This window comes from Lactuca virosa, chromosome 4 (assembly GCF_052849685.1).
Source record: "Lactuca virosa cultivar CGN04683 chromosome 4, Lactuca_virosa_CGN04683_v6, whole genome shotgun sequence".
NCBI classification, from domain to species: Eukaryota; Viridiplantae; Streptophyta; class Magnoliopsida; order Asterales; family Asteraceae; genus Lactuca; species Lactuca virosa.
Genome location: NC_136429.1, coordinates 172,200,329 through 172,344,507, shown reverse-complemented (window position 1 = coordinate 172,344,507; position 144,179 = coordinate 172,200,329).

The following is a 144,179-nucleotide window of genomic DNA, read 5'->3' as shown; positions in this document are numbered from 1 at the left end:
AGTCATCAAGGGTCCTAGCCTTGGTACCCTTCGAAGAGCTCTTCCTCTTCTTCCCTCTACCTTTCCCGATTGCCAAAACCGGGGCGGAGTTTGGAGTAGGAGTGTTAACAATCGACTTACCCTTAAGACCTGTTTCTGCGGTCTTGAGGAGTCCCTGAAGTTTGCTGAGTGTGACCTCTTCCTTATTCATGTGATATGTCATGCGGAATTGATCATATCACGATGGTAAGGAGTGCAAAATGATATCTATTGCAAGCTCCTCAGGGAAGTTCACATTAAGCTTCAGCAACCGATCCACATACCTTTGTATTTTCTGCATGTGGCTCGTGACGGATTCCCCGTCCTTCATCATGGTTGTTATGATAGAGCATATGATTTCATACCTCTCTTGTCCTGCACTTTGATGGTATCTTTCCATCAGATCTTGGTGCATTTCAAAAGGGTAGAAGTCCTCATAGGACTTTTGGAGTTCCGCTGTCATGGTGGCCAACATGATGCATGCCACTTTTGTAGCATCCCTTTCATATGCCCGGAAGTCAGCGATCTCCTGGGGAGTTGCAGTGGTCTCATCAATCTCCTTAAGCTCCTTGTCAATGACATATTCTTTGTCCTCGTGGCGGGTAATCATCCTGATGTTTCTGATCCATTCATTGAAGTTGGATCCATCAAAAGTGACTTTCCCACACAAGTTCATAAGGGTAAAGGAGCCATTAGGATTAGAGCCAGAAGCAGCATTGTTTGAAGACATCTGAAAGAAGAGAACAAGAATTAATTTAGAATTAAGAGAGTCCTTAATAAAACACCCAAATGTAATATTAAGGCTAGGATCCAATCACAATATATTATAACTTAGAAGAGGTATGCCGTAATCCAAGCTATAACATATTTGAAAGGTAGGTGAATGACGATTCACCAATTTCCACCATGAAAAACGAAATATAAATATTAGGTTTTTAATTGGTTCTTAGAAATTCCTAGATTCTTTTGAGATTCAATGAACTTTTCAAAGGCATGTTTCAATCTCGAGTGTGCCCTCCAAGTTTTGTGACTGGGATACCGAGGATCACAAAACGAGGTGTGAAGTAACCATGCAAATCACTTGGTACCCTCAAGGTTTATCACTCAATCGATGTGCCGGTAAACCACACACACTCCACCGATGCTATGGTAAACCTTAAGTCACCCTTTACCTACCTTGTTAAGTCCAAGTTAGTGTGACGGTTAACCACACACGCTCCACCAACGACTTAAACAAAGTGTAAAGTGTAATTTCATGGATTAGCACCTTATTCACATTTTCCTAAAGTAACTAAGATTGGGAATTTAATAAAAGCATTTAGTTACTTTATAATATTCATCATACTTTTAATGAGAATTTATAAGTACTTGTCTTACCCGTTCGGCTAACGACCCTCCAACGATCAAGGAAGCGGTGGGTAAGAGTGGACACCCATTAAGTTGCCATTTTATAGGCAACAACCTTATACCCCCCTTATAGACCGGCTTCGTGAATGAGGCCTACTAGCGGTAAGACGACTTGACGTTATACATATATATATTAGTAATTTATAATATTATAAAGTATAAGGGTTGAATTTTAACTTTTAAAATTCTAAGGGTTGGAACTAAAGTTTTAATCAAGACTTTACATGTTCCAAAACTTGAGGGCAAGTTTTGTAAACTTCCAAAACTTTTCATTTCTTATAACTTATGAATTAATTGAGTAATAAAAATGAAGACTCTTCATTTTTATAACTCTTGTGTTCTTTTAATGGCTCTAATAAAAGTGAGACTTTTGGTTTTCCATAACTTGAGGACAAGTTATGGACTACATTAAAACACATTATGATCATGAATTAAACTACCATGAAGGTTACAAACAATTCCTATGATCATCTAATCTTCATAAGTTCAAGAACATGAATATGAACACTTTCAAGAATCAAAAATTACACTTAAAAAAAACATGTAATTTTAATAATTGCCATTGTAAATGGATTAGCATAAACATTACACCATCTAAAACAAGCTTTAAAACATCAAAACAGTTTAGGGTAATGTTTCTAGTCCATTTCCAGCAACAAATGTGCAAACTTTCATACGAGCAGAAAACAGAAAAACGATTTTTTTTCAAGCTGTTTGCACACACAAAAAAAAAACAACAACAAACGAACCTGGCTCTGATACCACTGATGGGTTTTGAGCATTCTAACACTTCCTAAGTGTACATGCAACCCTAATAACCTTGGATCTATGTTTGTCTAATAATCATGCAAAGTTGAATTCCAAGGTTATATTCCTATCTAGCATACATGGGGAACATTTTTAACTTGAATGAAAGATGGAATAACTTACCTTGTTGTTGATTATGATCCTTGAAACCTTGTGAGCCTAGCACCCCAAGTGTGATGCCTCAAATGCTTCACACAACACCAAATGCAAAGGAGTAAACTTTGAGAGAATCTTACACTTGCAAAATCGGCTCTAGCCCTCTTGTTTCTTATGTGTAGACAATTTTGGTGGAGAATGGGTTTCTTATATAGTGTTGACACATCTAGGGTTACACCATGTAAACCCTAATGTGTCATGACTCTTCATTTCCATGACCCATGGGTTTGTAACTCCCATGGAGCATCCTATGGGTGGAACCCAACTTGATAATCCATGGAGCCTCTTAGCCCACTATATAAAATATGGAAGATTTACATAATCTACCCATATATTTAATTAGTTATCTTATGATCACTTAATTAATTCTAAATTAATTCTTGATCAAACTAATTAAATAATATTATTAATATATTAGAACTTATAATATATTAATAAACCATAAGTGTTATTTCTCTCATTTTAGTTTATCCAATTGCATGGTGTCATGCAACCCAAATGGACCATGCCGGGTCGGGTCAAGTACATACCAGAAATAGTTATGGACTTAGACACCTTATCCAACACTATGCTGACAAGAAAAGACAGCTGATAACATTCGAAGTTGGAGATTCAGTTTTACTTAAAGTCTCGCCGTGGAAGGGACTTATAAGATTTGGTAAAAGGGGAAAGTTGAGTCCAAGGTTTATTGAACCGTTTAAAGTTCTTCAGTGGATCGGGAATCAAGCTTACAAGCTAGAATTACCAGAAGAACTAGATGGTATTTATAACACTTTCCATGTGTGTTATTTGAGGAAGTTCACGGGAGATGTACCCGACATAATTCCAATTTATGAATTAAGGTTGGATGAAAACAAGAGGTTAATTGAAGAACCAGATGCAATCGTTGACCGTAAGACTAAGAAGTTGCGATGCAAGATGGTCGATTTAGTGCTTGTGCGTTGGAAACATACGAATGAGCCAAATCTCACCTGGGAAACGGAAGTGACATGATGAGTCGCTACCCGCATTTGTTTGCTGATGTGTGATTCTGGAGACGGAATCATCCTAAGGGGAGAGAATTGTAATGCCCGTGTTTCTAGGCTAGGCATTAATATTGACGTAATAGTCTAGGATAACCTTTGTAACTCCTTTTGAACAAATAAAGAGGAATTATCTGATAATTATGTGTTTTATGCTTAATTATTAGGATTTAAGTAATTAAGAATAAAAATAAGCGTCGAAAATAAATATTAGATAAAGCGATATCTATTAATAAAGTTGTAGTGGTCGTGACAAAGATTCCGGATATATAAAGAATACCGAAATCCGAGTTATAACGAAGAAGTTATGACCTGTCGAAGTTCCACGACAAAACCGGCACGACGCCGAATGACGTAAAAAGTGAGTTTTTGATAAACTACTTTTTATCCTTGGGGATCTAAATGAAAATCGTAGTGTTCGTTAAACCGAGAGTATGTATAAAAAGAACGCCCAAATCTGACTTCGTATGAGGAAGTTATGATTTTTCTAAGTTTCAGCATAGCAGTAGACAACTAAAAACTCGAATTTTAGATCGAGTGATTTTTAGCCGACACAACCTAAACGAGAATTGAAGGTCTTGTCAATAGTAGTACAACGGTAAAAAGACAGACGAAAACGGACGTCGGATGAAGAAGTCATGAATTTTTAACGGATTTTCTTGTCCCGGTCTGTTAAAAATAATAATATTAAAATTAAATTCAAAATTAGCCGACGAAGTCTAAACGAAAGTTGTAGATCATAATTTTACCTACGCGTTCATATAAAGAACGTCAAAAATGGAGCCCGTATGCCAAAGTTATGGATTTTAGAAGTTCGGGACACAAAAATCGAGAAAATCCCGAAATCCGAGAAATTTCGCATGGTCAGACTTCGGCCACGTCACCCGGATTCTCGCATGCGTGCCCCGTGTCGGATTGTGATACGACCGAAGGGAGGCCCAACCGAAGCATGCCGCGTGTCGCCTCGTGTCCGAAGCAGCTTAGTCACTGATGCGCTGTGCAGCAAAGACTCCGACGCGTGCCCGGTGACTCCTCGCATCCGAGGCGCTGGACCAGTCCGAAGTCGACGCGTGTTGCACCGGTGTCCGAACCTCGCACCCTCCACCTGGCCTTCGCTACTGCTGCCACCTGCCCTCCTACGGATCCGAGCTTCGCCTATAAAAGGGAGGTTGCGAGACCTCCCGGGTATATTTTGGAAAAGTGCCATATTTCACACCTAAACCCATATTTCTTCCATTCCAACTTCCCCCAAATCCCCGGTATTATACCAAACACCCGAAACACGTCCCGAAGAGCCTGAAGAGCCCGAGAAATTTATCTTTTCGGTTTTGAAGCCCAACCCTCGCAGAGCCCGCTTTCTCATTAAAACCCCCGGTTTTATCAGAAACGATTGTTTTAGGAAACGAAGTGCTACCCAATTATCGTTAAATCATGTGAGTGTATAGTCACTTTCATCTTACACATAGATATGAAGTATTTTCCATAAAATACGTGCTATGTGTAATTATATTACTTGTTCATTTGAGATGACTATTGAATAGATGTTTTATACAAGTTTTAAACTGTATATGTATTTTTATCTACAAATATGTTGGGTAAAACATGGGTAGACGAAGTAGTCGATGTGTGTTAAAATGATGAGAGGCCTCGATGTTGTTGTTTTTGTTGTTGTTGTAGTCGTCTAGCGGAGTATAGATGACGACCACGGACCTTTCTAGACAGTCCAATGGAACGCTAGCAGGTTCGCAACCTGTAGGTGTTGGTGAACTATATGTTCATTGGTGTACTCCATCCCCCTAATGGTTTCCTTAAGGACATGTATGGCTGAGGAGTCCCCTTAGCAGTAGTTTCCATCCCGATGATAATCCTTAGGCTAGGTCCCTTGTGATAGGTGTTTAGGGATGTAAAGTGAGGACAACAGGAATGGGTAATCAGGGTTATTGTTGGTTGATTAATTTAATAAGTTTATTAATATTTGTGGGTTGAAACCCCTATATGCTCACCAGGCTCCCAAGCCTGACCCACTCAGATTTTTGTATTACAGGTAGTGGACCCCGAGCATAGTCGGATGATGATGAGATATTTTTGGATTATAGGCCAGTAGTTGTAAATAACTGTTGTAAGGCTTATAATGTCTTGTTTATGCTTTTGAGCTGTATCGGAACATGACATCCCAAGGTTTTAATATAAAATGAAAATATATATTTCTTTAAGAAAGGTTTTGATAAAATTTTATCATGTTTTGTTTTGGGGACGAATTCTGCAACATCTTTTAAAAGATTACTCTGATTTTATTTTAAAAGCATAAATTAAATCGGTCTTTTCTGGCCGAGAAATTAGGGGATGTGACATACCGAATCGTCGTCAACAACATGACAGCTCATGGGATTGTCCGAACTCCACTAGAATACAATCTCAAGTTCATCAATAGTCTTGGTAAAGGATGGGGAAATTTCAAATCATGTCTTCAGAGCAATGGATCTATGAAGAAGTTGAAGCTTTACCAACAGTTTGATGAGCTCCAAGGTCATGAATCAAATGTTGCACAAACTTTGAGAGAACTCTCAGGAGGTCCTCTAGCTCTTGTTAGCTCTTTCGATCCACCTATATCGAACCCCTCTGTTTCGGACCCGTTCAAAGCTGTTATCCCATCTATCCCACCTGTTCCACCCTCTCTTACTAGTTGAAACTATCAGTTTGATGGAGACCTCGACTCTGAAGAAATGGACTCCGAACTTCGCTTTCAACAAGAGTTTGCTTTGCTTTCCATGAAATATAAGTGTCCTTTCAATACCACTCACAAACCATACCACACCCGTTTCCAAGCTCCTCATCAAAGTAATCCCCAACCATTTCGTAACCCTTCTGAGAATCCACATGCATACAAGCCAAACATTCCGATACAAAATCACTCCTTGGAATCCCATGAGATTCTGAAGTCAGACAAATCAAAGATCGTATGTCACAAGTGTGGTCATGCAAACCACTTTTCCAAAGACTGCTTGGCTGAAGCGCCACAAAAACCCAAGATCAAGGATTATGCATACTATGCACGTCAAGTTCAATAAATGGTTGCTAGTGAGAAAGAATTTGTTATCACTGTGTCGAGAGATGCAGAAGGATATTGGTGATCAGGAGATGAAGATGATGTGAGTACTGGTAGAAACATGTGTTTTATGGCAATACAAAGAATTGAATGTGATGATCATCTGGATCAGAGGAAGACTATGATGATGCTGAACCAAACTATTGCTACATGGCAACAAACGACCCACCCGACAGAAGCATCGTTCAACAGGTAAAATCTATGATTATTGATAAATTTTTTTATTTATCTCTTTGTGAACCATATCTAACCCAGATCCAATAAGATATGAACATCATTTATAAAGCCTATGATTTTGCCATAGAAGCCAGTGAAAAGATGGAAAGTGAATTAAGTCATCTTAGACTACGTTTTGAGGATAAGAAGCTTAAGATAGAGTCTTTAGAACATCAACTTGTAATGTCAAAAGATGAATGTATCATGCTTAAAGACAAATGTGAAATCACTTATTCGGAAAGAAATGTTTTAATTTCTGATAAAAAATGTCTGAATTCTAAAATTGATGCTTTACATCATTCCATAGATATTCTTGAAGCAAATGAAAGGATGACTCACAATTTTCGTCATCCTTGGTCCAAAGCACCTGGTCTCGGAAGCGATTTTCCAAAACCAATTGCTCGTCCCTTGAAGGAGTTACATAATCTAACTTTTATAGGAGATATTCCGAACCGCAAACATTCGGATACCCCTATCTCGCCATTGTCACCCCTTCCTGAGACTTCAGACCGATTCTCATCCCTGATTCCTAAGTTTCAACCAATAGTTGTCAAGTGTCCTGATTTCACGCCTCTTCCGCCTCTGATTCCCCTTGGACTTGAATCAGACCTCGGAATTTTCCCTTAGCATTCCCAACACTATAGTTCAAATTCCAAACCACAGTCCTCCTAACAATTATGTTGTTGAGGAAATTATTCCGGAGACGACTGGACCTGACTCGGATAAATCAGATTTTGTCTGCGCATCTTTTGATAGTAACGTTGAAGAAGAAATCATAGTAGAATATTCATTTGATTCTTGTGCTTCTGATTCTCAAGTGATTTCAAAAACCACCTTAGTGCCAATTAAACCCAAGTTTAACAACCCATCTGCTGGCCAAACTTCCAAGTCATCATCAAACTCCAGGAAGAAACCTTCATTAAATAGAAAAGATCTCGTTGATCCTAAGATAGAAGCCAATAATGCCCTCAAAAAGGAAATTAGGTCAAGACAAGACTCCAGGTTCATTGATGTGACAACTGGCAAACTTGGAGTCGACTCAAGTCAAAAGATGTATTATGTAAAAGTGAAAACTGCATTGTAACCTTGATACATTAAATCACCTTTAGCCATGAGGTCATGTTTATATAAATTATTATATACATATACCTTGAAAACCATGTTTATACAAGTTACATATATATATATATATATATATATATATATATATATATATATATATATATATATATATATATGTGTGTGTGTGTGTGTGTGTGTGTATGTTGAAAACCCATGTTGAAATAAGTTAATACAAGTCGAACACATGTCAAAATAACAAGTCTAAAAGCATGAAATTGTAAATTTCTTTAAGGATTTCGGTTTTGGAATCTTGGAACACTTTACGACCGAAATCAATTGCTTTTAGAATGCTAGAACTGAAATCTCTAAGCCTTGGACCACCATGACTGAAATCACCTTCATGGGAGTAGCCAAGACCGAAATCACATTGTCTAAGGCCCATTAAGGCCGAAAACTCCTTCTTGGAGCATGATAGGACCAAAAACCCTTTTGACCTTGGATTAGTTATTGCCGAAATCACCATTAAAGTAGGCAAGTGGTGCCACTTGATTGGATATTCACCTTCCCAATGTGATAATTGTGCATTTCAATGCAAACATCAACTCACCTTATCTCATTTTCTTCATATAGGCATTCTCAAACCCATTTCCAGTAAACGGATTCTTCACATTTGCTCTCAAGTTCCAAACCCTTTTCCTTTCAATACTCATATTCAAACACTTCTAAGAGGCTTTTATCTTCAAAGTGGTTAATAGAAATCAAGGATAGTTGTAAGTATTTCACATTTAATCTAGTGTTCTTCTAATACATTTCATTTCTAGTTTCATATGTTCACACATTAATATGTGTTTAAACAATTAGGATACGACTAACTTCCCGTGTTCTAGCTCGAAGTCACCGTGTTTATCTCGTTACCTAACCACAATCACGCTCGAGGTGAGTTCATACCCCTACATTTTTCAAGACTTTTTCTATGTTTTAGGGGGAGAATACAATTAACACACAATTATATTTTCGTTATAATGCAAACATTTTAAATACGTTACTTTACTATTTTTACGAAAACTGTTAAATACACGAAATGGTTTTACTACCAACCTATATATTTTTACGTACAACGTTTTGGATAAAAACATAAATATAGGAAAAACGATCAGAAAAATACATTTCATTATTCTTATGAATATATATATATATATATATATATATATATATATATATATATATATTGATTACGGAACATACATTTCATTAAAACTTTATAGATAAAGTTTACGAAACTTTACCCCTTTGTAACCCGTCGAGCAAAGGGTAAAATTATATAAAGTGCATATATAATTGTTTTACGACATTTTTGATATTATCCTGGAAATAGGGGATAACTTTATATACAAACATTTTCATTTCAAAAACATGTACACTCGTTGAATAAATTTGTGAGACATTGGCTTCATCATACCTAACTGAGGTATATAGAAAGTCCTGTATTTATAACCAAAATCTCTGATACGAGAGCGTGATACTTGTGTATAGATCTATACGGGACAGATGATCCCACACCCTGACTACTAGTTACAGTCAGACTGGCAGGTTATGGGTGACAAATGTCATAAATATCTCGGCGCCTGAAGAACGACGGGGTAGACACCATATCTTAAAAGCACGGTTATGAAAACTCACATGGGGAAACGACTATACATGCATTTTACATAAAAACACATTTCTTCAAACGATTTTATACATGAATAAAACCACATATTACTACTTTAAGTATGGAAAACACTGGTACATTTCGGTCTTGGACATTTAAGACTACATCTCATTTATCGGAAACTATCTAATTTTCTGGAATAAACAATATCATTTTACAAGTGAATGTCTTACATTTCATTTATTAGAAAATATCGGATTTTCTGGAAACAAACACGATATCTTTTCACGGAAAGGTTTTCAAATTTTCATATAAACTCTTATAAACTCACCAAAATAATTGTTGACACTTTTTCAAACCACTTGTATTCTCAGAGAATCAGTAAACAGGTAATCAACAGTTTTTGAGGATGGGACGCTAAGGCGTCAAACAAATCATTTTGACATCATATTGTGATTGACTTTTGAAACATGTAATACATACAATGATGTAACTTTTTCAATTATATATATGATGGTTGTGTTTGCTTTCTTTACTATTATTCAATTGTTATGATACAACACATGAAAGTCATCCATCCCTGGACGTTTCCGCCATCCTGGTTTGGGGGTGTGACAGATTGGTATCAGAGCATTGTTTATAGTGAACTAAGTATATCGAAACACATAAGATATACAAACTATAAATATAATGGGACAAAAACTCTCTGACGTAACATTTTCGTATAAGTATACTTTAAAATATTACGATATTTTTATAAAAGTATAAATACAAGCATACTTACTAGTTTGGTGTCATAAAAATAACAAAACAATAAGTATTAAGATAAGTTGAACACTACGACTAGGTCTCGGGGTATGTAATCAGATTTGGGATGAATATAGCATGATCAACTATATTTATCTAGGATGTGATTAATGTATGATGAAGGATGGTCATAGTGAACGACGAGTCTAAAGTTACCAACAAACCACACAAATAACCTCTAAAACTTAAAATACTATAGAAGTATTTTGTGATATGTTAAACCCACACACTTTAATTCTCTATGTACCTCTTACCCCTATTCTCGAATAGAATCTATGGCACGATTCCACTTACCTGGAGATCCCTACCCTCCTAACCAAGGAAACGAAGGTTGGATAGTGGAAGATCCAGAGGAGGATTCTGAAGAAATTTCAGAAGAAGAAGAAGAGGACGAAGAAGAAGTCGAGGAAGACACCGAGTCAGAACCCGAAGTATACAACCCACCACAAGTACTCCAAAACCCCAGACGGAACTTCCACGGCCCGACGCCTCGATGGGCAGTAGAATTGAAGAGATGGAGCCAAGAGCAGGGACAACGCCCACCCTATGGTATGGAACGAGGTTTCTACAACCTTAATCGAGGGGGTTCAGCAGACAGGGCTCTTCCTGTCATGGTTTGTCGCATCGCCCGTCATGGTGAGCAAGCAAGGGCATCCGCTAACCAAATCATGGAGGTTGGTGCTACTAACGAAGTTACTGTAGTTCGTCTTTGTCGTCTGGACGAAGATCACGATCGAACACGGGACCATACTAAGGCCCTTCAGAGGGAAGTTACCGCAACTCAGGCTGAGATGAGAGAATATCGGGAACGTCAGGCCAGGATGGCGAGACGTGTATTTGAGGGTGAGCACCGAGTGAAGGAAATGCAAGCCTTCATGACTTCATCTCATGGCTCGCAGAACATCAACTGCCACGAGTAGTTCCTATACTACTCATGTTTTATTATAGATTAAGTGCTTTTCTTTTATATGTAAGTACGACCCTACGAATAAGTGATTACACTATTTGTGGGAGTCGGTATGCTGTCAAAATTTCCCATTTCAGTCTAACCATTTTAGTCTCTGGAGTTGCTCAACTCTCAATAGAAGGTCCAAGAACCACAAAAGGGACAATATGGAAAACCCTAACTAGATCTAATGAATAAGATGAAAAGATCAAGACTTTATACCTCCAAAATCTCTTCAAGGTGAACTAGATGCAGATTCTTGAAGCCAAATGCCACTCCAAGCTTGCTTAGCAATTTCTTCGGCTTGAATAAGCTCCAAAATGGTCACAAATACACTCCTTAAGCTCCACAATAACACTCTCAAGGGTAAAATGAGCTAAAGGGATGAAATAAGGCTCTAGAGGCGGATTAGGGTTTAGTCCCAATGACTTAAGGATGCTTAAATAGGTGTCAAGTCCGAAAATTAGGGTTTGGTCCTTTGTCACGTACGCCCCGCGTACTTTGTCGCGTACGCCCCGCGTACGCGAAACTCCTTTAAGAATCCTTCCTCCATGGTACGCTAAGCGTACTCTTAGGTACGCCCAGCGTACTAAAAGGGACCATTTTTGCCAACTAAATCATTTTAAAGGGTTGGAATGTTACATTGCAGTGCATATTGATCTGGTCTAGGGGTGACAACTATCGACCCAACTTGTAACCCGACACTGACCCAACCCAAAAATAAATAGGTTTGGGCTGAGATTGTTGACCCGTGAACCCGCTAACCCGCCAAACCGCTTATTTCATGGGTCAGGTTGGGTTACATGTTTGGGTTCGTGGGTCAACCCGCCAACTCATATATATATATATATATATATATATATATATATATATATATATATATATATATATATATATATATATATATATATATATTAAATTATTAATTAAATCTGATTGCCTTCGTTCCGTATTCTTATAATCGTGTGGCTAGTTTTTTGTGGTACCCTAATCAAAAAAGAAAACACACATACAACATACTCACGAGTTAGTCACGAACGAAGAACGCAAGAATGCATGCTTCCGTATTTGTATAATCTTGAGTTTTTAGATGTATATATGTACATATTTTTATGTATTTTAAAAGTATAAAAATATGTTTTTACAAATTTATGTTTATTTTTAAATATTTCACAAATTTTTTTGTGTCTTAATTTTTATGTATAGGAACATAAAAATACATAATTAGGTAAAAAAACATAAATACGAAAAAATACATATAAATATGTAATACATAAAAAATAACACATAAAAATATGTAAAATACTACAAAAATACATATAAATATGTAAAAAAATATGTTTATGCACTTAAAATACATAAAAATAAGTAAACATATACATATAAAAACTTTAAGAAATACATAAATATGTAAAAGTAGATATAAATACATAAAAAAATATGTTTATACATTATATACAAATTTTCACGAAATTTGCAGAAAAGTCTTATTATTTTAGAAAAATTAACGGTTTGATATCATGACATGGTGAACAGGTTAAAAGGGACCAAGGTGAATAAATTAGCCGGTTTTTTATATTTTTCTAATCAAAAAGTTAAATAGTCGGGACTTTTCTATTAAAAAAAACAATTTATGACTTTATTATAAAATTTTCCAAAATATTGGGATTTTTTTTTGAGATTTCCCTAAATTAAATCGTAATTTAAAATGCAAACTTAAAGAAATTTAATAATTACAATAATTATAGAGATAAGGATATTAATTAATAAGTTGGATTTCCAAAAATGCCACTTTGAATATTTTTTTTAATGATTAATAAATGTCTTTTTGTTCTAAACTCTTTATAATGCAACTTAAAAGTCTCATTAACCCAAAATATAGCATCAACTTTTTTTTCATTTTTCTACAAAAAAAAGGTATTATTATGATGCATTATTTCTATTATTTTACCCAAAAGATACCGAGCATTAGTGCCACCAACATGACAATTAAGTTCACGAGCACAATTCTTGAAATCATTCAAATTTCTAGCATGGTAGATATATTCTCCATATAATGCAACAAATAGCCTATGAGCTATACTAGTACCAATATTCTCACTTAACATCTTAAATATGAAAACATTTTGTGTATAATGAGGTTTTTTTTTTCCGCATGAATGATGCATATTGTCCTTGGAATAAAGCTTATGGTTATGTCTCAAATTATGTTGTCCTATGTATAATTCAACACTTTCTACTAGCTTCACATCTAGAACGATGGATATCAACACCTTTCATAAACATACTGTTACAATCCAATGTATCAATATCATATGTCTAGGATTACCTTAATTATTACATACAAAGTATCTCAATGAAACATATCCCTTGATCTTCTACTAAATTGTTTTCGTAACATCAAAATCACATTTAACCATATAGTAGTAATACATAGCTTTGACATGATAATAAGATGGATATCTGGCCTACATTGTTGGTCTTTTTATAATTTTTAGATATAATCACACACTTCATTAAAAATTATCTTCTAATTTGAATAAAAACTGGACACTTACCTTTAGGAGTTTTAGAATTATTACTATCACTTATAACATCTTCCTTAACTGTATTTGATTGTGAATTTGAACAGCAACATTCACTTTCGTTCATGTTAAAACAAGAATCTATATTCACATATTTGAAAGAAATTTCATTCCCACCATTTACATTATGTTTAGTCTAATCATGAAAGCAATTACATACAATCTTCTAAGAACAAAATTCGAGGTTGAATCTAATTCAGACGTTTATGACTACCAACATATGGATGCAATTATGAAAATATTAATGTTAACGCTATATAAAACCACATTTAACATAATCAAAATAAACCAATATGATAAATTCTTAAGTATTCTAAATGTATGCATCAAATAATAAAATAAATAAAAAAGATGACCATAGTACACTTCGATGTTTGAAAAATATCATATTCTTTCTTGTTTTTCAAACACGAGAGTTCCATGAATAATGGTAACCAATTTCACCACAAACAGAACATTGCCTAGGAGGCATATAATTAACCATCTTTTAATCTTCTTTATTACTAATCACAACATGGTTTACTGATTTCACTATAATGTTCGATCAATGTTTATATATAGATATATAAACACATGGTAAGAAGGAAATTGTTGGTTGGAATGTAAGATGAATCAAAAGTAAGATAGAAAAAAATTCCCAAAATAACACCTTAATGATTCAATTTCAGGTAAATCAAGCAAAGTTTATTTTTATGACAATTTTAGTGAAAAATAACAAAATCATTGCAAAAATGAATCATCGATATGCTTTTTCGGGATTTTTTTGTTAATAATTTTAGTTTTCATTCATCTAATGATACTTTTTTTTCGTTCGACAAAAAAATATGTACAAAAAAAAAAGTTCTTACATTCCAACCAACAATTTCCTTCTTAATATATATATATATATATATATATATATATATATATATATATATATATATATATATATATATATATATATATATATGGTAAGAAGGAAATTGTTGGTTGAATATAAGAATTTTTTTTTGTACATATTTTTTTGACGAACCAAAAAAAAGTATCATTAGATGAATGAAAACCAAATTATTCACAAAAAAATTCTGAAAAAAAAATCTCGATGATTCAGTTTTGCAATGATTTTGTTATTATTCACTAAAATTGTCATAAAAATAAACTTTGCTTGATTTACCTAAAATTGAATCATTAAGGTGTTATTTTGGGAATTTTTTTCTTGTGAATCATCTTACTTTTGATTCATCTAATGATTCATTTTCTTGATTTGCTAAAAAACTATGCATATAAAAAATTTCATACCTGTTTACCAAAAATTTTCTTCTTATTTGATCCATTATATATATATATATATATATATATATATATATATATATATATATATATATATATTATATATATATATATATATATATATATATATATATATATATATATATATATATATATATATTCATATATTGATGTTATGTAGCTTCCTAGGCAGTTGTTGGTTGCTGATGATCTGCTCTAATAGGGCCAATGTTACCCTACAAAATAGATAGACACTAGGTCAAGAGGCACTATCGAGGAAGGAAACCCGATATTGCTCTCAGATGCCTAAGTTAGATATCAGACGTTAATGTTGCATAAATGTTGTTGTGTTTAGAGAGTGAGAAAAGTTTCCATTTTACCGATATGTATCTAGGTGTTTATATATGGATGAAGGACCTTGGGTTGTCATTATTACCATGGTGTTGATGTTGCCTTCAGATTATAAGGGTAGTACCATTTAATTAAGTAATTGTGCTTTATCTATATTTCCAAGGATTTCTCATGGGTACTTGATTGAGTATTTTAGTGTGACAACCGTCAATTTCCGGTCAAGTTAAAGTCAAATAAAGTCAACAAGTCAAACCGGTTAACTCAGTTAACATTTGTATATTAGGGTTTACATCGTACTTACTATTGTACAACACACCATCGTAATGCAAGTACCACTTTGAATCTTCTTGTTTTCAGAAAATCTAAACCCTAATCAAGGTAACTGATGGAACAACTCAATAAAACATTAATACATACCCTTCGGGGGCGTATGACGCTCATAACAAGGCAAAATGGGGTTTACAAACCTTGCATTTCGAAGCTAAACACTCGCAAAGATCACGAACAAAGTCTCTCTCAATCTCTCTCACTCTATCTAAATCTCTCCAATTGTATCTATCTCTCTCCCCAAATCTCTCCAAGTATGTGAAATCTCTCCCAAATCTCTCCAAGAATATGAAATCTCTCCCAAATCTCTCCAAGTATGTGAAATCTCTCCCAAATCTCTCCAAGTATGTGAAATCTCTCCCAAATCTCTCCAAGTATGTGAAATCTCTCCCAAATCTCTCCAAGTATGTGAAATCTCTCCAAACTCTCTCCAAGAATATGAAATCTCTCCCAAATCTCTCCAAGAATATGAAATCTCTCCCAAATTTCTCTCAACTTTTTATAATCACTCGGGGCATCCCGACCCTTAATTTAGTCAAAAACAACTCGAAACGGAAAGATAAACGGAAAAACAGCCCTAAATGACCGAAACCTCTTAGGAACCGAACCTCCCTTAAGGAACCGAACGTCTTAGAAGCGAAACCATAAGAGGCGAAACCTTAAGGAACCGAAGCCTCCTAGACCCGAAACCTCTTAGAACCGAACTCCTCTTATAGGACCGAACTCACCTTCGGTTCGGATCAAGTCACTTCGGACCGAAGCTCCGCCTGCTCTCGGTCAATTTCGTTTCCATCCTACCTTCGGTCCCTCTTCCGTGTTTGCCTGCGATGCTGCTCGGACCGAACCCTCCTCTCGGTTCTCATCAAACAACCGAACATCCCTTCGGTTCTAAGCACCCAAGGACCGAACCTTCGGCCCTGAACTCGGATTTTCGCAGACTTCGCCCCTATTTCCCGGTTTTCGACCCCGACTTCGTTTTAGGCTCGTTTTTCATGATTTTAACGCGGAATTTTCACCCAAACTCGTATTTTGGCATAAGAGACCCTATATATTCATAATTTAAACACATATTAGGGGAAATCTTTGTCTAAGAATAATATCTAGTGGGTTAGATTTTTGAGGTGGAGTGTTGACTTTGCCATAAAGTTATGACACAAGCTATCCTCCATACCCACTTTATGGCCACCCTCAGTCACTATTAATCCCTACCTAGTCAACTATTTGTCCTTTCACCCTCTTTCTCCAGCAAAGGATCTTGATCAAAGGCTGAAGATCTTCATCCCTCCTCCCACATTACTCACTCTTCCACCAAAAGACAAACCCATTTCTCTCTCTCACTTTTTCTCTCTAAACTCGAAATTGAAGGCTGTTCTTGAGCTTTCTCCTCAAATTTGGGTAAGTAACTTCATCCTACACTTGATTATCTTACATCTTTCCACTCAAATCATGGATTCCTTACACAAATATCATCATATTTGTTCATAGAATCTTCAAATCTTCAAGCATCTCCCAAGTGTTCTTGACTTGGAAACTCCTTTTCTTCATCATCCATCCTAAGAGCTCACTCAAGGTGAGTTCATACCCCCACATTTTCATATTTTCTTCAAGTTTTAGGTGGGGAATACAAGTTAAAACACCAAAAACTTAACTAAACGCAAACAACAGCTTTCATCAGAAAAGTTGAGTCCTATTCACGGACTGTTTTGACCATCTTAAACTTAATATCTTTCAAAACTGTTTAACATACAAATAGTTCATTTCATACCTTTAAAATGACTACTTGCACATCTCCATACGATTTATCTACAATTTATGGTGATTTTTACAAAATTGCCTATCATTTCATAAACGAATTCGGACTAGTCTGTGAATATGAACATTTTCACACACGTTAGAGACTTTTAAAAATCATAATAAAAATTATGAATAAACTAGATACATTTTCTAAACTCTCAGAGTTTACAGATTCAGTTTTCGACTTCGTATGATTTTTCTATAATTTTCATAAAACAGTGCAGAAAGGTTATAAACTAGTTACATAGCTTACAATATTAACAACACTTTGTAGTATGTTGAGCAAAGTGCATAACAATAAGTTTCTAGATTTTGGATGTATTTCTTGTTAGTTTACCATCATAAACAGAAATTAGTCATTCATGATAAGGTTTTTCATTCATTTCGAACACATATAATAAACTACAATAAGTATAGTTTATGGATTTTACAATAAAAGCATACTACATGAAAAAGGTTTTACTCTCAAATCAAACGGGTGTTTCATATACTACATGATAAACTATAATAGTAATAGTTTATGTATTTCATATCACGAATTTATTACATAAAAGGTGATTTCACTTCCACCACGGAAGAGGTTTTACATTCAAACTATATGTAAACTAGTTAACGTAAGTTGTGAGACAATTCTTCCATCGTACTCTTAGAGTACGGGTTCAAATTTCTATAAGTTATAACCAGAGTCTCTTGTAGGGAGAGCGTGATAATTGTGTATAGATCTATATTGGGATTGACACCCCACACCTCGCTGCTAGCTAGAGCAGGACCTGCAGGTCTACGGGTGACAAAAGTCATAGGATCTTGACGTCTGAAAAACGTTGTTGCAGGTTAATTGTCGTTATAGTATGGTTATAACGACTCACATAGGGAGTTAACAATTTTTCAAGTTTACGGGGAAAATTCTACTTTAAAAAGGGGTTTTATCTATTTAAAACTACAAACACGTTATAAGTACAAAACACACACATATTCTCGGTCTTGGGATTTAAGGCTACATAACTTTTTATAAGGAAAATATTGGATTTTCTTTGGAAACACATTACTATTATAAACATTATAAGTACAAAACACACACATATTCTCGGTCTTGGGATTTAAGGCTACATAACTTTTTATAAGGAAAATAAGGGATTTTTCTTGAAATATACATTATAAAGTACCAGGTTTTACACAAATTGGCTTTCATGATATTAAAACTGCGTTTCATCTAGAATTGTTAGACTTCAACTATAATTGCTAAGTGTACATGTTAGAGTTATATATGAATTTAGTCGCAATCGACTTAGAATTGGTGGGCCCGCCTTACTTCCTGTTCCTTGTTTGGTTGTGGACCTAGGGTAGACCCATTATATTCGACAGTTTATTTAACTTAAATTTTATATAACTTATATACATTGGGTGATCATATAATGAATCTACGGGTCTTTCTAGGGTACATTATTGCATAACAAAGGAGCGTTCATTTCACACTTAATAAAGAAAATATTGAATTTTCTGGAATCATACTCTATCGCTTTTACAAGGAAAACGGCTTCTTTCTCAAATAAAACTCTTATGAACTCACCAACTTAATTGTTGACACTTTTCAAAACTACTTGTATTCTCAGGAAACTAGTGAAATAGGAAATCAACAGCTTTTGAGGATGGGACGTTGAATCGTCAAACTCTTCATTTTTGTTATCATAGTGTAATTGATTTGAAACATGTAAACACATACTATGGTGTAACTTTTTCAATTATATTTATGATGGTTGTAGTTACTTTGAGCACTATTATACTCGTTGTTGTGATACTATACATGAAGTCATCCACCCCCGGACGTTTCCGCCATCCTTGGTTCGGGGTGTGACAGATTGGTATCAGAGCATTGTTTATAGTGAACTAAGTATATTGAACCACATAAGATATACAAACTATAAATTCATTGGGACTAAAGTCTCTGATTAAACATTTTCAAGTAACTATACTTTTAGAAATAAATAGTTTCTTGTTAAAAGTATGAGTACATGCATACATACTAATATAGGGTCATGTCTAGGACGATACAAAAGTTAAAAATAGAGGAGTTGTGCAATGTGAATATGCCCTGGGATATGCAATCAAGTCTGGGAGGAATATAGCATGATCAACTATATATGTGCCGGGGGATAGTCATAGTGGACAACAAGTCTATCAACTTACCAACACCCATACAAGAAAATCGTTAAGAACCAAACATAACATTTAAAATACTATAGGAGTATTTTGTGGTACTATAACTTATGTGAAAACTAAACAGATTCTTGCTAGTAGATCTACAATCACTAAGTGGATACGCTAAAGTTATATATAACTTAGATATCATAGACTTAGAATTTGTGATCATTGCTTTACTTCATGTTCCTTGTTTAGTTGTGGTTTTGGAGTATGCTCACTTATTCGAAGGTCTATCATATGTTTTGTTATATGTAACTGGTATGCACAATGTCATTATAGATGTAACTAAGGATGATCAAACCCCTATAAGTATTTCTAGGAATATGATTATTATATGCCTCTTACCTCACCCCTATTCTCGCACGGACATCATGGCAAGATTTTACTTACCAGGAGACCCCTACTTTCCGAACCCGGAGAGTTAGTGGGTGATTAGGAAAAGAGTCGGAGGTGGATCCAGAGGTCGACAACTCTCCTTACATAGCCAGGGCTCTCGCGAATCGTTTCGACTATATCGAACATGTGCCCCGTTGGGCAACATTGATCGGTGGTGTCGCCAGCAGCGACAACGATCGCCATTTGGAGACCAACGAGGTTGCAGTAACCTCAACCATCGGCGACCAAAACATGGAGAATGCGAATCGAGTTCGGGAACTGCGTGCTACTACAGACGCTACCATCTCACAAACTCGAGACTTGGAAAGAGACTACTATTTCAGTGACCAACTCATTAAGGACCTTGTCGCCACTCGGGCAAAGGCAAGAGAGCGCCAGGATAGACACTCGACACTCGAAGAGAGAGTGGTTGCAGCCAAGCATAGGTTGGCAGAACTACAGGACGCATCGACTTCGTTTCAAGCACCACTGGGGACGTATTGTCGTGAGCAGAGTTCATTTTACTCACAAGACCTTGTAGATTAGGTCTATGAGTATGTGTTGGTGCTACTCTGCTCCATGTGTAATCCCGACCCTGCGAGTTAGTGATTACACTAGTCGAGAGATTTATTTGCGGTCAAAACTTTTCCTTGCAATGATGTGGTGTAGACCTGCATCAGGCACAAAATTTTCTCTAAAACTAAATATACTAGAATCATACAAAATGAAATGGGCATGCGCATTATTTCATTGGGAGAAATACTACCAAAAATTTATAAGTTTATTATATATAGACTCTCATTATGAATTGTTCTCAGAACACCATAAAAATTGGAACACGATATACTCAGAACTAAGATAAACTTAGTTAGATAACTCACGACGTATAAATCCTTATTCAAGACTCATTATCATCTCACCTTTTTAAACCTCATGGTTGAAAGGTGCCTTTTCGTAGACCTATAGGGTGCGATCATACCAGCACTAATGCTCCGGATCCCATCAAAACTCCTCAGCTAAGTATGTTTGGACAAACATAATCCTAGGATGGGTAAAACTTAACGCCCGTACAAAACCTACTTCTGCCCACTACCATAACTCCATCTCAGGAACGTTAGCAGAAACATCGAGAATAGTTCAGTAAAGTGCGAAATTTATATATGTGTATATAAATGGTAAGGATATAACTAGAGATAATCATCCCTACTCACGGAATCGTTTCTCCCCATGGAACAGGGTTATGTCTTCACAAGGAGGTAACCAGCCAACAAGCAAGGCAGCAATCCTGCAGATAGACTCTGCTACTTTTCAAGCTGCGGTCTCGGCAGCCGTGACAGCCGTAATGGCGCAACTCAATGCTAACAACGCCAATGGAGACGAAGGCGGTGTTGGCAATGCTAACCGCAGTAACAGTCAAGAACACCAGCGGGTGTCCACCAACAAAGGTGCCTCAGGCCACAAACCTAAGAGCAAGAAACGAGAGTTTTGGGACAAAAAGAAGTGCAATCTATCTCAAAAACTCGCTAAAAGACAACAATCCGTGGCTGCCCCTGTAATTACAACAACAGTCATGACTCATGCCTCGACACTAGCCACAACGTCTGTCACTCAAACACTGGTCAGACAATATATGGGAACACTCCCAAAGTGTAACAAGTGTGGCTACCATCACAATGGGGTTTGCCGGGTCCCGCACTGTAAAAACCGCAAGAAGAGCGGACATACTTCCCGCTTCTGCAGGACCCAGACCCAGCGCATCGCTTCAATCACCAATATCAGTGTAAGTCCAGTATGCCACCTATGCGGTGAAATGGGACACTTCAAGAGAGACTGTCCAACTGAGAGGAATGATGGGGGAGCAGGAGGAGCGTGACAAACAAACCAGTAGGAGCAACAAGGAACCTTATTAGGACTTTTGTAATGTTTCCAACAATAAAAACATTTAAGTACCATATATTTGTAATGAATTTGGTATGTTTGCTAAAATTACCGTCTTTCAAAAAGTAGTTAAAATACTCTCTCGTTCAATCAAATCCAAGACACTTATAAATGACCTTAGGATCATTACCGGTGAGTTGTGATGACTTGGTGTATACATTAGGGTTAATTATAATCAAAATACTACAGACTTAAAGCGAATAATTCCGTCCTGACTCCTGTTCCATGTCTAGTAGTGGGATTAGGGTAGAGCCACTCACTCGACGGTTTCAGCAATACCAATTTACATACGACTTGCATATACCGATCGATCATAGAGTGATCGGTCGGGGATCATGATATAAAGTATCATTACTAGCTATCAGAACACACTTACGACCAGTACTAGCTGCTATGGTATGAATCATTTGTAGTAACAATAACATCGATCAAAACGGAACAAACTGAAAAGAAACACAGGATGCACTATCACTCTAACGAATATCTCTTACGAATACAACTTAACACATGTATTACTAAAAAGATTTGTTGTCGTCATTCGATTTCGATTGGTATAGTCCTCACCTTCCCGATTAAACGGCTACGTAAAGACCCTTCACCTAACCTACTGAATATCGAAACCCTCGCCTTTCATAAACACAAATCCGACACGGACCTCTAGGTCATCTCTCGCTGCGAAACCCCAAAACACTCACCAGAGGAGTATTACACCATCCGAAACCTTTCCACAAGTATTTCCAGAAGACCCTTCGGGAATGTCACGCATGCAGCAAATAAGGTTCAGGAACAGAAGCTTGGGACAAATACGGTTAGTCTATCACTACTAAGTGTATACGCGAGGACAATATATAATTAAGATTCTACGGACATTGGATGTATGTTTCCGCCCTATTTCCTGTTCCTTGTCTGGTTGTGGACTTGGAGCAGAGTCACCCATCCAACTATCTTACCAACCCTAATTACATACGACCTATATACGCAAGTTCATGATAGATGGACCAGGTACGAGTCCTACCATGAACTTCGGGACAAGACTACCCAGGAGTGCGAGTGAACGTTCTACCATCCGAATAAGTCTAGTCACGTAAACCGAACCCATATGCTCCCTACCGATCTAATCAAACGAGAAACACTAAAGCGGGCCCTATGCGGCACTCCGAGGAGAAGTTATTACTTATGACTTAGTACAAATTCGAGAAAGGCTGAAAGCACCTCGAAACCGAAAAAAGAGCTACATAGATAAGCGACGTAAACCCTCGGAATTGCGGGTTGGTGACCGAGTTCTGCTAAAGGCCTCACCGTTGAAAAGAATGATATGTTTCGGTAGACATGGGAAACTAAATCCAAGGTACAGCGGGCCATTCTAAATCCTTGCCAGGATTGGCCCAGTGGCATACAAGCTCCGACTGCCACAAGAACCTAATAATGTACATCCAACCATCCACACGTCAAATTTAAAGAAATGTATGTCTGACGAGACTCTTGTGATACCTCCCGATGAAATCAAAACCAACGAGAGTCTCCACTTCGTGAAAAACCCGATAGAAACCATGGATCGAAAGATCAAAAGAACGAAATCAAAGTCGCATCCCTGTTGTGAAGGTCCGTTGGAACGTAAAACGAGGACCCGAGTTCACCTGGGAACGCGAAGACCAAATGAAACAAAAATACCCGCATCTTTCCCCAACTCTCGAAGTCCCGGTCAATGTGCTAATTTCGGGACAAAATTCCTTCTAACGGGGGGATGATGTGACAACCGTTAATTTCCGGTCAAGGCAAAGTCAAATAAAGTCAACAAATCAAACCAGTCAACTCAATTAACCTTTGTATATTATGGTTTACATCATGCTTACTATTGTACAACACACCATCGTAATGCAAGTACCACTTTGAATCTTCCTGTGTTCAGAAAATCTAAACCCTAATCAGGGTAACTGATGGAACAACTCAATAAAACATTAATACATACCCTTTGGGGGCGTATGACGCTCATAACAAGGCAAAACGGGGTTTACAAACCTTGCATTTCGAAGCTAAACACTCGCAAAGATCACAAACAAAGTCTCTCTCACTATATCTAAATCTCTCCCATTGTATCTAACTCTCTCCCCAAATCTCTCCAAGTATGTGAAATCTCTCCCAAATCTCTCCAAGTATGTGAAATCTCTCCCAAATCTCTCCAAGTATGTGAAATCTCTCCTAAATCTCTCCAAGTATGTGAAATCTCTCCCAAATCTCTCCAAGTATGTGAAATCTCTCCCAAATCTCTCCAAGTATGTGAAATCTCTCCTAAATCTCTCCAAGAATATGAAATCTCTCCCAAATCTCTCCAAGAATATGAAATCTCTCCCAAATCTCTCTCAAAATCTCTCTCAACTTTTTATAATCACTCGGGGCATCCCGACCTTTAATTTAGTCAAAAATAACTTGAAACGGAAAGATAAACGGAAAAACAGCCGTAAAGGACCGAAACCTCTTAGGAACCGAACCTCCCTTAAGGAACCGAACCTCTTAGAAGCGAAACCCTAAGAATCGAAACCATAAGAGGCGAAACCTTAAGGAACCGAAGCCTCCTAGACCCGAAACCTCTTAGAACCGAACTCCTCTTATTGGACCGAACTCACCTTCGGTTCGGATCAAGTCCCTTCGGACCGAAGCTCCGCCTGCTCTCGGTTCATTTCGCTTCCATCCTACCTTCGGTCCCTCTTCCGTGTTCGCCTGCGATGCTGCTCGGACCGAACTCTCCTCTCGGTTCTCATCAAACAACTGAATATCCCTTCGGTTCTAAGCACCCAAGGACCGAACCTTCGGCCCTGAACTCGGATTTTCGCAAACTTCGCCCCTATTTCCTGGTTTTCGACCCCGACTTCGTTTTAGGCTCGTTTTTTGTGATTTTAACGCGAGATTTTCACCCAAACTCGTATTTTGGCATAATAGACCCTATATATTCATAATTTAAACACATATTAAGGGGAATCTTTGTCTAAGAATAATATCTAGTGGGTTAGATTTTTGAGGTGGATTGTTGACTTTGCCATAAAGTTATGACACAAGCTATCCTCCATACCCACTTTATGGCCACCCTCAGTCACTATTCATCCCTCCCTAGTCAACTATTTGTTCTTTCACCCTCTTTCTCCAGCAAATGATCTTGATCAAAGGCTGAAGATCTTCATCCCTCCTCCCACATTACTCACTCTTCCACCAAAAGACAAACCCATTTCTCTCTCTCTCTCTCTCTCACTTTTTCTCTCTAAACTCGAAATTGAAGGCTGTTCTTGAGCTTTCTCCTCCAATTTTGGTAAGTAACATCATCCTACACTTGAGTATCTTACATCTTTCCATTCAAATCATGGATTCCTTACACAAATATCATCATATTTGTTCATAGAATCTTCAAATCTTCAAGCATCTCCCAAGTGTTCTTGACTTGGAAACTCCTTTTCTCCATCATCCATCCTAATAGATCACTCAAGGTGAGTTCATACCCACACATTTTCATGTTTCTTCAAGTTTTAGGGGAGAAATACAAGTTAAAACACCAAAAACTTAACTAAACTCAAACAACAGCTTTCATCAGAAAAGTTGAGTACTATTTACGGACTGTTTTGACCATGTTAAACTTAATATCGTTCAAAACTGTTTAACATATAAATAGTACAGGTTCATACATTTAAAATGACTACTTCCACATCTCCATACGATTTGTCTACAATTTATGGTGATTTTTACAAAACTGCCTATCATTTCAGAAACGAATTCGGACCAGTCTGTGAATATGAACATTTTCACACAAGTTAGATACTTCTAAAAATCATAATCAAAATTTTGAATATACTAGACACATTTTCTAAACTCTCAGAGTTTACGGATTCAGTTTTCGACTTTGTATAATTTTTCTATGATTTTCGTAAAACAGTGCAGAAATGTTAAAAACTAGTTACATAGCTTAAAATATTAACAACACTGTGTAGTATGTTGAGCAAAGTGCATAACAATAAGTTTCTAAATGTTGGATGTATTTCTTGTTAGTTTACCATCATAAATAGAAATTAGTCATTCATGATAAGGTTTTTCATTCATTTCGAACACATATAATAAACTACAATAATTATAGTTTATGGATTTTACAATAAAAGCATACTACATGAAAAAGGTTTTACTCTCAAATCAAACGGGTGTTTCATATACTACATGATAAACTATAATAGTAATAGTTTATGTATTTCATATCACGAATTTATTACATAAAAGGTGATTTCACTTCCACCACGGAAGAGGTTTTACATTCAAACTATATGTAAACTAGTTAACGTAAGTTGTGAGACCTAATGATCAGAATTTTGGAAACTATACAAGGAAAACGGCTTCTTTCTCAAATAAAACTCTTATGAACTCACCAACTTAATTGTTGACACTTTTCAAAACTACTTGTATTCTCTGGAAACTAGTGAAACAGGAAATCAACAGCTTTTGAGGATGGGACGAATCGACAAACTTTTCATTTTTGTCATCATAGTGTAATTGATTTGAAACATGTAAACACATACTATGATGTAACTTTTTCAATTATATTTATGATGGTTGTATTTACTTTGAGCACTATTATACTCGCTCTTGTGATACTATACATGAAGTCCTCCACCCCCGGACGTTTCCGCCATCCTTGGTTTAGAGGGTTTCAGTCGCAATCCTCCTCAGAAAATCGGTTGGAAGTTCCTCCATTCGACCTAACGATCGGATATATATAGTTTCCAAAATTCTGATCACAACAGCGGGGTGAATAGGCACCATGTCGTGGTCTTCAATGATATCTCGTATTCTCCAAGTCATCATTAATGATCGCGAATCATCCATTCGCCACGTCGTGGTGGATGATCACCACGTCGTGGTCTTTTGTCTTCAAGCCTTCTTTGTCTTCTTTTTTACTTAGCCCGAATTTTCCTAATTTCAGCTCCTTGTTTGTTTCATTTTCATCTCGAGCATGTCTTTTCTACTACAAAACAAATTTCAACCATAATAAGTACCTTATGAACCAAAGTAAGCATAATAGTAGCTAAAAGTATTAGAAATATACACAAAATATATGACTAAATATGTCCATATCAATACCCGTCCCATTGGTTATTGCCTCTTTCATCCCCCATTTCTTCATTTTTCCATTGTTGTGTTCTTCTTACGAAGACAGGTGTCTTGATACTCTATTCTTGTTTTTTATTGGACTAATATTATAAAAGCCCTAATATATATATTTTTTTTACTATAGCCATAACTTTCTTGCAGAATTATCACTCTAGCCCACTTAACGAGTTTCATGGTTAACTTGGTTAATTTTTTTGCAAAATCAGTCCTAAAAAGTTCAAATTTGGTCCTTGACGTTTGCAAAAAATTACACCACATTGTTTTTTAATTTTATTTTTCGTTTTTTAATACTTTATTTATTTTCGGTTTTTTTATAAATATATATACATTTTTCTATGTTCTTTTTTATATATACTTTATTTATTTTCATTTTTTAACTTTATTTTTCAACAATTAGAAATTTTTTTTTTTTACCTTTTTACCTTTTGTTTTCTATTTTCTAATGTATATATAAAGTATAAAATATTTTGTTTTTGAGTTTTTTTCATATTTCGTTTCGTATTATATTTTAATTTTTTCATCTTTTTAACTTTTTATTTTTTTTCTTAATTCTTTTCCATTTATTTTTTTTTATTTTTTTTGTATTTTTAATTTTTTATTGAACTTTTAAAAAAAATGTTAAATGTATTAGTATATTAGAGTATATTACAATTTTGATAATTTATAGTTTTTGTAGTTTTTTTAATTTTATTCAAGTAAATAAAAATAGTTATGTTTATATTTGTAATTTCAGTCCAACTTATTTTTTTTTTGTTTTTTTAGTGTTATTATATTTATAATACGAAAAAATGAAAATTAAAAAAAAATAGCTTGTTTATTGAGAATTAGTGTTTCAGTGTGTTATATAACTTGCAAATTAAATCATATTTCTATATGTGATATCAATAGTTTAAATTCAAGATAACATTTTTTAATTTGATAATAGATTAAAAGAAAGAACAAAAGAAAATAATAGATGGTCTTATATTGAATTCAAGTTCGTTTGCTTAAATCAAATTAAATAAAAACATTAGAAAAACCACAAATAACTAAAATAGAAAAAAAAATAGAAAACAAAAGGTAAAAAGGTAAAAAAAAATCAAATTGTTTGAAAAATAAAGTTAAAAAATGAAAATAAATAAAGTATATAAAAAAAGAAAATAAAAAATGTATATATATTTATAAAAAAAAACCCGAAAATAAATAATGTTAAAAAGTCATGCAGTGTAATTTTTTGCAAACCTTAGGGACCAAATTTAAACTTTTTAGGACTGATTTTGCAAAAAAGTTAACCAAGTTAACCATAAACTCGTTAAGTGAGCTAGAATGATAATTCTGCGAGAAAGTTGTGGCCATAGCAATAATAAAAACAATATTAGAGCTTTTTCCAATTATGCGTTAAAAATTTAGGGCTTTTATAATATTATTCATTTTTTAATCTAGTGTTTCTGTTTCTGTTTTTGTTGACCGTTTGACGAAGGTCTCCCAGAAGTATTATCTTATTGGTAAGATAGGGTTCTATTATTATTTTGAAGTGGCTTTGAGGGTTCCCCTTTCGTCATTCGTTGGGCAGGTTATTGACGTCTGGAAGATCTATACGTGCCAATTGAACGAAATTCTGTCTCCAAACTAATATGCTTTAAGTTACTATGTCAAACCTCCTTTGTTGTGCCGACAGTAAATTTGTTTTGATATTTCTTCCATATTTGAAGTAGTAGTGTTTGGTTTTATTTTCTTTCCAAAGAGAAGAGTTTTATAGGTCTTCCAGAATCCATCAAAAGATGGAAAAATGAATTCATTTGGATTAACGCTTCATAGTTTTCTTTTCTTAATATCTTACACTCCCCCGATACCATTGAAAACCAAAAACCTAGGAGGACAACCGATCTTGGTCAGGATATTTCCAAAATTTCTATGTTAGGCGTGTCAATGAAGAAATTTGCCGAAGCGGTGTTAAGGCAAGTATGTATGAGTCCTCATTGGATTTGCATGGGAGCCGCTCTTGCTTTATTTGTTCGATAAAAAAGTTATTCTTGCACTTCTTCTTTAATTAGCAGTAGTATAGAAGTAAGTTATATTTGTCGTTAAAAAGAAGATACATACAGATATAGGTTAGCTCACGTGAGAGGATGTACATCTATAGATGTTGATTTAGTACATGTTGATTGATGTACAATTGAACAAAAAAAAAATGAAACAAAATTAGCAAAGTTATTGTATATGAGATAGTTTAGTTGCAACATTATAAACATATGTACATATCATTCTCACTTATAAGTTAGAGGAAACGTCTATGTCAAAACGAAACAAACAACAATAAATGGAAGCAAATATGGTTAAAGAAAACATTTCCCATAAAAAATGGGAAGTCATGTCTCAACCCCTCAACCTTCTTTTCACAATTGGTTCTAAACACAGAATCATGATCATGAGATTCTTTCTTGCTTGCTATCAGTTTTGTCGTTAGGTAAAATGGGTTAAATAGGGATTTAATTGCTATTGAGTACTGAAAGTGTTAAATAGTCTAATAACCTTTGTAGTTTCTGTATTTAAACTATTTTAAATATATCGATACATGAATCTGATAGTTTATATAAAAGACAAAACAGGAGCCATAACCTAATCAAGAACAAGGCGGCCTTGAGGAAGGAGGCTTGTCTGTAACAACAAAAGAAAAGGCCTTGGTCAGTTAAATGCGAGTAATTTTGAAGATCAAATTAACAAATGACCTGGAAAGGCTTTTAACCATTAATCAATGAAAGGAGGGGCCATTTTAGTAATTAACGGATAGTTTTACTAAATACCAACCACGACACCATCATCGAGTTACCGACCATCACTTTAGCATCAATAAATTCATAAAATAATGATTAAAGTTTTAACTTACCCACCAATTTTTTTGCGTTGTTGTAACTTTCTCATAAATCCCTTTTGCATTAAAGAAAGGTGAGTATTATATATTGCTACTATACCAAATCGACCAACACAATGATGCATGAATGATGTGCGAATGACCACACAATTGGTCTATATATTAAATATCCATAATGTTCGAGAAAGACATTACCGTTTGGATGTCATTATACGACTCGAACCACCAACTATTAACTTAACTCTGTTGTTTAAAAAAATATCCATAGTGATTGACGGTGAATGATTTATCAATTTTGATAGTGAGTTTTCTGTTAATTTCATTTGGAATTTTTTTATAAACTTTTTCTAATATCTAAATATTATTGGTACACATAAATTGTACAAATGGGATAGATAATCATGTATGCTAATATGCCCCGCAATTTGAACGGGAGGGTCACAAACGCACAAATGCTTAAACTGATGCAAAATTCAGAGAACATCGAACATGGCAGGCCTTTGGTGATGATGTAGTGAAGTGGTAGCTTGATAGAATATGTAGCACGCGAACCCAACCGATATCAACTTTGTCTTGGATAAAGTGGATGTCGAACTCTATACGCTTCCTACGTTGGTGCTTAACCGTATTTGGGATCATGTAAATGGCTTTGATGTTGTTATTTGGAGGACCATGATACACAAATATCGCCAAGACACGGTATCTAAAAGTCGATCTCCTAGTAGTCAGACATGCCCCAATCTGAATCGAAGTAGGAAGCTTCGAGAAGGTCAAAGCGAAGAGGTGAAGGTCATTGTAGATGGTACCGTGGATGTACAACACTATTTGTTTGAGAGTGTGGAGATGGAGCTCTTGTGGGTTGTGCATGAAGATGCACACCGGTTGGACTACAAAGGAAATATCGGGACGAGTGAATATTAAGTACTTAATGCTCACATAAGGTTGTGATGGGCTGAGCTACGAGTGGTCTAGTGGTGCCTAGCTTGTTATCAATTTCAAACGGTGTTTTAGTAGGGTTGAAATTTTTCCTACCTGCTCGCTGAAGAATATCAGTGGAATATTTGTTTGAGACAAGAAAATGTTTTTTTGTAGATCGGGTCACCAAGTTAAGAAGAAAATAGTTGAGATCTCCCAAGTTTGTCATGGAGAACCCGAAGAATAGATTGAGATGATGTTGTATGGATAATGTCATCCACATAGATGATTATTTATGCTACCTCATCTCCCTTTCAGAGGAAAAACATATACAATTTTGTTTTAGTAAGAGTAAAACCAAGAGATGTGATAAATGTGGCAAAACATCGAAACCACACCCAAGGTGCTTGATTAAGGTCGTAGAGAGTCTGTTTCAGATATCAAACTTGCAACGTACATGATGAAACTCAAAGGTTGGTGTATGTATATGTTTTCAGATAAATGACCATGTAAGAATATATTTTTAACTTCCAATTGATGTATATACCAATTTACAAAAACCGTTAGACTTAGGACCATTCCAAATTATATCAAAATTGACAATTACGTTGAAAGTTTCATTTCTATCGATCCATGATTGTTGGCTTTGACTATTTGCCACTAGAAAAGATTTGTTCATGTTAAGAGAATCATGTGTGAAGTGTTTCTGTTTGAATAACCACATGCACTTGATAATGTTAGCATCAACATGTCTACTAATAAGAACCCAAGTATTAATTTGATAAGTGTATTGTATTCGTCTATAGTTACATATAGCAATTTAGCACATGAAAAGCTTAAATATGAGAATTAGGAATGATGAGGCAGTTGTAGTGTGAAGACTAAGATTTTGTATAGCTTTGATAAAGCCAATATATGATGAGGTAGTATCTGGGTGGATGTGAGTACTTGAGTAAGTGAAAATCGAGTATTCAAAGTTGAGTTTGATGAAGTTGTTGGGTTTTCAAAAGGATAGGGGAGGCTATTGGGTGATTTTAGAGGTGGGCATGATTCAATAGTTCTGGTGGGGGAAGGATCGGCGATATTAGTGGTTAGGTTTTTCATGGATATGTAATTTACTCAACATTGGGTTTAGGAAAAGTAAGATGGTGGACTATCTGGTGTCATGGAGGTTGAATGGAACCCCAACTCATCAAATGTGACATAATGAGAAAAAATTATTTTCTTTGATGTTAGAATGAGATACTTATAACATAGAGAGTGGTATAGGTAACCTAGGAAGATACACATAGGTGGAATGGGTTTAAATTTTATGAGTGGTGTGAGCTGTGGATAGAAAAGGCACCCATATTATAGAATTTGGTGTAAGGTATTTCATTTTGTATAGATTTGGAAGATAAGAGATTAATCAGATAAGAGTGAAATGAAATACATATCACACGGATATGATTTGGACAAGGCATTATGAATTATACCATAGTCAAAAACAACAATGGAGGCTAATAACTTGTTCCGGTCAAGTCTAGACTAATATCTAGTCATGCCTTGAAGAATAACGACCAAAGTATTTAATGTAGTGATTTAACATTAAATAAAGTGAAGTAAATGCACAAAGAGAATGTTTCTGGAGAATGACAGATGTATTTCATGATCCGATAAAGGTTAAGCGTTATAATGGTTGACACTCCTGTTTATAGAAGATAGGATCACGTAATGACAAGGGGAACAAAAAGTACAAGGCGTGAACTACATATCAACAATGTTATATCTGACAAAAGATTATTATCGATCTTGTCCCCTATTCTAAAACAATCATAAGACAAAATACAAACACGTTCATTCTTACATAGACAGATACATTTCAAAAACACTTGGTAGGTCGGAAACATTTTCATCTTGGATGGTCTTCAACTCTGAATCTTCACTTAGTTCGGATACCATAAGGATCACTTTTCTTATACTATCAATCTTCGCTAAATGATCTTAGATATCCCTTCACCATCACTGTTCATCATCACATGCAAATAGTTATGCCTTTTGCAGCCAAGTCTTGACTTTAATCCACCAAACAATCTGATCAATAAATTGTCTCTTGGCTTGCTCGGATACAAGAGATTTGTCGTTCCTTTTCGCAAACTTTAGAAGCACATGGTGTGGACCAGATGCTTTTGCTTTCTCCTAAAAAACTTCTTCTGTATGGATTTCTTCATTGTCTACAATAATTCGATCTCCGATTTGTTAGTGAGACCAAGAGGCAGATCTTTAATGTTTTTAAAGGATTAGTTAATCAGAGGAGGATTTGGAGTTGACTTGAGCAAAGTGTAGAACTCAACATCAGTTCTTGCAAACTCTTTCACATAGTCCTTTAGGAAGTTTAAATTCGTTCTAAATGCACTTTTGGCAAGGTCTGTAGTTTCCTTCTGCTGGAAGTGGTATACTATGATGAGTATATCGTTTGAATTCATTGTTAAAAAATCAGCATACAAAATGGTTATTTGTATGAAATCGTTCCGAACGATATAGAAGAAGTGGAGGTGAAGCTTCAATCTGAACTTGTTCATAACCTTTTTGCTGCAACCTTTAATTGATGAAATCTTTTTGTGGACCAAGGTTGACTCATAGGTAAAGCCTGAAGAGCATAAAAACTTTCAAGTCTTTCCCTTTCAGTTCAAACTTGAGTTTCCATGGGTCCGTTGGATGAAGGCTCGAAAACTTTTGGTAGATCTTCACTGTGGAGAGATAGGAAGATGCAGTGCTCTGTTTCTGAAATAGGTAGATTATTAATCTCATGAGGGACATATTGTATAGCGTAGAGTCATCCTACTATAAATTATGGAGAAATCCATGGAAGAGGATTTTGATACTCCCTTTGATTTTGAGGGATTAAACTATCTTTGATTGATTTTACAATTTGTTCCTTTAAGAAGCCCTCAGACTAGACCAATGACTTCATCGAGCTAATTCTGTTTGTTTCCTTTCGTTTGCCATTATATTTAACATGATCTTTAGGAGCTGTGGTGTTTAGCATTTGATGAGCAACAGGAGCCATTGTTACTTCGAAAACTGGAATGATCAATTTCGGAGGAGGCAAACCATCATTAGTCTACATGGGGGCACCTTGATCAGTTGGAGTGAAGACTGGAGGAGGGATCAGAACCGACTTCAGTTAAGTGGATTGCAAGGCATCTATATTTAGTTGGTTCATGACCCTATCATCTTGGATGCTTCTATTTACCGAGGCATCATGTTTTGACGACCAAGTTGACCATTTTTCTTTTTCTTCTTCGGTTATGAGTTTTCCGAAGGAGGGCTTCTCTTATGTATTATCTTCTTGTATGCTATCATCTAATGATTCATCTCTGAGCTTGTAATATTGGTTCCATCTTCCATTGGTGTCTTCTCCCCCTCTTACATCATAAGGCCCCACCTTCGGTGCAAGTATCACTGGTTTCTTCAACTATCCAAATTTGTCAAATACTTTCTGAAAGATTACATTGATAATTTTGGTGAGATTTTCATAAGTGTCAGTAATGGGAGTTTGCTTTAGAAGAACATCAAAGGTTTATTCAAATAATTTCAACACTTCTTCGAACTTATGGCTTGGAATGTCGACAAAAATGTTTTGCATACTGGATAGTGCAAACTAGGAATTGTTAAAGCACTAAATTCATCCCAACCATGGCCTTGATCTCATTCTCCATCTATTGAATATGTTTCTCCTGACGAATACGAGTATGTTTGATTAATTAATTAGTAACAAGTATCAGGTCATTGTAGATTTTCAGCATGTGCTCCAGTGTGTAAATGTGGTGATGGAGGTTATCTTTGTACCCCAGTTCCAATTCCCCCATAGAGTGCTTCAATATTAGTGAGATTAGTTCATCCAATTTCTTTTCTCCATCTTCGATGGTAGGAGTAGAGGACTTGTTTACGGAATCTGCCTTGAGAACTGAGTCCATCTTAGAATCAAGTGAAACAACTTTAGACCTAACAGAGTCCACCTTCTCTCGCATCACAGTGAATTCGAATGGATCAAGCACGATATCATCCGAGGAGCCAGTATCAGAATTTTTCATGTCTTGACTGTCTTCGTTCATCTTCCCTTCTTCTTTATTATTCTCTTTTTCATCATCTTTGTCTTTTTCATGTCCATCTACTTCTACGGATGAGTTAAAGAAGTCGAAACCCATGGAGGGTTTAGAGGAAGAGGGGATAGAAAACTTGTCCTTTGAGGCATCGCCTTTAATTGTGGTAACCTTAGTGTCATTTTCCTTCAATACTAGAACTTCATTCGTGTTTTCTTTATCTCTGTCGGGTGTTGGATCATCTAAAACCTTAGTGGATTCAGGCACATCACTAGTTGTGTTGGCAGCATCAGTAGGTGGATCATCCAAAATTTGGGTGATTTCGGGAACATAACCTGTAGTGTCGTTCTTGAATTTCTTCTTTGATCCACTCGATGGATCATCCAAGAATTTGAGAATATCATCGTTGGTACGAACATGATTTGAGTCTCCGAAGAATGTAGTGGTTGCCAAGAATAGTTCTTCATCGGAAAGGGTGCTGATGATTGTTTCTCTAGGAAAGATCCCTTGTTAACGTTCTTCCTTTGTTTGGAGAAAGAAGAGAATGTCCTTTAAGTATCGATCATAATATTGGTTGTAGATCCTAAGAACAACGGGATCCAAGAAAGAGGTGTTAGTAGCATTCGAACGTTATTTACCCGTGGTGGGTATCAGTTCGGTTATGGCTTTCAAGAAAGGATGGAATGACCTTGCTCAGAAAGCTTAGGACGACCGAAAAGGGTCGGAACCCATTCTGGTGTGAAAGGGGCTCCAAGAGACATTGTTCAATACTGTCACCATCCTTTTGAGAGGATTTGGTTAGATCATGTGCATTCTCCCCGTGAGTGTGTGCTTGTGATTTTAAGACTCTGAAGGGTACATCAGAATAATGTATAGTTGGGGTTTTTTGTTACCTATAGTCAAGTCCTTTACCGATCAATGAATCCTATTGGGAGGATTCACCAGTTTTGGCCTTTTTTTGATTGGTTTGGAGGGTGAGTTAGCATATCTCTTTTTAGAGAATATCTTTATTTTTCACCAGAAATGGTTGGTCTCTCTCCTTCTAAATTAGGACCATTTGATGGGTAGTAAATAGTGGTTTAATAATTTCTGAAACACTCAAATGTTTGATTTTATAGGGACGCTCAAAAGGGAGAGCCGAGAGCATGCTCTCTGGTAGAGGTCGGATTGCTCCAAAATCGAGTTAACTTAGAAGTATATAATATTTAATTGTCTTAAAAGAGTAGTATACATCATTAAACGACGAGCTGTCGAAACGAAATCATCTTTTTCGAAGTAGAATTGTTGTAGATTCAGAGCCCATGATCTCAAACATGGGATCTCATTGATTTTCTTTAGTTGTGTGAATTTCCAAGAGTCATTGATTTTCTTTAGTTGTGTGAATTTCTTTTGGGGGTTTTTTAGTTTTAGGAGCCATGAAGACGATTTTGAAGATTTTGTGAGAGAGAATAGTACTACGAAATAGTTCTAGGGTTTGCATAGGAATATAGGAGAGTGTAAAGAGGGAACGATTAGATTTCAAAATAAATTTATAGGAGGGTTTGTTTCGGGACAGGTCGGTGAATCAATGATAACACCCGATTTGAAATGATTTTGCATTAAATGTTGGGTACTCCATTACGCTTCTAAAGGAAAGTTAACCCAAATTGATTTGACTGATGTTGCAGTTAAAAAGGTTGCTGACGGTAAGATAAAGTGAAAAACAGACTTTCATTTGTCTTGTTATCTGTGCCAAAACACATTATTTTATGAGGATTTTAAAATAAAATCATCAATTAACCATTTGAACTTAATTTTATGTTTAGAATTAATAAATAAGGTGAATAAATGAAAATAAAATCTTAAAATATTTTATTTTAAAAGGAACAAATTTGGTTTCTTGATTTCCAAAATGGATGGTAGGGACGATATAAGATACTCTAGTGAGATAAAACATCCTCAGATGCATAATAATGATTTGATAAACATGGAGTTTCTCAAATGGATACCAGACGTAAAAGTGAGGCATGAAGATCTCAGAGGTCAAAATTTTAAAATAGTGAGAAAATATGTTTTCCGAGTTTTGATGAGACAAAATATGGAATGAGTAGGAATCGAGAAAACATTAACATTTCATAGTTAAATTCCCAGATAGACTATAATAAGTATTTTGTTCGGAAATGTTGATCTGGGATTTTTTTAGCTTTGATCGTCATAAGCTCTTGACATCAACAAATTGCATGATTTTGGAAGGAGGTGGACTTGATTATGGAGCATCTGAAAGATACTTAAACTGAAATGAAAAGGTTAAATCTAAAAAGACATGAATTTGATCCCTTATTATCCAAGGTAGAAAATTTCTACAATGAGAAATGATCCAAGCTAGGAATTATTTTACTCTCGGATGTAAACGTCAGAGATTGCAAACTTCTTTGAAGAACTGGGGATCATGAATCCTCATTCGTATTTTGTTCAAGAAACCATTGAATTTAGTTTCGCCTAATTCCTTAGTAAAGACATCAGCGATTTCATCATCATATGAAACACAAATGAGTTCTATGTTCCCGTTCAAAACAAGGTCTTCAATGAAATGGTAACAAATATCTATGTGCTTAGTCATAGAGTGCTAGAACGGATTGTGAGAGATGGAGATCGCACTAGAAGATTCATAGTAGATAGGAATTTGCTTAATTTTGAATACATAATCTAACAACTGTTATTTCATCTAAAGAACTTGTGAAGTAGAACTTGCAGCAAAAATGTATTCTGCCTCTGCTGTTGAGAGAGCAATGTTATTCTATTTTTTGGATAATTGTTGAAATAATGCAACAAGGGACCATCTTCTTCAATAAAGAGCACCAAAATAACTCAAAATCAGCAAAAACCACCAAGATGAACTAGGGTTTGGGTTTATGATGTTTAAGGAAGATGGAGGTTGAGAAATGAACCCTAAATTCGAGTTTGGGGTGCTTAAATACAAAGCAAATGGAGGTTGGAATGTATTCTTCGACTGATTCGACAATGGCAGGAGATTTTGGAAAGTTGATGACTAGAAAGTTGCAAATGAGTATGAACTGATAATTAAGTTTCTTTCTTGGACTATAAGTAAAGAAAATGAATCAATACATATTTATCCATTAGGAGAATATGTTTCCAAACTTCTAAAGAAGTACTCTATGAATACATGTGCCTCCACCAAAGTTCCCATGGGATTCGGACACAAGAGCTTTTCCAACTCAATTGGTCAACCTCCATCTTCCTCGGCTGTCGAAGAATACATTCCATCTATCATTTGCTGACTTTTTATTTAAATTTTTAAGGTAGGAATTTAAATCGGTGGTGGTGGTCGGTTAGCGTTTTCATTATGAAATAGAATTTTCATTTTGGTTTACGGATTTCAAACAGTTTGTGGTAGGCCTGGCAATTGGATCGGGTTTGGGTTGGCCGGTCATGGGTTAAGAGGTCAGAATACATTGACACAACCCAACCCATATAATATATGGGTTGGCGGGTTGGTGGGTCACGGGTTAAAAACATCAACCCAACCCAACCCCACACAACTTGTTTAAGTATATGGCTTCATGGGTCAGTGGGCCAATTTTGGGTCAAATAGTCGACGAGTCATTTCCGGGTAACATTTTACATGTTAAATTTACATGAATTATACACCTTTCTAAATTAATTAAAATTAGCATTTTATATTGACTAGAATGAAATGAACAACCAAATACAAATCTATGTAACATCCCAAAAACCCAACCTAAAATTTTCATTCTTAAAATAATACAACACCTATTTTTAATAAAGTTACGTTCAAGATAAAGCATTTGTTCATAAACCATTATTCAGAAATCAGAGTTATAATGAACACAATGCGGAATATTTAATCCACAACTGTAAGCACAAACCTTAGTGACTCCCCCAAAATATCTCATACAACACACAGCATAATCAACTATGGCTTAACAACAACCCTAGGGGACTATCTACAGTCCCAGTGGGTTAACAACACGCCATGTGGATTAATAACACTCCTCATGGGTTATCAGCAACCCTGGGGACTATCCGCAGTCCCATGGACTCACAACAATCCAAGATTTATCAGCAAATCAGATCACATATAACAATAATCAACACATAAGACCCATCTGGTCAACATATACTACCACAAAGGCAAGTATAGTGAGAAGAGTCACCTCGCGAGTAGCAGCTAGCACACAACCGTTCACAAACCAGGTACACAGGTACAACGATACATCTAGCTACAAAAAGAAGTACCCTCTCAGTCTACACCCTAAATCCTTATTTTGACCAAAAGTCAACAATGGTCAAAAGTCAATGTTCAAAGTCAAAGTCAACAGCAAACAATACTAACAGTTGGAGCTCACATCGTGAGCAGCCCCTTGGTCACGTCATGAGAATACACTCAAGTGGATTCCAACTCAACCACGTTCCAACCCAGCTAACTCAGTCACGGACCACCCAACAGCTGACGTCACGACGTGAACCTCCCATGGTCACGTCGTGAACACATCCGTATAAAATATTTGAGGGACCTCCCATCGCCACGTCATGACATTCTCCTGGTCACGTCGTAATCGTTGTTTGAAGCAAGATTATATAGGTTTGAATCTTGAATCCTTTAATTATATAATTCCAACTTTTCCAAAAGATTTAGGGGACTCCAAAGGTCCATAAAAATGCCATCTTTATGGACATGCATGCTCCATGCATGTCCTCTACCCATTCTCGGTTAAAATAAGGAAAACGATGCTAAAACTCATGCTTGGAGTCCAAACCAACGTCAATCTTCAGATATGAGCCATATGCTAAATAAAAGTCCTTAATGATCCATAAGGTTGTTAACTTTATGGATCCTATGCATGCTACCAAATCCAAAAATGAAGAAAAGTGAATAAAACTTAGACCTAGCATGATTAAGTGAAAAAGGTAAGAGCTTTAAGACTTACCAAGGTCCGGAAACAATACAAGGTGGTGTAGAAAGGCTTGATTGTTGAAATAATGCAACAAGGGACCATCTTCTTCAATAAAGAGCACCAAAATAACTCAAAATCAGCAAAAACCACCAAGATGAACTAGGGTTTGGGTTTATGATGTTTAAGGAAGATGGAGGTTGAGAAATGAAGCCTAAATTCGAGTTTATGATGGTCAAGTTGGGCTTCACGTTCAGCAATGGTAGGTCCGGAAGTGGTGGTTGCGGACAAGGATTTCAGGATTGCATCCAGTTTGGAATCCAATCCGGAAACCTTGACGTCAAGTCTGGTGTTGAGTCCGGCCACTCAAGATTCTATTGCATTCACCTTCTTCATAGTATCAGAAACAGAGTCTCAGATTTCAAGGAGGGCAAACGGATCGACGTGTTTGCCTGCGGAAGATCCGGTGTCCGAAGTGGAATCCCTGGACTTGTTCTTGTCAGCTTCTTGATTAGGTTGCTGTTGAGGAGAGTCAGGAGGAGTGGGAACAATGCAGATGCTCTTGGGGGTGGACTCAGTTTCACCATCAAGAGTGGTTTGTACATGATCCTGCAGATTGGTGTGTTCATTAGCAGGTTCCGAAGAAGAGGAAGATAGTCTGAAATCCAAATCTGGCCTAGATGAGGAAAGCTTTGAAGGATATCGAAATGAGGAAAACATCTTGGGAGCAGGGATTGAGGCTCCTTCATCGTCAAAAATCACTTCATCAGATAGTTCTTCATTGGGATCGAAATGCATGTCATTATGTAGTGGATTTGTAGGAGTTTCTCCGGAAGAAAATTCCAAGTCGGTTACGTCATCAGTAGGGACAACGAAGGGCATGTTGCTTTGGATTTCCCTATTCCTCATGGAGATGAGGGTTTTTTCCACCTGGGATCTTGTGACTTCCGGATGTCGAGATTTGGCCGTGTCAACAAAGTCTTCCCATAGTGGGTCGTTAACGCCTGGTCGTCATGTACTCCTTTCGGGTATCTGAACAGTTGAGGCATCAGAAGCAGGAGGGACAGCTCCCGCTTCGGAATGCTTGGGGTCCGGAACAGGGGTTCCGGACCGTACGTGTGTGGAAGAAATTAGGATATCAAAAGAGACACGTGGGTTTGTTCCTGGGGGTGCAAGGAAAATTTTTCAACACCAACATCACCTTGTTGGGAAGGTGAGGCTGAATTATTAGGAGACTCCTCGTGAGTGTGTGCGGGTGATTTTGAAACTTCGAGTGGTACCTCGGAAGAGTAGGTAGGTGGGGTAGAAGGATGGCTAGAGTCAACCTGAATGTCCTTGACTCCTTCCTGTTCAGAGGAGGGGTCGACTTTGGATCTCTTTTTGGCTTTACGCTTTGAGGGAGAAGTCTTTCTTTTAGCAGACTTCTTTTACTTGCCTCCGGAAGGAACTTCTGTGCCCTCGTCTGTAATGGGCTCAACATAGACATGGGTAGACTGTGTAGGGCAATACACAATCGAAGTCTTTAAGTGTTGTTTCAAGTAAATGGATTCAGACGGAATAAGGGGCAACATGTGTTCCGGTAAACGTCTAACAGGTCCGAACGACCTTTGGTCCGGAAGGCGATAGGATTTGATAGTTTTAAATGAGAGAAATACCTATTCCGAAACAACGTTGACAGGAATGGGTTCTTGGCATTCCTTGTCGAGTTGTTGAATAGTAAGAGCCCAAAAGCGAGGGCTGGAGATATCGTGTGGCTTACGGTTGATGGAAAACTTCCGAAAGTCTTGCCATAGCACTTCGAAAAATCAACGACATTTCTTCTTCCGGAGTAGATGCTGTAGACCACGTACATCCAATCCTTACTCAGTGAGGCTGTACCGCCATGCTTGCCCGATAAACCTCAAACGATGAAGTGCATCAAGACTGTCCATAACCCTGATACAACCGATTTCTTGAAGTTTTTGGCTTTGTATTCTTCGCTATACCCAATATGATTCAGAAACGACTAAAACTCTTCAGCCGTGGGTTCTTGAACAGTGAAGTTTGGTGGGTTTTCAGCAACCCCAAATGCCTTCAAGAACTTTGATTTGTGAATGGGCACAATTCGATCTGCAGTAATGCGTGTTTCTAGAACTCCATTTTCAATCCTAATGCGATCGAAGGCTAAGTGTAGTAGAGAAAGAGGAAAGGGAGGGTCTGGAACCATTGAGAGGGGTACTACAATTGGATGATAAGCGACGAACTCGATCATCACTCGAATCGATTCATCGTAGTCATTGGGATCGAGAGAGAACAATTATGTCGTTTCCCTGAGAAACGGTTCTGTGGACATTGTTGATGATGAACCCATGAAAGACTTCTTCTTAGTGATGGATTTCGAGGTTTGGGGAGCAGTTTGGAATTTCTTGGTTGGAGAAGAAGATGCCATTGAAGAACAGGTTGAGTGCTTGAAGAACAATTTGAATGTATGAAGAAGATGAGTTGGGGGTTTTGTGAGTGTAAAAAGGTAATAGAGGGTTTAAGAAGGTTTATATAGGTGATGAAAATGGGTCGGGTTAAGAAAGGTAATGATGAAATCCGGAATTGGAAACGGGTCATATTTAATGTTTTGCCATTTTTAGGGTGAGTTGACCAGTGATGACGAAAGTACTTATTGGCTCAATGCAAAAATTAGGAACCGTCGTTTGAGTGATGGGATGTTTGCTTTTCGGAGACGTGCAATCGTGGAGCGGATTTCAAGGATACATGATAGGTATCGACAAAAGGAACCGTTGGAAAACGTTTCGCCTTATAAACCTTTGGACTTGACAAAGTTTGATTCCGGAGCAATGGTGTTTCAAAAGTTTTTAAAAAAATGGTTTGCATCAAATGAGAAGTCCGGGATGAGAGTATGTGATTTGTTCCGGAATGAAGCATAGGAGCTTAAAATGGTCCGGAGTTATTTTGAAAATTCCGGAGACAAAAATTCTGAGGTGATTCCAGAATAAGGTTTGAGAAATATGTCCGGAATGAAAATTTTGAAAAAGATTTCCGGAGCAAAGTTTTAGGATTTTCCGGAGCAAAAGACAGAAATTCAGGAGTAAGGTCTGAGATTCCAGAACAAAGTTTTGAAATTCAGGGATGATCATTGAGATGTTCCGGAGTGCATTTTGAAAGAATTTCCGGAGCATAATTTTTTAAAACTTCCAGAGTGAGATTTGAAGATTTTCTAGAAGTTTAGAATACAATACCATTCCGGATTTGAATTCCGGGATGACCTTATGAAGTAAGTTCCGAGGTGAAAAATGTACAAGAGTCTTTATGGATTATGGACTTTATATGATAAGATAAACTGTACAACTTAAAGCTCAAGTGGTGGTTAGAAAGAAAGACAAGTAAAATGATCCTATGTATTCCGAGACACAGTAGTTTCGAGATATAAAAATAATTTAGAATTTGGAACTAACTTTCTTTCTAATGTTTCCATCAGAGAGTGCAAGTTTCTTGAAAGAATTGAGGATCATGCATCAACATACTCATTTTTTTCAGAAGACCATTGAATTTGGTTTCGTCTAATGCCTTAGTAAAAACATTAGCAATTTCATCAGCAGATAGAACAAAAATGAGTTCAATGTTGCCATTTAAAACATGATCTTTTATGAAATAGTACCGTATGTCAATGTGCTTCGTCATTAAGTGTTGAATTGGATTGTGCGAGATCACAATGACACTTTGAGAATCACAATAGATCGGAATGCGTTGAAAGCGGTAACCATAATCCAAAAGTTGAGATTTCATCCAGAGAACTTGAGAGGTACAGCTGGCAGCAACAATGTATTCTGCTTCGGCTGTAGAAAGTGCAATGCAGTTCTGCTTCTTGGATGACCAACTAACCAATCGACCACCTAAAAATTGACAGCCACCAGATGTGCTTTTTCTGTCCAATTAAAGACCACCATAGTTTGAATCTGAATATGCTTGAACTAGGAAACTCTCATTTGCTGGGTATCAGATTCGGAGATTCTTTGTACCTTTGAAGTATCGGAATATTTGCTTAACAGCCAAAAGATGAGACATCTTTGGATTGACTTGAAATCTGGCACACAAACATGTTGAAAACATGATGCCCGGACGACTTGCTGTGAGATAGAGTAAGGATCCAATCATTCCTCTGTACTTCTTTTCATGAACTGCTACACCTGAAGGGTACGAAAAGATCTTATGTCCGAAACCCATTGGTACCTTGGCTGAGGCACATGTGTCCATTGAGTACTTCTTGAGGAGTTCCGAAATATACTTCTCTTGGTGAATGAAAATTCCTCTGTTAGTCTGTTTGACTTGGAGGCCAAGAAAGAAGCTTAATTCCCGATTCATACTCATTTGAAGTCTACTGACCATTAACTTATCAATGTCAGCAACCATTGAGGAATCGATGGATCCGAAAATAATGTCATCAACATAAATTTGGACTAGCATGAGATGTTTTCCATTTGACCTTCGGAACAGAGTGGGATCTAGAATTCCTCTTTGAAAGCCTGAACGCTTGAGAAAGTCAGTGAGGGTCTCGTACCATAAACAGCTTTCCGAAGTTTGTAGCAATAGTTCGGATATGATAGATTAACAAAACCGGGAGGCTATTGAAGATATAGTTCAGTATCAAGTTCACCATTTAGAAAAGCACTTTTGACATCTATCTGGAAAACCTTGAAGCCTTTATGAGCAACATAAGCAAGAAAGATATTGATAGCTTCAAGACGTGCAACAAGAGCAAAGGTCTCATCGTAGTCAAGCCCTTCAATCTGTGTAAATCCTTTAGCTACCAATCTTGCTATGTTTCCAATGATAACTCCTGCATCATCTAATTTATTCCAAAACACCCATCTAGTATCAACAATGGGATGATTCTGAGGGGGAGGGACGAGAGACCAAACTTCATTTCTGTCAAATTCCGCCAATTCTTCTTGCATGGATGTAATCCAACCGGCATGTTCAAGTGCTTATTTGATGGATTTGGGTTCAACCATTGAGATAAATGCCGAGAAGTGACATTCATTTGGAACACTTGTGGCAGATCGGGTTTGTACACCAGCGTTTGGGTTTCCAATAACTTGGTTGGGAGGATGATCCTTGGTCCAAACATGTAACCTTGGAAGTTCTTGTCCAGCAGATGATCCAATAGCAACAATGGGCTTGTGTTGCTCCTCCTGAATAGTTTGAACGTATGGGTGATGCTCCCCCTGAACTTTTGAACCGGATAGGTTGACGTCATCTTCTGGTGGGAATTCAAAGAAAATTGCATCATCATCGATATTGATAGGATTGGAATCGAATTCAGCAGTAGCATCTTGAAATACATTCACATTTGATTCGAGGGTAGAGTGGCCATTCTCCCCCTCAACCTGAGATGGTTGAAATGGTTTAGAATCAAATAGAGGAAGACTAAGAGTCGGACCGGATATGTTGTGGGAGACCGGAGCTTTGGATGTGGTTTGTCTTGATCGATATTCCGAATCAAGAGTCATTTCTGAGGGTCCAAATAAGGTCTCAAAGTCAACTTCAAAGATTGTTTGCTGGTTTGAACATCCTGGCGCTGGAGCATCGGACTCCATGATGTGTGTTGTAACGTGGATTGGGCCAGAATTCCGAACAAAATTGTCATCAAAGGTAACGTCAAAACTTTCTTCCAAAACATGAGTTCTCCGATTAAGAACTCGATAAGCCTTTGATTTAGCAGAGTATCCAAGGAAGATGGCTTCATCAGCTTTAGGTTGGAACTTGGTAAGCTGATCACGGTTGTTCTTGATAAAGCATCTGCATCCGAAAACATGAAGAAACGAGATAGATGGCTTCCGACCATTCATGGCTTCATACGGTGTTTTGTTGAGGCGTCGATTGATGATACTTCTGTTCTGAGTAAATCATGTTGTAGAAACAGCTTCAACCCAAAGATAGAGTGGAAGATTTCCAAAGTTGAGCATGGATCGAGCAGCTTCAACAAGTGTTCTGTTTCGTCATTCGACTACACCGTTTTGTTGAGGAGTTTATGGAGCAGAAAAATTATGGTCGATGCCCTTCTTCGTAAAGAAGTTTTCGATGGTGGAATTGGTGAATTCCGAACCATTGTCACTTTGGATTCTCCTTACAGGAAGTTTGATAAGAACTTCAATTCCTTTGATAAAGTTGATGAGCTCAGAGGCTGTTTTTGATTTGAGCCTTAGGAAGAAGACCCAAGTGAACCTAGTAAAGTCATCCACAATCACAAGAATGTATTTTTTGTGACGCAAACTCTCTACTGTTGATGGTCCAAACAGATCAATGTGAAGAAGTTCTATTGGTTCTGAGATTGATTTTTCAATGATGACGGCATGACCCTTCTTTGACTGCATTCCACACTCACATGCAGCACATAAATGATCATTTTAGAACTTGAGGAGTGGCAAACCTCTAACCATTTCACCCGAAACATGATCATTCATATATCTAAAGTTCAAGTGAGCAATCCTCCTATGCCAAAACCAACTGACGTCAGAAAAAACTTTTAGGAGTAAGAAGAGTTGGGGCTTGCCAATGATATTCGGACATGACTTTAGATATATGAATGACGTAGTTGTGTTTCTTGCAGAATTCAACTCGACGATTTGCATTAGTGAGTTGAGCCACACAATTGTGTTTTAAGTCAGCTACATATGCCACGTTCGAAATGAAGAAGTTGACATTTGTAAGGATGCCATAACCTCAGATCTGGGAATTGTAGTTGTTGCCACACGTCACATAGCCAGCATTTGGTGCAAGTTTGAGATCTCGCAGAAAGTCCTTCTGCCACGTCATGTGCATGGAGCAAGCACTATCAATATTGTTGGATTAGTGTCTAAGTCCATAACTATAATTGGTATATACTTGACCCGACCCGGCATGGTCCATTTGGGTTGCATGGCATCGGGACATTTGGGTAGACCTTTTGTGAGAAGAGGATATTTGTGACATAATTAATATATTATAAGTTCTAATATATTAATATGAAATCATATTATTTAATTAGTATTGATCAAGAATTAATTTGGAATTAATTTAGTGATCAAAAGAGATTAATTAAATATATGAGGATTGATTGTGTAAATCATTCATTCTTATATATGTGGGCTTATGATCCATGTTTCCTTATGTTGGGTTTAACCCATGTGCTGACCCATGGATACTCCATGGAGGTTAAAACCCATGGAGCATAAGGAATGGGTAAAGCCATGGGTTACATGGTGTAACCCTAATGTGCACACTATATAAAGAACCCATGAGCTCAAGAAATCGGCCCTAAGGATTCTATGTGAGGGCTAGCCGATTTTGAGCCTATGATATCTTCTTCTCATGGTTATTCCAAATTTTGATGGTGTTGTGTGAACCATTTGAGGTGTCACACGTGGGGCACTCGGCTCTTAAGCTCCATGGAATCAAGCTACGACAAAGAGGTATGTATTCTATCTAGTTTTGTTGTCCTAGTACATATGATTGTATGCTAGTTAGGATAATACCTTGGAATATTCATATTTGCATGTATAATAGAGAAAATATAGATCCAAGGTATTTAGGGTTGCATGTACACTTACGAGTGTTAGAATGCTCAAAACCCAACAGTGGTATCAGAGACTAGGCTTGTTTTCAATTATTCTTGATGCAAACTGCTGAAAAAAGCTGAAAAAATCGATTTTCTGGCTGTCTGGGCACTGGACTCGCCGAGTCCACTGATGAACTCGCCGAGTCCATGAGGAAATTCATCCTACTCATCGAGTAGGTTCATATACTCGACGATTAGAAGCCCCTGACAGCATATTTTCGACTTTTAAGGCTGGAATTGGACTAGGAACATTACCCTAAGCTGTTTTTGAACTTATAAACCTGTTTTTGATGTGGTAATGTTCATGCTAATCCAATTTCAAAGATAATTGTCATAATTTCAAAATTTGTGTTGGTTTTATGTTCATGCTAATTTCTTGAAGATTGATGATTTGAATTATCTTGTTCTTATGAGTTAGCTTAGATTAATAGAAAAATTATGAGATAATGTGTTTCCAATCCATATTGATCTAAAAGTTATTCATAAAATGTGTTTTTGTAACTTGTCCTCAAGTTATATGAAAAGTCACATTTATGTTTTTTAAACACTCATAAGATTTCCATAAGTTATGAAAGTGAAGAGTCTCATTTTTTAAATGCTTTAAAGTCTTCCATAACTTGTCCTCAAGTTATGGAACTTGAAAAGTTTTTCATTAAAAACTACTTTAAACACATAAGTTATGGAATTGAAAAGTTTTTGAATAGTTTTCAATACTTGCCCTCAAGTTTTGGAATTTGTAAAGTTTACCCCTTATGAATGCTTTAATTCCAAATCAAACCCTAGAATTTTAAAAGTTTAAAATTAAACCCTTATACTATTATTATAATTTTAATTATATAGATATGTATAAGATAAAGTCAATCTTACCATTAGTAGGCCTCATTCATGAAGCCGGTCTATAAGGGGGGTATAAGGTTATTGCCTATAAAATGGCAGTGTAATGGGTGTCCACTCTCACCCACCGCTTCCTTGACTGGTGGAGGTTCGTTAGCCGAACGGGTAGGATAAGGACTATAATTCTCCCTTCATTAAAAGTATAATGATAAATACTAAGTAACTAAACTCTTATAAATTCCCAATCTTAGTTACTTAGGAAAATGTGGTGCTAACCCATGAAATTACACTTTGCACCTTTGTTAAGTCGTTAGTGGAGCGTGTGTGGTTAACCGGCACACTAACATGGGACTGACAATGTGTGGCGAAGGGAAACTTAAGTTTATCATAGATTGGTGGAGCGTGTGTGGTGAACCGGCACATCAATTAGGTGATAAAGTTGAGGGTACCAAGTCAATTTGCATGGTTATTCACACCTTGTTTGTGATCCTCGGCATCCCAGTCACAAACTTGAGAGGGCACAATCGAGACTCAAACATGCCATTGAAAGTTCAATGTATCTCAAAAGATCTAGGAGTTTCAAATCTAATTAAAACTTAATTATATTCCATTTTCATGGTGGAAATTGGTAAATCGTCATTTACCTACCTTCAACTATTTTATAGCTTGAATTACGGCATCCCTCTTCCAGTTATAAGTAGGTTGCTGGGTCCTAGCCATAATATTTCATATTGGGTGTTATATTAAGGACTTTAAATAAACTAAACTTGAATTCCTCCCATTATAGATGTCTAGTTAAGACAACTATGGTCTTCCCAAATCTTCAGGAACAAGCTTTCCTATTGAAGATGATATCCCACATGGCAATCAATGTGAAAGATTAATCCCTTGTTGTGCATTAATGGGACTGGAAATCATGCTTCACTTCCTCCACCTTCTCCAATAATTCTCCCTATCCCACAAGTTTCAGGACTTGAAAAGTTCTAATTCACTCAATCCCTATTGGCAAGCAAAGACTATATGTGCTTACATCTTGGAGGTTAAGTCACATATTGGCAAGCCGGGAGAGTCGGGTGTCGAAGTCTCGAGGTAACTGGCTGTTGACTTGGTTCTTCAGTCACTCCCTGATGACAGGTCACGACATGACCCTTAGTGATCTTACCTGTTTGCTTGATGCTGCTAAATCAGCAATGATTTGGAGCATTGGTAAAGCAAATTAGATTGGAAGATCTACTTCGCAAACCTATTTGGACATTAACAATGGTGACATTGGAAGTCCACAAAAGCTTTCTCTTCCCAATAGAAAGGGATTGGCCATGGTCAAGTCATTTGACCAATGGTAAAGAGAAAGGCTAAGTCTGAGACAATCAAATGTACCATTTCCAAAGAGTCCATATGTTTCTTTTGCCAAAAGAAGGGGCATTGGTTGTGAAGCTGCCGAATTTACCTGAAAGTTCATAAGGATGGTAAAAGTAAAAAAGGTTTGACTTTGCTTCAGCTTAAAGTCCATTATCTAACTCTATGAAGTCTCTTTTGGAGATTCTTAATACATGATGTAATGTAATTACATTTTGATGTTTTGTAAGAATCAAAGGAAGCTTAAAGAAAGAGTGTGCTGATTCTGTTCGCGAAGTTGGATTCCTATCGCATGGTTCGATGATCAGAATTTTGAGCTGCTGCTTAAGAGTTATGATATGTTGCTTAGGAATAAATAACAACATGTTTTTCATATGTATTTGCATTGTAAGGATAAGTTTTTTCGCAAAGTTAAAAAATAAAAGGAAATTTTGATTTTATTTATTTTAAGTATCCTTACAATGACATTTATGGAAAAAATTGTTGTTTATATGTTTCCATTGATAATCAATATTGGAAAATGGATTTGATTCTTTCATTTGTGGTAGTGTCATAATTTACCAAATAAGGAAAGATTCTCATCACCCAAGTTTCAGTTGGATAGAAACTTGGAATCATGCAAGTTGTATTGTGTGATGAATGAGAATTTTCATTTTTGGGAAATTAAGACTAAGTCCTTGTTCACATGTAAGTGAGTCAAGAGAAGGACTAAAGGATCGGGTGCACTAGGCTGTGCGTTGATCAGGTTCACCACAAAGAATGATTAGATTATTCGTCATGATTTACTAAAGTTTAGTAAATATGGTTATGCTTAAAAGTTTAAGTGTAATTCTGAAACATTGGAAAAAGTTTCAATGTATGGCAGAACGGATGAGAAGAATCAAATAAGGCAGACAGATAAAAGTTTCTCCAATCTGAAGAGATGGGAGAGTACTTGAGTATCTTATTTTATGAATATCTTAGTGATCATGAAACCATATCACAATTGATCCTCTAAGGACACCTTAGTGCACTTGTTTGACTAAGGAGAGGAATCATGAATTGTTGAAATGGTTAAATCAAAAGATAAATCATACTTCGTTCCAAAATCAACTCTTAGGGTCATACTCCAAGATTGTAACTTGAGTGACATAATCTTTAGGAAGTTTATAACACTTGTCAAATGTAGAGAATTTTATATGTCAAGACGTCAGTGGGAGTCTTTTAAAAAATATTGAGATGGTTTCAAGAACTAATCAAGAGTATTGTTAATCACTAGCCCACGACTTGAGGTTTGTAACCCATTGTGTTAACATATTTTTGTTTCTGTGCCCATTCCAGTTTAAGTTGACTATGCTTGTGAGTTCTGTAAGTTCTCAATTGTTTGCATAACAACCTGGAAGCGATGGTAGGCCCTTGTGCTGCCGGGTGGCAAGAAAAATGAGATTGGGCATGTTCAGTCCATATGAGCTTGGATTTGTCACTAACCTTGTCTTGTGATTATGGCTATGCCAAATTCACATGAATAGGAACACATACACCATAAAAAATCTAAGTGTCATAACGTTTCTCTTCGATTCATGAAAATGATGGTAAGGAAACGCTTTCACTAAGTAGATTTCAAGTAGATAGAAATTATGATATTTTCATTCTCAAAGTCATTAGTGGAGCGCGTATGGTTAACCGGCACACTAACATGGACTTGTGAGAATGGAAAAAGGACTAAACATTATGATTATGACATCCCTCTTCATAATTGTTTAGACACACATGTGAGCTATCTAAGGAAGGGTGTATGATTTTGATAAATTCTTATCAAAGTAATCTTGTATCAGAAATCTGAACTTTGGCAAGAAAGTCAATAAATTATTGATTTCTAGAAGTCCAGTTGATTTCTGAGTACATGTCAAAGCTAGTGGGAGCATAAGTGTTGTGCTAGTAAGATAATAATCATTGTGCTAGTGGGAGCATGATTATTATAGTTAGTGTTGCAAGTTAGCAATGTTAATTATAGAAAACAAAAAGTTCATTTCGCTTTGAAAAATTGTTTTGCTATAATTAAGGGAGAGAATTTATACTTCATTCCAATTCTACAAGCTTAGATTGAGATTTTAATCAACTTTAGTCAAGGATATATATGAATGTTATGTTGGAATGGTTCAGCATAAGGAAATTCTATATATGTTGCATTCTCAAAATTCGATTATGATTACGACATCCCTCTTCATAGTTCGAATTGTGAGAACATGGCAAATAAAAAATTTATAGCATGAATCGTGTGCTTCGGGTAAAGGATCGATTGCATGTACTATAATATTTATCCTTTCTAAATTTTCCAAATGCCTAGGGCGTTAAGAGGGAAAAAGGAATAGAAGTGGATTTGACTAAAATGATTAAGCAATTGTCGAGGACAATCTGAGGTTTACCAAAGATTGGTAGCTCATGGACAGTTGGAAGTATAGAGATAGGACCATATTGACAGATTCTGAAAAGAGGCAACACTTGTTCAGAAGTGATAGTCAAAATGGGAATATGGAATTGTGTCCATAGGTGGAAGTTATTCTTTGAATCTGTGTAAGATTAGAGAACCTAATGCAAGAAGGATGTTCAAAGGAATGTACTTTGAATGTGAGACTTCGTTTCCATGGAATTGATCTCCATTGGAATACTTTGTAATGTTTGATGCCAAGTCTTTGTGACTTGGGCATAGTCATTACAAAGGGATCATTGCATATAAGTTTAGAATCTAACAGATTACAGTAAATGGCAAGAATTTGGTATTCTTACATTTACAAAGTGAGGATTGGGATTGTGAAATGAGTATCATTGAAATATTATCAATCGATCTGTTCCACAAAGCAAGGATCATAGACAAACATAGTTTGCATGCTTGGAGCATGACATGACTGTTGTTTTAATTCAAGTATTATGTTATGAATCGAAACATTGAATAATGAGTAATCAATATGGTGCTTAGATAAAAGGTGTTTTTATTTACACTCAAAGTGTTGGGGCCATATAGGATTAGTATTATTCTTGTGTTTCACTTTGCATGTTTTGACTTCCAGAATAACTAGGTCATTCTTACCGAATGACTAAGTTATTCAACCCATCAGTTGCTGCAACATTCATGAGTGCTCATAAGTTCTGAGTATTGGATTAAACCCACGCTCATTTGAATCACTTCATGGATTTTATCAGGAGTGAATCATGAGACGATAATATCTTATATTGTTCAAACCTAGAGATATGAGTTGTTGACTATGAGTTGGTTATACATTGATTGCACGAAAACGCATTGGTAACTCGATGTTTTAAAACGTGCCTTTGTGTATGATTCAACAAGTAGTTAGTACAAGCATATGAGTCAAAGTTTATCCATTCCTTTTAGTCGTAAAGGGATAAAAGCGATATATGTGGGCCCCTCGATGATTTAGTGATGACACCCCTAAGTGCTTGGCCAAGCCTGGACTGATTTGATTTGTTCAATTAGTCGGTCGTCATAAATTAGAAATCGGGAAACAACAAATGGACTGCGAGAATGATTATAATCCATGTCTCAGTCCATATGATATCTAGAATGGAGGAATATATGATCACTTATCTAATGGACGCGTCATTAATTTGTTCAGAGTTCGACAACGGCTTTTAAGAGCTACGATTGCTAGTCGTGTTATGAAGTCATACTTGCAATAATAGTTACTAGACTTATCCAAGTGGGAGACTGTTGGATTAGTGTCTAAATCCATAACTATAATTGGTATATACTTGACCCCAGCCGGCATGGACCATTTGGGTTACATGGCATCGGGACTTTTGGGTAGACCTTTTGTGAGAAGAGGATATTTGTGACATAATTAAGATATTATAAGTTCTAATATATTAATATGAAATCATATTATTTAATTAGTATTGATCAAGAATTAATTTGGAATTAATTTAGTGATCAAAAGAGACTAATTAAATATATGGGGATTGATTGTGTAAATCATTCATTCTTTTATATGTGGGCTTATGATCCATGTGTCCTTATGTTGGGTTTAACCCATGTGGTGACCCATGGATATGTTGGGTTATGAGCATTCTAACACTCCTAAGTGTACATGCAACCCTAAATACCTTAGATCTATGTTTTCTCTATTATACATACAATTATGAACATCCAAGGTATTATCCTAATCTAGCATACAAAATAATAAATATAACAAGATAGAATACATACCTCTTTGATGTAGAATGTCTTCATGAAGCTTGAGTGCCTAGTGCCCCAAGTGTAACACCTCAAATGGTTCACACAACACCAAATACACTTGGAATAACTTGAGAGAAACTTGAACACTCCTTGAAATCGTCTAGCCCTCACACTCACACATTAGTGCACGATTTCTTGAGCCATGGGATTCTTTTATATGGTGGCTATTAGGGTTACACCATGTAACTCATAACTTTACCCATTCCTTATGCTCCATGGATTTTAACCTCCATGGAGTATCCATGGGTCACCCCATGGACTTAGTCCAACATAAGGAATCTTGGATCACAAGCCCACATATATAAGAATGAATGATTTACACAATCAACCCATATATTTAATTAGTCTCCTTTGATTACTTAATTAAGTCCAAATTAATTCTTGATCAATACTAATTAAATAACCTTATTAATATATTAGAACTTATAATATATTAACCAACCTTAAGTGATATTTCTCTCATTATAGTCTATCCAAATGCATGATGCCATGCAACCCAAATGGACCATGCCGGGTCGGGTCAAGTCTTACCTATTATAGTTATGGACTTAGACATTAATCCAACAGTCCCCCACTTGGATAAGTCTAAAACTATTATTGCGTATGACTTCAGGAACCGATCAGTAATCGTAGCTCTCAAAAGCTTCTGTCGAACTCTGACCTTGTCGATGAACTCTGACCTTTGTCAATGACTTGTCCATTAGATAAGGGATCATATATTCCTCCATTCTAGATATCATATGGACTGAGACATGGATTATCAATCATTCTCTCTGTCCATTTGTTGTTTCCCGATTTCCGATTCATGATGACTGACTGATTGAACAAATCAAATCAGTCCTGGCTTGGCCAAGCACTCACATGTATCATCTTTAAATCATCGAGGGGCCCACATATATCGCTTTTATCCCGAAGGTAAAAGGAATGGATAAACTTCGACTCATATGGCATGTTCTACTACTTGTTGAATCATACACAAAGGCACGTTTTATAACATCGAGTTACCAATGCGTTTTCGTGCAATCAATGTATAACCAACTCAAAGTAACAACTCATATCTCTAGGTTTGAAGAATATAAGATATTATCGTCTCATGATCACTTGTGATAAAATCCATGAAGTGATTCAAATGAGCGCGGGTTGAATCCAATACTCAGAACTTATGAGCACTCATGAGTGTTGTAGCACCACTTTGTCCACCAACTTGGACCTCTACAAACCAACCCATGACAGTCTTGATTCATATCTACTTCCAACATATGACCGACTGTGGATGGTTTGAATAACTTAATCATTCAGGAAGAGCGACTTAGTTATTCTGGAAGTCAAAACATGCAAAGTGAAACACAAGAATAAATGAATCAAATATGGTATCAAACCCTATGAATATAAATAAACACTTTTATTTATCACCATACTGATTACTCATTATTCATTGTTTCGGTTTTATCAACTTTATACTTGAATTTAAAACAATAGTTGTCCCATGCTCCAAGCATGTACACTATGTTTTCTAAACACTAGTCATGCCATACACCAAGTATGCATACTATGTTTGTCTATGATCTTTACTTTGTAAAATAGATCAATTGAACATCACTCCAATGATCCTCTTTTCACAGTCCCAAATCCTTACTGCAAATGCAAGAATTCCAAATTCATGCCATTTACTGAAATCTGTTAGATTCTAAACTTATATGCATTGATCCTCTTAATGATTATGCACGAAGTCAGAAAGACTTGACAACAATCATTACAGAGCATTCCAAAGGAGATCAGCTCCTTGGAAACATCCTTCTTTCATTAAGTTTCCTAATCTTACATAGATTGAATAATTTCTAACTTTGAAACATTTCCATATTCCATTTTGACTATCACTTCTGAACAAGAGTTGCCTCCTTACAGATTATGTCAATATGGTCCTTCCAGAATTAACATTATACTTCCAACTGTCCTTGAGCAACCAATCTTTGGTAAACCTTAGATTGTCCTTGACAATTGCTTAATCATTTTAGTCATATTCAATTCTAGACCTTTTCCCTTCATAATGCCCCAGGCATTTGGAAAATTTTAGAAAGGATGAATATAGCACATGTAATCGATCCTATATCCGAAGCATATGGGACACGATTCATGATGTCTCACATAAAGACTAAACCAGTCTTTTGCTATAATATTTCTATTTCAATTTGCCAAGTTCTCAAAATTCAGATTATGAAAAGGGATGCCGTAATCATAATCGAATTTTAGAACGCAAATAATGGACCCATATATAGAATTTCCTTATGTTGAGCCATTCCAACATGAAATTCATATATATATCCTTGATTAAATACGATTAAAATCTCAATCTAAGCTTTTAGAATTGAAATGAAGTATAATTTCCTCTCCCTTAATTATAGCAAAACAACTTTTTCAACCCCTGCAACCTCACGAATTGAAACTTTTGTTTTCTATAATTAACATTGCTAACTTGCAACCTTTGTCATAATTATCATGCTCCCACTAACATGATGATTATTAGCATAACACTTATGCTCCCACTAGCTTTGACACGTACTCAGAAATCAGCTGACTTTCTTACCAAAGTTCAGATTTCTGATACTAGATTGTTTTGATAAAACTTTATCAAAATCATACACCTCTCTTAGATAGCTCACATGTGTGTCTAAACAATTTTAGAACTATGAAAAGGGATGCCGTAATCATAGTCTCAATTGTTTAGACCTTTGCCACTTCTCACAAGTCCATGTTAGTGTGCCGGTAAACCACACACGCTCCACTAACGACTTTGAGAATGCAAATATCACAATTGCTATCTAGCTAAAATCTACTTAGTGAAAGTGTTTCCTCACCATCATTTTCATGACTCGGAGAGAAACCTTATGACACTTAGATTTAATAGTGTATGTGTTCTTATCCATGTGAATTTGTCAAAACCATAATCACAAGACAAGGTTAGTGACAAATCCAAACTCATATTGATTAAACTTGTGCAATCTTAAATTCTTGCCATTTGGCAGCTCAGGTGCCTGCCATTGCTTCCAAGTAGTTGTGCAACCAATTGAGAACTCTCAGAACTCCTATGCAAAGCCAACTTGAATAGACACAAAAATTTCAACACGATAGGTTATAAACCTCAAGTCGTGTGCTAGTGAAGGACTTTAGGTTTTATTCTTGATTAAGTCTTGAAACTTTCAAGAGCTTTAAGACTCCCACCGTCCTCTTGACATATAAGACTCCCTTGTCAAATATTCAAGAGATAGTGCAGATTCTTTATCAAGACTAACACTTTACACAATTGGCCTAAGTTGGTCTCTGTTTTATCCAAGACATCACAACTTACCAATTTCAAATGTACAAGAGTAGATAACCTTTTACTCTTACATTTGACTAGTGTTAACAAACCCTCTTTATGATATGTCACTCAAGTTACAATCTTGGAGTATGACTCTAAGAATTGTTTTGGAACGAAGTATGACTCATCTTTTTGATTTAACCATTTCAACAATTCATGACTCCTCTTCTTAGTCATAAGAATGCACTAAGATGACTTTAGAGGACCAATTGTGATATGGTATCTTAATCATTAAGATGATCATAAACATGATACTAAAGTACTCTCCCATCTTTTCAGATTTGAGAAACTTTTATCTTTCTGCCATACTTTGATTCTTCTTATTCGTTCTGTCTCACATTGAAACTTCTCCAATGCTACAGACTTATACTTAAACTTATAAGTATAACCATATTTACTAAAATTAAGTAAATCATGACGAATAGTCTTCTTGATCTTTTGTGGTGGACTTGACCAGTTCACAAGAATGTGTACTCGATCCCTTAGTCCTTTCCTTATTCACATAGGGAATTAGTCTTAATTTTCCAAGCTGAAAGTTCTCATTCATCATACTATACAACTTGCATGATTCCAAGTTTCGGTCCAATTGAACCTTGGGTGATGAGAATCTTTCCTTATTTGGTAATATTAGACACTACCACAACCGAAAGAATCAAATCCATTTTTCCAATATTGCTATCAATGGAATCTTATAAGCAACAACTTTTCACAAATGCCATTGTAAGGATACTTAAAATAAATAAAATCAAAACCTTTTTCTTTTATTTTAAAACTTTGCGGAAAAACTTATCCTTACAATCCATATGAAAACCTTGTTGTTATCTATTCCTAAGCAATATAAATATCATAACTCTTAAGTAATAGCCCAAAATTCTGATCACCGAACCATGCGATTGAAATCCATCTTCGCGATCAGAATCACCATGTACTTAATAGAGTTAGACAATGGACTTTACCTGAAGTAGAGCCAAACTTATTGACTTTAACATCCTTAGGTAAATTTGGCAGCTTCGTAACCAATGCCCCTTCCTTTGGCAATAGTTACCTATGGACCCTTGATAATGGGACTATCTCAGACTTCGCCTCTCTCTTTACCATTGGGTCAACCGAGTTGACTATGGCCGATCCCTTTCCATTGGGAAGAGAGAGCTTTACTGGATATCCAATGTCATCATTGTCAATGTCCATAGCGTTTTAGGAAGTTGATCTTAGCAAATAGATAAGATCATTAAGGGTCTTGTCTTAGTCTGTTTCATAGGATTCCCAAAAGAACTCACTATGTGACTTAGAAAGTAGTTGAGCCACCAACTTTCTCAAGACTTTGACACCCAACTCTCCCGGCTTGTCAATATGTGACTACATCTCCAAGATGTGATCACACCTAGACCTTGCCTTGCCAATAGGGCTTGAGTGACCTTAAACTTTTTAGGAACTTGTGGGTTAGGGAGAATAATTGGAGGAGGTGAAAGAAGTATGATATCCATGGGACATCATCTTCATTTAGGAAAGCTTGTTTCAAGAGACTTGGGAAGATCATAAATGTCTAGACCAGACATCTTTTTGGGAGATATTCAAGATAGTTGATTTAAACTCCTTAATATGACACCCAATATGAAATATTAAGGCTAGGACCCAACAAACTATTTTATAACTTAGAAGAGGGATACCGTAATCCAAGCTATAAAATATTTGAAGGTAGGTGAATGACGATTCACCAATTTCCACCATGAAAAACGAAATAATTTATTAGGTTTTAATTGGATTTGAAAGTCCTAGATCTTTGAGATTCATTGAACTGTTCAAAGGCATGTTTCAATCTCGAGTGTGCCCTTCAGGTTTTGTGACTGGGATGCCGAGGATCACAAAACAAGGTGTGAATAACCATGCAAATATACTTGGTACCCTTAATATTTACCCCTTAATCAGTGTGCCGGTTAACCACTCACGCTCCACCGATACTATGATAAATATTAAGTTACCCTTTGCCTACCTTGTTAAGTCCAGGTTAGTGTGCCGGTTAACCACACACACTCCACTAACGACTTAAGCAAAGTGCAAAGTGTAATTTTATGGGTTAGCACCAAATTCACATTTTCCTAAGTAACTAAGATTGGGTATTAATAAGAGTTTAGTTACTTAGTATTTATCATTAATACTTTTAATGAAAGGAGAATTATAGTCCTTGTCCTACCCGTTCGGCTAACGACCCTCCACCAGTCAAGGAAGCGGTGGGTGAGAGTGGACACCCATTAAACTGCCATTTTATAGGCAGTAACCTTATACCCCCCTTATAGACCGACTTCGTGAATGAGGCCTACTAACGGTAAGACTGACTTTACTCTTATACATATATATAAATATTATTAACTTATAATATTATAAAGTATAAGGGTTGAATTTTAACTTTTAAAATTCTAAGGGCTAACTTGGAATTAAAGTATTCATAAGTGAAAACTTTTCAAATTCCAAAACTTGAGGGCAAGTTTTGAAACTATTCAAAACTAATTAATTCCATAACTTATGAGTTTAAAGTAGTTTTAATTTAAAAAAAAAAAAAAAAACTCTTCAAGTTCCATAACTTGAGGACAAGTTATGGAAGACTTTAAACTAATTAATAAAAAAAATAACTTTTTTTTATTGTAACTTATGGAACTAATTAAGGTTACACTTTTTTTTTAATTTAATGAAGAGACTCTTGAACCTCCATAACTTGAGGACAAGTTATGGAGTCATAAAACCATTTAATTAGAACTAGACTCTTCATTTTGTAACCTTTGCCAACTTTTATGAGTTTTATGATTCTTAAATGTGACTTTTCATATAACTTGAGGACAAGTTACAAAAACACACTTTGGAATCAACTCTTAGATTAAAATGGATTGAAAACAACTATTTCACACAACTTTTCTATTAATCTAAGAACCTCATAAGAACAAGATAATTCAAATCATCAATCTTCAAGAAATTAGCATGAACATACAAACTAATACAAATCTTGAAATTATGACAATTATCTTAGAAATTGGATTAACATGAACATTACCACATCAAAAATAAGTTTATAAGTCCAAAAACATCTAAGGGTAATGTTCCTAGCCCAATTCCAGCCAAAACAATCGAATATATGCATCCAACTCGATTTTTCAGCTACTTTTGCAAGTATAACAAGAAAACAAGCCTAGGCTCTGATACCACTGTTGGGTTATGAGCATTCTAACACTCCTAAGTGTACATGCAACCCTAAATACCTTGGATCTATATTTTCTCTATTATACATACAATTATGAACATCCAAGGTATTATCCTAATCTAGCATACAAAATAATAAATATAACAAGATATAATACATACCTCTTTGATGTAGAATGTCTTCATGAAGCTTGAGTGCCTAGTGCCCCAAGTGTGACACCTCAAATGGTTCACACAACACCAAATACACTTGGAATAACTTGAGAGAAACTTGAACACTCCTTGAAATCGTCTAGCCCTCACACTCACACATTAGTGCACGATTTCTTGAGCCATGGGATTCTTTTATATGGTGGCTATTAGGGTTACACCAAGTAACTCATAACTTTACCCATTCCTTATGCTCCATGGATTTTAACCTCCATGGAGTATCCATGGGTCAACCCATGGACTTAGTCCAACATAAGGAATCTTGGATCACAAGCCCACATATATAAGAATGAATGATTTACACAATCAACCCATATATTTAATTAGTCTCCTTTGATCACTTAATCAATTCCAAATTAATTCTTGATCAATACTAATTAAATAACCTTATTAATATATTAGAACTTATAATATATTAACCAACCTTAAGTGTTATTTCTCTCATTATAGTCTATCCAAATGCATGATGCCATGCAACCCAAATGGACCATGCCGGGTTGGGTCAAGTCTTACCAATTATAGTTATGGACTTAGACATTAATCCAACAGGATACTCCACGAAGGTTAAAACCCATGGAGCATAAGGAATGGGTAAAGCCATGGGTTACATGGTGTAACCCTAATGTGCACACTAAATAAAGAACCCATGAGCTCAAGAAATCGGCCCTAAGGATTCTATGTGAGGGCTAGCCGATTTTGAGCCTATGATATCTTCTTCTCATGGTTATTCCAAATGTTGATGGTGTTGTGTGAACCATTTGAGGTGTCACACTTGGGGCACTAGGCTCTTAAGCTCCATGGAATCAAGCTACAACAAAGAGGAGAGTTTTTTTGGACAGATTTTGTGATTACACTTGGCTTTTTCGGAGTAGGACTAACCACTTTCTTTTGTTCTACAAGACTGGAAAGATTTGAGGGCCTCTTGAGAATCTTAGTGGGTGTGAAGGTGTTTCGATTATGAATTGATGAATGAGAATTCCGAGATACACTCTTTTTGGAGTTCTCAAGGAATCTTGAATTTTGTCTTGTCTTAACTTCCTTTTTGTGAGCATTTCGAGCTTCAACCTTAGGATCTACAATATCATTCCTATTCAACATTGGATTTCTTTTGGAATGAGACAAAGATTTGGAAGTTTTTCCTACCGAGGGATTGTTGAACGCAGGTTTAATGGCAACTAGTTTTGTTTTGGAGATTTTTTTTGCAAATCACTTGAGGTTCAGACTCACATGAGATTTGTCACACCCCAAAACTGGAACGGCGGAAACGTTCAGGGGTGGAGGACATCATGTAAAGTATCATAACAGTGCAAAGTAGTAAACAAGCAACAACATCATACATTGCATTAAAAGTAAAGTTTTAATACATGAGTGTTCTTTCATAGTAATAAGATACCAAAATATGTAATCAAAATAAAAGACGAGTCTTGTCTGTGCTCCGTCTTCTCAAAACCTGGTCATCGTACCTGTTGTCACACCCCCAAACCAAGGATGGCGGAAACGTCCGGGGGTGGAGGACTTCATGTATAGTATCATAACCGCAATTGTAATAGTAATTCAAGCAAACACAACCAACATATATATAATTGAAAAAAAATTACATCATTGTATGAATTACATGTTTACGAATCAATTACAATATATTGATAAAATATGAAATAGTAGACGCCTTAGCGTCCCATCCTCAAAAGCACTTGATTACCTGTTTAATTGTTTCCTGAGAATACAAGTTGTTTAAAAAAAATGTCAACACAAAGGTTGGTGAGTTCATAAACTTTTCGTTTGTAAAAGTAGTATTTGTGTTAGAAAAATCCAATATTTTCCTTAATGTGTAAATGTAGTCTTAAAACCCAAAGATCGAAATGTACAAGTAATTTGTCATATTTATAGTAAAACAATGCAAGTTTAAATCGACATAAACTCGTTAAATTTTAATGAAGTTCCCGTAAATTCCAATGTTTGTTAATACTTTATGTGAGTTTATTATAACCATACTATGACCAAGGTTGCCTAAAACGACGTTCTTCAGGCGTCGGAAATGTTATGACATTTGTCACCCCAGACCTATCGGTCTAACTGTTGCATGCAGTTTAGGTGTGGGTTTGTCAAACCCAATATAGATCTATACACAAGTATCACGCTCTCCCTCAAGGAGACTCTGGTTACAATACAGGACTTAATGGTAATTTGAAGTAATTGTCTCACAAAGTCATTAACGGAATTTCGTGTTATGAAAACTTGGTACCGTATGGCCGTACCTTGCTTAATGAAAATATCCTTTGTATAAATGTACCCTTTTTAAATGTATGTGTTATGTAATGTATCATAAACTATACCTATTATAGTTTATCAACCAAGGGTAGTACGTGGTAATGTATGCAAACTATATTCAAAATAGTTTATTTAATGTTTGAATGTATCGATTGTACTTTGATTATAATCACTTGTTATTCTTTATATTTTATATGACCAAATCCATTTGTAAACTGATGTGTGTCTAAATATTAAGATAAAATGTCATATATTGCAGTAACATATAGTCACATAAAGATATACACCTTGCTCAACATGTTACAAGGTGAAATGAAATTAACAGCAACTTTTCGTTAAAAACAGTTTCTGTTACCGTTCTTAGAAAATTTATAGAAAAATCATCACAGCTCTAAATCCAAATCCGCAAATTTTGAGAGTTTGGAATATGAGTCTAGTTTGTTCGTAAATTTTATCATGATTTTTAGTGATCTCTAACAGAGGTGAAAATGTTCATAATCACAGACTGGTCGGGGTTTACCTCTGAAATGACAGGCAGTTTTGTAAAAATCACCATTAATTGTAGAAAAATCATTTGGAGATGTGCAAGTAGTCATTTTAAAGCTAAGAGTTTGAACTACTTGCACCTGAAACAGTTTTGAAAACTAAAATTTTTAAGTTGACCAAAACAGTCCGTGATTAACGTCCATCTTTTCTGATGCAATCTGTTAGAAAAAGTTTAATTGTGTTCTTGATGATTTTACTTGTATTACCCCTTTAAAACTTAAGAAAAACATGTGAATGTATGGGTATGAACTCACCTTATGTGGTTTCAGTAGATGAAAGTGAGAGAGAGGAAGTGTTCAACTCAAGAACACTAAGAAGATGTCTTGATGATTCGAGAATCTAACACCGAATAAGATGGAACTTGTGTAAGATATCAATGATTTGAGTAGAATGGAGTTTAATAATTATGTGAATGATGAAGATACTTACTAATTGAAGAAAGAAATCCCTGGAGAGGGCCTTGAAGTTCTTGAAGTTGAGAGAAAAGATGAGAGAATTTTGGAGAGTGTTCTTGGTTGCTAAGTGTAGAATGAAAGAGTTTTTATGGAGAATGAGGAGAGAGGATCAATCCTCCAGCTCTTAGAACGTGGGAAGAGCTGGAGATTGGCTGTAAAGGTCCACTAAGGAGACAAGGGGTAGTGGGAAAGAGTGGCTGATCATAGAGTGAGGTGGTAGTGGGTTGCTTTTGCCATAAATTAAGGAAAAGCAAATATTCCCTCAATAATTAGTTCAATCACCAATTCTTTTAATATATTTTATAAAAACCCTGGAGATTTATATATTTTGGGGCCTTAGTTTATAAAATAAAGTTTTGGGTGAAAATCCCACGTTAAAATAATGAAAAACGGAGTTAAAATGAAGTCGTAGTCGAAAAACCGGTAAAAAGGGCCTGACTTCGGACCTCGCTTCGGACGGACCTCGCTTCGGACGGACCTCACTTCGGACGGACTTCACTTCGGACTTCGGACTTCGGACACTTCGGACCCTTCGGACACTTCGGACACTTCGGACTTCGGACACTTCGGACCCTTCGGACACTTCGGACACTTCGGACCAGAGGTTTCGGTTTCGGATCCTTAAAGCTATTTTACTCGTTTTTATCCCGTTTCAAGCGATTTTTGACCCGGTTAAGGGTCGAGATGACCCAAATGATTACAAAAAGTTAAAGTAACTTTTGAGAGAGATTTGGGAGAGATTTGGGAGAGATTTGGGAGAGATTTCAATTAGAAAGAGATAGAGTGAAAACGATTTAGAGAGGTTTCGTTGGTGATTAATTTGAGTGTCCGGCTTCACAACGCAAGGTTCGTAAACCCCATTAAACCGTGTTTTAGTGTCGTACACAATCCCGATGATTGTGCAATAGTGTTTTATCGCTTTGGTTCGTTGTTTAGCACTGTTAAGGCTAAGGAAAATCAAACACATGAACTTTCCAAATGAGGATTTCTCATTAAAATAGCGAATTGTATAGTGATTACATAACGTAAACCCTAGCATACAAGGGTTATTGGAGTTGACCGGTTTGACTTGTTGACTTTGAATTGACCGAAATTTGACGGTTGTCACACCTGTCTAATGGTGACCTGAGAATACAAGTTATTTTGAAAGTGTAGATCAGCATAAAGCTGGTGAATTCATAAGTATTATGGTGCCATTGATTTGAAAAGCTGTTATGAAAGACTTGTAAATATTTGATGAAACATTTAGTATAAGTGTGAAAACCCTAGAAAATCCCATATTTCCTACTAGTATAAAAGGTAGTCTTCTACCAAGACCTGAATGCTTTGAAAGTTGCATTTCTGTATCAATGAAATTTTTTCCCATGTGCGACTATTATTATAAATATATAGTCTACCTCATCGTTTATGTGAATGTGTAACAAAATAAAAGTAAAAGGGAAATTATATAATCAGTTAAGTATTATCCTTTGGTACTAGGATAAACACGGCATAGTAATTTCCGAATAGTATTAACCGTAGACATCCGTCGATGTGCATTTTCCCTCTGTAGCTAACAGCTGGGTGTAGAATGGTTAGTCTCGTACATATATAATAGTATCTACACATATAATATGTAATAGTATCTCATCATATAGTATCTATGTAACAGAATCCATGTAAAAGTATCCATGTAATGGTATCCATGTAATAGTATCTCTTCATATTGCATGTAATGTATTAGTATAGACTCATGAATGAACTGACTCTTGTGTAATTCCTTGTAATAGGAATAGTAGTTTGTATCCCCTAAACTATACCTATAATAGTTTACTAGAATGTAAATTGAATGTCCAAGTAGGTTTATACACCCTTGCTACACAAGAGTGTTGGAACTGAAGAAAGAATGAAAGCTCTCATATCAATACATATGTATATGAAACATAAGTGTATAGATATGGTTTTTAACAATAAGTTGAAAGAGGTTTTGTAAAAACATTTAAGAGTTTTGAACAATAAATAATAATGACTTGATGTCAGTTTATTAAAAGATTCAAAAGTAAATCAATTGATAACAAAGTATAAAACAGCCGAAAACTATTGTATTTATCACATTTTGAAGTATGTGAACTCAGTTGGTTGAAAACACAGTTATAAATCACATGTGATTGATTCTATAACTTCCTGTTTTCTACTTGTATTCCCCCCATGAAAGCATTTAAAATCATTTAAAAGATTGATTAAGGGGTATGAACTCACCTGTAGTGGGTGGTTGTGGATGAACTGAATGATGTAGGATCCTAAGTGTCAAGTGAAGACTTGTACACACATAATGATCCTAGTTAACATATAATCCCATATATGTGTCCAATTAGTCATAAAACAACTAATTAACCAAGTTTAAGACATCCTAAGACATGTAAAACACTTGATTTAAGTGCTATAAGTCATAAGGATTGCATCTAAGGGTGGTAGGAGCTTGCTATTGAGTTTGGGGTTCAAGGGTAAACTCCCTTGGAGTTTACGGTTTTGTGACCATAACTCCTTGAGTTTACGGTCGTAAACCCATGAGTTTACGGCCGTAAACTCATGTTTCTTGACCATTTTGTGTTCTGAAGCCTTAAAGATCACAAGAAGCATTCCTATTTCATGTTTAAGCCTTAGGAAGAGGTTAGGGCACCATTTCACTCCTTTTTAGGAGTTTACGGTCCTTAGACCATTTCCCTTTGGGTTTACGGCCGTAAACCCAAATGATTATGGTCTTTTGGTTGTTTTGAGTCCTAAGCACAGTAAGGAAGGGGTCTAGACTAGTTTTCCAAGGCTTAGAAGGGACTAGGGCACACTTTGGCACCCTTAATAGGGTTTACGGTCCAAGAACATCTTGGACCGTAAACACCTTGATCTTGTGTTTCTTGGTTGTTTTCTTGATGTATAGAAATGTAACAAGCTTTATAATACACTAGGGTAGGAGTACTTACTAGGTAGAAGCTTGAAAAGGTGCTAAAAGTCCAAGAACACTAGTGTGTGTTCTTGGTGTTCTTGGTGAAACTTGAAGATCTACACTTTTGGAATGATTTCACAGATGGAATCATGTTAGATCACTAGATTAGGGTAGATATCAACTTATTAGGGCTAGAGACACTTACAAGTTGAAGATCTTGAAGAAATGTTGGATGATACTTGAGAGAGAATTTGATTTTGGATCTTGAAAATGTGAAAAGTGGTAAAATATGACTAAGTGTCATATTTATACCCCCTTTTAGGGTTTACGGCCGTAAACACCCTTGTTTAGGTCGTAAACTCCAAACTCTTGGAGTTTTGGAATATTATTGTTGCACAATAAACCCTAGGGCATCCTCTCTCCTGATATCTCCTGAAGTACTAACTTAAAAATACTCAAACTTATTCCTAAAAGCTTGAAAGTTAGCAGAAACAGTTCTGACTTCCATTGAAGTGAATGGTTATATAGAATAGAAATTTCGGGTTGTCACAAGATTGACTCATCAACATCATTATCTAAAGATGCCCAAACACAATCTGAGGTTTTTGGTTCAGTTGATTCCGGAAAAATTTCCTCAACAACACAGTTGTTAGGAGGGCTGTGGTTCGGATTTTGAACAACAGAATTTGGAGTACTAGAGTTGGATTCAGAGGTCCGATTCAGGTCCAGGTTTGCAGAGGCGGAAATTGTGTGGAATCGGGACACTAGGCAACTATAGGCTTAATGTTCGGAACAGGTGTATCCGAATGTTTAATGTTAGGAACATTTCCCATAAAAATCAGATTTTGTAACTCCTTTAAGGGACAAACAACTGGTTTCAGAAACTCGCTTCCAAGACCCGGAGCTTTTGACCAAGGATGACGAAAATTGTGAGTCATTTGTTCATTTGCTTCAAGAATGTTAATGGCATGGTGGATGGCATTAATCTTAGCATTAAGACGTTTGTTATCAGAAATTAAAACATTTCTTTCAGAATATGTGATTTCACATTTGTCTTTAAGAATGATACATTCATCTTTTGACATTACAAGCTCATGTTCTAAAGACTCTATTTTTAACTTCTTATCCTCGAAACGCAACCTAGGACGACTCAATTCACTATCCTTCTTCTCACTAGATTTTATGGCTGACTCATAGGCTTTGTAAATGATGTTCATATCTGATTGGATATGGGTTAGATATGGTTCACAAAGAGACAAATCAAAATTATTATTAGTAATCATGGATTTTACCTGTTGAACGAGGCTTCGGCCGGGTGGATCGTTAGTAGCCATGTAGCAGTAGTTTGGTTCAGCATCTTCATCATCTCTTTCTGACCCAGACGACCAGTAGCCTTCATCACATTCAATTTCTTGTCGAGCCATAAGACACATGTTTATGCCAGTAGTCACGTCATCATCATCTCTAGACGACCAATACCCTTCCACATCCCTTGATACAGTTGTAACAAAAGCCTTTTCACTTTCAGCCAGTTCTTGAGCTCGGCATGTATAGTAAGCAGAGTCCTTGATCTTTGGTTTTTGTGGGACTTCAGCCAAGCAATCTTTAGCAAAGTGATTTGCATGTCCACATTTGTGACACACAATCTTGGGTTTTTCAGACTTCGGAAGTTGTGGAGTTTCTGTGGTGTGATTCAGAGTAGGAAGATTAGGCTTGTAGGCTGGTGGGGTTTCAGAGGGTTTGTTGAATGGTTGGTGATTATTTTGGTGAGGACCTTGAAAACGGTTGTTTTGGTGAGAATTTTGGAATCGATTGTTGTGAGGAATAGTGAAAGGAATATTGTATTTCATGGATAGTAGAGAAAACTCTTGTTGAAAACGTAGTTCGAAGTCCATTTCATCAGGGTTAAGAGTTTCCATAGATTGAAAGTTAGAGTCTGTATGAACCGGAACAGTTGGAGGTGAGGGTTGAACGGGAGGAGTGTATGGAACAACAGTGGTGAGAGGGTCCGAAATGGTTGGGTTTGAGGTTTGTGGATCATAGGAACTAATTAGAGCTAAAGGACCTTCAGTGAGTTCACATAGAGTTTGAGCAACATTTGACTCATGAGCTTGAAGCTCATCAAAAAGTTGATAGAGTTTGAGCTTTTTTAGAGACCCATTTCTTTGAAGACATGATTTCACATTTCCCCATCCCTTTCTGAGACTGTTAATGAACTTGAGATTGTACTAAAGTGCAGTTCGGACTATCCCATGAGCTATCATGTTGTTGACAACAATTCAGTATCTATTTGAGGTTGAGGCAACAAATTCACCAGGTGTTGTAGTGAAAGTGTCGAACTCATTGACAACCGAAGTCAGGCGCTTATCCTTCATGTTCTCTGACCCTTCAAACAAATCTTGAAGTGTGTCCCAAATCTCTTTTGTAGACTTGCACAGTTTGATGTGCTCAAAGAGAGAAGGTGGAACACCAAACACCATTTCTGAAAGGCAACTTGGTCAGCATGCAACTTTTTGAGATCATGAGCTGTGAGAGGTGCTTGTCGTTGTTGATCTTGTCCCAAGAGAGTTGCAGCAACATCTCTAACAACGATTCAAACTAGAACATGAGGACCTTCTTTAACGGATCTCCAGATAGATTCACCTTGTTCTTTTCCAAGTAAAAATATTTCCATTCTAACTTTCCAATGATCATATTCTTCAACAACTAGCAGTGGGGCACGTGTAGCGCAGCCCACACTATTTTCAATTTGCATTGAGTACATTTTTTGAGTATTAGGAGTAGCCATTGAAGTTAAGATATCTTGAGCAAAAGTGGTATATAGAAGAACTTTTATCCTTAACACAAAAATGATCGAAATACCAAGGTAATCTCGAATCAACTATAATCTGATCTTATGGATTCAAAGGACAACCACTCAAGCTCTGATACCAATTGTGAGAACAAACGATCTGATGCACAGGGACAAGGTTTGAAAACTCAAACCTTGAATTAATGCATAAGATCAATGTCTGCTTACTAAGGAATGTTCCAGTCAAGTCTAGCAAGACCAGTCAAGTCTGATTTAATGCATTCAACAAAGTGTTCAAGATATTAATGAAGAGTGAAGATAATGATCAAGGTAAAGACAATAAATGAAGAACAAGAAGAATGTTTGAGATAATAACTTGGAAGGTGAAGTAAACTAGAATATTGCTATATTTGTTTGAACAATCCGTCTATTGATATTGTCATTGAATGTTCCTTATAAAGGAGAATAGGGTACATAGTACAAACCATACACATACATAGGACCGGATAATAGAGTTACTTATGACACTCTGATTATCTAAGTTGAAAAAAAGACTAAGTCCTATGATACGTTACATCAAACAAAATGACAAATCTAATTAATACAGACTGAAGAATACATTCGGACAACACCAATTCAAAACATCCACTCTGGAACATAGACTTTGTTCCGGACACCAATTTGACTACGGAACATCTTCTGACTTCGGAACACATCTTACTCCGTAACTGGCTTACTTCGGTGCATACAAGGACAGAGATTACTAGAGGTTCACTTTCAGGTTCCAACAGGGTGGCAGACATGGAGAATGCCTAGCACACGAGCTTTTTCCCTGAGGCGGAAAATGTGGGGTTCGCGTCTTGTATGCTGAGGCATCAGGCGCGAGACTGGTGGGAGGAGGTTACCCGCGAGGTGGGATCAGCAGGTGTGGTTGAGATGACTTGGGAGGAGTTTGTGCAGAGGTTTGATTTGGAGTTGCACCAACCATTGAGATGCAACGATTGGTAAGGGAGTTTCAGGATCTTTAGTAGATGACAGAGACTGTGGTAGAGATCACCGCGAAGTTCAGAGAGAGGGCGCTTTTGGCTCTACAGTACACTACGGATGAGGAGATGAAGAATATGAGGTATCATTCCATGTTGAGGGATGATATACGTGAGTTTATGAGCTTCTCGGGGTGCAAGACAATGAATGATATAGTGGAGAAGGCCCGGGAACGGGAAATTAAGTTGGAGCTCCGGACGAAGCGGAAACCAGAGCAGGTTCAGGCAGCAGTGGCTCGGGCTAAGAAGCCTAGGACCTCCGATCCTCCCAGTAGGGGCAGCAGGGTCGGGGCCGATGTGTCAAGTGTGGTAAGCCAAAAAGTGGAGCCTGTTGGGCGATAGGCTTGGCATGTTATACTTGTGGACAACCAGGCCACATGAGCAGGGATTGCCCCAAGAAGGGCTTGATTTGTTTCCACTGCAACCATACCGGTCATAAAAAGGCTGATTGTCCGAGGTTGACTGCAGGAGCAATGGCGGTGCCTGCGCCCGCCACAATGAGGACTACTGATGGCCGCCCGGTTAAGGCGCAAGCTCCTGTGGTGAAGAGTCGTGCATTTCAGCTGACTACAGAGGAGGCCCGAGCAGCACCAGACGTCATGACTGGTATGTGATCTATTCCTATATTATTTATTTTATCGTTTATGCTTATATTGTTATGATCTTGTATAGGGACCTTTTTGGTCAATGGATTTTCGGATCATGTTCTTTTTGATTCGGGGGCTACCCGATCATTTGTATCTCTTGCGCTCAGCAAGAATTTTCGAGATGCTCCGGGGACTTTGGATTCCCCACTGTTGGGTTTTATGTACTCTAACATCCCTATGGTGCACATACAACCCTAATGATTTGGATCTAAGTTTTCTCTAATTATACATGCAATATTCATTTTCCAAAGCATGAATCCTAACTAGCATGCAAAGGTGATATTTGAATCATAAAAACTAGTTAGAAGATTACCTTGTGTAGTAGCTTGTAGAATCTTTGCCTTAAGAGAGCTTAGCACCTCAAGTGTGATGCCTCAAACAAGTCACAAACACCAATAAACAATTAGATGAATATGATAGAGGTTTATGGGACTCTAAAATCAGCTAGCTCTTCTTGGAATACAAGGTTGGTCGATTTTAGGGCTTAGGGTATACATTTATAGTGTAGAATTCCAAGAGTCATATGTTTAACCCTAGTTCTTACACTTAAGCTTATGATCCAACAATTGATTTGGACTAACACTTCATGGACTAACTCATAAGCTTAGCCCATTACAAATAAATCATGGATCATTAGCCCAAACCATATGTATCACTGATTTACATAATCAGTCCCCGTTAATTTAATTAGTCTCTTTTGATCACTAAATTAATTCCAAATTAATTGTTGATCAATACTAATTAAATAATATGATTTCTCAATTAATATATTATTCATATAATATATTAATAAATAACAGATAACCTCTTTCTCAAATATCCATCTATCAAATTGTTCCGGTGAAAGCAACCCGAAATGGACCATGCTACTATCGGGTCAAGTACATATCAATTATAGTTATGGGCTTAGACACCTAATCCAACAGTTATGTGATCGTTTTCATTGAAGATATATTGGACTATTCTAACACCAAGGAGCAGCACGAGCAGTATTTGAGGGAGGTGTTGGAGACCTTGAGGAAGGAGAAGCTTTATGCCAAGTTCTCCAAATGCGAGTTTTGGTTGCGCGAGGTACAATTTTTTGGGCATATCATCAACCAAGAGGGTATGTTGGTATCTGGCCAAGATTGAGGCGGTAATGCGTTGGGAAGTTCCGAAGAACGCATCCGAAATCCGGAGTTTATTGGGTGTAGCGGAGTACTATCGGAGATTTATTCTGGATTTCTCCAAGATTCTTGTACCTTTGACCTGCTTAACCAAGAAGAGTGTGACCTTTCGGTGGGGTCCAAATCAGCAAATGGCATTTGACACTGTGAGGCAAAACTTATGCGAGGCCCCGATTTTAGCGCTACCCGAGGGATTAGATGATTTCGTGGTGTATTGTGACACTTCTATTTCGGGTTTGGGAGCTATTCTGATGTAGAGGGGGAATGTGATTGCTTGCGACTCAAGGCAGCTGAAGCCTCATGAGGCGAATTACCCCACTCATGACTTGGAATTGGGGGCGGTGGTGTTTGCCCTCAAAATTTGGAGGCATTATTTATATGGGGTCTGATGCACCATTCTCACCGATCACAAAAGTTTGAAATATTTCATGGATCAGCAGAATATGAATATGAGACGGATGAGATGGTTAGATGTGGTAAAAGATTATGACTGTGAGATTTTGTACCATCCCGGGAAGGCCAATGTGGTAGCCGACGCTTTGAGTCGCAAGGCGACAAGTGCTCCGATCCGAGATGTTTTCTTTAGGATGACGGTTATCTCACCACTGATGGATGGATCAAGGGCCCCAAGTGGAGGGGTTGAAGAAGGAAATTTGGAAAACCGAGCAGATTAGGGGTCATATTCCTTTGTTTGTTCGAGACAGCCGGGGGATTGACTCAGTGTGGTAGGTTTTGCGTTCCAACATTTGGGGGAGTGAGGCAAAAGATCTTGGAGAAGGCCCATAAATCCAAGTTTTCTATCCATCCATGGGCTACAAAAATGTACCGAGACCGGAGATTGAGCTATTGGTGGCCCTGCATGAATCGGGAAGTTGTGTGGTTTGTTGAGCGGTGTTTGACCTGCAAGAAGGTCAAAGGAGAGCATCGGAAACCTCACGCCAAGGTTCAGCCGCTACCCTTCCCCATGTGAAAATGGGAGGAAATCACCATGGACTTTATCACGAAATTGCCTAGGACGGGTGTTGATTCCATGTGGGCTATTGTCGACAGGTTGACCGAGAGTGCTCATTTTATTCCCATTTCCGAGAGTATCTCTGCCGATAAATTAGCAGATATTTATGTACGGGAGGTGATGGTCAGGCACGGAGTGCCGTTATCTGTGTTCTCGGACTGTGATGTTCGATTCACCTCCAGGTTCTAGAGGAAGTTTCATGAGGAGTTGGGTACTCAATTGAATTTTAGTACTTCTTACCACCCCCAAACTGATGGTCAGAGTGAGCGGATGATCCAGACGCTTGAGGATATGCTCTGGGCATGCGTATTAGACTTCGGAGGGAGTTGGGATACTTACCTTCCAGTAATAGAATTCTCTTACAACAATAGTTATCATGCTAGTATTGACCCACTGTCGTTTGAGATGATGTATGGTCGGAGGTGTAGGACTCCAGTTTATTGGGGGAGGTGGCGCATCGAGTCATGGGAAGCACTGAAGTGGTGCTTAAGACCACTGAATTGATTCAACAGGTGCGGGATAGACTGCAGATTGCTCAGAGCCGTCAGAAAAGCTATGCTGACCGGTGCCGATCAGATCTCGAGTTTCAGGTGGGAGATTTTGTGTTGCTGAAGGTGTCACCTTAGAAATGTCTCATTCGGTTTCGGAAGAGGGTCAAGCTAGGGCCCCAATTCATTGTTCCATTCAGGATTTCTTCCCGAGTTGGCAAGGTTGCGTATTGGTTGGATCTCCCTGATGAGCTAAGTCAGATCGATAACACTTTTCGTATGTCTCAGCTTCGGAAGTGTGTATCAGATGAGGCTGCTGTCATTTCATTGGATGACATTCAGGTGTATGAGAGCCTGAACTATATTGAGAAGCCCATTGCAATTCAAGATAGAAAGACTAAAGCTCTTCGAAATAAAGAGGTGAAGCTAGTGAAGGTGCAATGGCAGCACTGGAGAGGCTCCACATGGACCTGGGAGTCGGAGGACGAGATGAGAAAGCATTATCCAGATATTTTTGCATCAGCTGACTTCGAGGACAAAGCCTAGTTCAAGTGGGGGAGATCTGTAATGGTCGGACTCCAGGTATTTACCTTTCTTTCCCTTAGAATGAAATTTCATTGCATAATTGGTCCCTTCGTATGTTGGGCGTACTTATGGGTACGCTTAGCGTACTGAGGAGGGCTAATCGCGGAGGTGTACCACGTATGCAGGGCGTACCAAGGGGTACATGGGGCGTACGTGGCTGAAGACCAAAACCCTAATATTCGGGCTTGTGACCTATTTAAGCATCCTTAAGTCATTTGGACCTTACCTTAACCAACCTCCATCACTCTCAATCGTCCCTAAAACCCTAAAATCCTTTGTATGTGCCTCATAAGCTTGTGAGTGCTTCAAATACCTCATTTTTGGTGTGTTAGCAAAGAGAAGGAAGTGGAAGCAAGCTTAAACATGGGAAAAGCTTTGGATCTTGCATTTGGAGCAGCTTAGGAAGCTTCTGGAGGTAAAAAGCTTTCTCCTTGCTAATCCTTCTTGTTTATTGAGCTAGGGTTTTCTACAAGTCACCTTTTGAGTTCATAAATCATCTCTTGGGAGTTTGGGCAACTCTAGAGGTTAGGAAGGATAGATCTGAGGTCCTTTAGCTTGAATATGTCATAAAAATGCAAACTTGATGGTCTTTATGGCTCCATGCATGAGTTAAGACCCTTGGAAAGGTCTTAATGGGTTAAAATGAGTTGTTGGGAGAATATATGGCATGCAAAGGTAGAATGTTGCCAACTTTATGCCTTAGGACTCTTTAGTCGACCTAGATCTGAAATTGGATCGTATAGTCTTCATGTATTAAAAACTTAATGGAGGATGTGCTTTATCGTTTGTATGCTGGGTGTACCAACTTATACGCTGCGCGTACAGCCGAGGAACCCAGTACGCTTAGCATACTTCTGATGTATGTCGGGCGTACGCTCAGTTGTGGGAGTTGGGCTGCGGTGGACTTTTTGGGCCAAGTGGACTTCACTTAGCTTTGGGCCTGGACCGTTTGAGGATGTTGGGCGTTGAGTATTGCTTTGGGCTATTGATCTCATGTATGGGATTGACTGGGCCATGTTGCCCATTATAAATTTAGACTTTAACCCTAGGCCCATGAATGAAGGAAAGACTTTTGGGCCCTCATAGAGGATTTGGATTTAGGATTGTGGGCCTTTTTGGCTTGGTTGTGTTATAATTCTAATTAGGGTTATTTTCATAATTATTCAGTGTGAACTTTCAGACTGGTAGTCTACCAACTATTGTTCAACAGATTGTGGTGAGTCTACTCACTACACTCACGGGTCGAAGGCACCAAGGCCGGCCCATTAATTGATATGAGATTTGTAGTAATTGAGTATACAATAGTTTTGCTAATTGGTATATGTGTTGATTTATGTGAAGACCATGGGGGGAGCCCATGGCATTCCAGATGAAGACCATGGAGGGAGTCCATGGAAAACTTGTATATATATATATATATATATATATATATATATATATACATGGCATTATGTGATTATGTTTTTATGTGTTTTAGGAATAACCCACTAAGCGTGTGCTTACAGTCTTGTTGGGTGTTTCAGGTACTTCTGGTTCTAAGGTCAAGGGCCCGGCTTGATGGCGCGGCGTGTACTCTCCACTATTCCGCACTAGTTGTTTTGGATACTCTGATTATTTGAACAATGTGTTATGTAATGGAAATTTTGGAAAAACAAATATGAATGTTATTTCTAATTATTAAATGAAAATTTTTACCTAAGTTTTTGGGCCTGTTACAGGCACCAATGTCGGCCCACTAGTTTTTGTTATCTGCTAGTAGAGGGATGCCCTAGGGACTGTATATAGTCATGTAGGATAGACTGAGGACTTTTGATCTAAGCTCTCTTACCTGTTCCTTGTTTGGTTGTGGTTCTAGAGTAGGATCACCTGTCCGCGTGACTATCTCACCTCTGAGTATATACGGGCATACATTCCTTGGATTGTTGATATTAGTATGCTGCTATGATGTAGTGATCTGTTAGATCTATGTTTTGGTATTGAGTATGTTGCTATGCTGTAGTAAACTGGTAGATCTGTGTTCTGGTATTGAGTATGCTGTTATGATGTAGTGATCTGCTAGATCTGTGTTCTGGTATCGAGTATGTTGCTATGCTGTAGTGATCAATTAGATATGTTTCTTGGTATTGAGTATGTTGCTTTGTGGTAATAACCTGTAGAACTGTATGTTATCTGTGTTGGCTGGTTATCATCTATGGGGTGCCCTTAGAGATTGTCGGTGGTCATGTAGGATAGCTTAAGAACTCTTGGTCTAGGCTCTCTTGCCTGTTCCTTATTTGGGTGTGGCTCTAGAGTAGGACCATCTGTTCGGGTGGCTATCTCGCCTCTAGTTACACATTCTATGGGGGTTAGCTAGTAGGGGACTGTATGTTGTGAGAGGATTAGTAGGCAATAGTGAGTTGTATGATTGTTGTTTGCATGTATAATGTGCCTACTTGATCCTGAATGTTTATATGTTGACATATTGTGTTTGGTTGGGTTGAGGCGGTCCTGCTTTGTGCGGTAGGTGGCCAAAGTACCCGGTGCGGGCCGGCTGCAAACCGTAGGCACGGAGGCTCGAGAAGAGCGGTAGGATTGAGGTGGTAGGCCAACAAACCCTGGGCGATGGTTGACTTGACCCGACATGTTTGATTGTATATGTGATCTGTTTATATGGTGGTATTCTGGGGGAAACTCACTAAGCTTCATGCTTACCCAGTTGTTTATAGTTTCAGGTATCATCTGTTATTGCTGGAAGGCGAAGGCGGGACTGTACACACTTATTAGCAACATTGAAGATTTCGCGCTTCTACAAAACTCTGGTTTTTAATAAATGTAATTCGGAATAAATGGTTTTCTTAATTGATAAATTAATAAATTAGGAAGGTTTACCTTAATAAAAATGAAATTTTTTTGGTTGTGCAAATGAGATGTTACATTTAACAATCATTTAACGGATGGTAATTGACGGTGTAAGACTTATGAACCAAAGATGTAAATTTTACAACAACGATGACAAATCATATCAATATTAAAAGTTTGGACTTAATTGCAGATAACTAAAAGAAGGCCAATACAGGGACAATTTCGTCATTTAACAAACATTTAAGAGAAAATAATTGACGAATGAGTTAGTCTTTAAGGTCAATTCCAACCATTCACCATATTATACCATTTTTATGTTTTAAAGGGCGAGAATACTCCAACCTACCTTCAAATGTAGGACTATTTTTTTGTTAACTCCATTTGAACATCAAATATGAAGGCTAAAATGTAAAAGCCTTTAAAACCTAACATTTAAGAGATTGATTAGAATTTATACACCATTTTAATGTTAAAACAATCGCGTTGGAGAAGTTGTAAGAACTGGTAGCTTTGTTTGGGCCACGAGGGGTTGTGGCCCCCTTTTGATTTTTTGGTTAGAAGTAGTCACTATATTTTAGTTTTAAACAAATTAAACCCAAAAATATAAATTTTTGGCTCCCCTCTCTCCCCAACTTTTATACAAATTATATTTTTGGTCGCAAAATCAAATGTTAAAACTCCCCTATAAGAACCAACCGTGAAGTTTTTTACAACCACCAGGACCAAAACTCTGCAACCATATGGATCAAAATTCTAATTTTCTCTATAATAAGTTACAATGATGAAGAGTGAGAATCCGAGTGTTATGAAAATGACTTGGAGGTGATAGACTGATAGATTATCTGATTCACTTGGCACCCTCGTACTACCTTTCTTTTCACTTTCGCCATCTACTTTATAAAATATACTAATTTTCAACTGTAAAATCATATCATAATCTTTTTTACCCTCACATGGTCTTATTCCAGTTTCACTATAATAATCTCAAAGTTTTTCTAGATTGTTCACAAAATCAATTGGTTGAACAGGTTTAGTAAAGGATTAAAACAAATTTTCGTCGAAATAAAAATTCTTTTAGTATTGGTTTGTTTGTTTTTGTTTTTCTTTATTAATAAATTAATATATTGAAATATAGTATTAAATAACAAATACTACCGTTAAATGACTTACGTTATTAAAACACATACATATGAATTTCAGTTTTTTATCTTAAAGAAAAAGTCGTATTCGAGCTAATCTTGAATTTGGATTAATATATATATATATATATATATATATATATATATATATATATATATATATATATAAAGTTCTATAGAGAACCATAATTATTGGTTTTCCAAAGAACCAAATCTTTTTTTTAAGTTCTAGAGTTTATTCTTTATCGAAAAAAAAAAACTAAAAATATCTAAATTTATAACTTAACATTGTGAATGTTAAATATATTTTCGGATTTACCGTGTGAATTTAGATTTACATTGTGAATATCCAAAGATTCACATTGTGAATTTGACGAAAAAAAATAATTTTTTTATCGAATTTGATATCATTGGAAAAAGGATAAAAAGTTATAAATTTCTGTATTTTTTGTTTTTTTTTTTTTTGATAAAAAATAAGTTCTAAAAGTTGAAAAAAAGATTGGTTCCTTGGTTAATTATGGTTCTCTATTGAACCTCACCCTATATATATATATATATATATATATATATATATATATATATATATATATATATATATATATATATATATATATATATATATATATATATATAGTGAGAGAGAGAGAAAGGGAGGAAGGATCATTTGAGAACTCATAGTTTTCCGAGAGCCCGAGAACCAAATACGAGCCATTAGATCAAAATAATAGAAGGTCAAGATGATTTATGGCAATTTTGTAAATACTCAGAAAAAAGATGGCACGGGGGTATCAAACTAAAATGAACCAGGGGCATTCTGGGTAACATAATTTATAACCCTAAATCAAATTCATTCTGTCGTTCAGGTGAAACCAAATCCTCTCTCTCTCTCTCTCTCTCTCTCTCTCTCTCTCTCTCTCTCTCTCATCCCGACTCCGATGATCCGCTTCCTAATCTTCGAACGATCTAGGCTTCATTGAAGCGAATCATCAACGTGAAGAAGGTACGATTAATCAACAGTGAATTATCTCTCTTCCAGTCGAATATTGTTCGCCAGAATTCAACACCGTCGATGGTTTCCCCAAAATGAAGCGTCAGTTTCTGGAATCAATGAGTCGACCTCTGAATCCATGGCTTCCTCCACCATTGTCGATTATTAAGCCATTGTGTATATGATATCGACGTCGTTGGAGATTCATCAAGTTTTTTTCCCCCAAAATTTGGAATCGATTCAACCTAGCATTGCGATTATGTAACTGAAATTGTAGGATTGTCTCTCGGTTTGGTTTCACCTTCATCCATCGATTCTTGTCAACTACTCCGGTAAGATTAATGTAATTTTTGTTTATTTTGTCTGGATTTACTTCACATATTTTTGCCGTATGTATTATTGAGTAACTGCGATTTATTTTTCTAGTTTCCTTTCATTCACTTGTCTCTCAAGATCTTTAATCTGATGCATTAAACTCAAGGTCATCTCATCCTTTTGATCCTTAGGAACATATTCCATGTCCCCTTCAAGATTCAGATCACGAAACTTACTCAACATCATGTTAACCACTTCTTGATTCTTCGCGCTCTGTGTTTCATCTGTTTTTTCAACTTCACCACTTGTGGTTTCAACTACAGTTGATGAATGTCCCTTGGACAAAGAACTTGAACCAACCTGTGTCTCTTTAGCAGTTGGTCTGTATCCTGCAACAAACTTAAAAAAAAGAATAAAGCCTCCATATTAAAAGCAGTTTGTTAAAATTCATTTTTAAAATTCGAATTTGAGATTTATTCATCAGAAAGTGATACACTTTTGAGATTTTGTATTCATAACCAAAATTATAGTTATTTTTTGAGATTTCATATTCCTTCTGATTGAATTTTAAAATATTTTGATTGAGGATGCTTTGTATTTCATATTCATTGATATGTAATTACATTTTAATTTCATCGTATCTTTATATAATTATATAATTATATTATGTTTTCTTCATCTATCAACTTAATATCATTTAGTTTCGTAATTTTACATAATAATCATGTCTGAATGGCTTCTTCCATTCTTTCAACCCCACCAAAGATGTTAATGGAATGTAATGATCCATTCAATTCCCTTGTTTCATTCCATTTCTCTCTGATTCCATTCCATCATACCAAACAAACTCTTAACTTTGTGCCTATTTTTTCATAATTTATATATATTTCCATTTTCTTATTTCAATATAAGTTAGATTTCCCAACTTCCATGAAAGGAGCTGTGTTTATTGATTTGGGTGTAAGATACAAGATTATGGCAGAAGAGATATTACAAAGACAGATACAGCTTGTTAAACATAATTTAATGGAGGTAAATTTATTTTTGTCTTTCAAAATTCAAATTCCCATCTTAGTTTTTTTTCTCTTAAATAATAAATTTTGTTTTTCTTTTTTTTTCAGGCGATTGATAGGGCTGATGGATTTCAAAATACCCATGAACCGAAACGATGTGAATATGCAAAATTTAGTATTGATCAGGTAGCTTTTATACCGAAGAAAGTTTCGCATAACATGGCAAAATTCACAAGTGATTCACATATGAATTACATGTGATTCACATGTAATTCACATGTAAATCACATGTAAATCACAAGTGAATCACATATGAGTTACATATGAATCACATGTAATTCAAAAGTAAATCACATGTAATTCACAAGTAAATCACAAGTGATTCACATGTAAATCATATGTAATTCACATGTAAATCACAAGTGAATTACATATGAGTTACATGTGATTCATATGTAATTTACATATGCATCACATGTAATTCACAAGTAAATCACAAGTGATTCACATATGAATTACATGTGATTCACATGTAAATCACAAGTGAATCACATATGAGTTACATGTGATTCATATGTAATTTACATATAAATCACATGTAATTCACAAGTAAATAACAAGTGATTCACATGTGAATTACATGTGGTTCACATGTAAATCACAAGTGAATCACATATGAGTTACATATGAATCACATGTAATTCACAAATAAATCACAAGTGATTCACATATGAATTACATGTGATTCACATGTAAATCACAAGTGAATCACATATGAATTACATGGATTTACATGTAATTCGCATGTAAAGCACAAGTGAATCACATATGAATTACATGTGATTCACATGTAATTCACACATGAATCACATGTAACTCACAAGTAAATATCATATGAATTACATGTGATTCACATATAAATCACAAGTGAATCACATATGAACTACGTCTTATGCACACGTGTATTTTTATGTGTTTTCTTGCATTAATCAATTTTTTTTAAATTTCTTGTAGATTTGGAAGAATTTATGGAAAATATGGAATAGGTGATGTGACAACCCGTAAAATTCTATCTTGTAAGTCAATCTAATCAATCAAAAGTCAGACTTGTTTTCTGCTATCTTTTAGGCTGTGTTAAGGGTCATATATAGGTTTCTAAGCCTTGTACACTTATGGATTGGATGTTGAGAAGTGTTATCTTGGGATTAGAGGAATGCAATCGAACCAGAAAGCTCATCAAAGGGTGTTCACGGCCACAAACTAGGTTCACGGCCGTGAACCCCTCTCCATATAGATACATTTCTATCATTTATTCCTCATTTCTTCCATCCTTGGCCGTAAACCTCCCAAGTTCTCTCAAGTATCATCCAACAAAGGCTCTCATTTCACCCCAAAAACGTGAATGTCTCACCTCTTCTTGTTGTTCCTTGAAAGCCCTTACCTTTCCATCTTGATTCATCATCTTTTCATCACTTTTCCTCAATAATCTTCAAGTTTGGGCCGTGAATCACTCATCATAGAGCCGTGAACCGTCCTTCAACCTCGTAACTTGCTTCTAACACTTCTTTGGTGAGTTCTCTTGCATCCAAGGTTGTTTTTCTTAACACCTTAGTGGTTATGTTCACTAATATCATGCCTATATGCATCATTATATGTTATTTAGGACTCATTGTGCTCCATAACTTCACTCATAGGAGTACCACTCTTATTCCAGACTTTAATCGAATCACTCATATAAGGTGAGTTCATACCCCTACAATTACACTTTTAAATGCTTTTTAAATGCTTTTAGGGGGGGGGGGATACAAGTAGAACACAATGAAATTGTGTTAACCATTTACATGTGAAAACAACATCCATAAGAATTTCTTATACTCAAAAACTTGTTGAAAACTCTTTTAAAGCTTTTATAAACTTCTTTTATATCAAATCATATTCGTCTATCTATTTACGTATGAGTATGCTTTAACAGACTTAGGACTATTGTTAGATACCTTGACTCCTGTTCCTTGTTTGGTTGTGAGCTTGGGGTAGGATCAATAGTCCGAATGTTGGTTAAATCATAGTTATACTTATTAAATACATATGTGAATATTAAACTCATTTTTTAAGGATCATACTTAACCTAGTTGCTTGGTGAGTAATTAAGTCTTTTCTATACATTAGTAACAGTCAAACAATCATACTAGTAAACTATAATAGGTATTGTTTAGAGGATTACTACTAACTATTTCTAGAACAATGAAACTTACATGAATCAGTACTTACATGAGTTAGTTCTTACATGAGTTAGTTCTTACATGAGTCAGTTCATACATGAGTCAGTTCATACATGCTATAACTAGAACATGAATGAACATACTATAACTAGAACAGGAAGGAACATACTATAACAAGAACAGAAAGGAACATACTACAAAAAGAGCAGAAAGGAACATACTATAACAAAAACAGAAAGGAACATACATACTATTACAAGAAGAAGATAACAATAATGTGAAACTACTACTTCACGACATAGCAATATACTTGTTATGTCGCGTTTTGTAACCAGAGTCTCCTGGATGGAGAGCGGACATTGTGTGTATAGATCTATACGAGATTGACAATCCCACATCCCAACTGTTAGCTACAGCCCGACATACAAGCCAAGGGATGACACATGTCACTTTAGTTTCGACGCCAACAGGTCGTCGTGTTAAATACTAGTCAATCAGCATGGTTATAACCACATCACATTTTAACCTTAGTTAACAAATTGGTTTTAAGGTAGTTAGTGCTTCAGTAGTTACTTTATACAACATTACTGTACACTTTCATTTTCCCATTAGATTCATATAGTGATATTCTCACATAAAAGAAAATGTAAACTATTTTCTAGTAATGATAGTCATAAACTTGGGAAAACATACATTTTTACAAAAGAACAAACAGACAAAACAGTCGGGTCTGGGTAGAAGACTACTTTCCATGTTAGTGGCAAATATAGGATTTTCTAGGAAGTATACAAGCACTTACATCAAAACACTTACAAACTTTTACATCAAAACACTACAAACTTTTACATCAAAACACTTACAAACTTTTACATCAAAACACATACAAACATTTTCATCAAACTAATACAAACATTTGACACAAAAATACTTATGAACTCACCAGCTTAAATGTTGATCTACTCTTCCAAAATAACTTGTATTCTCAGGTCACCAGTAGACAGGTACATTGGATCAGGTTTTGAGGAGACGGAGCATGTTCAAGACTCGTCTTTTATTTTGATATATATATATATATATATATATATATATATATATACATATATCTATATATATATATATATATATATATATATATATATATATATATATATTTGGTGTCTTACAGTTACATTCAGAGCACACTTGTATTAACTATATTATTAATGCAATGGATGATGTTGTTGCTTGTTTTACTATTGTGCATTGTTATGATACTGAACATGACGTCCCCCGCTCCCGAACGTTTCTGCCGTTCCGGTTTGGGGGTGTGACAGATTGGTATCAGAGCTTTGTTTATACTGAATTAAGTATATCAACCCATAAAAGATATACAACTATAAACACATCAAGATTAAAACACTCTGACCCAGAGTTTATACTTTTTAAATAATAAAATATTTTACTAAAGTATACATACATGAATTCATACTAGGATCAGTGTCATGCTAGAACAGAATAAAAGTAATTGGATGTTGGACACTACAGTTAAACCTGGACAGTTATGTAATCATATATGGGATCATTATACCCTGATCAACTATATTTATTTGAGATATGACCAACATGTGTTTGGGAGTGATGGTAATGTTTCAACAAGTCTAAAACTTACCTAAGTACCAGAAGAATTCTAGAATCAAACATAAAGTTTAAAATACAATGGGAGTATTTTAGACTACTATAACAACAAAACTGAAAACTTATCAACTTCATATATTTAGAAGTTTAAGAATCAAACTAATAATTAAAACACTGTAGAGGTATTTTAGGTACCATAAATAACTTAAGGGAATTGTTAGAAAGACCTTTTGTGGTAGGTCTATAATTACTAAGTGTATACTTTAAGGTTATATATAGTTGAGGTTTTACAGACTTAGAATAGGTGATTTTCACTCTACTTCCCGTTCCTTGTTTGGTTGTGGTTTTATAGTAGAATCACTTATTCGAAGGTCTATTTGATCTGGATTATATATAATCCATACACACTTCCTGATTATAGAAAGAGCAGAAAGGATCATCTTCATAAAAATTTAATTTTTATTAATCTCATAGATTCTTTAGACATTCCCATTCTCGTATAAACCACTTAGATAGATGTAGCCACTCCAACAATCAATTGAAGAGTCAATGAGAATCCAACAGAGTTTCATTAGAAGAATTCTGAGAAAGAAACAGTTGAGGAGTAAAGAAACTACAGAAACCACAAAATGCCTTTACCTTAACAAGGGCACCGAAGAGAAGTTCGCATGAACTTCCGGGATTCGAACTCTCCATTATGAAGTAATGGGGATCAGTGTTAGAATCGGAAGTAAGACGGCACAGGGATTCAATATACCTACAGAGGAAAAGGACACCATGTAGATACCAGGAGAGAACAAACCATTACCGCCCAGATTAGAACAGAGAACATAGGAAAACCACGCGTGTTTCATACAAAGTGTTTGAGTGCCTTTTCGTCATAGTAATAACTAATAAACTAATGTAACTGTGATAACCCGAAATTTTCATTTTGTATAAACTCCGCAGTCAAGCACATCAAATAATAGTCAAATTCATCCCAGTACATTTTTGGCCGGTTTTAAGTTCGTTTGGGTGTTTTATTTTAATTTTTTGTCAAACGAACAAATAAATGGAAGTATCTGTTAGGAGTGTTTGATGGGTTTTGAGCATTCTAACACTTCCTAAGTGTACATGCAACCCTAATAACCTTGGATCTATGTTTGTCTAATAATCATGCAAAGTTGAATTCCAAGGTTATATTCCTATCTAGCATACATGGGGAACATTTTTAACTTGAATGAAAGATAGAATAACTTACCTTGTTGTTGATTATGATCCTTGAAACCTTGTGAGCCTAGCACCCCAAGTGTGATGCCTCAAATGCTTCACACAACACCAAATGCAATTGGAATGACTTTAGAGAGAATACACACTTCTAAAATCGGCCTAGCCCTCTTGTTTCTTATTGTCGCCGATTTTGGTGGAGAACATGTTGCTTATATAGTGTGTCACATCTAGGGTTACACCATGTAAACCCTAATGTGGCATGACTCTTCATTTCCATGACCCATGGGTTTGTAACTCCTATGGAGCCTCCATGGAGCATTCAATGGGTTTAACCCAACTTGATTATCCATGGAGCCTTTTAGCCCACTATACAAGTTATGGATGATTTACATGATCAACCCATATATTTAATTAGTCATCTTTTGATCACTTAATTAATCCTAGATTAATTCTTGATCAATACTAATTAAATAATACTATTAATATATTAGAACTTATAATATATTAATAAACCACAAGTGTTATTTCTCTCATTTAGTCTATCCAAATGCATGATGCCATGCAACCCAAATGGACCATGCCGGGTCGGGTCAAGTACATACCAAAAATAGTTATGGACTTAGACACCTTATCCAACAGTCTCCCACTTGGATAAGTCTAATAACTATAACTGCAAGTATGACTTCAGGAACCGATCAGCAATCGTAGCTCTTTTCAAGGTTTCTCGGAACTGAGAAGATGATGATACGCCATTTCAGATAAGTGATCATATAATCCTCTGTTCTAGATATCAGCCGGACAAATACATGGAACAATGTCTTACTTTGTGTCCAGTAGTTTGTTTCCCGATTTCCGATTTGTTTGACATAGAACTCAATTGAACACATCAACTTAGTTCTGACCGGGCCTGGTACATAGGTCAAAACAAAATCATCGAGGGGCCCAGATATCAACTTCTAATCCAAGAAGGAACAGATAAACTTCGACTCATATGTTTGTTCTACTACTCATTGAATTATACACAAGAGCACGTTTTATAACATCAAGTTACCAATGCGTTTTCGTAAAATCAATGCATAACCAACTCATAAGTAACAAATCATATATCTAGGTTTGAAGACTTATATGATATTACCGTCTCACGATCACTCGAGATAAATTCCATGAAGTGATTCCAGTGAGCGTGGGTTGAGTCCAATGCTCAGAACTTATGAGCACTCATGAGTGTTGTAGCCATGTCCAACAACTTAGACCTCTGCAACCAATCATGACAGTCTTGATTCATACCTACTTCCGACATATGACCGACTGTGGAGGTTCGAATAATATGATATACCAAACATAATTATTCTGGAAGTCAAAACATGCAAAAGAAATATAGTAAATGACCGACAAGAGATAACAACACTTTACTCATAAATAAAACACCTTTTATTCATCATCTAATGTCAATTACACTTTACAAATTTCAAGGTTATCTAACTACTAAATCTAATATCATCATTCAGCCCTATGCTCCGAGCATGCTGGAGATGCTTAACCCGAGTCAGTCCTTTCGTGAGGGGATCTGCTGGATTCTCATCCGATGATACCCTCTTTGCCACGAGGAGTCCTTCTTCTATTCGATCTCTGATGAAATGGTCTTTTCTGTCGATGTGTCTGGATCTCCCGTGATCCCTTGGTTCCTTGGCTAAGGCAACTGCACTTTCACTATCACAGAAAATTTCCATTGGCTCTTTAATAGCTGGTACAACTCCAAGGTCTCCAATGAAGTTCTTCAGCCATATCGCCTCCTTTGCTGCCTCGCTAGCTGCTATATACTCTGATTTGCAAGTTGAATCAGCCACTGTCTCTTGCTTGGAACTCTTCCAAGAAATTGCTCCTCCGTTTAACGTAAAGACCCAGCCTGACTGAGAGCGGAAATTATCCCTATCAGTCTGAAAGCTAGCATCACTATACCCTACAACTCTCAAGTCTTCACTCCCACCGAGGGTAAGGACCCAATCCTTAGTCCTCCGTAGGTACTTGAGGATATTCTTTACCGCAGTCCAGTGTGCCTTGCCAGGGTTCCCCTGATACCTGCTAACCATGCTCAAAGAAAAGGCTATATCAGGTCGAGTATACGTCATAGCATACATGATCGATCCTACAGCCGAAGCATAAGGTATTCGACTCATTTCTGCTATCTCAGCCTCAGTACTAGGGCTTTGTGTCTTACTCAATCTGGCGTTACTCTGGATGGGTAACTCTCCTTTCTTGGAGTCCTGCATGCCGAATCTCTTCAGCACCTTATCCAAGTAGGTACTCTGACTAAGTCCAATTAGTCTTTTACTCCGGTCTCTCAAGATCCTTATCCCTAGAATATAGGCAGCTTCTCCTAGGTCCTTCATAGAGAAACACTTCCCAAGCCAGGACTTAACTTCCTGCAGAGTTGGGATGTCATTTCCTATGAGTAGTATGTCATCCACATACAATACCAAAAAGCTAACTATACTCCCACTAGCCTTGACATATACACAAGATTCATCTTCACTCCTAGAAAAGCCAAATTCCTTGACTTTCTCATCAAAGCAAAGATTCCATCTGCGAGGTGCTTGCTTTAACCCATAAATGGATTTCTCAAGCTTACACACTCTATTAGGGTACTCTGTGTTGACAAAACCCTCTGGCTGACTCATGTAAACATCCTCAGCCAACTTTCCATTAAGGAAAGCGGTTTTGACATCCATTTGCCATATTTCATAGTCATGAAATGCGGCTATGGCTAACAGAACCCTAATAGACTTAATCTTGGCCACTGGAGAAAAGGTCTCATCATAATCAACTCCCGGAGTTTGTGAGAAACCCTTTGCAACCAGTCGTGCCTTATAAGTGTGTACATTACCATCCATGTCGGTCTTCTTCTTGAAGATCCATTTGCACCCTACAGTCTTACGACCTGGTACATTCTCAACCAAGTTCCAAACTTGATTGTCATACATGGACTGTATCTCGCTGTCCATTGCCTCTTTCCACTTGGCTGACTCAGGGCCTACCATGGCTTCCGTGTAACTGTTAGGTTCATCCAGACCTATCAGTGTCCCATCACTGATAAGTGTATCACCTTCCGCAGTATTATGGAATCCATAGTAATGCTCAGGTGCATTCCTAACCCTTGTGGAACGCCTCAGAGGTACAGACTTGTCAATTGGCTCAACAGAAGTTTCCTCCTCAAGTTGAGTGCTAGGGTTTGAAGTTCCTTCACCACTTGACTCTTGAATTTCTTCAAGGTCAACTTGCCTCCCACTGTCTCCTTGGCTTATGAACTCTCTCTCTCGAAAGAAAGCCCTCCTAGCTACAAAGACCACATTCTCACTAGGTCTGTAGAAGAGGTAACCAAAGGATTTCTGTGGGTAGCCGATGAAAATACACCTCTCACTTCGAGGTTCGAGCTTATCATGAGTCTCGCGTCTCACGAAAGCCTCGCAACCCCAAATCTTAATGTGGTCTAGTTTGGGTACTTTACCAGTCCAAATCTCATGAGGAGTTTTGGCAACTTTCTTTGTGGGAACTAGATTAAGGATATGGGCGGCAGTCTCTAAGGCATACCCCCAAAATGAGATTGGTAGCGAAGCTCGACTCATCATGGAACGAACCATATCCAACAAGGTTCGATTACAACCTCTCAGCTACACCATTCAACTGCGGTGTCCTGGGAGGTGTCAATTGTGAGACAATCCCACATTCCCTAAGATAGTCGAGGAACTCTGAACTAAGATACTCACCACCTCGATCGGATCGAAGCATCTTAATGTTCCTGCCCAATTGATTCTCGACTTCCTGTTTAAACTCTTTAAACCTCTCAAAAGTCTCTGACTTATGCTTGATTAAGTAGACATATCCATATCTACTGTAATCATCAGTAAAAGTCAAATAATAACGATTAGCATCCCTTGTGGCATGTTTGAAGGGCCCACACACATCCGTGTGTATAAGATCCAACAAACCTTCACCCCTCTCACAAGAGCCTGTGAAGGGTGACTTTGTCATTTTTCCAAGTAAGCATGATTCGCAACTATCATCTGACTTTAGGTCAAATGACTCCAATACTCCATCCTTTTGGAGTTGGCCTATGCGTTTCTTGCTTATATGTCCAAGACGACAATGCCATAATGATGCTTTATCCAAGTTATTATCATTAACAGAATCAATACACAATACATTATTTCCTAAGTTATCAACCACAGATACAGTTTCATACAAACCATAACAAGGTAATGCTTTAAAATAAAGAACATTATTAAAGAAAGCATTAATCGAACCAACTTCATTATCAAATGAAAAGGTGAAACCTTGTTTATACAATGCATGAAAGGAAATAATATTTCTTGCCATTTCTGGCGAATAACAACATTTATTCAAATCTAAACTAAACCCACTACTTAGCGATAAAGTATAAACTCCAATCTTGGTGACAGGTAAAGCTTTCCTATTCCCCATGATTAAGTTTATTCTTCCATGCTCCACATTCTCACTTGTTCTTAGTCCCTGCAAATCAGAACATATATGAATACCACAACCGGTATCAAGGACCCAAGAGTTAGAATGGGGTGAGTTATTAGATAAGATAGTGTAAATACCTGCATGGTTGGGTTTAACTTTCCCATCCTTCACATCTTGCTGGTACTTTGGGTAGTTCCGCTTCCAATGTGACTTTTCATGGCAATAGAAGCATTCAGCCTCTTTAGGGTCAGAAGAAGGAGTGAAAAAACCTTTCTTGGTTCCACTTGAAGAAGAGCCATCAAGGGTCCTAGCCTTGGTACCCTTCGAAGAGCTCTTCCTCTTCTTCCCTCTACCTTTCCCGATTGCCAAAACCGGGGTGGAGTTTGGAGTAGGAGTGTTAACAACCGACTTACCCTTAAGACCTGTTTCTGCGGTCTTGAGGAGTCCCTGAAGTTTGCTGAGTGTGACCTCTTCCTTATTCATGTGATATGTCATGCGGAATTGATCATAGCACGATGGTAAGGAGTGCAAAATGATATCTATTGCAAGCTCCTCAGGGAAGTTTACATTAAGCTTCAGCAACCGATCCACATACCTTTGCATTTTCTGCATGTGGCTCGTAACGGATTCCCCGTCCTTCATCATGGTTGTTATGATAGAGCATATGATTTCATACCTCTCTTGTCGTGCACTTTGATGGTATCTTTCCAAAAGATCTTGGTGCATTTCAAAAGGGTAGAAGTCCTCATAGGACTTTTGGAGTTCCGCTGTCATGGTGGCCAACATGATGCATACCACTTTTGTAGCATCCCTTTCATGTGCCCGGAAGTCAGCGATCTCCTGGGGAGTTGTAGTGGTCTCAGCAATCTCCTTAAGCTCCTTGTCAAGGACATATTCTTTGTCCTCGTAGCGGGTACTCATCCTGATGTTTCTGATCCATTCATTGAAGTTGGATGCCTCAAAAGTGACTTTCCCACACAAGTTCATAAGGGTAAAGGAGCCATTAGGATTAGAGCCAGAAGCAGCATTGTTTGAAGACATCTGAAAGAAGAGAAAAAGATTAGTTTAGATATTAAGAGAGTCCTTAATAAAACACCCAAATGTAATATTAAGGCTAGGATCCAATCACAATATATTATAACTTAGAAGAGGTATGCCGTAATCCAAGCTATAACATATTTGAAAGGTAGGTGAATGACGATTCACCAATTTCCACCATGAAAAAACGAAATATAAATATTAGGTTTTTAATTGGTTCTTAGAAATTCCTAGATTCTTTTGAGATTCAATGAACTTTTCAAAGGCATGTTTCAATCTCGAGTGTGCCCTCCAAGTTTTGTGACTGGGATACCGAGGATCACAAAACGATGTGTGAAGTAACCATGCAAATCACTTGGTACCCTCAAGGTTTATCACTCAATCGATGTGCCGGTAAACCACACACGCTCCACCGATGCTATGGTAAACCTTAAGTCACCCTTTACCTACATTGTTAAGTCCAAGTTAGTGTGCCGGTTAACCACACACGCTCCACCAACGACTTAAACAAAGTGTAAAGTGTAATTTCATGGATTAGCACCTTATTCACATTTTCCTAAAGTAACTACGATTGGGAATTTAATAAAAGCATTTAGTTACTTTATAATATTCATCATACTTTTAGTGAGAATTTATAAGTCCTTGTCTTACCCGTTCGGCTAACGACCCTTCACCGATCAAGGAAGCGGTGGGTGAGAGTGGACACCCATTAAGTTACCATTTTATAGGCAACAACCTTATACCCCCCTTATAGACCGGCTTCGTGAATGAGGTGTACTAGCGGTAAGACGACTTGTTGTTATACATATATATATTAGTAACTTATAATATTATAAAGTATAAGGGTTGAATTTTAACTTTTAAAATTCTAAGGGTTGGAACTAAAGTTTTAATCAAGACTTTACATGTTCCAAAACTTGAGGGCAATTTTGTAAACTTCCAAAACTTTTCATTTCTTATAACTTCTGAATTAATTGAGTAATAAAAATGAAGACTCTTCATTTTTATAACTCTTGTGTTCTTTTAATGAATTTAATAAAAGTGAGACTTTTGGTTTTCCATAACTTGAGGACAAGTTATGGACTCCATTAAAACACATTATGATCATGAATTAAACTACCGTGAAGGTTACAAACAATTCCTATGATCATCTAATCTTCATAAGTTCAACAACATGAATATGAACACTTTCAAGAATCAAAAATTACACTTAAAAAAAACTTGTAATTTAACGATTTTTTTTTTCAAGCTGTTTGCACACAAAAAAAAAACAACAAACAAACCTAGGCTCTGATACCACTGATGGGTTTTGAGCATTCTAACACTTCCTAAGTGTACATACAACCCTAATAACCTTGGATCTATGTTTGTCTAATAATCATGCAAAGTTGAATTCCAAGGTTATATTCCTATCTAGCATACATGGGGAACATTTTTAACTTGAATGAAAGATAGAATAACTTACCTTGTTGTTGATTATGATCCTTGAAACCTTGTGAGCCTAGCACCCCAAGTGTGATGCCTCAAATGCTTCACACAACACCAAATGCAATTGGAATGACTTTAGAGAGAATACACACTTCTAAAATCGGCCTAGCCCTCTTGTTTCTTATTGTCGCCGATTTTGGTGGAGAACATGTTGCTTATATAGTGTGTCACATCTAGGGTTACACCATGTAAACCCTAATGTTGCATGACTCTTCATTTCCATGACCCATGGGTTTGTAACTCCCATGGAGCCTCCATGGAGCATTCAATGGGTTTAACCCAACTTGATTATCCATGGAGCCTTTTAGCCCACTATACAAGTTATGGATGATTTACATGATCAACCCATATATTTAATTAGTCATCTTTTGATCACTTAATTAATCCTAGATTAATTCTTGATCAATACTAATTAAATAATACTATTAATATATTAGAACTTATAATATATTAATAAACCACAAGTGTTATTTCTCTCATTTAGTCTATCCAAATGCATGATGCCATGCAACCCAAATGGACCATGCCGGGTCGGGTCAAGTACATACCAGAAATAGTTATGGACTAAGACACCTTATCCAACAGTGTTGTGTAACAAATAAACAATTAACACCTTAACTAGGTGTTTACGGCCAAACATGGGGAGTTTGGGCAGTAAAATCCCTTTGACCATGAACTCATGCATATAGCATGAGTTTACCCTTCATTCTTTCACTTTTCACTTCCTAACTCAAGAACACCCAAGATTCTCTCTCAAGTATCATATCACATTTCTTCAAATCCTCCAAAAATGTAAGTATTTCCTTCCTTGGTTCGTTAATATAACACTTTATCTAGTGTTTATACTCGATTTCATCCATGGAAATCTCTTCTTTTCTTAGATCTTCAAGTGTTCATCAAAACACCAAGAACACCAAGAACACACACTAGTGTTTTTGGCCCTTAAACACTCTTACAAGCTTCCTATAAGTAAGTGCACTCCTCTTAACTAGTTAATTGCTTAGTACACTTGCTAAACTATGGAAGAACATCAAAAACCCCCAAGAACACTTGGGTTTACGGTCAAGGGATATCCTTGAACCGTAAACACCACCAAGTGGTGTTTTGATGCCCCTAACACCTTCTATGGCTTGTATAAAGGACTAGAACCTTGCATGCATGAACTAGAAAACCCAAAACATGAAAATGTAGAAGTGACCAAGAGTTTACGGCCGTAAACTCATGGGTTTACGACTGTAAACTCCCAAGGAGTGATCCAAGGACCGTAAACTCCAAAGAAAGGCCATTTCGAGCCCCAGTCACTTCCTAAGCCTTGGATTCGAGTCTAGCTTACTTCCTTGTGTGGATAAGACCTTAAAACACCCAATGGTACCATTACAATGAGTTTGCGGCCGTAAACTCATGGGAGAAATGGTCCAAGAACCGTAAACCCATATGGTGCTACCATATGAGGAGTAAACTCCAATGTGAGGCCATACTCTATTTAGATGCAACCCTTTAGTACTCCTAGCACTTGAGACAAAGTGTTTCCATGTATTAGGGTGTCTTTACTTGCTAAATTAGTTGTTAAATGACTAAGTAGATACATAAATCTATCATTACATGTTCAATAGGATCCGCGTGTGTGTTCAAGTCCTCACTTGACACTTAGCATCCTATACCATCCGTTCATCCGAATCACCCACTGTAAGTGAGTTCATACCCCCTTAATCAACCTTTGAAATGATTTTAAATGCTTTTATGGGGGGGGGGAATACAAGTTGAACTGACAAGTTATTATATCAATCACATGTGATTAATAACCGTTAGGCAAATAGATTTTTGCATGTTAAACTGTTTTATTCAGCTAAAGGTTTTCAAATCTTGTTTTCAAGTCTCTTTTAAAATACAAAAACCTCTTTTTAATTTACTAAACTTTTATCAAAGTCTTTTCAACTTATACTCTTGTTAGATTCATGTCTATATAGATATAGTTATATAAGTAGGGTTTGAACGACTTAGGACTGATAGCCCGCTTTATTTCCTGTTCCTTGTTTGGTTGTGGACTTAGAGCATCCAGTTATCTGTCTGAGTGTCGTTGAAGTCCTAGTTATATATTATGTATATCTGGTTAGATATTAAAACTCTTACTCCAGTTCAACACCTTTGGGTAGCAAAGGTACCTAGATGACCTCTCAAGTAAACTATAATAGGTATAGTTTAGAAACCAATCATAACTTTCACGAAGGACAACTAGTTATATCTATATTCTAAAAACTCGTACTTTTAGTGAAAATAAAGGTATATAGAAATCATAACACGAGATACATCCTCATGACGCGGATTTCACCGTTGTCGAGTGGTAACAAAGTCTCCTGGAGGGAGAGCGGGCATTGCGTGTATAGATCTATACGGGACAGACCATCCCACATCCTGACTGCTAGCTACAGTCCCGGCCGACCAATCCAAGGGGTGACAAATGTCACATTCATTTCGACGCCAGCAGGTCGTCGTGTTTACATCCGTCAATCAGTATGGTTACGAGTATCTTTACATTTACCTTATAATTCATGGCTTTAAGGTAATAAGTGTTATCACGATATTTTTCTACATATAAAACCCTCATAATATATTTTCCTAGTTATACACTGGGCCACATTTTAAACCTTTAAACTAACCTACTTAGGATTAAAGGCTATTCTAGACTCTCCGAGGTGTATTGTTCATTTAATACCACCTGGAGTCTGCATTTCATTCATTTAGACTCTCTGAGGTGTATTGTTCATTTAATACTACCTGGAGTCTGTATTTTATTTCTTTATAAACGACAACATCATTGCTGAAGTAAAGCATTATTGTCCCTATTACTTTTGCTTGTGATCTTCTCACATATTCATTAAAGTATAAACTATATTTTGATAATGATAAGATACTTTTGAGGGAAAATACTCCTTAAAACATAAAACAGTCGAGTTTTGGTAGAAAGCTACTTTTATTAGAAAATATAGGATTTTCTGAGGGAAATTCTAATACTCTGTAAACTTTAATCACCATCCTTTAATGAGATTATTTTGATGAACAACGTGTATTTATATCAATGTCATTAAAATACTTATGAACTCACCAGCATTAAAATGCTGATACTCTCTTTCAAAATAACTTGTATTCTCAGGTCGTCAGTAGACAGGTACACTCCGGGAGCTTTTGTGAAGACAGCCTTGTACCGAGCTGCATCTTATGTTATCTTCTATATTTACTTTTAATGTTGTTGCTAAATGTAACCTATGTAAAAATTATTACTATTAATGCAATGGTTGTTATACTTGATTTACTATACTACATATGTTGTGATACTTGACATGACGTTTCCGTCGTTCCGGTTTTGGGGTGTGACAGATTGGTATCAGAGCATTGTTTATAGTGAGCTCAGTATATCAAATCATAAAAGATATACAACCTATAAATACAATGGGATAAAAACACTCTGACCAAGAATTATACTTTAAAATATAACCATATTTTACAAAAGTATAAGAACATCCAGAATATAAAAACCCAAACAAGTATCACAAGAAGAATAAGAATAAAAGTCTTTGGATGTTGAGCATTACCGTCAAACCTGGGCAGTTATGTAATCGTAAGCTGGAATAAATGTAACCTGATCAACTACATTTATTCGAGATGCGACTAACGTGTGCTTGGGGGTGATGGTGGTGTTGCAATGAATCTGAAACTTACCAAATAGGAATGCTAGAGCCAAACATAAAGTTTAAAAATACTATAGGAGTATTTTAGGATACTAAAAGACTCACAATAAACCCAAAAGCATGTTCAGAAGTTAAGAATCAAACATGTAATTAAAATACTATAGGAGTATTTTAGGAACCATAAATAACCTTGCGTGAAAACTAAAAAAAAAGATCCTTATTGAGATTCCTATGATTACATAGTGTATACTCCTAAGGTTATGCATAGTGAGGATCTCATAGGCTAAGAATATGTGGTTTCGCTCTACTTCCTTTTCCTTGTTTGGATGTGGATATAGGGTTGTATCACATATTCGAAGGCCTATCAGATCTAAGTTATATATGATTTGTGTACACTATGTAATTGTAGCCGGACTCGATATGGATCACCCAGTAAAATGTTTTAATAATCTCTTAAGATTCTTTAGACATTCCCATTCTCGCACAAACCCCTTTAGGAAACCTTACCCACTTCAGTAATCAGCAGAGGAGTCGATAAAGACCCAGAAGAGGTTCATTGAGAAAGATTTCCAAGTAGGAAGTAAACGAACAGTGATGAGGCTATTGAAATCACCATGTGCCTATACCTTTTAGGGACATCGGTGGGGAATTCGCCTGAACTTCTGAGATTCCAGTCATCCATTATGAAGTGATGACACTCAGAATCAGAATCAGAGGTAAGGCAGAGCAGAAATTCAATATGTCTACGAGAGCAGAGAACCCTATATAGATACCCGGAGGAAACCAACGCTTGTTCCAGTCAGGGATAAGAGGTGGATAGAGGGAGCCAATGCATGGGACCCGAGAAGTGTTTCTACCTCTTTAACGTCACGCTAATAATCCATAAAATAATACAATTTAGTGAGTTAGTGATTACACTACTCACACTAAGTGCAAGGCAAATCGTCTTTCCCGTCGCAATTAATATAAATAGGTCGGATCACAAAACCTCGATTGAGAGTGTTTAGCCATAAGTTTTCATGAGCATTTTCTTCCGTAATCTTCGTTCCGAACTTCTCTCAAATCTTTTCAAAGCCGGAGAGTGAACCTCTCCAATATAAAGATAACTTAGTAGGAACGACACCCATTTTATGGCTTTCCGATACACTTACTCCTACTCTGTTACCCAAACTGCATCATAGGGATGTAGGTCGACGCTCAGATAACCATAAATCAAGGCGCAATTTTTTTTTTTGCCTAGCATAGTAAAGAAAGATACGTCTAGGGTTAACCATCGTTTCTCATCAGCTTGTGTTCCTTTTCGTGTAGGAAAAACCATGCCTCCAAAGAAACGTAACCAACCCGCTGGTAAGACACTGATTCTTCAAATCGATGAAGCTACGTTTCAAGCTGCAGTTTCAGCAGCCGCAGCAACTGTCATGGCTCACCTGAACGCTAACAACGCCAATGTTAGCAGGAGCCCTATCGGGAATCCCGATCATAACAATGGACAGTAGCAACCAGCACCGGTGTGTAAAGCCACCCAAGAACTCCAACCTAACCCACTGAAAAGGAAGTTTGGGAACGAGGAGGGAAGTACCTCGACTCAAGGACCCTCTAAGGGGCAGCAAGCTGAGGTGATCAATACCCCTGTCGACCCGCCTGTCTCGACACCAAGAAGACCATACCTAGGAAACCTCCCCCACTGCAGCAAGTGTGACTACCATCATTATGGAGTCTGTCGAGAACCCTTTTGTGTTAGGTGCAACATGAAGGGGCATACCGCTCGCAACTGCAGAACCCCGGTTGAGTTTATTACATCAACCACCAATGTTGGGACCAGTCCAATATGCCACCTATGTGGTGAAATTGGGCACTTCAAGAGGGACTACCCAACTGAAAGAAATGACAAGGGTGCATGAGGAGTTTAGCCCTATTGCCTAAGGGGAAACATCAGGGAACCCGGTAGAATTTTGGTACGTTTCTCAATCCTAAGTAGCTAACCGAAAACTTTAATTAATCCATTCTAATTGTAATTACTCCCTCGTTAAGGCGAAAGTCGCAGCACTGTTATAAAACTTGAAAACCCATCAGGTAAAGCTATGATGGCTTAGTATATACGTTAAGGCCATTTATAATTAATATTGATAGACCTCGAGTGAGTGATGCTGCCTTATCTCCTGTTCCTTGTTTGGTTGTGGATTTAGGGCGGAGTCGCTCAGTCAACAGTCCTTTTAATCTTAATTATACATGACTAATGTATACTAGGCGGTTATAAAGAGGCCTCGTGAGAAATCCATTCATGAAAAGTACATTATTCCAAAACATAAGGACCCCTAGAGTTCAGCGTGACTCATGTCGGTCCAAGTATCCACGATAGTAATACCGTGGACGAAGCCCGCGACGCTAGGAACTTGTGTGCCCTGTTCAGCACATGGTCCTATCAATCTTCATTCTATGTGTTGTCGATGTTTGCTAATTTCGACACTACCGTCAGCCATGGTTCGAATTGATGCGACCATGTGAAAATTCCTAGTGCTGTGTAAAAAGAACTTTTACCTTATCATAAGCGTCAAATAAAGGTTCTTTCGAACCTAATAAGAAAACCTAATGCGGACCGTCAGTCGTTTCCCTCATCCAACCTTCAGAAGTACCCAGGAGAGGGGTACCACGCGTTGTTAACCAACCACGTTAGACTTTAAATCCTAAAGCGAAAGGCACTATAGATATTCCGAAAGACAATAACTGCACGAGGCCTACTCAGTAGATCCCCCAGAAAGACCATTTGCACCGCACAACCAGGTTCGTGAATCAAGAGAAAGAACTCATAGGATTAACTTACTACTACTGAGTATATGCATTAGGGTGGTAAATAATTTAGATCGATAAGATTTAAGATGGGTGCTTCCTCCCTACTCTATGTTCCTTGTTTGGTTGAGGGTTTGGAGTGGGGCCACACATCTGAACATCTCGTCAATCTCAATTATATACGACTTGCATACACGGAGTAATAGTGATTGAGCTGAGTATAAGGTCTACCACGAACCTTATAATAAGACCCTTCATTCTATCCCATAGGGAAGGAGCTGAATTCAAGAGAACCATTGTGGGTTGAGCTACTAACATGACTACAAATTCGAAATTTGTTGTCATCCCGGTTAAGTCTACATAGTAACTGACACTCTCAGTTAGGAAAAAGTAACTCAAGTCGTAAGAGTCAAAGACATTGACTACGACCATCCATTCACGCTTAAATCCGCAAATTAAGCACCTCAGCAGTGAGCCAAGAAACCTGAAAAGCTGTGACAGATTGGTATCTGAGAAGAATGGATGAAGAAATTAGAGATTATGGGTAGCAGAATCCATTTCTATCTAGATTTAATCTACATAGAGAAACTCAGTAACACCGGAAGAGTAGTTGCAAGGGATACTCGCACTACTCAGGCACTTCGTCCATCCAGATACAGACGAGAAGTGCCTAGGACGGTAAATGGATGAGATAGTGCCCCCCTCATGCAAGAAAAGTCACCAGCGCCCTATAGACGATAGATCGCATTCTCCAAAGTTAATACTAGAATGCTGAGAACCACATGATTACCTCCGCGACATAATACTTGAGCAAAGTAGATGGTAAGTTGCGTTAAGCTTTATAACCCAGGTCATAAGGGAAATGTGGACGCAACGCCAGTTTAGGTGTTAGTCGAAGGGTTATGCAAGAACCCGCGCTTCCTGCGAACTGGAAGGAGCAGACACAATGGAGAGTGGAGCATGTCATAGAGATTTGTTAGACTATTAGGTGTCCCAAAGAATACTATCTCTAAGGAGATAGTAGAACCACCTCCTGAAATAGTCAATCACTTCAGAAAATCTCTAAGGGCGAAGCTAGCCCCGATCCGAGACTGCTATCCACGAAACAGCGAATCAAGTGAGAATAATTCTCTCCGATTAGGGATCATGCTGTGAAAGCATCTATTAGACGATGATGAAAATTGAAATTTTCTAAGCATCGCCTGGTAAAACCCCCTATCATACTGACCTTGAGATATTCCGTTAGGAACACCTCAAGAGTCAGAAGTGCAGGTCCATTTTGCACTAGGTCGAGATAGATGCCACGTAACCAATAGGTGCCAGCATATAGTAAACACTTCCAATGATCCATAAAACCTCCGAAAGCCAATCATTAGGAGATACGAATCCGAAAACAACCTAAGCCTTCTAAGAACCAATCAGGAGGACTATACTCCCAGTAAGAGAGAACTTTTGGAACTTCAAAATGGCGATCACGCCAAGTGATGATCTGACCATGGAAATACATTATGTTCTAAGTACTGAAACGTTCTATCTTCCCAAGAACTTAGGACCATCCGAGATTCTTGATAAGAACTGGTCCAACCTCCGTCAGACCTCAACTACTTAGGGATTTCATAAATTCCACCCAAATCCACCCACGTCTCAAACTTGAAAAAATGCTTGTCCGACGTGACTCTCGAAATCCCAATCATCGAGATCGAAATCAATGAGAGCCCCACCTTCGTGTAGGAACCTGTAGAGCTCATGGACCGAGAGGTCAAGCGAACAAAGCAAACCCGTATCACGATGGTGAAGGTTCGCTGGAACGCCGAGCGAAGACCTGAATTCACTTGGGAGCGAGAGGACTGGATGGAACTAAAGTATCTTCATCTTTTGCTTCGCCAAACTGTAACTGCGCGTGTGCTTGAACTCTAATTTCGGGACGAAATTCCCTCTAACAGGGGGATGATGTGACAACCCAAAATTTTCATTTTGTATAAACTCTGCAGTCAAGCACATCAAATAATAGTCAAATTCATCCCAGTACATTTTCGGCCGGTTTTAAGTTCGTTTGGGCGTTTTATTTTAATTTTTCGTCAAACGAACAAATAAATGGAAGTATCCGTTAGGAGTGTTGTGTAACAAATAAACAATTAACACCTTAACTAGGTGTTTACGGCCAAATAAGGGGAGTTTGGGCCGTAAACTCCCTTTGACCATGAACTCATGCATATAGCATGAGTTTACCCTTCATTCTTTCACTTTTCACTTCCTAACTCAAGAACACCGAAGATTCTCTCTCAAGTATCATATCACATTTCTTCAAATCCTCCAAAAATGTAAGTATTTCCTTCCTTGGTTCGTTCATATAACACACACTAGTGTTTTTGGCCCTTAAACACTCTTACAAGCTTCCTATAAGTAAGTGCACTCCTCCTAACTAGTTAATTGCTTAGTATACTTGCTAAACTATGGAAGAACATCAAAAACCCCCAAGAACACTTGGGTTCACGGTCAAGGGATATCCTTGAACCGTAAACACCACCAAGTGGTGTTTTGATTCCCCTAACACCTTCTATGGCTTGTATAAAGGACTAGATCCTTGCATGCATGAACTAGAAACCCCAAAACATGAAAATGTAGAAGTGACCAAGAGTTTACGGCCGTAAACTCATGGGTTTACAACCGTAAACTCCCAAGGAGTGGTCCAAGGACCGTAAACTCCAAAGAATGGCCATTTCTAGCCCCAGTCACTTCCTAAGCCTTGGATTCGAGTCTAGCTTACTTCCTTGTGTGGTATAAGACCTTGAAACACCCAATGGTACCATTACCATGAGTTTGCGGCCGTAAAATCATGGGAGAAATGGTCCAAGAACTGTAAACCCATATGGTGCTACCATATGGGGAGTAAACTCCAATGTGAGGCCATACTCTCTTTAGATGCAACCCTTTAGTACTCCTAGCACTTGAAACAAAGAGTTTCCATGTATTAGGGTGTCTTTACTTGCTAAATTAGTTATTAAATGACTAATTAGATACATAAATGTATCATTACATGTTCAATAGGATCCGCGTGTGTGTTCAAGTCCTCACTTGACACTTAGCATCCTATACCATCCGTTCATCTGAATCACCCACTGTAGGTGAGTTCATACCCCCTTAATCAACCTTTGAAATGATTTTAAATGCTTTTATGGGGGGGGGGAATACAAGTTGAACTGACAAGTTATTATATCAATCACATGTGATTAATAACCGTCAGGCAAATAGATTTTTGCATGTTAAACTGTTTTATTCAGCTAAAGGTTTTCAAATCTTGTTTTCAAGTCTCTTTTAAAATACAAAAACCTCTTTTTAATTTACTAAACTTTTATCAAAGTCTTTTCAACTTATACTCTTGTTAGATTCATGTCTATATAGATATAGTTATATAAGTAGGGTTTGAAGGACTTAGGACTGATAGCCCGCTTTATTTCCTGTTCCTTGTTTGGTTGTGGACTTAGAGCATCCAGTTATCTGTCCGAGTATCGTTGAAGTCCTAGTTATATATTATGTATATCTGGTTAGATATTAAAACTCTTACTCCAGTTCAACACCTTTGGGTAGCAAAGGTACCTAGATGACCTCTCAAGTAAACTATAATAGGTATAGTTTAGAAACCAATCATAACTTTCACGAAGGACAACTAGTTATATCTATATTCTAAAAACTCATACTCTTAGTGAAAAGAAAGGTATATAGAAATCATAACACGAAATACATCCTCATGACGCGGATTTCACCATTGTCGAGTGGTAACAGAGTCTCCTGGAGGGAGAGCGGGCATTGTGTGTATAGATCTATACGGGACAGACCATCCCATATCCTGACTGCTAGCTACAGTCCCGGCTGACCAAGCCAAGGGGTGACAAATGTCACATTCATTTCGACGCCAGCAGGTCGTCGTGTTTACATCCGTCAATCAGTATGGTTACGAGTATCTTTACATTTACCTTATAATTCATGGCTTTAAGGTAATAAGTGTTATCATGGTATTTTTCTACATATAAAACCCTCATAATATATTTTCCTAGTTATACACTAGGCCACATTTTAAACCTTTAAACTAACCTACTTAGGATTAAAGGCTATTCTAGACTCTCCGAGGTGTATTGTTCATTTAATACCACCTAGAGTCTGCATTTCATTCATTTAGACTCTCCGAGGTGTATTGTTCATTTAATACTACCTGGAGTCTGTATTTTATTTCTTTATAAACGACAACATCATTGCTGAAGTAAAGCATTATTTTCCCTATTACTTTTGCTTGTGATCTTCTCACATATTCATTAAAGTATAAACTATATTTTGATAATGATAAGATACTTTTGAGGGAAAATACTCCTTAAAACATAAAACAGTCGAGTTTTGGTAGAAAGCTACTTTTATTAGAAAATATAGGATTTTCTGAGGGCAATTCTAATACTCTATAAACTTTAATCACCATCCTTTAATGAGATTATTTTGATGAACAACGTGTATTTATATCAATGTCATTAAAATACTTATGAACTCACCAACATTAAAATGCTGATACTCTCTTTCAAAATAACTTGTATTCTCAGGTCGTCAGTAGACAGGTACACTCCGGGAGCTTTTGTGAAGAAAGCCTTGTACCGAGCTGCATCTTATGTTATCTTCTATATTTACTTTTAATGTTGTTGCTAAATGTAACCTATGTAAAAATTATTACTATTAATGCAATGGTTGTTGTACTTGATTTACTATACTGCATATGTTGTGATACTTGACATGACGTCCTCCACCCCAGAACGTTTCCGCCGTTCCGGTTTTGGGGTGTGACAGTAACCTAGTGATTTAGTGATTACATTACTCACATTAGGTTTTAAGCTTATCGTCTTTTCCTATCATGGCTAATAACAATAAAACGGATCACGAAATCTCAATCGAGAGTGATTATTTCTCAAATTCATAAGTCTATTTTATGTAGACTCTAATATGAATTACTTTCAAATCTTTTCGAAAGTTGGAACATGATATCCACCAACCAAAGATAACTTAGTCCGGATGACACCCGTCTGGTAACCATTCTAGAAACTTACTTCTACTCCTTACCATGACTGCATCATAGGATATAGGTTGAGTCATCGAGAACAATATAACAAAACGAAAAATTTACATTCATATAAATGATTAGAATACACCTAGAGCCAACTATAATCGCTCACGAACTAATTTTCTTACCGTGTAACAGAATCATGCCTCCGAAGAAACGTAACCAACCCACTGGCAAAACACCAATCCTTCAGTAGATTCGGATACTTTTCAAGCTGCGGTCACAGATGCCGTAGCAGCTGTCATGACTCACCTTAACGCTAACAACGCAAATGGTAGTGGAATTGTTATCGACAATGCCAATCACTGCGATATCCGTAAGTCCCCAAAATGCTTGTGTATCAATCAGATCCGTTTGATGGTGCGAAATCCCAATCAAACGGATGATGCCAGATCAAAATAGAAGAGAAGGAGAAGAAGAATATAATGAATCTTCAATGTATTGAATAGATTGGAATGATGCTCCTTTACATGAGATTCACACACACACACACACTTAAGCTCCTTTCTCTCTCTCTCTCTCTCTCTCTCTCTCTCTCTCTCTCTCTCTTTCTTATTATTCTGTACCTCACACCCCTCACCCCTATATATACATGAGAAACATTGGCCGTAAACACCCACCTGGCCGTAAACCTAACCGTAAACTCATAAAACATTACAGAAAAATATAATCAACTAGAAAAGCAAAGTATAAACCAATATTTTGACCCAACAATCTCCCCCTTGGTTTATAGCTTTCTTTTCTTAATTGACCCAACAATCTCCCCCTAAAAAGTAGCTGGCTTTTCTTGTTAATCATCATTGGGAGCTTGGCTTCAACATTAATCTTCAAATTCTTCACAGCTTCAAGATGAACATGATGAATCTTCAATAATTGACTTCATCTTGAGCAGTTCGGTATTTCTTCAAGATTTGACTCTGAACGCACATTGGGTGAGGAGGCTTGATGTACTGATTCTTGAAAGATAGCGCTTTCAGCTTGAGAATCTTCAGAGAGAACATCAGAGAGAACAAATCTTCTGGATCACTTCAGCAGGTTCAAGATAGCAGCAGACTGATTGAGGAGGCTTCAATGCAATCCGTCACCTAATCTTCAAGTGCAGCTTCACCTTGCTTCTGGGGTTGAAAGATTGAATGTCGATATGCCCTGGTTATCAAGAACTTCCTAAGGACTCCTTACTTTAGGTGAGTAAACAATTATTAAGGAGGAAGTCAGATTTAGAAATAGATGCATATGTTGTGTCCCAGGTCGGATCTCTTTTAATCACGCAGAGGGGACAACATATGGCTAACTAGGATAGAGGGATTGAGAGGTAGAATATTGCATATGTTGTGTTCCAGGTCGGATCATTTCAATCACGCAGAGGAGACAGCATATGACTAACTGATAGAAAGAATTTCATAGATAAGGAGGTGCGTAGAAATAGAGTTGCATATGTTGCAATCCAGGTCGGATCTTCCGATCACGCAGAGGAGGCAACATATGACTGACAGATAGAAAGCAAGAAAATAATTTCCTACATACCTACTTTATCAGAACCCCCAGTCGCCCTATCAGAACCAGAATTAAGGACATAAGTCCGTACATCAAGGAAAAGTTGAACCACTGTTCTAGATGCGTATTAATTTAGTGTATCCTGTAGGTTCCCGTGTTTATCTCACTGCTTAATCTACCCGAGCGTCATATGGTTAGTCCAAACAATCCTAACTAAATCCATACTGTCAAATCCTTCGTGCCTACCAGCACATTGAACACAGAGTCTAGACAATTCAGATTCAGTCCCTTACACTGGTTTTAGACTGTTCGTTATCACTTTCTTGATATCACTTCCCAAACAATACCTACTAACAAAAAACTATAAGAAAATGAAAAATTGTCTTTGAAAAGAATCAGCTTAAGATAAACTCAGGAGTATAGAGAGCAAAACGCAAACCGTAATTCACCGATTGAATTTGCATCCAGAAGGTCTGAGAACAGCATGCATAATCTCAGAACAGATCCGAAAATTCTTCATGTCATTAAGCACTAACCCCATGTGTGATCCCTTCTTTTCTTCCTTTCCCGCAAAGGACACATACTCCCAAACAAAGTTATGAATGTTGTACAGTTGAGAGATGTCCCCTATCATGTGCCTGGAACAGCCACTACCAATAAACCGAAGTCTGATGATATGCCTCCATAGCTGCTCCGACACAGAGCGGGATTAGTTGGTCTTTGGAACCCAGTCCATTTTGAAACTAGGTTGACCTTTTTCATCCTTGCACGGTAATCTCTCCCATGACATATCCTGTTTATCACAAACAGAAGATGAAGAAATATTAGAATCGTTAGAAGATTTGGGAGAGTGAGCCTTTGGAACCCATTTGTAGTTGGGTTTAACCCATTTCTTTTTCGATCTGATGGGCGGCTCAGTACTTGCTTTTGATCTTGATGTCGGCCGTTGAGATGACTTTGACCTAACCGGTCTTTGTTTCACCGAAGCATCTCTTGGATTGGGCTTCTTGGCCGACATTCCCTTCTTGCCTTTGGGATTCGGATTCTTGGCCTTGTGGGTTTGATTCTTGGCCTTCTGCGCATTCCAATCACCATTGTCTGAACGTGACCTTGAGGGGTTTCTTTTGGAGTATATCCCTCTTGGTGCGTTTTGCCATTCTTGTGCGTAGTAGGGAACGTATGCGCGATTTGGACAGTTTCGGGCAATGTGACCAGGTGTTCCACAGTGAAAACAAGTCTTTTTCTTCACTGGGAAATTGTTTCTTCCTGCCCCTGGTGGCGTGTCCTTGCCTTGTCTCTTATTTTTCCCACAAGCACAATTACAACAGGCACTCTATTTCACTGGAATTGGTGGCCTGTATTTCTCAACAGCAGGTTGATCAGAAGCAGCTGAGTTCGAAGCAACAGATTCAGAGCTCAAGGAGATATTGGTTTGTTCAATGGTTTTCTCCTTGTTCTCATCTTCTGCTGCTGTACTATCAGACACGCTCTCTTCAGCTGCTTGCTTGGATTGGTTTAAGTATTGATCTGCATAGGAAGTAGAAACATTAGTACTTTCAATATTAATAATTCCTCCTGAAACAAAACCAGCTGGTTTGCCATAAACCATGAATGGTTCGTTGGCAATCTCCTCTTTAGTCAAAGGGTGATACTGATATGTGTGATTGAAAGGAGGAGGCACTTCATCATACCCTAAACCCTTTGACTGATTATGTTTAAATTGCATGGAATGGTCTGTCATGTTGGCAACTACTTCGCTTGACACATCAAATTTTCTAAAATCAAAATCTGCATTTTCAAATTTGCTTTTTAATGTGTCAAGCTCAGCAGTTAATTCAGCAAGTTGTCTCTTAACATAGTCATAATTTTCACATTTATTGTTATAGTCTTCCTGAAGCCTCCTAAAGTCTTTGGTTTTTGCTTCTAATTCAGCCTTTAGGGGTTTCTGTCCTTTCCTGAGTTGATATCCTTTGTATTTTAGGTCCTCGACTTCCCTTTTTAGCAAATCATTATGTTCACGAAGAAGTTTAATCGTAGCTTCACATGATTGAGAGCATGAAACTTTATTGACCGGGATGTTTGCGGAACTCATTGTTTTTCCACACTTCAAAGCGTCAAGTTCTTCAGTTACATCAGCAAGACTAAGACGATTGAGATCTTTTGTCTTCTTGATGACAGCCACGTTTATATCCCACGATTTCGGAAGTAAATTCAGCAGCTTTTTGTTTATCTCAGATTTAGTTAAGAAGATCCCAGCTATATTCATCTCAGTAGTAAGTGTAGTAAATCGCTATAACTGAGCCTCCAGGGTTTCTCCAGGGATATAGTTGAACATGTTGAATATTTGTCTTAACATATCCTGACTCTCTTTCATGTCTTCATTTCCCTCGTAGACCTCAAAAGCCATTAAAAGCACAACTAGAAGCCAAAATCAAACTTAAAAGTCAAACCCTTTGACTACAAACCTCAAAAGTCAACCTTAAAAGTCAATTTTAAAAAGTCAAACTCAAAAGTCAAACTGAAAAGCTAAATTTGAAATTTTAAAAGTTAAATTAGAAAGTCAAAGTTTAAAGTCAAAGGTCAAATTTTAAAAGTCAAAGTCAAAATTTTAAGTAAAAAGTCAATTAAAAAAGTAAAATTTTTATTTTATTTATATATTTTTTTATTTTATTATTATTATTATTTTTTTTGGTTGAAAATGGAATTTAAAATTAAAAGAAATTTGAATTTTGGGCTAAAAGTGTCAAATTTGCGAAAATGAAGAAGTGCATATACGATATTTGAATTAAGAAGCGAAGTGATTTATCGTCTAGCAAGCTAGATCAGTTGGAAAGGCGCCTTGTTGATGAATCGGAGGTTGCGGGTTTGATCCTCGGCAGCCTCCAAAAACGTTTCCTATTTTTGCTGATGCGAGTGCGAGGCTGCTGCTTGCGAGCACGAGGTGCGAATGCGAGACCGAGGTTGCTGAACGAAGACTCGCTAGCCGTACACCACGGACCATGAACGCCGACCGAACACGTGCGACACCGACCGTATACACCGACCATAAATCGTCGGGCCGCAAGTTCCGGCCGTAAACGTCCGAAGCGAGGCTGGCCGCAAACTGCTGACCGGAAACCGAAGACCGTAAACCGAGGCCATAAACTCCGACTCCGGCCGTAAACTCCTCGGAAACCCTAGCTGCTGGCCGTACACGCCGCCACCCCCTCGCTGGTTACGACCAAAAACAGAGTTTTTTCGACTTTGAAGCTCCAAAACTCGATCAAAAACCCATTTTTATCAAAAACACGAAGAACAAATCCCCCTTTTTATCAAAAATCCCATTTTATCAAAAACACGAGGGGGTGGCGGCGTGTACGGCCAGCAGCTAGGGTTTCTGAGGAGTTTACGGCCGGAGTCGGAGTTTACGGCCTCGGTTTACAGTCTTCGGTTTCCGGTCAGCAGTTTGCGGCCAGCCTCGCTTCGGACGTTTACGGCCGGAGTTTGCGGCCAGACGGTTTACGGCCGGTGTATATGTCGGTGTCGCACGTGTTCGGTCGGCGTTCACGGTCCGTGGTGTGCGGCCCGCGTGTCTTCGTTCAACAGCCTCGGTCTCGCATTCGCACCTCGTCCTCGGCGTCCTCGCAAGCAGCAGCCTCGCACTCACATCAGCAAAAACAGGAAACGATTTTGGGGGCTGCCGAGGATCGAACCCGCGACCTCTGATTCATCAACAAGGCGCCTTTCCAACTGATCTAGCTTGCTAGACGATAAATCACTTCGCTTCTTAATTCAAATATCGTATCTGCACTTCTTCATTTTCGCAAATTTGACACTTTTAGCCCAAAATTCAAATTTCTTTTAATTTTAAATTCCATTTTCAACCAAAATAATAATAATAATAATAATAATAATAAAATAATATATATATATATATATATATATATATATATATATATAAAATAAAAAAAATAAAAATTTTAGTTTTTTTTAATTTTGATTTTTTACTTAAAATTTTGACTTTGACTTTTAAAAATTTGACATTTGACTTTAAACTTTGACTTTCTCATTTAACTTTTAAATTTTCAAATTTATCTTTTCGGTTTGACTTTTAAGTTTGAATTTTTAAATTTGACTTTTAAGGTTGACTTTTAAGGTTTGTAGTCAAAGGGTTTGACTTTTAAGTTTGATTTTGGCTTCTAGTTGTGCTTTTAATGGCTTTTGAGGTTTACGAGGGAAATGAAGACATGAAAGAGAGTCAAGATATGTTAAGACAAAAATTCAACATGTTCAACTATATCCCTGGAGAAACCCTGGAAGCTCAGTTGCAGCGATTTACTACACTTACTACTGAGATGAATATAGCTGGGATCTTCTTAACTAAATCTGAGATAAACAAAAAGCTGCTGAATTCACTTCCGAAATCGTGGGATATGAACGTGGCTGTCATCAAGAAGACAAAAGATCTCAATTGTCTTAGTCTTGCTGATGTAACTGAAGAACTTGACGCTTTGAAGTGTGGAAAAACAATGAGTTCCGCAAACATCCCGGTCAATGAAGGTTCATGCTCTCTGTTAAAACAAAGTTCTATTAGGATCGTTAGATTCTATGCAAGCAAACAGTTAAGAATGTAATCAAGAACACAAGAATGAATTTGAATATGTCGTATGATTAATACTTCAACACCTCAGAAGAGCTCGATTAAGAACTTCGACTGTAGAGGTGTTTAGGGTTACAAAACAATGAACGTAATAATCAACACCGTCTAATGCATACATGCATGCATATTTATAGTATAACCCTATCAGATAAACACGGATGGACAGGCCCAATTCGGATACAAAACAAAAAGCCCAAGATGCAACACAATTAGACTCAACAATCTCCCCCTTTGCGTCAATGGGACCCAAAGCTCACTTCGGTTGAACTGCAAAAGTCTTCTTTATTGTTTTGAACACCTTCGGAATGATGGCCAGCAAATGATGACGGAACGTTATGTACCACCAAAGCATGTCAGTAAAATTCTTCTTGTCAGCCTCTGAGTTCTGCTTGCACCGATATATAATGTTGATGATGTGCTCCAAGCAGTCAGTTGAAAATAAATGTTTATCAACAAGAGCGAACAAAAATTTGTGAGCTTCGCCTTTTGTAAGCATCATAATGAGATGTTTTGAATCTATTTGGCCCATCTTCATCTTATTCACATCTCCTGGTTTTGATGTTGGCTTGATGGTCGGTTTCTTGTTCATTACTTTCGCTATCTCTTGATCCATAGCTGCGACCTCATGGATGTAAGAAGCCAACATCCTCTTCAAGTGTTCCAAAATAGGTTCATATTCCCTCGGATTTGTAAGCAGAATATTGAACAATAAAATCCAATCATGAGGGTTTAGATTCGGAAGATCTGCTAGAGATATAATCGACACCGAGTTTGCAGAACCTCGTGTGATTTTGAAATTGACATTTACAAATCTCCCAGCAGACGTAGGTTTCAGTACCTTGACAGTGATTATTTTCTGTGCGCTCCATGTCATGTACTGAGGTTGTCCATACTTCAGATAGAAATCAATAAGCTCTCGGTCAACCTTTGGATGAGGAAAAGGAACCTCAGCAGTCGAATCAAAGCAGTGAAACGTGAACGCCTTTCTTGTTATCGACATATCGAACTGCGAGTCCTTAGAATTATCACAGTCAAACGAAGCAACAGGTTCCAACCAATAAACACTTGGAAACTCTATAGCTTGATTGATAAGTGCCTCTTTAGTCCATAAGGGAAACAAGGCCTTCTTGCAGTTCAAGGCTTCTTCTTCTTCCTTGTTTCTCCTTTCCCTCTCCTCTCCTTCCCTTGCAACCTTCAAGCTTTCATCAAGCTCTTTATCTCTCTTCTTTCGCTTGAGAGCCTCAGCAATAGTTTCATCAGATTCATCATTGCTATCATCATCAATATCCTTTTGTTTTTCTTGTGGACCAGAACCTGAAGCTACATTATCCTTCAGTTCGGTTGTAACTTTGACGTTCGGTTGAGCAGTTTTGGTTTCAGTCTTAACCTTCGGTTGATGAGCACCCTCTCCCCCTTGTTTTGGAGCAATAAATCTCTCCGAAACACCCTTCATCTCGTGTAACAACGCAAGGGCGGGAAGAAGTTTTGTTGTAAGATGATTCTGAATGGTCAAAGTGAGGATAGGATCATGAACACCAAGAATGTTGGTGAGCATATCCTTTACATCACCTGCACAGCTACGGAAAACAGCTCTTTCGGTCTTCAATAAAGAAATTTCTTTTTCTGCTTGGGCGAGCTGCACTTTCTGTACTTCAACTACGGATGTTTGTCGAGCCAGTTCTTCTTTTAAAGCACTTTCTTTGGCCAGATCAGCGTGAAGAGATTCAAGTCTAGAATTCACTGAACTGATAAGTGAAGAGTTCTCGGCTTGGATGGAAGAACGCACATCCTCAAACTTTGTTTGTTCTTCTTGAAGAGACTTGGACAAAGAATCAACAGAAGCATTTACCTTTGCTGCATTTGTATCAGCATGCCCTTTAAGTGACTCAAGAAAAATCTGAGTACTATGTACAATTTCAGTAACATCAGAGGTGGCCTTTTGGCAAGAGGAGGTAGACGCATTAACAACTTTGGTGGATTTGTCAATTGACTCTATATATTGTTCAAGAGCAGTGTCCAAAAAGCCTTTAAGCACAACACTACTATAGGACTTGCTGTCTTCAATCAACTTATCCAATTTCTCATGAATGATTTGCAAGTGTTGACGTGTGACAGGAGCATCATCATCCTGATCAGTAGGAAGCCGATAGGGACTGAAGTATGTAGAATCATACTCATCATTAGCACCACCGAGAGTGGCACCGAAGTCGGTTGAAGGTGAGGGTGAAAGGGGTGTAGAAGTAACTGGGGGCTCTGTTTCAGTAGTCGCCCCCGTATCAGATACGTTGACTACTACTGTCGGTTCAGGAATAGTGGTGGTAGTGGATTGGGAAAAAATAGGAGTTGGGATTGGAGTTGTAGAAATAGGAATAGATGAAACTGGTGGTAAAGTTGTTGTTTGAGATGTGGTAGATGGGGGAATAGGAGGAACGGAAACTGGAACTGTCTGTTTCGGTGATGGAGGTGGGGTTGGAATTTTGTTATGAGGAGATTCGGTTGGAGTAGGAGATTTGGGAGGAGTGTTACCTCTCGGTGAGTCATGATGACCTTCTTCTTCTTCCTTATCCTCATCGTGTTCAGAACTTGGAGGAGTAGGACTCTTGGATCTTTTCGCCATCTTTTTGATCTTCTTCGGTTTAGAAGAATCTCCTTGCTCATACTTTCGCTTCTTAGACTTGGCAGTCTTAGACTTAGCATCATCTGTTGGCTCTTTCTTTGTAGTAGTCTGTTTCCCTCGGTTACTCGGCTTGTCCAGAGCATCTAGGGCAGCCTGCTGTTCAGCAGAAAGGACTCTCGGTTCCTTGGGAGGAATCTTTCGATATTCAGCGAAGAGCTTGCTCGCGGTTGTAACACACCTGTACATTGTCTCTGGGCTAGAGCCAATGTGAGGGAACTTCTTTGGATCAGAAATTATAATCTTCTTGGTGTGAAAGGTAGCAATAGACGCAACCATGGCATCCTTCATTATCGGAATTTCCAACTGATTAATCGCCCGTCGTGTAATAAAGGTCCAGAATCGTGCACATGAAATTTCAGAATGCCTCGTGGACGTGTTGAGGCTTTGAACCACTTGAGACCAGATAATACTCCTGTAATCAAGATTGAGACCATTGTAGAGACCGTAGAGAAGGTTCAGAAAACCCTTGCTGGTGCCATCAGATCCAGCACTTCGCTCTGCCAAACTCTTGATAAGAAGAGTAAGCATTTCATTCCATGGAGACGGTAGACACGACTTCTTAACCTTTGCTATCATGGTAAGCATGTCGGTGTAACCCATCTCATATAGCATTGAGAAAAGTTGATTTGTGGTGATGAAGTCAGGGGAAATTACAGATGAATCCACAGCCAGGTGCAAAAGGGAACAAAATCTCCCTTTTGACATAGAAGCTTTATGAGAGTGGATTTGAAAGTACATGCGTTCCTTGTTCTTGTCATAAGAAGCAGTAGAGTAAACCTGCGATAAAAGGGACATCGGAACAGCTTCCACCTGGGTTAGGGCTATAACCAATGGTGAATATTTCAAGTATTCAACAACGTGTAGCATATAAGCGTCGTATAGAAACGGATTGAGTTCAATAATCAAGTTCTGATTAGGCTTGATCGAAAGCAATGTAGACGAAGCAGTCTGATCGTGAATTGATGAAGAAGTCGCCATTGTTGATCGTAGGAAGAAGATGAACAGTTTGAACTTCCTTTGTAAGTGAGAGACTTTGGTGCTGGTAAAAGACAAACAAACGTAGAAACCCTTTATATACCGTTGCCAGGAGAGAAAAATCATCATGATAATGACGCGGTCACTAAAACGTCGCCTGAAAAAGCGCGATGTGACAGGTTGGTTACTCCCAGGTATACGTCAGCACGCGTGGGTAGCTCGACTGTTCAAATTGACGTGCCCAAATCCTTATCCTCAATCATCGTTTGAAATTCAGTTTCGCTCCAAGATGTAGAATTGCCCCTGTTTCGCCAAAAAAAATAAACTCAAATCGAACCAATAGCAACCAGAATGTTGGAAAATTAAAATTTTCGTGCAATAGAGTGACAAAAGATAAAGAAATAAAGTAAAAGGTGTATTGGATGTGAGTGATGTCTATTAGAAGACATAAAGCAGGGGATTCCGGGCAAGAATCGCTTCCTTCAAAGTCAAGAGAGACTTGAAGTGCTTGTGTAGTTTCCCGTGAAATAACGATCAAATGTTTGTAGAGAAACATTGAAAGGCTTCTTTTTAAGTCATAGGCTTAAGGTGGCTTATCTTCAATCGAACGTCGACTCTTAACATAAGACCGAACATTGGAAGAAGTACTTGAGAGACCGATGTGGTCTGTTGAACAAGTAGGTAGGATATATTTTATAGTGACTAAAGAAGATATAGAAATCTCAAAAACAAAAAGAAACTGGATCTTTATGGAAGAAAAAGCCTTGGTGTTAGATAAATTCATAAAAGATCACTCAAAAATAAGAATGAGATTTCATTAGGTAACCAGTAAGATCTCGAATATTAAAATTCATCGTCAATTCGTTGTTGGTGTTGGATTGTGGGTTTCACTCAATACGTGGTATTCGTATCTAAGATCATGAACACAGACTTTGTGCAACCATAAACCTCAGTGGTAAAGACTGAGAGTCTCAAGGGTTACAGTGATGAACCGAAAGTTGATGGAGAAAGTAAGGAGGGTGACTAAAGAACCGAAAGTACCTTCTGCTATGGAAGCTGAAGGTTGTTTGATGTATTGAGGACGATTGTGAATAGAAGCTGAAGGTTAATTTTGGAATCGAAGTGTAAACGTCAAACACATAAAGTCAAAATTGATGATTTTGAAAGTCTTTGATAATCGATTGTTGAAAGAGAACATAGAATATATATTTGGAGTTGAAATCGACTTCAAATGTTGATATGTTGACATCAATTTGATTTTGGAGCCGATTGTTTTGATTTCGAAGAGCTGTTTGAAGTAAATATCGGTATCGACTGATTTCATAAATACAAAATCAGTATGTTTGATAGTCGATTGCTTGAGTTTCGATAGGTCAAGTTAATTTTTTATGTTTGATGGTCAACTGCTTGAAAGCTTTGAGAATCAAAGGTCGATAGATGGCTCGATGTATGGATTGGTGATTTATTTTGGAAGTCAATGGATATTGACTGGAATGAATAACGAAGGGCTGGAATGGGTTTGGATATCGTTTGAGTTTGGTTGTTGTTGATGTCGATCTGTAATCTAATTTCGAAGGCCATGGGTTAGATTTCGAAGGGTCGACTCGATTGGTGTTGATTTTCGAATGAACAACGAAAGATTTTACGTTGATTTCAATTGGGGAGATGGTTTGATTGATTTCGAAATGGGAAGGTTGTTGATTTTGAGTTACTAATGGTTGATATCGTGTAGTTGAATCAAAAAGCGAAGGGCTTGGTTACGCTGATTTGCTTGATATTGACTGATGAGTAAGAATCAATTATTTGGATTGCTTGTCAAAGGCTATGAGATGAAGAATTGGATTTTGATGACGAAGACTTGTTGGTCGATGTGCAAATGATTATTTGTTTCGGAGGGTTATTTGTCGATGTGAGAAGAGACGATATGCGAAGCAATGAGTTTTGAAGGATTTATTATTGATGTGTCGAATTAAAATTTTGTGTTGATGTCGACTTTAACATCGATGTTTCGAGGTCTGAGTATTAGAATCGCGGGTCGAATAGGTTTGCCTTACTGTTGAATGGTTTGCCTAAATTTCGTTGTCGATGGTCTAATAATTGTTACCGAAGAATTCTTGCACCTAAAAGCGAAGTCTGTTGATTTCGTTACCTGGTTAACGAATTGGGGAAGATAACCAAAAGTTTCGAATTAGGTCCCTGAAGTTTCAAAGAAATGGCAAAATTGGTCCAGCTTCGTAATGTGACAAAAGTTGTGAAGAATAGCAAAATTTCTCTTTTATCCCCTGCAGTTTCGAATAGTTGGTAGAAAATACCCAACTTCGAAAATGGGCTAACAAAGCTGAGAAATTGAAGAATTTACAAGTTCAGTCCCTGCAGTTTGTGCGAAGTTACACTTTATGCCCAGTTTCGCAAATGGGGGAGTGTTTCGCATCTTAAGTTGTATTTGGCGCAACGGGGCCCTGCAGAATTCAGAAAGTGATAGTTTTTACCCAGATTTTAGAAATCTTGCAACTCTCACCTAAAAATCACAAATTTTTCAAAAATTGAAAATTTTCGTAGGCTTTTTCGTGATTGCTTTTCCATGAATGTTTTTTGGTGTTTCATTTTTGGCATACATCAAGGGGAGTTATGTGAAGATTAATCCTCAGGCGTTTCTCACCTTTAATGGGTTTTATAATCATTTTTTGATTATAAAAAGGGGGAGAATGAAGAATGGGTATTCGAAGCTTCTCGGGTTTTTCGGGTATTCCATTTGCGGATTTGAAGACCGGTATCACTTCGAGGAGTTTGGTCTTGATCGCGCGGGCTTGTTGGATATTAAGCCGGGACATCCAATCCTAACATTAAGGGGGAGAATGTTAGGGTGCAAAGTCACGCTTGGATGAGGCTTACCTTATTGTATGTGTAAATGGGTTGAGTCTTTTCCTATAATTAGAAAGTGAGTGACTCCCATCATGTAATGAACCATTTGGAGAGCATTAGTTTTAGAGAGAGAATTTGGAAAATCCATTTGTACTCTTTCTAAATCAAACTAATGGGAGCTTGAAAAGATTTATTTACTCCATGTGTTCATGATTTGTATGATGATTCACTAGATCTTTTCTTATTCCGCACTTGCCATCAAAATAAACACCACTACAGTGATTCCTCCATATAATTGTTGCATTAGCATCTGTAAGGATCGGTTGGGTTGGGTAGTTGGTCTTAGGTCAGATTTTATATTATCTGATTAAGTTGTTTGCAGGATGATATTAATTATTATTATGATTAGATTATTATGGGCTTGAAAACCCTATGCATCTCACCAGGTTTTCCCAGACCTGACCCACTCACTTTCATTGTAACGTCCCAAAAACATGATCCAAAAATTTCATTTTTGAGTACCTGTTGAATCAGCTCAGTGGTCTTGAGTACCACCTTGGTACTGCCCAAAACTTGCTGACAGACCTCGCCCCAAAAAATCGGGGTCCTACATTTCCTCCTATAATTTTTATACTAAAATTCCGCTAACAGAAGATACGTATCCCAACTCCCACCAAAATCCAACATGCATGCACGAAGCATATCCTCAAGGGTCTGGATAGTCTGTTCACTCTAACCATTGGTCTGCGGATGAAAAGCTGTACTGAAATGAAGACGAGTGCCCAAATCGTCGTGGAATCTCTTCCAGAACCTGGAAGTAAACCGAACATCCCTGTCAGAAACCACTGATACTGGCACCCCATGACGTGCCACCACCCCCTGATATAAATCTCGACCAACTTCTCTACATAAATACTCTCCTGAATCAGAATGAAATGCACGCTCTTGGTCAAACGATCAACAATGACACAAATCGAATCCACTCCACGCACAGTCATGGGAAGCTTCATGATGTCTTCGAATTTCCATACGGGAATCTACAACGGCTGCATATTGACATGAGGACCCTGATGTTCGGCCTTGACCTTCCTGCAGGTCAAGCACCGCTCCACATACCATGCCACATCCCACTTCATACAGGACCAGCAATAATCAGGACGAAGATCCCTGTACATCTTTGTCGCCCAGGGATTGATGGAGAGCCTCGACTTGTGAGCCTCCTCCATCAGAATCTGGCACACATCGCCCCAGTACGGAACCCAGACTAGCTGATGCAGAGTCAATAATGCACGGCTATCATAATCGAAGGAAGCCACCTGCCCCACAATACGCTTGCTTTTCCAGTGCTTTTCCCTCATAGCCTTAACATGTGCCTCCCGAATTTGCTCCAATAATGTAGTAATCACGGTTATCCTCAAACATATGCCTCTGATCGGAGCCCCGACCGCGTTGCGGATGAGAGCACTGGCCACCACATTGGCCTTCCCGAGGTGATAAAGGATCTCATAATCATAATCCTTCACCACATCCAAATATCGACACTACCTCATATTCAGATTCAGCTGATCCATCAGGTACCTCAGGCTCTTGTGATCCATGTAAATAGTACAATGAACCCCATAGAGGTAATGTTGCCAAATTTTTAAGGCGAAAACTACGGCCCCCAACTCCAAATAATGCGTCGAATAATTTGCCTCATGAGGCTTCAGCTGCCTCGAAGCGTAAGTGATCACGCGACCCCTCTGCATCAACACTGCCCCCAGACCAGAGATCGAAGCATCACAATAAATCACGAAATCATCAACACCCTCTGGCAGGGTCAGAATCGGCGCCTCACACAACCGTTGTCTAAGAGTCTCAAAAGCCGCCTGCTGCTTAGGCCCCCAACGAAATGTCACCGACTTCTTGGTCTGTCGGGTCAAAGGACCAGTGATCTTGTAGAAATCCTAGATGAATCTCCGATAATAACCAGCCAAACCAAGACAGCTCTGAATCTCATATGGAGACCTCAGAACCTCCCACTGCATCACAACCTCGACCTTGGCCGGATCGACCAGAATACCCTTCTGGTTGACAAGGTGCCCCAAAAACTTCACCTTGCGCAACTAGAACTCGCACTTGGAGAACATTGCGAAAAGTCTCTCCCTCCTCAATGTCTCCATGTAACGCCCGCAGATTTGGGCTAGTCAATTTGGAGATAATAAGCGTTAAAAATAACTTTTTTGATAGAAGATTATTTAGAATAAATAATCTTAACCAAATTATAGTATATGTCATGAGGATTCCATACATATTAAGAATGTTGAAATCTGACTTATAACGAAGAAGTTATGACTCATCGAAGTTTTGCGACTAAACCGACACATCACCGTGTACCGTAAAAAGTAAATTTTTGATAAAAATAGCTTTTAGCCTTATTAATCTAAATGAAATTTGTATTATAAGTTAAACCGAGATCATGCATATAGAGAACGTCCAATTCTGACTTCATTTGAGGAAGTTATGATTTTTCTAAAATTCAGTGTAGTAGTACGCAGCCCGGAAATCGAATCTTAGATCAATAGATTTTTTGTCAACACAACCTAAATTAGAATTGAAGATCTCATTAATAGGAGCTCAACGATATAAAGACAGTCGAATGACAAAGTTATGAATTTTTAACGGACTTTAACTGTCTAAGCCTGTTAGAATATAACTTTAAAAATAAAGTCAAAATTAGCCGACGGAGTCCAAACGAAAGTTGTAGATCATCTTGCTACCTATGCGTGGATACAACAAACATAAAAAAATGAGCTCATATGTGAAAGTTACGGATTTTATAAGATAACTAGTTTTTGGGATTAACACCTTCTTCCCCATGACTTTGCACGAGATCGTGACATGTGGCATGAGTACGCCCAACGTAGCTCTATGTACGCACAACGTACTGAGTATGCCCAGCGTACCCTTGTGTACGCCCAAAGTACAAGGGTGCTGGTAGCCTATAAATAAGGCTCGTTTTTCCTCATTTCTCCACACCAATCTTATCCATTTCTCTCCCAAACACCCCTAAACCCTCAAGGATTTTCCCTAGCAACTCGTAGGTATTAGTAGTGAGTCCCAGAGCACCAGAAGGCCCTGAGAAGAAGAGCTTTCAGGTCAGAAGTTCTGCCCGTGCAGAACCCGGTTCCTCGCTAAACCCCCATTGTAAGTGAGTTATGCTTACCCTACTTTAAGTATAACTAATGTTGAAGTTCATTATCGTTATTATGAACCAATAAACAAGATTTGTCAGTGCTTCCAGGCCGTTATACTGATTGATCTACATACGGGGATGATGTCTAGGCCGTGATTTGGTGAGGTGTTTAAAGTGGGACTTCCAAACAATATACTCCGTATACCAAACGGACCCTACCTCTGATATGATTCTACCTGGTTGTTCCTTACTTGATAGACCATGAAGTAGACTTGGAGTTAATGATAAATCTACACTAATAATTAGTCGTAATAAATATTAGACTAAAAACATAGCGATAATAATGCTAGGTTTCGTTGAAGGAAAAGACGATTGTTAGAAGCGAAGCGCTGCCTGAATTTCGACTCATCACTTTAATAAGTGAGTGCATAGTTACTTTGATCTTACACATAGATATGAAGTATTAATACATGCTATATATGCTTATTATCTGTGTTCCTGATATCTATTCTAGATGAACGATTTATACATGTTTTACGTGATTTAACCTATATATGTATTTTTATACCTATAAATATATTGGGTAAAGATGGGTAGATGAATGATGAGAGATGAAAGATGATATAGATGATAAGAGGTGAAAGATGATGAAAAGCCTTGACTCAAAAGATGATCCAGTCATCTAGCAGAGCATAGATGACGACCACAGATTATTCTACACAGTCCAGTGCAACGCTAGCAGGCTCGTAACCTATAGGTATTTTTGAACTACATGTTCACCAGATGTACTCTAAAAACCCTGGAAGCTATGGACTTAGTGCTTTATAAATGAACGTTGGCAACTATGGATTTAGTGTCCTATAGATGAACATTCGCAGCTATGGACTTAGTGCCTAACAGATAACATCAGCAGCTCTGGACTTAGTGTATGTTAGATAAACCCTGGCAGCGATTAACTTCGTGCCTATTCCTTAGGAATATCTTTAGGAATGAATGAATGAAGAATAGATTATTTTTAGGGTAGATCCTTAAGAATAAAGAAGATAATGGGGATGAGACGTTGGATTAATTGTTTGATGATTAAACATAATATTTATATTATTGTGGGTTGAAAACCCTATGTACTCACCAGGTTTCCCAACCCGAACCACTCAGTTTATTTGTATCACAAGTGTCGATACGAATATACATTACACTGAGAGATTAATGGAGATGTAAATCATTAGTGTAAATGAATGTAAGGTCTGTTTATGATTATGTTTCTGTAATGACGATGACATCCCAATGTTTTAATATAAACAAAGTACATTTCTTTGGAAATGCTTTGATAATATTGTTATCATGTTTTCTGGGAACAAATTCTACAATATTATTCTTTAAAATGGATACTCATATTTTTCAATAAGCTTAAATAAGATTTATAAAATGACCGTGAATTTGGGGATGTCACACTCCAGTACTTCCCTCAAGTGCTCCCCATGTTGCTCCTGAGTCTTGGAATAAACCAAGATATCATCAATAAATACTATCACATACCGATCCAACATCGGTCTGCGCACGCAGTTCATGAGATCCATGAACGCGACTGGAGCATTGGTGAGCCCAAAAGGCATCACCACGAACTCATAATGACCATATCGAGTCCGGAAAGCTGTCTTCTGCAAATCCTCATCCCTGACCCGCATCTGATGATAACGCGATCGCTAATCAATCTTGGAGAACCAAGATACACCCTGAAGCTGGTCGAAAAGATCATCAATCCTCTGGAGTGGATAACGGTTCTTCACCGTTACCTTGTTCAGCTCTCGGTAATCTATACACATGCGATGAGACCCGTCCTTCTTCTTCACAAATAGAATCGGTGCTCCCTAGGGCGAACTAGTCGGTCGAATAAATCCTTTGTCTAACAGCTCCTACAGCTGTGTAGACAACTCCTGCATCTCAGGAGGATCCAACCGATACAGTACTTTGGCTAGTGGAGCCGCACCTAGAACCAGATAAATCCTGCACTCAACCTGCCTCTCCGGAGGCACCCCAGGCAAATCCTCCGGGAATACATTCGTATAATCTCGCACAATCGACACATCATCCACGGTCGCCTTACCCTTAACCCGGGTATCCATGACATAGGTGACATAACCAGAGCAACCCTGCTGAAAATAGCATCTGGCCCTCGTTGAAGAATAGAAAATCGGCCCACGTTGCGGTCTCTCCCCATGAATCACCAACTCTCCCCCACTTGGGGTCCGAACCCGAACCAACTGCTGCTCATAAGGAATGATCCGAAAATAAACCATACAAATATAAGCAAGCAATTCAATATAAATAAAGAGAAAAGGAGAAGATACATACCCGTCACTAAATTGGGAGTTGCACGCGCCTCCTCGGCCGTCAACTGGAAAGCCCTGCTCTTCGCCACAGGCGCGTCTGCCTGGCCCTGGCGGCCGTCAGTAATCTAAAGAGTCGCAGGAATGGGTACTGACATAGGTCCTGCTACAGCCAAACTCGGACAATGGGCCTTCTTGTGGCTCCTATGATTGCACTTAAATTAGATCAGATCAGATATCGGGGTGATGGTGGTGGTACTAGTACAATCCTTGCTGATATGACCAGTCCGCCCGCACTTGAAATAGCCAGAACCACCCACCTTGTGCGTCCCCTCGTGCTACCTGCCGCAATGGCCTCGGCCCTGCTGGCCCTTCCCTCTCGAATCAACAACCTTGGGCCTCTTGCCCGAACCGTCACCACTCGACACAAAATCTGACTTCATCTTCTTCTTCATCTACAGATCAATCCCTCTCCCTAGCTCGTGCTATCATATCCTCCAACGTCTTGCAGCTAGATCGGCTCACAAACTGCCGAATGTCACTCTTCAACATCTCATGATACCAGGCCTTCATCATCTCCTCATCTGCGACATACTGCGGAACTAAAAGTTCCCTCTCCCGAAACATAGCGGTGATCTCAGCCACCGTCTCAGTAGGCTGGCGGAGATCCTAAAACTCTCGCGCCAGCTGCTGCACCTTAATCACCGGTGCAAACTCAGTTCAAAACCTGGTCAAGAAATCATCCCAGACCATCAAATCAACAACATCATCACCCACCACACGTCCTACCTCCTCCCACCAGTCTCGTGCCCTATCCTTTAAAAGGCAGGAGGCTTGTCTGACCTTGTCCCCCTTGGGACAACGGCTGGTACGGAAGGCGTTAGAAACATATGCTAACCACCTCATGCTCGCAATCGGGTCATTCGCCCCGCGATAATCCAGAGCTTCACATGTTCGGAACTCCCTGAAGGTCAAAGAACGCGTCCCAACCAAAGTCACCATCTCTACGCGAAAGGCGCTCAACTACTCATCAAGAATCCCCAAGATACCCTCCTAGATTGTGCCAAAGATTACAGGAGTCTGCTCGAGGATACTGCACGTAATCTCAGACGAGATGAACTCCTTTGTATGGTCATCAAGCTCCCCGTCTCCAGAACCTGAGCCCGAACCCTCACCAGCACCAGAACTGCCAACATGTCTTCCTCTCAATGTCACCATACTGAAAATAGACCATATAAACAATCAGGATACACACCATAATATATATATATATATATATATATATATATATATATATATATATATATATATATATATATATATATATATATATATATATATATCGAGGGCAAGGTTGTAGAACTCGTTACTCGGTACCTGTTCGGCCGACTACCGAGTAGCGAGTACTCGGGAGTACTCGGAGAGTACTCGGATTTGGTAATTCATGTAGAAATATTTTTAGGGAAATTATATATGTCAAAATCATAAGTTAAAATCATAAATTGATTGAAATATATAACAAAATTAGATACATGTGAATACACAAAAACTAAAAAAACACATAATGGACTCATTTCATGAATAATTACTGAAAATTTGTGATATATATGTAGTAATAATCACATGTGTGTGTGTTAAATAATAAATCATTAAGTATATTATACATATTAATCACCAAGTTGACCGAGTTTTACAACACTGCTCAGTTCAGTAAGGGGCCGATTGGGGAGTACTCAGGATTCTGTAACTCGCCTCGGTAAGGGCCGAGTAGTGAGTACTCGGAGGAGTAATCGGCCAACTCGGCGAGTTTTACAACACTGATCGAGGGAATCACAAACTCCACAAGTTCCCTGGTTTGATCACATCCCTCCTTGAATCGAGTACATATCATTTGCTTTTAGTTGTACGGGCCAATACTACCTTCCATATCTATCCGTACTTTCCTCAAGGATTGCCTTGACTCAACCAAGTCACTTTATCCATACAACTATCCCTCACAAATAAGGCTCCCAACACTAGATCTCATCCTAGGTTTTCCTAGGGCAAACTCCACTCCACTCTCCACCATCAGCTGCAGAAGGAACTCCTGCTAGCTTCCTCTAACTAGCTCACGAATACAATAACATATTACAAAAAACCAGATAATTCTTCGAATTAGAGGTCTCACACTACAACGGTTGACTCAAACAAGAGCTGTGCAATAGAGTTAAAACCTAGCCTTCTAAAATTATTTAGTTCCCATAATATATACCTTAGCATATTCGCTTACTAGTTAGCTACAGTTAGTTAGAACTCCTAAAAGCACAAAGCAGGCAGCATTCGGGCATCAAGTAATCAGAATCAAGCATCACCTATCAAGTAATCAGAATCAAGCATCACCTAACCAGGCCATCCTATCACCGACTGATCAGCACTAGCATGCAATTCTACAAGCTCATATAATAGACATTCAAAGGCATCTCTCCTAGCATTCTAACATGCAAAAACTGAGCAGATCCTTAACCCTAACTAGCATGCGATTCACAGATCAAAACATAATAGATAACACGTATGGTTATTTTGGGAAAATTACTTGAACTCGGCTGATTTCATGCACCACACCCCATCTTGTTATAGAAAAACCCTTTTCTTAAAATATAATTTACTCTTGAATACATAACTTTACCAAACCCACAATTTGAGTTCAGACACACCCGAGAGTGTGCCCAAATCCTCAAACCAAGGCTCTGATACCAACTTGTAATGTCCCTACAATATTATTCAAAATTTTCATTTTTTATTTAAGTAAAAACAGTATTCCAACATTATTCATACATCCCGAATAAAATAAGTGTATCAAACGTCATAAAAATAAGAGTGAAATCTCAAATGCGGAATTCATATGGTGTGTGCGATGCAGTCAACCCGAGCTCTTCCCTTTGGAACCGGAAATACCTGAAACATAAACTAAAAACTGTAAACACAAATCTTAGTGAGTTCCCAAAGATACCCCATACCATACATACATAGCATATAACGGGCCCCGCACAAAGAGTATTACAGGCCCCGCCCAATGAGTATAACGGGCTCCGCCCTAACTCGAATAACAGACCCCGCACAATGAGTTTAACGGGCCCCACCCTAACTCGGATAACAGGCCCCGCCCACATACAAATTCTAACACATAACAACTAATAGCATATAGGATAATCATCGGGGCTCGCCCTTAACGCATACGAGCACATACACATACTAGTGTCACACAAACAATGTGTATTCTAACAGATCAGATTATGGGTCGACATTGGTGCCTTCGAACCGCTATAAATGGTGAGGAAACTCACCTCGAATGCTCAATCTCACTGAAGATCCCTAGCTGCTGTCCTGAAGACTCCCCAAGCTATCAGTACAAATAACACCCAATTAACACTTAGGTTCCAATCTGTATCCAATAATACATACTTGGGGTAAAATGACCATTTACCCCTAACCTAGTTTGATCTAAGACTAAGGCCCAAATCCACAATCTAAAAGGCCCAAAACCAAATTATCCTTCTTGGCCCATTTATGGCCTAATTTTCCAAATTGGGCCCAAACCCCTTGTATGGGCCATACCCAAAAGCCCAATAATTTTCCTTAGTCCAAAAGCTTGATTCCAGATGGCCCATTAAGGCCCAAAGCAACAAGGTCCAACAAAGTGGCCCAACCGAGGCCCAAAAGATGTGAATCCCAACAGACTGAGTACTGAGGGCGTACTTAGTTGTACGCTAAGCGTACATGCAACCTGGGTTCTACGTCGTGCGTACGGACTTGTACGCCCAGTGTACGAAGCCATTAAGCCAAAAATCAGTCTTAAGCTCTTAATGCGTAAGACCATAAGCCCAAAACACAGATCTAAGCCATAAAAGACGTCTAGAACCATAAAGTCGCTGACTTGGTGACTTTGAATGTACCAAAAGATCCCAACTTCAAGATATAGCATTAAATGTTGGGTATTCAATGTTGCGTCATTGGGCTTATTAGTTACTCCATTTTTGTATTCGGTATTGGGCTTGTCCAAGCCGTATCATTTATTAGGGTTTAAGTATTAATAGTGCATGTATGCACCGTAGATCATTAACGTTTTTTATAGAGATATTCTTGTAAACCCTAGCATGCCTCTACAGTTGAAATTCTTCATCGAGTTTATCTGAGGCGTGACTATTAATCATTCGACACATTGTTGATTCATTCTATGTTCTTACTTCACTTCGTGTTCATATTATACTTGTTCAGAATCTATTCGATCTATAAGGATTTTATCCTTAACAATTGGTATCAGAGCAGGAGACTGTGTAAATCATATGCATCTCTTCTGTTTGAAGAAATCATTAGGGTTTCCGCTATTATCGAATTTTTCGGAGCCGTCATTACTTTGTTGACGCCACTCCGTGATCTTGATATTACCCTAATACGATCTTACAAGTCTGATTCTTAACAGGTACGAAAACCAAGTCAACATGTCAAACGACGATTCTCAAACAAATCCGATCAATATCTCAAACATCATAGGATCAACCACAAGGATTCCGATTCTATATCCTCATGAGTATGAAGTATGGGCTCTTCATTTTGAAGACTATGTTCTTGGCTCAGAAGATAATGGGTATTTGATATGGGAAGCTATTACTGTGGGTCCTTTTGTTCACTCTGAAACCAAAAGAACTATTAAAACTCAGAAGGAATACAACCAGTTGCTTATTGATATGAAGGAGGTTCCTCAGGATGAGAAAGACAAACTCATCAGCAATATTAAAGCAATGAGGGTTATCAGGTTCGCTCTACAGTCCGATACATTCCGCTTGGTGAGTTCTTGTGACAATGTGAAAGATATTTGGGACAGGCTTAAAGAGCTTTATTCCACAGATGATGATCTCGAACATTCCACCCAAACACTCCTACTTTCGGAGTTTGGTGACTTCAAACAAAAGCCAGAAGAGAATCTTAGCCAAACGTTCAACCAATAAAATCATCTTCTCAGTAACATGATTAAGCATGGAATAGGACGAGAGGTGATCGAGCAGAAGGTCACATTCATGAATGGACTTAGACCTGAATGGATGACAGTAGTCTCAACTGTTAAAGCACATGATCAGTTCAAGAATTATTCATTGGCCAAACTTGTTGGAATTCTTAAGTCACATGAAAGTGTAGTGACGAAAGAAACGAAAGTTGTGTCCGGTATGGGGTCCTTAGCTATCATTCGAAGGGAAAGAGTGTTGCAGAGGAAGAACCAGAGACTGATCTCTCTGATAGTGAGTTGACGAGCGAAGAATATGCTTTGATGGTTTCAAACCCCAAGCGGTTTGCAAGAAAGAAATTCCCTACCACAAAGAACCGAAACTGGCAGGGAAGTTACAGCTCCGAGAAAGCGAAAGAGGAGAAAAAAAGCACTCCTCAAAAGGACGAAGAGAAGAAGGAAAGAAAGTTGGTTGGTGACTCAGGCTATGACTGTAACTATTGTCATGGAAAAATCATTTGGCTAAGGAATGCATGTTGAGGAGTCTGAATGAGAAGAAAGAAGGAGATGATGATGAGGATTACCACTTGCGTAAGCTGGAAGAGATCAAGAAGAAGAAGTCAAGTGATAACTCAATGTCTGCTTTAATTGTGCAGGAAAATACAGCTGAGAATGAGTTTGGAGGAGTAGAGATCTGGTCTACTGATTTGGAGGATGAGGAAGTTCGCAAGCCCACACATGGCAGGGCGTTTGTTGCGAAAGAAGATGGATCAGAGTTCGTTGGAAGGTGTCTGATGGTGACCAACGATGTGTCACAGATGAGAGGCTACACAACTGATGGTGGATATGAGGAAACGAAAGAGAGAAGAGAAGATAAGTGCTTTACAGCAAAAACAGTCTGTGAGCAGATCAATGAATGTGATCAACTGATCAAGAAGGTAAATTCCATTCTCGAATCTCTTAAAATACCCATATCTAACTATGAAACAGAATTAAATGACCTAAAATTTACCTTTTCTAGTATTAGTGGTAGCTTAAAACAAACTCGTCTGACGAATTCTAACCTAACTGATCAAATCAGCAGGATATCATCCAAGAGTGAAGAGCGAAGGATTTTGATAGAAAAGAAAGAATCAGAGATGTCTAGATTTAGGGACGAACATGTTTATTTGCAGCGTGATAATTTAAAGCTTTTGAAACAAAGGAATATTGTTTGTTTAATTGCTAAACAAATTTATACTAATATTACTCAGTTGCATTTAGACGAAACAAAGGGTATGTCTGAAAGAACCTCCTGGAGAGTTAAAGGCAGATATGTGGCTGAACCAATAACCAAGCCATCAAGTTTTCAGAGGCTAATACAAGTGGTACCAAGGAAGTTCAAAGCAAACCCACAAAGGAGACAAGCAAATCTCCGTCAGTAAAGAACAAAACTCAAGCAAGTAAAGCGAAACCAAAAGTGAATATTCACAAATCCTCTAAGCAACTTGTAGAGCAAAAACATCAGAGGAATCAGAGATATCAGAAGAATCTCAACGAAAGGAAGCAGTTTTGGCAATCCCAAAAATCTAACTACATTCACAAAGAAAAAGCTTCCAATCAAAAAGCGAAAGCAAGTTCGCAAGCGAATCCCAAACAGTGCTCACACTGTCATTCATGTGGTGTACAAAAACAAAAGGGGAGTTTCGCTCACAAATCATCATCTTCTAAGAAGTTTGTTGAGAAACCCAATTCTCACCATTCTCAACCAATGAAATCTTCTATCAAGGATGTAAAAGGAAAGGGAAAGTTGATCCCAAGTTCTGAAGTTCAAACTAAGAAGTCGACAACTAACCCTAGGAAAGATAACAAAGATCTCGTCAAAAATCAAATTAAGCAAAAACAGACTAACTCTGATAAGACGAAAATCAAAGTTTTCACAATAAATAGAAAGGAAAAAACCACCCTGATTAAACAAACTTATATGGTTGATCGCTCTATTATTTTTCTGCTTTCTGTAAAAGGCTCACAAGTACCCAAGCAACTTTGGGTTCCTAAATCTGCTTAATTTTTGTAGGTTATACGTGACGAGCAGTTCAACAACGAATGATATATTGATAGTGGTTGCTCACGTCACATGACAGGAAGGAAGGAAGAACTGAGAGAGTTTCGGGCTCTCAAATATGGAGGATGTGTAAAGTATGGGAATAACTCCTTTGGAACAATTAAAGGCTACAAGATGATTTACCAACGGAGATTTTTCAATCCGAAAGGTAGCCTATGTGGAAGGATTGCAACACAACTTTCTTATATGCTAATTGCCTGAAATCCCTCTCATTTTGTCAATAAGGGAGAGGTTGGGAGATAGCTCTTAGCCTGTTGGTTGCTTGCCTGTGACTTGACTTCCTCGTACTCCTTCTCCTAGAAAGCGACTTCTTTCATTCCTCGACAGCTAGGTCTTTGCCGACTCTTAGCTTTCCAGGCGGGTTGGTGTTCAACCTTCATTCAATAGGGCTATCTATCCGAAAGGTCTTAATAAAAGAATCCCTGTAATAGAAGTTCATTCCTTAAAGACCTTCCTAATCAGTAATTTGATGGTCTTCCGTAAAGACTTTCATGCGCACCTTCCTTCATAAGGATAGGTAACCAGGACTGAAAGCTTAGTAAACTAGCCCAATAGGCTATTCATCTAACTAGTTAAAGAAGAGAAGAGCTAGCACGAATCGTCTTTGCAGCGCGACGGGTGAATTCCGAGCGAGAGGTCAAACCAATCCCATTCATCCTGGTCTGATCCGAACGGATCTTGTTGAATGAATTGATCCATTGTTCTATGCCCTACTTCTTACGACTCCACATCTGTCTGTGAATCCCTTCATTTCAGGGGGGAGCTCATGCTTGTTGGGTATTACCTTTCCTGGAGCCTCTTCTCACTCACACATCATATGATTGTGTGGTGGGTGGCATTGCGGGCCGACCCGAATCGGCGTGGACCCATTGAAACTAGGCTATTCTCGGATATGCTGTTGTCATTGGGGATAGTACAGTTGCCGACAAGGCCCTTTTACCTAAATCCAATCTCTTGGGAAGCGAAGAGGACAGGTTTGAAAGTCGTTCGGTAAGATTCTCCCGAAGGTAGACATTTACCCAAGGCACTGATATTCTGACTCTCTCAATTACACGTGTTTGAGGGAGTTGAACGTCTTATTCTTATGAGTGGCCTATGTGAATATGAGCCAGGAGCAAGGATTCCTGAAAGTGAATTCCAGTGCAAGCCTGATATGAAAGTGGAGTTCAATCGTCGAAAGTGAGATCTCTTTTAGTCCGGTCTTCTTTTCTCTTTTGAGTCAGGTTCTTAAGACAGGACAGGAAATCGGCTTTTCTGAATATCTCTTTTCCCGCCTATGTTGTAGTTCGAGATCGAAACTGGACCTGAGAGAGACTAGACTTCTAGTAACAGTAGGTGCGCCTTCAGTTGAGGAGAGCTGTTCACAAGTAGTGGTTATGAGCTCTTTCTTATTCCGGTTCAGAAGAGGTAATTCCTTCAGTTGCACTAGTGGATTGAATAACCTTTTTTTTAGTGCCAACAAAGTGCATGTGTTGTTGGTTAGTGTTAATAAAAAGATGACTTTCGATAGGCTGGAGGACTGAGACTAGAAGTAGGACAAAGGTCTTAAAAGAGAAATGAAAGGCATTTTTATTTGAGAGAGCTATGCTTAGGTCAGTTCCTTCAGTCCACTTTTTAGGTAAGCCAAAAGTTCACTTTAGGTAAGTAAGTAGTCTCGTATGAAATTAATAAAACATTCATATCTGGCACTTGAGGAGGTCAATCTTAAGTTGTTGGCAGTAGGCCTTTGGATTGATTGATAGTAGGATCAATGATGTTTAGTTTCATTCAGGATCGACATGCCCCAGGTTTGAAGAATTCGATGACCTAATTAGTGTTTCACAATTAGTTGTGGGGACTGGCTTGAAGGTATCCTTTGATGATGAAGGATCATAAATAATAGAAAAGGAAACGAAAGAAGTTCTGTTGAAATCGCAGCGAAAAGGCGAAATGTATCCGTTGAACTTAAATCCAATACGAGGGAAGCCTGATATATGCCTTCTAACAAAATCTCGCTTGGATGATAGTTGGTTGTGGAACAGAAGACTTTCACACCTCAACTTCAAAGACATCAACAAGCTTGTTTTTGGTGATCATGTGCGAGGGCTTCCTCTCGTAAAGTTTTATAAGGATCATCTATGCGCCGCATGATAAATGGGGAAGCAAAGTCGAAAAAGTCATCCAACTCTTGCAAACACGAAAATCATCAAACCTCTTGAACTTCTACACATCGATCTTTGTGGACCTTCTGCAATCGAAAGTGTCGGTGGTAGTAAGTATATTCTTGTAATTGTTGATGATTTTTCTTTTTTCACTTGGGTGTATTTTCTTAGACAGAAATCTGATGCAACTCCCAAGCTCAAGAACTTTATAAAGCAAGTGGAGATTCAAATACGAAATCTGGTTTGTAATGTTAGAAGCGACAATGGGCTGGAATTCAAAAACAAAGAGTTTGAAGAATTTCTAGCTGAAAAGGGAGTAACACACAACTTCTCTGCTCCCTATACTCCATAACAAAATGGTGTAGTTGAAAGGCGAAATCGTTCCTTATGTGAAGTTGCACGAACCATGCCCAGTTTCGCTTGTCTACCTCTATATTTTTGGGCCGATGCCATTGCGAATGCTTGTTTTACCCAGAATAGATCCATCCTAAATAAGCGATTCTCTCTTACGCCATATAAAATCCTTAATAATCGTAAACCGAATGTTAAGTTTTTCCATGTCTTTGGTTCCAGGTGTTTCATCTTTAATTCCAAAGAAAACCGAAACAAATTTGATGTGAAAGCTGATGAAGGTATCTTTTTGGGATATTCACTAACCTCCAAGGCATATAGGGTTCTAAATAAGCTCTCAAAGAAAATAGAAGAAACCTATTATGTCACGTTTGAAGACAATTACATGAAGAAAATTCAATCAAGCTAAGGTCAATTAGAGGAAATTTTTCCTAAGATAGATCAAGTTACTGTTCCACTCTCCAATCTGTATGAAGAGTACATGATACGTTTTGATGAGCCAGAGAAAGCCATCACCTCTGAAGCAAGAGCAGCTGATAACAAAGTAGACAAACTGAAAAAGATAATTGATGATGCTTCTAAAGAAGTGGAAAGCGAACCTCAGACTCCACACGAACCTCCACAAGATCGCACACCATTGCAGGGGGAGGGTTCGTCTTCATTCTCTAAACCTGATTCGCCTTTCCAGGGGGATAACCCATCTCCAACCATGACCCACGAAAGTCCACTAGAGGGGGAGACTTCTGAACCTGATGTTGAAATCGTTTCATCATTCGAGGGGGAGAATCACAATACGAATGATGATTCGGACGTTCAATCAGAATTCGAAGAAGTAAATGCTGAACTGGATTCTTCCTACGATCCAAACTACCCTCCACTGACAAAATGGACCAGAGATCATCCGAAAGCACAAGTTATTTGTGAATCGTCTGCGGGAGGTCTTACACGCTCTCAACTAAAAGCGAAGCAAACTGCTTTATTCTATCAAGTGGAATACTGTATGTTTAATTCGTTCGTCTCCAAGATAGAACCAAAAACCGTTAAAACTGCACTTGACCATTCGCATTGGGTATAGGCTATGCAAGATGAACTCAATGAGTTTGATAGAATCAAGGTTTGGAGATTGATTCTCACACCATCGGATGCATCTGTAGTTGGTCTAAAATGGGTATTTCGTAATAAGATGGATAAAGAAGGCAAGGTAATAAGGAATAAGGCGAGACTTGTGGTGAAAGGATACTGTCAGGAAGAAGGGGTCGACTATGAAGAGACTTTCGCTCCAATAGTAAGGTTAGAATCCGTTCGAATCTTCCTAGCATACGCAGCACACAAAAACTTTGAGATATTTCAGATGGACTTCAAGTGCGCATTCCTAAACCGAGAATTAGAAGAAACTGTATACGTTGAGCAACCACCGGGTTTTGTGAACGAGAAGTATCCCAATCACTGCTATATTTTGGACAAGGTAGTTTATGGTTTAAAGAAAACGCCAAGGGCCTGGTATGAAACTCTAACTCGCTTTCTTAAAATGTCCAAATTTAAACAAGGTTCGGTTAACCCAACCTTCTTTTGCAAGAAAGAGGGTGACCACTTAATGATCGTCCAAATTTATGTCGATGACATCATCTTCGGCTCTATGAATCCTAACTTAACAGTTGAATTCAGAAAGTTGATGGAGATTACATTTGAGATGAGTTACATGGGTCCAATTAACTTTATCCTTGGACTAAATATAAGACACGGACCAAAAGGCATTTTCATAAATCAGGAAGCTTACACAAAGACCTTACTGACCAAGTTTGGAATGATGGGAGACTCAAGAGTGAAGGTTTCAATGGCATTCAGAACGAAGCTAACACCATCTTTGGAAAAACCGGCTGCTGATATGACTCTCTATCGTCAAATGATAGGCTCATTGATGTATCTAACTGCTAGTAGACCAGATATTATGCTTTCCGTTTGTTATTGTGCCAGGTTTCAAGCAAATCCACGCGAACCTCACATGGTGGCTGTCAAGAACATCTTTAGGTACTTGAAGCGAACCTCATCTCTTGGTATATGGTATCCAGCGAAATCAGGGTTCTTCGTTCAAGCATTCTCAGACGCAGATCTTGGAGGATGTGGATTGGATAGAAAAAGCACTACTGGCGGATGTCAATTTCTCGATGGCAAACTCGTCAGCTGGTAGTCTAAGAAACAAACATGCGTATCCTTATCCACAGCCGAAGCTGAGTACATCGTTGCAGCGTCATGTGATTCACAGGTTATATGGATTCAAAGTCAATTAAGAGACTACGGCCTGAACATGAAGCAAATCCCACTTTACTGTGGCTCTGAAAGCGCAATTCGCATATGTCACAACCCAGTGAAACACTAAAAAACGAAACACATTGCACTGAGGTATCACTTCATCAAGGATCATGTGGAAGATGGTAATATTGAGATTCATTTCGTTCGATATGTTGATCAATTAGCTGACATATTCACGAAAGCCTTGCCTGAAGCAACCTTTAATAGAATACTCCAAGGCTTAGGAATGATGGAAGCTGAATCGGTTCCGAAACCACCTTCGCTTCCATGAGTATCACTTTCGCTTTCGCTCCATAAGTTTTTATCAAGCGAAATGAGGCGAACGTTCGCTCTATTTCGTTTCCATTTTTTTCGGGACACGAAATGGAACAAACACTCGATCCTATTCGCTTCACTCATTCTTTATAAGCGAACGGTTGGTTAGTGATTTCACTTCTTACTCGTGGTTTAGAACTCCTGTATCTTTTGTATATTATGCATTCTAAAAGTTTGTTTCGCATATTTTATGTTTTTATTTATTTTCAGATAATCCAAAAAGATTTTTCTTTCTGTTTTTAATTATTTTTCAGAAAAATAAAATACAAAAATATTTTCCTTTTGTTTTATTTCGAAAATCAAAAATACAAAAATATTTTCCTTTTGTTTTATTTAGAAAATCAAAAATACAAAAATATTTTACTTTTTAACTTCTTTTTACTTTTCACAAAATCTAAAAACCGAATATTACTAGATGACTAAGTTGTTCACAAAGGTGCTTATTTGCTGCTGATCTCAATTCGCGTTATGAGGCAGGTATAATTTCTTCATGTTTATACTAGCTAAGTGTCCCTAGATGCATGTTGCAGCATGTTGTCTAAAGCCTCAACGACTCTAAAGTGAAGCCTTATCGATTCGATATATACAAATCGTTTCTTCCCAATCAGGCTGCTAAATTCACTTAAGTCATGAGCTACCTTACTCTTCTCACATTGAGTTAAGAGTTATCTGCTTTGTCACTTTCGCATAGCAGAGGTACTTTTGTTTCTTATACCACCTCAACACTTTTCTCCATTAATTTGTTTCATAAACGTGACCCTTGAGACTCTCAGCATTTACCACTGAGGTTTACGGTTACACAACATCTGTGTTGATGAACTTAGTTTCGTTTTACCACGTGCTAAGTGAAACCCACAATCCAACACCTTTAATAAATTGACGGTGAACAATTGAATGTTCTAGTTTTTCACCAACACACCAACGATGACCACTTTTGTTTGTTGTTCACGGAATCTCTTTTATTTTTGCGGCATCTTTATGAAATTGTCTAAAACTAAGACATTTCTTCCAAAAAGATCCAGTTTCGTTTTTGTTTTTGAGATTTCTAACATTTTACCAAGTCACTGAAAATTTATCAAACCTACTTGATGTTATAGGCTATACTGGCCACACAAGTACTTCATCCAACTTTCAGTATTATATCAAGTTCGTAGTTTTGGTTGAAGCGAAAGCCACCTCACAAGCCTAATTTAAAAAGATGCCTTTCAATGTTTCTTAACAAACATTTGATCGTACTTCAACGGGAAACCACACAGACACTTCTCAGTCTCTCTTGACTTTGAAGGAAGAGATTCATGCCCAGGATCCTCAGTTTCGTGTCATATATTACATTACTAAATCCCACAGATATACTTTGCTTTATTTCTTTTTCTTTGGCACAGTCTTGCACGAAGATCTTTATGATTTTCCAAAATCTAGTTCGTGGTACTTATGGTGTTTTTCAGATTCACATTTTCACTTCTCGATGCTATGGTGGTCTTGTATTTCAAAAGGCAAAAGGTGCTCAGATTATTGGAATATGAAGCGTTAGGGAAAAATATCAAGAGGCGGAGGAATGGATAAGATTTCAAACCACAAGGCGCGTGAATTTGAAACGGTTCCTATCATCACGCCGCCTGACACCTTTTTCAGAGTAACAGTTGTCACATCGCGCTTTTTCAGGTGTCTTTTCAGAGAAAATCCCACAAACGTCATCAAAGATATTTCTCTCTCCTGATAAATCGTATAAAAGGCTTTCAGAAATCCCTTATTTCTCTTTACCACTCTCAATACTCTCAAGAAACCTAAAGGCGATTTCTCTTACGGTTCATCTTCTTCTTCACGAACCTGCAACAATGGTCGATTCATCATTTGTTCAAGAACACACTACTCAGTCCTCTTTCCTCACCATCAAGCCTAACCAAAACTTGATCCTCGACTTGGCTCCCTTCAAATATGACGCGTTCATGCTTCCCATTGTCGAGTGCTTGAAGTACTCACCTTTGGTTATTGCCTTAACCAAGGTTGAATGTGTTCCAATGCCACTGTTCTCGAAGGCCTTTTCATCTGCTATGTATGTCAAGGAGGAGGAAAAGATCATCTTTGAAGTTCTTGATAAGAAACACTCGGTCTCAAAGACTAGGTTTTGCTCTCTTCTAGGGCTAAACTATGTCGATTCATTGGTGAATCCGGAGTCTATTTCTACTGCCCAGATCTTCGACATGTTCTATCAAATGGGGTATACTGATCTTCTCACCACTATCACCAAGTTCAAGAAGTCAGGTCTTCCACCCCAATGGAATGGTCTATTTACTCTTCTCTTCAAGTCTTTCTCTGAGAGAGTAACTGGATCCGACTGTGCTAGCAAATCATTCATGACAATCCTCTATGGCCTCTACCATGGGATTAACCTTGATTATGGGTCCGTTCTTTGGGCTCAATTGGTGCAGAGTATGAATTCTTCGTCTCGACACAGCGAGATCTCTTGCGCATGTTTCTGGATGATTGTGGTACAGCGGGCAATGGAAAAGTTCAATATTCCGATGATGGCGGACTCATTAATGTCGTCGATTGCCACCTTCCACACTACAAAGATTATTATCACTGATAATTCGAAGTTTTTATTTGTGGGTTCTGTTCCGGAGACTATGTACATATGTGTTTCTAGGGCTAGCAAAATTATCACTGAGTACAAGAAGCAACCTGTTTCAGGTCTTGGGGAGCTAACTTCTGAGATGCAATGCTCCTTAGATGAAGCTGATAAAACCAAAAAGGGAGGCAAGAAGGGAGATAAGTAGAAATGTCACACCCCCAAACCAGACGGCGGAAACGTCCGGGGGTGGAGGACTTCATTTGTAGTATCACAACACATGCATCAAAGTAATCAAAGTACAAACAACCATTGTATTTAAAAAGTATAAGTATTTACATGTGTTCAATCATTGTATATTGAAACCAAAATAGTTATACAAAAGAAGAAGATATGACTCAAAATAGCTCCATCTTCTCAAAAAGCTCGGGGAGTACCTGATTATTGTTTCCCTGAGAATACAAGTAATTTGAAAAGAGAGTATCAACATAAATTTGAGTGAGTGCATAAGTATTTATGTTTAAAAGGATGTTTTCGTATCTTGAATATTTAAACTGTTCCAGAAAATCCTATATTTTCTGCTGTATATGAAAAGTAGTTTTATTCCCATAAAACCGTTCTATTTGTAAACCAATATTTTGTATTTGTATTTCTTTATGTAAAACTTGTAACTGAGAGTGTGCCTGGTTCCACCAGCTGTTATTGAAAACTGTAATGTACTATTGTAGCTTGTATTTTGTAAACTGGTACTTTGAAGATGTACTTACGTTTAGTTCATTATACACTAACGTATTGTTAATATCTTTTAATGAGTTATTATAACCATACTGAGACTAGATGGCCTGAAACAACGCTTTGTAGGCGTTTAAACTGTTGATAACATTTGTCACTCATTGGCGTGTATGCCTGACTGTAGCTAGCAGCCTGAGTGCGGGGTTGTCAATCCCAATATAGATCTACACACAACTTGTTTCGATCCCCTGACTGGAGACTCTGGTTATAATATCAGGACTTTAACTGTGTTGTTTAAATTAATTAAACAACCTGAATTGAATGACTCATAAAAAGCATGTAAACGTTACATGTACAATAGTTATGAAAACCCAATCATCCTTAAATAATGATTGATTGTATATTCATGAATTAGTATTCTTAACATATATTTGAAAGGGTATTTAAACTGATGAAATAACTGTTATATTTATATACATATACAATTATATATAAGTAAAGTTTAAATGACATTCGAACAAATAACTGGTACTATAAGCCCACATCCAAACAAGGAAAATGACCCAGAATGAGTTATTAGTCCTAAGCCTTTTAAATCTTATTTATATAAATATATCTATACAAATATGAATTTTGGGGAAAAATATAAGTTTATAAAAGAGTTTAATATTTTGAGTATTTTTGATGACTTAATTTCATTTTATCACGATTTGAAATCATTTGATTGTAACACAAAATTCTTGTGTTAGACTTGTATTCCCCCCCCCCCCCCTTAGAACAGTAAAAGTTATGAAAATATGGGGGTATGAACTCACTTGATAGGTGGTGATTTGGACAGAGTTTCGTTTTCTGGAAAGGAGTTTATTTGAAGAAAAACCGGCTTTATTTGGACAGAGTTTAGACTGGAGAAAGTTGTTTTTCTCGAGAATCTCGGGGCTTCGAGGCTTGCTTAGGGTTTTAGACTTGATACCGGGGCTTTGGGGGTTGTAGGTGAGGTTGTGGGAGTGAAAGATGTGAGAGTGTGTGAAATTTGGGGTGAAAATGTGCTTAAAACCGGAGAGTCTCGCATGCCTTATATAGGCCGAAGTTCGGATCCGAAGGGAAGAATCAGCAGGCGAGGTGGCATCGAGGGAAGGGAGGCACGTGGCTCGGCTCGCAGGCGGACACGTGTCCGAGCTCGGAAGCTCCACCGTGCGAAGGGTGCATCGGATTTCCATTGGACCGCGGCTTCGGTCCAATCAGAAGCTGACACGAAGCAACACGCGGCAGCGTCGTATGCGAGGTGACGTGGCCGGTTCTCTGCCTTGCGATTTTTCCCGGTTTTTAACATTTTTCGATTTTTGTGCCCAAAACATGCGAAATTCATAACTTTCGCATACGAGCTCCGTTTTCAACGTTCTTTATATGAACGCATAGGTAAAATTATACTCTACGACTTTCGTTTAGACTTAGTCGGCAAATTTTGATTTTGTTTTTAATATTATTATTTTTAACAGACCAGGACAGGAAAATCCGTTAAAAATTCATAACTTTTTCATCCGACGTCCGTTTTTGTCTGCCTTTTTACCTTTATACTACTATTGACAAGACCTTCAATTCTCGTTTAGGTTGTGTTGGCTAAAAATCACTCGATCTTTATTTCGAGTTTTTAGCTGTATACTGCTATACTGAAACTTAGAAAAATCATAACTTCTTCATACGAAGCCAAATTTTGATGTTCTTTTTATGAAAGTTCTCGGTTTAACATATTCTACAACCTTCATTTAGATTGTTATGGCTAAAACGCCTTTTATTGAAAATTCACTTTTTACACTGAACAGTGTTTTGCCGGTTTTGTCGCGGATCTTCGATTGGTCATAACTTCTTCGTTATAACTCGGATTTTAGTGTTATTTATATTTTTGGAAACCTTCTTACAATCTCTACCACTTTGTTCATCCCAATCGAGATTGTTTAATACTTTATTTTGAGGGTCAATTATGTAAATGTACACAGTATGCTAAAATTTCTCTTTATTATTTTAAAAAGAACTACAAATTAACCTACATTATTACATAGGTTTGAAATAAAGGTTTGTTACATTATCCCCCCGTTAGAGAGAATTTCGTCCCGAAATTAGCATTACAGATAGACTAGGGAAAAAGATGTGGATATTTCTGTTGCATTTGATCCTCCCGCTCCCAAGTGAATTCAGGTCCCCGCTTTGCATTCCAGCGAACCTTCACTATCGGGATACGACTTTGTTTAGTTTTCTTAACTTCCCTATCTAGAATCTCTACGGGTTCTTCCACAAAATTGAGGCTCTCGTTTAACTCGATTTCCTCGAGTGGGATTACAAGAGTCTCGTCGGATAGACACTTTTTCAAGTTCGAAACATAGAAGGTACGATGAATGTTACTTAGTTCTTGGGGTAGTCGAAGTTTGTAAGCTACAGGACCGATTCTGGCAAGAATCTCGAATGGTCCTATGTACCTTGGATTCAGTTTGTCACGCTTTCCAAAGCGTATCATGCCCTTCCAGGGTGAGACCTTTAACAAGACGCGGTCACCAACCTGGAATTCCAAGGGTTTTCTCCTTTTATCAGCGTAGCTTTTCTGTCTATATCTGGAAGCTTTAAGTCGCTCCCGAATTTGTACGATTTTCTCTGTAGTTTCTTGAATAATTTCCGGACCAGTGAGAGCACTGTCAGGAGTTTGACCTCTAGCTAGCTGCGTCTCACCCACTTCAACCCATCACAGAGGGGATCTGCACTTCTGGCCATAGAGGGCTTCAAATTGAGCAGCCTTTATGCTAGTGTGATAATTGTTGTTTTAAGAGAATTCAACAAGGGGTAAATGAATATCCCATGCCTTTCTAAAGACTATCACGCAAGCTCGTAACATGTCTTCTAATGTTTGAATCGTCCTCTCACATTTCCCGTCGGGCGGTGGATGGTAGGCTGTACTCATGTCCAGCCAAGTTCCCAGAGACTTTTGTAAGGACTACCAGAACGAGAGGTGAATCTACTATCTCGGTCTGAAATAATAGATATTGGCACACCATGCAGTCCAACAATCTCCTTGAGGTAAGTTCTTGTTAGCTTCTCCATCTTGTCGGTTTCTTTTATTGGCAAGAAGTGTGCGGATTTGGTTAAGCTATCGACGATTACCCACTTCCATTCAGGGATTTCAGCTGAAGTAGAATCAAGCGAAAGCGAAAGTTCTCAATCTACGGGTTCGCTTCGTGGTGATTCGCCACCATCTTCCCCACATCAAGAGGGTCCTTTAAACGATTATGTTCCAACTCCACCTCCTTCTCCTACTCACACTACTATTCCTATTACCATTGCTCCTTGCCCACCCCTAATTTCATCTCAACCACCACCTGTTATTTCTAAAACAACCACCTCTACTACCCAGTCGCCACCCATCTACACTGACACCACTATAACAACCACCACAGGCGAACCTCTCGTCAATGTCAACGTATCTGATGCGGGGGAAAAGACTTCAGGTTTTGTCACTACCTCAATCCTACATTTTGTTTCGGTCAACGTATCTGATACGGGGGCTCAAACTTCAGGTTTCTCCCCTCATGTTTCACCTCCTATTTCCCCTCTTAACCATAATGACCTACACATGGTCTTTTGTGATGACAAAGACGAAGATCTTGGGGGTTTTACTTATAGTCCCTTCCAAATCCGGACTGAGAGTGAAGATAAGGTGCAAGTCACGAAATGGCAACTCCAGTCCCTCCATGAAAAGATTGACTAACTGATTCTCTCTAACAAAGCTTCCTCTACTGATGCATACGCCAAAGCAGCTGTTGAGTCTCTCTTTGAGCGAATCATGAAGCAACACTCTGCTACTGTTGAAACATCGAATAAAGTTATTTATATGGTGTCCACGCTTGAAAATTTGGGTTTTCATTAAACCATGTGTACGCCCCGCGTACAAGGCTGTACGCCCCGGGTACGCATCCGGAACCCCGTTCAAACCTTCGCATGAGTACGCTAAGCGTATCATTTGGTACGCCACGCATACTTGCTTTACAGCTTGTATGCTAAGTGTACCTTATGGTACGCCTCGCGTACAACTCAATGACTAAAATGCACAAATAAACTCAACAACGGCAAAAGAGAAACTTACCATGATTCAACTGTAAGAATTATCCCCCACTTGAATCAGACTTCGCCCTCGAAGTCCGCTGCCCCGAACAATCCCGGATAGTGCTCTCTCATCTCATCCTCGGGCTTCCAAGTCCATTCCTACCCCTTGTGGTGCTGCCACTGCACCTTCACCAGGTCGACTAACTTGTTCCTCAAGGTTTTCGTCTTCCGATCCAAAATCGCCACCGGCCTCTCAATATAATTCAGGCGGTCATCCACATAAATATCCTCCAATGGTACCATTGTGGAATCGTCCACTAAACACTTCCGCAGCTGAGAGACGTGGAATGTACTATGAATCTGACTGGGCTCACATGGAAGATCCAAGCGATAAGCAACACGGCCCACCAGAGCCAAAACCCTGAAAGGACCAATATACCTGGGGCCCAGTTTGCCCCGCTTCCTGAATAGGATGACACCTTTCCAAGGTGTAACCTTCAGGAGAACCATATCTCCCACCTGGAACTCCAAGTCTGACCGGCACCTGTCAGCATAACTCTTCTGCCGACTCTGATTTGTCTAGAGCCTATTCCGAACCGGCAGAATCAACTCAGTGGTCTTGAGTACCACCTCAGTACTCCCCATAACCCACTGACAGACCTCGCCCCAACAAATCAAGGTCCTGCATTTCCTCCTGTAGAGCATCTCAAAAGTAGGTCGATCGATGCTATCATGATAACTATTTTTATACAAAAATTCCGCTAACGGAAGATACGTATCCCAACTCCCACCAAAATCCAACACGCACGCACGAAACATATGCTCAAGGGTGTTGGATAGTCCGCTCACTCTGACCATCGGTCTACAGATGAAAAGCTGTACTGAAATGAAGATGGGTGCCCAACTCATCGTGGAATCTCTTCCAGAACCTGGAAGTTAACCGAACATCCCTATCACAAACAACTGATACTGGGACCCCATGACGTACCACCACCTCCCTGATATAAATCTCAGCCAACATCTCTACAGAAATACTCTCCTGAATCAGAATGAAATGTGTGCTCTTGGTCAAACGATCCACGATGACCCAAATCGAATCCACTCCACGCACAGTCTTGGAAAGCTTCGTGATGAAATCCATAGTGATGTCTTCCCATTTCCATATAGGAATACTCTCCTGAATCAGAATGAAATGTGTGCTCTTGGTCAAATGATCCACGATGACCCAAATCGAATCTACTCCACGCACAGTCATGGAAAGCTTCGTGATGAAATCCATAGTGATGTCTTCCCATTTCCATACAGGAATCTCCAACGGCTACATCTTGTCGTGAGGACGCTGATGTTCGGCCTTGACCTTCCTGTAGGTCAAGCACTGCTCCACATACCATGTCACATCCCGCTTCATTCAGGGCCACAAATAATCAGGACGAAGATCCCTACACATCCTCGTCGCCCCGGGATGGATGGAGAACCTCGACTTGTAAACCTCCTCCATCAGAATCTAGGGCATACCGCCCTAGTACGCAACCCAGACTCGCCGATGTAGAGTCAACAATCCATGGCTATCATAATCGAAGGAAGCCACCTGCCCCACAATACCCTCACTTTCCCGGTGCATTTTCTTCATAGCCATAACCTGTGCCTCCCGAATCTGCTCCAATAATGGAGTAATAACGGTCATCCTCAAACATATACCTATGATCAGAGCCACGACCATCTTACGGGTGAGAGCATCGGCCACCACATTGGCCTTCCCCGGGTGATAAAGGATCTCGCAATCATAATCTTTCACCACATCCAACCATCGACGCTACCTCATATTCAGATTCGGCTGATCCATCAGGTAACTCATGCTCTTGTGATCCGTGTAAATAGTACAACGGACCCCATAGAGG